This window comes from Pinus tabuliformis, chromosome 3_2, assembly GCF_031772625.1.
Source record: "Pinus tabuliformis cultivar Carrire ecotype Pingquan chromosome 3_2, CPIR1, whole genome shotgun sequence".
Lineage (NCBI taxonomy): Eukaryota > Viridiplantae > Streptophyta > Pinopsida > Pinales > Pinaceae > Pinus > Pinus tabuliformis.
The window spans coordinates 681,156,433-681,300,611 of record NC_142302.1 but is presented as its reverse complement, the minus strand read 5'-3'; the positions used below and the strand labels follow the sequence as shown (position 1 = coordinate 681,300,611).

At 39.8% G+C, this 144,179-nt stretch overlaps 1 protein-coding gene across 2 annotated transcripts; it reads right to left on the bottom strand.

Annotated features, from left to right (window-relative positions):
* Positions 1-54,292: 54,292 nt before the first annotated feature.
* Positions 54,293-122,841, bottom strand: LOC149182479 (protein RBL-like). Of its 2 annotated transcripts, XM_089416871.1 has the most exons (7): positions 122,549-122,841; positions 122,351-122,449; positions 116,666-117,753; positions 116,305-116,581; positions 91,154-91,261; positions 55,112-55,362; positions 54,293-54,873 (listed from the first exon to the last, which is right to left on the bottom strand). In XM_089416871.1, the coding sequence occupies exons 1-7, from the start codon at positions 122,583-122,585 to the stop codon at positions 54,736-54,738; spliced, it is 1,998 nt and encodes a 665-aa protein (XP_089272997.1). In that variant the 5' UTR covers positions 122,586-122,841; the 3' UTR covers positions 54,293-54,735. The 2 variants fall into 2 exon arrangements, with proteins under 2 accessions (XP_089272997.1, XP_089272998.1); XM_089416872.1 differs by lacking the exon at positions 91,154-91,261 and having other exon boundaries at positions 122,549-122,835.
* Between the last annotated feature and the right edge of the window lie 21,338 nt (positions 122,842-144,179).

Sequence of the window (144,179 nt, the reverse complement as noted above, 5' to 3'; positions counted from 1 at the left end):
CTCTTTCTTTATTTGCTTCTTCTCAGATAGATAGGTCAACCATCCAATACTTCTTGTGAGAGCATTCCTTCATTGCTTCTTAGTTAGCAATCTTATGCTCCTTGTGTGAGCATATTCTTTTGTTGACCTTCATTGCATTCTGGTACATGCCTTCGCTCATGTTCTTGGTGAAAGAGATTCTTTCATGCTTGATCATGTTATAGAAATATACCCATGACTCAATAATATACAAATGATAACATGACTTAAAATTTGATGCATACATACCTCATCTTGATTCTCCTTTGATTGTCCTTTGGTGTGGCCCTTCTTGCTTCATCTTAGCTTGCATGTATATCATTATTTTCTTGAAACCCATGAAATGGATTCCTAATGAGACATTTGCTTTGGCCCATGAACCTTATTTTGAAGATTCTATCATAGGATCTTAAATATCCTTTCCTTGCAAATGTTTCATTTCTTTTGATGATGTATGTCTTCTAAAATTCTTATCATGATCAATTTTTCTTTCATAATGTATGAGGTCCTATACAAGGTATGCTTCTTCTACACGAATATCTTGAGCTATATCTTCCATGCTCCAAGATATTTCTACTTATGCATTTTTTTCTTATCATAAATGCGACATCTACATGAGTATCTAGAACTCTTATGTACATCATGTTGGATGTTTCTAGCCATGCAATTTTAATTTATTTATACATGCTCCTATTCTACTTAAAACTTTGAAAGAAGTCTAGAAGTAAAGAGTTTGACCTAGTCATAATAGAGATCTGCAGGATTTTCCTTCTTTTGCTTCTTTCCTTCTTCTTTCATCTCTTGAGTTATGTGAGCTTCTTCCCTCTTCCTTTTGTTGTTGTCCTTTTTAATCTTAGGACAATTCCTTTTGTAGTGTCCATATTCTTGGCATCCAAAACATTGGATCCTGGACATGTCTTTGTTGCTTGTTCTTTGTGGACCAAACTTGCCAAATTTACCCTTTCTTTTGGCCATGGTAGAAAATGCTTTTTCCTTTGATCCCACATCTTCTTTTGCCTTAAGTATGGTTTCCTTTGTTCTGCATAGAAACCACATTTCATTGAGAGTGGTTGCTTCCTTCTTGGCATATATGCTAGATGTGAAGTTTCCCCACTCCCCAAGTAGAGCATTGAGTACTACAGTTTTCATCTCTCTGTCAGACATGACTTCCCCAAGCTCTTGAAGTTGATCTCTCATTTCAAAGATTTTCATGAAGTAGGGATCTATTCCTTCCTTTTTTATCTTCATCTTGTATATGTTGTTGTTCTGTCATTTTGAGGTTGAGGGAGTAAATACATTGGACAGCATCACAACCACTTTGGAAGCTGGGATCTAGCCCTGCCAGCTTTAGAGAGGGATCTCTTTATTTAATTTAGCTTTGTTTTTGGTAAATTTTAGGCTAGTTATGATTGTAATTGTTTGTTTTGATTTGAAAGATTTGGTTGATTTGAGTGTTATAATTCCATTGGGCTATGGAGTCTATAAACTAAACTGGAGTTTGTTCATCAATTTTTAAAAGAGTTCTAACATGGCAAACTAGGTTGCAGTAAATGGATCTTTTCAAAGTTTAAATGGATGGTGGAAAAGAAGAATTGTAAGGTTTAGTAGAGAACAAAGAGAAATTAATAATTATTTATCTTGACTTCAGTAGAAAAAATTAAAATTAACAACAACCAAAATAGGGTGCTTTTGATAACAAATCATATTTATCACAATTTATGTTGATTAATTCAGATTTAGAATAACAGAGGAAAGAAATAACATCGTTTAAACAAATAGAGAAAAGAAACACATCACCATTTAACACACCACATGAATCTTGTGAAAGGTACTTGTGTTATTGATGCTCCATTACTTTGAAGTTACAATATGCAGCAGGAATTACATTCGGAAATCAACCCTTAATACTTCAAACAGTGAAGTATTTATAATAAAAATTTCAATAATGCTCTACAAGATTGTTGTCAAACCGATAGTGTATTATTAGCCTAGTTACAAACTAATATCATCTAATTTGGCAGAAAAAAATAGGCCATGTAGGTTGTTGAGGGAAACAGTGGCCCTATTTGGGTGGTTTCTGTTGCTGAGTCATTCAAAATAGAATGTGATGTTGAACTGAAACTTGCGCTGGCTGTTGTGCTGGCAAAACCTTTCACTGTTGCTAAGTTACTACTTAGTCCAATAAATCAAGTAACTCTTCAGGGTGACAAAGTTAACAGTGCTGGCAAAGCCTTTCACTGTTGTTGAGTTACTACTTAGTCCAATAAATCAAGTAACTCTTCCCATCTCTTTTCATCTGGCACTGTTAACTTTGTCACCCTGCAGTAGATTTCATCTACCTCTATATACTTAGCAAAAGTTGGTTTCACGGTAAAAATATGTTTTACCTCATTCTGCACGTGGAAATCATTTGACATAGTCTCCAGAAATGCTTTTGTTGTCATACTTCCTCTTATTCCGCTGAACTTGGTGCTGCTTTTGGCTACCTCTTTCATTTTCTGGATGTAGTCCTCCTGAGTGATCAGCTTGTCATTGATAACATAAATATTGGGCAGCCCCTTTTGCATTAAGGTTTCAATCCTATTGGTAAATTTGTTCACCTGTAGCTCCAAGGTCTCACACTTTTCCTCCAACTGGTCAATAAGATTTCTTTTGGTCAATACTTTCTTTACTTCCAGAATGGTAGTAGTTTTGTCACTGATTCCCACTTCCTCCAACTGATATCTAGATTTTGAATTTAAGAACCTGATAATATTGGCAGCTTCAGTTGGCATTTCTCCCAACTTTTCCCTTCCTTGCACAATGGTCTGAGTGGCCTTCTCTATTAACTCTTTTTGTTCAAATATAATCTGAATAGAAGGCCAAATCTCATTCATTGAGTCAAGTATGTTCATCCAAATTGTTTCCTTTGCTTGGACCAAGGTCTGGCTAATAGATGTGTCGCTTCCTACCTGACATAGATTTTCCAAAAACCTATGATTTTTCTTCAATTCAGCAACTCGAACAGCTTCAGCTTTGGCCTTCTGGACTTCCAAAGTTTTGAGTGAGCTCTGCAAACTCTCAATTTCCTTTTATTACAAGGACATTTTTTGCAGTGTTTGTGCTACTTGTTCAGCACTGGGAGTCTGAGTTGAAATAGTAGGTGTACTAGTTTTTCTTCTTGATGGAAATTGAGAAAGAGGTACAACACCTAAGGGGATAGCTGCCATCTTCAAGTTGGATTCCTTCTCCTTTACCAGCTTTTCTAGCTCTGCTTCCGTCTGCCTGATCTACATGTTTTGATCAATAATCAGTTTCATCATATATTTTTTCTGAGCTTCACCCTCTGCAATGGCCTTGGTCGTTGGATATTTTGTAGCTGGAATCTTGAGTTGTTTCCTCAATGTTGCAATGTCCAAGTTTTTCTTCTTAATAATTTCTTCAGCAGCAATAACATCCTTAGGGTCATACCCTATCTTGATCACCAAGTCTTCTAAGGACTTGATCTTGTTGTCTTTGTCCAAGGACGAGACTTTCTCCATCTTCAATTGTGACTATACATTTGCAAAAGAAACCTACAATTTGGATAAAGACATAGCATTATTAGTGAGAGTGGAGGATATCATCTCACCAGTTCTTTTGTGCATCTCCATTTGATCAATGGGATGTATGTCCTTTGTGCTAAACTCAAAGGTGGTGCTCTTGTAGTCAGCGGCTGATTTGGGTTGTGAAGTCTAGGTCTCAAGGAAGGACATTTGCATTCTGCCATGTTTAGTATCATATACTAACAGAAGTCTACTTTGTGAACTAGAAGTCTGCTTCTCGAATTGGTTATAGGTGTTGTTCTTCAAAATCTCATTTCTGAGCTTTATTTCCCTATACCTGTCAAACAATATTTTTTCTTTTTCTGTTTGGATAGGGTGAGTTTCCAACTCGGTCTCCTTGTGACCTTGTGAAGATGAAGGTTCAGAAGGAGAATTAGTGAACTTCATAGTGGCTGGTGGAGAATCTGTGATGATGATAGCTGCTTGTTCTTCCATTTCTTTGTCTACTTATCGTTTGTGAGTCACGTTGGGCCTCTTTCTGTAACTGATTCTAAATTCTTTGGCTTCACTCCCATTTGTAGATGATTACCCTTCCTCCCTCTGCCTTTTCCTGTATTTTTCCTGAGAAATAGGAGTCTGCAAATTAGAAGTGGAAACCAGCTGCTCTTCATCTTCCTGTAGGGTATTTTCTGCCCACTCCAACTGATTAGCATATTGTTCTATCTCTGGCCTAGAAGTATGAATGTAGGGAGTGTTCTTATTGTCCACTCTGAGTTTTGAAATGATGCCACAGGGGTCATAAGACCATGTGAAGCTCAAACTAAACTTCATTTCCTTTAGTATCCTATCTACCTCCTCCCCAGCTATTCTTGTGTTGCATACAAATGGGCCCACCTGTGTTTTAATCCTGAATTGTGCCTTCTTCTTTGCTACTACAAAGTGGATCTCATCTGAGTTTAACATTTTCCTGATATATTCTAGTGCAAAGATCCTCATTGGGAGGTACTTGGGGAGCTTGTAGGGGGGCAATTCACATCCATAGACCCTAATCTTTGTGTAATTTTGGTACAGGTACCAATCTATGGTCTTTGCTTGGTCTGATATATGTAATATTCACTTGATCTCCTCATTGATCCTAGGTTGCATTGCACTATGGAGAATGTTCATAGCTGGATGAACAAAGTCTTCTACAAATTGCTTGTAGGTGAATTCTTGTTGTTCTTTCATGACCAGTGATGTCCAAAATATCATTGGTCATTGATCACTTGCATCATCCAACTTTTTCAATGCAAAACTAAACTTTTCTGATTGGTAATAGATTAACATGTAGACTAAAATAGAGGTGTAACTGAACACCTGCTTTGTAGGAAACTTGATATACTACTCATGGATATTGTCAGCCAAGAATTGACTGAAATTGAAAATTGTATAGGGCTTGTTGTCTATGGAAAATGTGCAAAGGAACCCTAAAATAGGGTCATCCACCTACTGATCAAAATGGTAGCCTAGCATATGAAAAAGGATAGAAATAATTTGTTTGGCCTGATCAGGGAAAATGGAAGAAGGATAAGGAGGATTCTTCTTGGGAAATTGGGCATTTTCTTGCAGGAAAATCTCAAAAATCCTAGCTCTTGTGGCAAAATCCAGCTTTTGATAAAGCTGGGTGAGGGCTTCTAGGGAGAAAAGGGCAGCATTTTCCACAAAAGGGGCTAGCATCATTTGGTCAATAGATTTGGCTGTGATGGTAAAAAGGATGTCCCTATAGGTGCAATTATGGCTCTTTGGGGAGGAACATAGCAAGCTTGGCATCTCCCAGTGAATTCTAGGGCTTGAAAAGTCACAGGAAAGATATAGTGGGGAAGGTTTGACTCCCAGAGTCTTATCTCATCAGTTTTATCAGTGTGCTTCTCTTCTAACCAGAAATATAGCTTGAGGAAACCACAGTCGTGAAGTGTCTCAGTTATTCGGAAATATCTGTCTCCCAATGGTGTATGATCCAAGTCTACAGAATGTGGAATCAATGGGTTAAGGTCCTAGTCCTAGGTCTTGGCTTTAGAAGGCATGGCTACAACAGTTTCTAAAACAAATGAATAGACAAAAGAGGGCTTACCAGGCTTGGACAAAATAGTATGTTAGGAGAAAACGAACAGAGAGGTTAGAAACTGTCAGGATGTTGGTTGCAAGGAGCTCTAATAGAGACTGCAACAAGAAATTATGAATCAACGTGAATAGAATGAGAGGTGAAAGATTGGCAATGGAGAGCTATGGATCTATTTAAATGCAAAATAAAATTCTCGTAGGAAATGGTGTGGGGTCGTTACTGAATGGTTAGCGATTGAGACAGGCGGCAGGCAGAGATTGGTGGAACATGAGTGGTGGGGGCACGGCAAGAGCGGATGTAGGATGGTGGTTTCTGGAGGGGGTGATGGGAGGTAAACGATATCATAAGGGGGGTTTGAAATCACGAGGACGCACCACATATGGAGTAGAGTACAGCGAAAGAAACTGCCTTCCAACTCACCCCGGTGATAAAGGGAGAATGCGAAGGAGGGGGGCCTAAAGAGCCGATGGACATGGATTAAACAGGGGACCGAATCCCGAAGTGTCAAAGGTGACAGAAATTTAACAACAAATGACAAAATGCTTTGTCCGCTCACGCTCACATAATTTTGTTTTCAAACTTAGGATAAGGGAAAAAAATAGGGAAATGAAATACTTTATCCCTGCGCTAAACTTAGGATAAGGGATTAACAATAAAGTTTTTGAATTAGATAATGCATAACATTCACTTTTTTCCTCTTTCCCTATCCTCAAATTTAGGATAAAATTTATGCATGCTGACATTTAAACAACCCACCAAATCTACCTTCCCTTAGCTAGACTATCATTTTTTATTTTAATCTCTAGGGTGCACTTAGACTAGCAAACCCATTTTCATTTTCTTTTATGCAGAAGGAAAAAACTATCTATCATGTCCCTTATTTATCCTATTGACCCTAATTAAACTGTTGGGTCAATGTCATTTTCTACCTAACTAATGATTTATACAGATTAAATTATAAACCTTCCTTCTCTATCTAATTCAGAGAAATTCAAAGAAGTCTAATCATGATTAAACAGTATGACTAAACTAAAGCAATTGATTGTGGCATTTTGAACAAGTTGCACACAACTTTATTTTACAGATATGAAACAAAAAAGTATGTATGATTAATGGCATTTAGACTTGCAACACTTTCAGTATTATTCTCTTTTTCATTTTATTTCTTTTTGGTGGGGTTCAATCTTTTTCCTTTTTCAATATTTTTATTTTTCTGTTTATTCTTCTTCTTTATACCCTGTTTTCATTTTTATTACATTTTTTTTAATTTGGAAACCATTGGAAAATTCACAAGTATTTACAAAATAGGATTCCTGAGATACATCACTCAAGTACCTTGAGTCCTATAAATTATAGGACCCTAATAGTATAATTCATTCCTTAGAGATATTACTTCTCTGGTTGTAGATACCAAGAATAGCTCTACTAGCTTATCATAAATTTATTTCGATGTCTCAAACTAGGAGACATAGGGAATGAGAGAGTCTTTGATTGATTCTATCATAATCCTTTGAGCTCTTGTCTCATCCTTATTGTACTTGACTAAGGCTTGATTATGTTCCTTAGCAGGGATAGTGATACTCCCTTTTGACATGCTCTAGGAGTTCATTCTCCTTGAGTAGTAGATCAGTCCTCTTCTTCCATGCAAGAAAGTTATTGGTACCTACCAATTTAATGTTTTCCTTGCAAAAAGACAGTGATGTATATTCAAAAGAGGACATGTACTTACTTGATATATTTTGAGATGTAATGGATTTGCTTCCTCCTTGAAGGCTTGGTGGCTTGTCTTCCCTCAATATTGATGTTCTTAAAGTTTCCTTCTCCAAGTGGACTTGCTTGGTGATGATGTTTGCTTGAAGACTTGTAGCTTGATGTAGGTCCTACTTCAATCTTCTCTTCTATGTAGATGCCTTTATGTAAGGCTCTTCTTCTAACTTTGTAGACCTCCTTCATGGATGATGGATTGTAGACCCTTATTGTCCTTGAAGTGATTGAGACTTCTATGCTTGATGCTTCAACTTTGTAGATGCTTCTTCTTGATGAGTGTTTTTGAGTTTCCCTTTCTTTTATGGGTCACCTTAGCTCTGATACCATGTTGAAGAATCTAGGGAAAAGTAGTGTAGTGTGATTCTTCATTACTTAATAACAATTTGTGCAGTCTTTTTACTTTTCTTGTTAGATTATTATTATTCTTCTTCTTATTAGTTCATATGTGTGTACTTCATCAAACTACTACGAAAACATAAAAACAAGAACATGAGATGTTCGCTCTTTGCCAAGGCCAAAACCTCTCTACTCTTGAGAGGAAATTCTTTAGTGAATTTCTCTTATTGAAGCTTTTATTGATAAATGCCAAACCCTAGACCCATGACAAAGAGATCCTCCAGGCACAAGTCAAGTCTTCACTCCTTTCGGCACCATATACTCTGGCACTTCTTCCAACACTTCGTCCTTCTTCCTCTGACACTTCCTTCCTCTTTCAACTTATTAGTAACCTTGTTGTACTTGCTCTAGAGAAGGTGCATTTCCCTTATTATGATCCCTTCACTCTCCAACCAAAGAACCTTTTCATGACTGTCAAGGGAGGGTTGTTATGACAGCAGAGGTAGCCTCCTATTTCCTCACACGTGTGATTGTAATGGGCTTTAGGATAGCCCTATTTCCTTCGTTCCTCTTCCTTACTTCTTCACTTGAGTGAGAGGCACTCTATATGTATGCACTTGGCCCAAATTATGAAGTTTATAGGATTGTGGTAGAGGGCTACGATAATAGTAGAAATAACCTCTCTTCCTTCACACGTGTGACTATTTTCTGCCCTACAAAATAGCCCTGCACCTTTGTTGTCCTTCCTTCTTTCTTCGCTACCCTAACAAGCCTTTTATCTCGGGTTCCTTTTATATTCTTGTCTTCTTTTTTCTTGTGGATTTCAAAGCCCAAGTTGTACGTTATGTTTGGAGTGGATAGCCTCTATAAATAGAGGATTGTCCCTCCACTTAAGCCGACTTGTAGGCCGACTTGACTGGCTTCTAGTAGGCCAACTTGGAGCGTTGTTTGTAGGCTGATTTGGAGGGCAGTTTCGTCGTTGATTTTCTGAGCATACTTCACACATTTTCCATGGTGGTGTAGCATGCTTGAAGGAGCTTTCTTAAAGGTATCATTACATAGGATTAAACTTGACTTTGCTTGGAGGTTTCCCTTTGACTTTAATATATATTTATACATAGTGTAACATGCCCTTAAGGCCTTCAATATTTTCTCTTCGCTAGTTGACTCACCTATAGCACTTTGACATGCACTAGGCCTACTTCAATGAGAAAGAAAGTCATTGACATATATTATAAAATAATATTTCTTTTCTTGAATAAGTACAAATATCAAAAGTGCATTTATGAAGACCGAACCTAGTTACACTTCCTTCAACACTCTCTCTTAACTAGGGAGGTATTCATACAACATTACAAGGTGTTTGTCTATTATCAATATTGAAGAATTCACATAAGAGAAACCAGATTATAAATTCATATGTTATAGCATCATATTCTTCAGCATTGTAATAGTGCAATTCCTTGACTAATAGCTCCATCTCTTTACGAGACCATGAGCTACAATGTTGGCGAGACCAATGATTTATAGACACCTTCATCATTGTCTCTCAAGGTACATACCCACCTAGATGTTCTCCGAGTATGACCTTCTAAGACTATTCTTATCTTGGGTACCCAGCCCTCCAGGAATATTGGTCCTCTTGCCTACTCTTGTCTTGGATACCCTACACATCCTCAAAGAGTACCAGATGCCAGATGATTACCTAATCCTCTGATTCTTTCTTCCCAAATGAAGACAATAATGTTGTGTCTATCTTGTGTCTATATTTCCATTCATGGCCTTCATCTAGACTTACGGTTGTTAGTCCTAGTCTAGTGCATGACCCATGAAATGGAAAACACAATTGTCACTCCTTTGTAATCAGGGGTGATTCAAAAACTCCTTCTTGATCAAGGACTTGTCAGAGCTCCCTCTTAATTGGGGACTCTTTCCTTTATTAGAAATATTCTTCTTCATGGGTCGTTAAGTTGCTTGATCTCCTTCCTTTCTTGATGTCATGAAGTCTTCGATCGAACTTCTTCTAAGTAGGTCACCATCCATCGCTCACTTTCCTTATTGGTTTGTCATGTCATTGCTTCGTGGAAAGTGACTATCAGGTTTTTCTTGTCATCTTGGCTACTCCTTTGTCATATTTTCCATGCTTCGGAATACTCTCCTCATGGATGCTTTGTAGTACTTGCTAGGTTACATGCTTTGACCTAGTAGCCCATCATGACTTCATCCTGATATTGTTTCAACGTTACTTTTTATTTTGTTGGATAGTTTTTTCATCACGACATCTTTATAGAGTAGAATCATTTAACTAAACCTTTTGTATCTCCAAGGCCTTCATAGGTGTCAAGGGTCCTTTCCAGAGTTGTCCTGCCTAATTTCGGGAGACATCTTCAAGGCATTTAGTTAGAGAGTGATTCTCAATGATCATGGTGTTCTTCACATGCTTGATCTCTTTATTTATTTGCTTCTTCACAGATAGATAGGTCAACCATCTAATGCTTCTTGTGAGAGCATTCCTTGATTGCTTCTGAGTCAACAATCTTATGCTCCTTATGTGAGCATATCCTTTTGTTGACCTTCTTTCCATTGTGGTACATGCCTTCGAGCATGTTCTTGGTGAAAGAGATTCTTTAATGCTTAATCATGTTATAGAACTATAACCATGAATCAATAATATACAAATTATAACATGACTTAAAATTTGATGCATACATACTTCATCTTGATTCTCCTTTGATCATCCTTTGTTGTGTCCCTTCTTGCTTTATCTTAGCTTGCATGTATATCATTATATTCTTGAAACCCATGAATTGGATTCCCAATGAGACATTTGCTTTGATCCATGAACCTTCTTTTGAAGATTCCATCATAGATCTTAAATATCCTTGCCTTGCAAATGTTTCCTTTCTTTTGATGATGTAGGTCTTCTAAGATTCTTATCATGATCAATTTTTCTTTCATCGTGTATGACATCATATACTAGGTATGCTTCTTCTACACAAATATATTGAGCTATATCTGCCATTCTCCTAGATATTTCTACTTATGAATTTTTGTTTTTATCATAAATGCTACATCTACACGAGAATCTAGAACTCTTATGTACATCATGTTGCTAGATTATAGAGTATGCTTCTAGCCATGCAATTTTAATTTATTTCTACATGCTCATATTCTACTCAAAACTTTGAAAGAAGTCTAGAAGTAAAGAGTTTGACCTAGTCATATTAGAGATCCGGAGGATATTCCTTCTTTTGCTTCTTTCCTTCACCTTTCATCTCTTGAGTTGTGTGAGATTCTTCCCTCTTCCTTTTGTTGTTTTCCTCTTTAAGCTTAGTACAATTCCTTTTGTAGTGTCCATATTCTTGGCATCCAAAACATTGGATCTTGGACATGTCTTTGTTGTTTGTTCTTTGTGGACCAAACTTGCGAGATTTACCCTTTCTTTTGGCCATGGTAGCAAATGCTTGCTCCTTTGATCCCACATCTTCTTTTGCCTTAAGTTTGGTTTCCTTTGTTCATCATAGAGACCACATTTCACTGAGAATGGTTTCTTCCTTCTTGGCATATATGCTAGATGTGAAGTTTCCCCACTCCTCGGGTAGAGCATTGAGTACTACAATTGTCATCTCTTTGTTAGATATGACTTCCCCAAGCTCTTGAAGTTGATATCTCATTTCAGATATTTTCATGAAGTAGGGATCTATTCGTTCCTTTGTTATCTTCATCTTGTATAATTCATTCCTTAGAGATACTACTTCTTTGGTTGTAGATACCGAGAATATATCTACTAGCTTATCATAAATTTATTTCAATGTATCAAACTTGGAGACATAGGGAATGAGAGAGTATTTGATTAATTCTATCATAATCCTTTGAGATCTTGTCTCATACTTATTGTACTTAACTAAGGCTTGAGTCTGTTCCTTAGAAGGGATGGCGATATTCCCTTTGACATGCTCTAGGAGTTCATTCTCCTTGTGTAGTAGATCAGTCCTCTTCTTCCATGCAAGAAAGTTATTAGTACCTACCAATTTATTTCTTTCCTTGCAAAAATACATTTATGTATATTCAGAAGCGGACATGTACTTACTTGATATATTTTGAGATGCAATGGATTTGCTTCCTCCTTGATGGCTCAATGGCTTGTCTTCCTCGATCTTGATGTTCTTCAAGTTTCCTTCTCCAAGTGGACTTGCTTGGTGATGATGTTTGCTTGAATACTTGTAGCTTGATGTAGGTCCTGCTTCAATCTGCTCTTCTTTGTAGGTGCCTTTATGTAAGGCTTTTCTTATAGCTTTATAGAACTCCTTGATGGATGATGGCTTGTAGACCCTTCTTGTCCTTGAAGTGATTGAGACTTCTAGGCTTGATGCTTCAACTTTGTAGATGCTTCTTCTTGATGAGTGTTCTTGAGTTTCCCTTTCTTTGATGTGTCACCTTAGCTTTGATACCATTTTGAATAATCTAGGGAAAAGTAGTGTAGTGTGATTCTTCGTTACTTGATAAAAATTTGTGGAGTCTTTTTACTTTTCTTGTTAGCTTATTCTTCTTCTTCTTATTAGTGCATATGTGTGTACTTCACCAAATTTCTACCAAAACATAAAAACAAGAACACAAGATGTTGGCTCTCTGCCAGGGCCAAAACCTCTCTACCCTTGAGAGGAAAACCCTTTAGTGAATTTCTCATATTGAAGTTTCTATTGATCAATGCCAAACCCTAGACCCCTGACAAAGAGATCCTCAAATCACAAGTCAAGTCTTCACTCCTTTCTGCACCATATACTTTGGCACTTCTTCTGGCACATTGTTTCCCGACACTTCGTCCTTCTTCCTCTGACACTTCCTTCTTCTTTCAACTTATTAGTAACCTTGTTGTACTTGCTCTAGAGAAGGTGTATTTCCCTTATGATGATCCCTTCACTCTCCAACCAAAGAACCTTTTCATGATTGTCAAGGGAGTGATGTTATGACAGTAGAGGCAGCCTCCTATTTCCTCGCACGTGTGACAGTAATGGGCTTTAGGATAGCCCTATTTCCTTCGTTCCTCTTCCTTACTTCTTCTCTTGAGTGAGAGGCACTCTAGATGTATGCACTTGGCCCAAATGTTGAAGTTTATAGGACTATGGTAGAGGGTTGCGATAACAGCGAAAATACCCTCTCTTCCTTCGCACGTGTGACTGTTTTTTGCCCTAGAAAATAGTCTTGCACTTTCATTGTCCTTCCTTCTTTCTTCGCTGCCCCAACAGACCTTTTATCTCAGCTTCCTTTTATCTTCTTGTCTTCTTTGTGCTTGTGGATTTCAGAGCCCAAGTTGTACGTTATGTTTAGAGTGGACAGCCACTATAAATAGAGGATTGTCCCTCCACTTAAGCCGACTTGTAGTCTGACTTGACTCACTACTAGCAGGCCGACTTGGAGGGTTTTTTGTAGGCTGATTTGGAGGGAAATTTCGTGGCTGATTTGCTTAGCAGACTTCACACATTTTCCATGGTGGTGTAGCATGCTTGAAGGAGCTTTCTTGAAGGTGTCATTACATAGGATTAGACTTGACTTTGCTTGGAGGTTTCCCTTTGACTTTAATATATATTTATACATAGTGTAACATGCCCTTAAGGCCTTCAATATTTTCTCTTGACTATTTGACTCACCTGTAGCACTTTGACATGTGCTAGACCTACTTAAATGAGCAAGAAACTCATTGATATATATTATAAAATAATATTTCTTTTCTTGAATAAGTACAAATATCGAAAGTCATTTATGAAGACCGAACCTAGTTACACTTCCTTCAATACTTTGGATATAATCAGGTTGTTGTGCATCTTGGGGATCAAAAGAAAACCATTTTTACCACACCATGGGGAACCTTCATGTACGCCAGGATTACTTTTGGTCTCCTGGAGCCACCTTTCAAAGAGAAATGGATATAGTGTTTGTTGGGGAATAAGACAAATTTGTGGTAATTTACCTGGATGACATAACTGTCTTTTCAAATTATGATGAGGAACATCTCCAACATTTCCATATTACTTTTGAAAAGTGCAGCAAGTATGGCTTGTCTCTAAATCCCAAGAAATCACAATTTTCTCTAAGTGAAGGTAAGTTGTTGGGGCACATAGTAGCAATAGAAGGAGTAAAGATTGACCCCAAGAGTGTAGAGGCCATTAAAAATATTCCCCACCCAGGAATAAAAAGGAGATACAAGTCCCCTTAGGGAGAATCAATTTTCTAAGAATTTTTGTACCTAATTATGCTGAGATTTTTAGGGAAATCACAAATATGCTAAAGAAAGACAAAGAAGTCAAGTGGATTGTTGAAGTTAGAGAATCATTCTCTAGGATCAAGAAGGCCTTTGCAGAAGCCCAAAATTCAGCTAGTCCTTATTATCAAATGCCATTCATCATTTTTTATTTTGCATCTCCTAACACGGTGGTAGTTGTTTTATTGCAGAAAAATGATGAAGAGAAGGAACAACCAATAGCATTTTTTAGTCAGGTGTTAAAGGATCAAGAACTGAAATATAATATCCTAGAAAAACAAGCCTACGCTTTGGTCAAGGCTCTGAAAGCTTTCTGAATTTATATCTTGTAAACCAAGATAATTGCTTATGTCCCTATAGTTGTTGTGAAAGTAATCAGACAATAAAGGCAAGAGAGGCAAATGGATTGCCAAGATCAAGGATTATGACATGGACATCAAGCCTACCAAATTGATCAAGGGGCAAGGATTGACCAAAATTCTGTCAAAATCAAATTGTCAGGATTTGGGTATAAAACTACTAGCTAACGAGGCAGATGCAAAGAGGTAAGGTGAACAGTGTTGACAAATATAGGGCATCAATAGATAGGTGATTTCTCTACTTCGATAATTTCTTGTGAGCGATTTTTTACTTTTTGATTATGATCTTCTCTTTCTTATGTTATTTTTGTGTTCTTTTCATCAATACAATTACCAATGTATGAACAATAAAGAGACAAGAGACACAGTATATAGGTTGTCAACCAAGGCCAAAACCTCTCACTCTTTGAGAGGAAAACCCAAAAAAATTATTCTTATGGAAACTTCAGTTGACGAATACCAATACCATGACAAAGAACCTTGACACTAGAGCCCTTCCAAGACCAAGTCACAAGCCTCTTCTTCACCCTTAGGCCAATGTTGCTCTTATTCTTCCTCTTCTCGACTTCCTTCGGAATTTCGGCCTCTTCTTGTCGGACTACAACTTTTTTCTTCACAACGTAAACCCTAGATCAGCTTTTGATCCCTGAAAAGTCTCATTTTAAGGGGAGACTCTTTTCACTTCTACTCGGCTTCCCTTCAACGAAGTATTCACCCAATCTAGATCACCCTTATATGATTGCAATATTCGGCCTCCCTTTGAAAACTTCATATATGCAATCCTCACACGTGTGATGGTATACTAGCCTAAAAACAGCGCCACAAAGATGTCACTATCCTCGTTATCCCTTCCTCTTCCTTCACTGATGTTAAGGCTCCTTCTAAGATGATTTCTGCACTTTGTTATTTCATACTTTCTTGACTGAATTGTTCTCTTCCAAATGAGGTCGATCACTACTATATATAGTGGTTTGTCCATGATTATAAAGTCGACATGATCATTGGAATAGGCTGACTTGAGTGAGGACTAGTGACAAGGTCTTGGAGGGTGAATTACAAAAACAAAATTGACATTTACAATGTGTAACATGCCTTCAATACATGACAATGACTCTTTATACTTTTATGACTAGATGATAAAATCCTTAAGGGCTCACAATGAGAGCCTTAACTAAAAATAAAATCTCTTGCTCATGAAACCCATGAGGCAATCATTACAATAATTTTATTTTTATTCTTTACATCTTTTACATAAAATCACAATTACATGTGATTATGAAAACCGAACCTAGTTACACTTTTTAACACTCCCTCTTAACTAGGGAGGTATTCATAATGGTACTTGGTCATTCTCAATCTAAAGAATTTCTCATAAAAAGAATCGGATTGGTAACCCATTTGTATAGAATCATATCAACCAGCATTGCCACATAGCAAGGCCTTGACTAATAGCTCTATCTCTCCACAACATCTGAGCTCAGTGCTGGCAAGACCAATGATTCATAGACACTCTCATCATTGTATCTCCTAAGACAAACCCCACCCGAGTTCTCAGGGTGTTTTCCACCAAGACTATTCTTATCTTGAATTCCTAGTCCTCAAAGAATATTGATCCTCTACAACTACTCTTTTCTTAGATGCCCCATCTCACCCTCAAAGAACATCAGATGCCATATGTTTACCCAATCCTCCATTCCTTCTTCCCAGTGAAGACAAGAATGATGTGTATATCTCTCCCTCTCAATTGGAGGGGATCTATTGCTTCCAATTTTATATCATGCAACAAAACTTATTGATGGGACAACCAATTGCTTGAAGAGCTCCTTCCTTCGATGTTATGAATTTATTCTTTGTCATGGAGCCTTCATCTTTTGGGACTTTTTTTATAGGGCACAGACTATCCATCACTTTCATCCACGATTTAGTCATGTCATCATTCCTTTCATCAAAAAGTGATCCATCATTTTACATATGGCATTGCTTCATGTCATTTTTTCCTTCTTTATGTTTTTTTCTTCGAAAGGATCTTACATCATTCTACATGGTTCTCTTGGAGAGCATTCACAATTCTTCCCTTGGCAGTCCTGCATAAGCTCATCTAGATATTTGTTCAAAAATAAGAAATAAACACTTAAATCAGAATTACATTTGTGATGGTCCTTCATCATGACATCTTCATGATGGCATCAACATCCTGCATATAAGTTGACATATTTCCCAAATATGTATATTGTCAAGGATCTCTATCTTTTTCAGACTACCATCAGAGTCTTCATATCTGTGAGGGAGATGTCATAGTTAAATAGTTCAGTTCCCAGATGTTGATTTCCTTCTTCCATTGTTGAATGGTCTACGATCTTTTCCTTCCTTTCTTCACATGTTTCATTCCCAGGAACTTCCAATGAGACTTCCTCCAATTACTGTCAATCACCTCATATTCCATATGAGGACATATTATGTTGATTTCATCTAGTATGACCCATGCTTGCTGCATCCTTATATAGAAGAAGATCCTTTCCCCTTGATCATGCTTCTCAAGATAGAGCAATGATCCATGTTACCTACAACCATTTGACATGACTTTATAATATTGAATACAAGCATACATACCTCATTTTTTCTTTTAGGTCATCTAAGCTTATTTCAACAACTTCCTTGATCGAAAAGGGCTTCAATCCTTGATCTGCTTCATCTCTTATGTCATCATATCATCATCCCATGAATTCTACAAGTTGGAGTTCCTGATGAAACACTTGCTTCCTTTCTAGATTGGTAAATCTTCCAAATAAGATTCCATCAGAGAATCTTGAGGATATTACATATCCCTATCCAACAAATGTTACCTTTTGACTAATGTATGATGAGCCTTGTCAGATCTCCACATCAAAATAACCACACACAAAAATTCCATGCATGTCAATGACTGAGGTGAAATTAGAAAGGTCATACAAGCTCTCATTCACTTGGTTTCCATTAAATATTCTATAAGCAAATTCTTATGCATAACTGATGAAGGTTTGTAATTATGAATCAAACTTGTTCACATGAACTTGGGTTACTCCTTTCATTACTTTTAATGTCCCTACGCACTTACCCCCTCACCCCCTTTCATTATACCTAACCCTTATATACATATGTTGGTCATCGTTGATATTAATTCAAGGGTTTCCTTAACATTGGTTTCCAAAATCATTTGTTGGTTAATGAATGGGGCGTGTTAGTTGGGTTACAGTTGGATGCGCACTTCACCCTTGTACATTTGGAATAGGGTTACTTATTCTTCTCCTTCGTGTGGTGCAGTGCGCCACTCTACTCCTCTGCCACATGGTCTCGTTCACGTGATGGGTGGAGTTCCCTTGTGGTGCGTACCCAATTGTACCACAGTGATGATCAATGGTCAAGATCAAAGGAGGATCGATGGTGGAGATTTTTTTCTAACCCTAAACGATTACCTAAAACCCTAAGCACCATTTGGTTTAATGCATTCTTGATTTCGTCGCGCTCTGATGGAAGGGTTTTGCAGTGTTTTGTCTAAACCATAGTATTCAAAACCGGCCTTGCTAACCAGTTACCGGTCTAACCGGTCGGTTAGCAGGCCCACCGGTCAAAACCGGCCAAAAAACCCGGTCAGAGGGGTCACTTCGCCATTTTTTGCAAAAAACCGGTCCTAACCAACTGGTTTAGGACGGAACCGTCTGGTGTGTATAAAACCGGTCGGTTAGGAGGCACGCCCACCGTGAGCCCAAAAAGAGACTTTTTGACTGCGTTTTAGGGGTTTTAGAGGGAAACTAAGGGTGCTTTCCCTCCAAAAACACTTTCTCCAAGCCTTTAAGAGGCCCCTCTCCCTCTCATTTGTCTCACACATCTCATTTTGAGTGTTTGTGAGTTTGCTTGGGAGCTTGGAGAGTGTTGAGTTTTTGCTGGAGTAGTGGAACAGCAGAGTTTAAGCTAAGTAGTAGTCATCATGCCTCCAAAAGCCAGAGATACTGCATGGGCTCATTGTGATATGATTGATGGCAAAATGATCTGCAAATATTGCCAAAAATCCATTCAAGGAGGGGGTATTAACAAGTTCAAGCAACACTTGGCTGGGATAGGAGGCCATGTAAAGCCATGTGGAGCACCAAATGAAATAATAGGGCATATTAGGGCAAAATACCTTCAGAAGTTTGAGACTCAAGTCACTGAACCAATAGAGAAGTTTGTGACTGCAAAGTTTGAGAGTCGAGACTCAACCAACTAAGTTTGATCATGATGACTCATGAGATGTTTCAAGTGATAATCTAAGTCACCTGACATGGGGATTCGGGATTCGTAGGATTCGGGATTTGTAGTATCAGATTCGGACACGTTGACCCCCCGGAACAGGACACGTAGGATTCGTTATATATATATATATATATATATATATATATTAAAAATTAGATATTTCTTACACAAATTTTAATTAATGATACAAATTTATTGTTTTCAAACATAGATCTTCATCTATAGCATGCATAGTACATACAAAATTCAAATACATGTCAGTGGTCACATAAATCATGATTCATAATTCATAAATGAAAGACAACTTACAAATACAAGATAGTAAGATAAACACACTGACAACTGTAGTTTTCTCATTAAGTCATCAAATCAAAATGTGTTACATAGGTAGTGTTGGTGCAATGCCAATGGCAAATAGAAATAGAAAACTCTGATGATATTGGGGGAGGAGGGGCATCTCCAATGGAGACATTTTGGCCCTTCCTTTGTCCCCTAACTGCTGCCTTTGATTGAGCCATGAATACTGTAAAAGAAATGAACCAAACATGCACAGATTTGTAAACAAAAAATCATATACAAATTGTTGTAATAGAATAAGAAATGCAAAAAAATGGAGCTGAAATGCACTTACCTGGTGCTTCAATCTCCTTGTCGAATGCTCTACTCCCTTAGCTCCTTGCTCCAAACCCTTCTCTCCTTGCAAACAGCTCAAATAATGCAAACCCAAATGATAAACAGTGTGAATGAAATGAAGAAATGCGGCCTTTTTAACCCGCGGCAATCACTTTTCTGGGATACGAATCCTGGAATCGTGATTCACTGGCCAAAATCGGGATTCGTTTAGGATTCGAAGAATCCTAATAGCATTCAAAGAATCCGAGTTTAGGATTCGATTTTTGGGTGAATCGTACCAGACACGCAGGATTCCGATTCGCCGGGCTATATGAACGAATCCAGTTACTTACGTGATAATGTTGATCACTATTATAGTTTTATCATATATGTAGACTTGAGTCTTGTAGTAGGCCATTGGCCCCATAGTTTGTAGGCTTTGTTTTTGCACTCTAGAGGCCATTTAGAGCCTCATTGCTTATGTATTTTGTCGATAATATGTATTGCACTCAGTGCCATTTTCATATATTCACCTTTACATGGTATATAAATAAACAATCTTTGCATATTATGTCTCTATTGGCTTGGAATCATGGTTTTAAATCTTAAAAATAGTTTTTTTCATTAAAAATTAATTATTTAATGTATTTTTCTAAAACCGGTTTGTTTAAACCAAATCAGTCCCGGTTAGACCGGTTCCGATCGGTAAACCAGTTCATTAGGTGGACCGGTCTGGTCACCAGTTCCGGTTTTAAAAACACTAGTCTGAACCTGGAGGGAGTCGAACCATCTTGTTCTACTCACCGAGATCAACTAATTCCTTCCCTGTTCCTTTTCATTTGGCTTGTGGACTCCTTCCAGCATCCTTTTCACCCCTTCATTGGTTCCCTCTCCTGTCAAAATACTAAGGAAATGAACTTAAATTCGACTCCTCTACACCATGGGCCTCATGTCCCTCAAGAATTGTAGAAATTTCTGTTTTCCCACCCCGGTTTTCAGTTTCTCCTTATTTCTCCCATGTAGTTAAATGCCCATTCCCATAACCATACATTTAACAGACTCAAAAAAATAAATATTGCTGAAAACACAAATTCTGGAAATTTTTCAGAATGCTGGAAATTGCAGAATTAAAAATCAGCAGTAATAAACAACCATTAAAACACATTTAAACACTGATATTTTTGGTCAATGTGACCCTGGAAAAACCCCCTACAACTCTTGGGGAAAACCAGTTTGAGAGCTCTTCTTTATTTCTGAAAATTGCCTTTTTACAGTGAGAATTATTCAGCAAAAAATCAGCAAGCAAATTTACAACTTATCTCCTTTCACGTGCCTCACAGCAATCTGGAAATTACAGCAAACAGGACAGCAATAAATGCTGTACGGCCTCCGTTTTGTGTGCAGAAAAATCAACAAACTGCTCCTCGATTTTGTGCAAAAATCTGCCTTTCACTATGTGCTGAATCAGCTATACAAATCTGCTCAACTGCTGCCTTGGAATGTGTGCCACGCTGTTGTCTCCTTCTCCTCCCTGCTCAGAAATCTCTCTTGCTCTCTTGCTCTCCTTCTCCCAATCTGTTCATGAAAGAATGAATGACCTTTTCCTCCTTTTCCTCCTTTAATATAACTCCAAGTGACTTTTGGGTGATCCAAGTGACTTTTGGGTGATCTCTAAATCCAATGGCTGAAATAGATTTAGATCAATGGTTGAGATTAAATGCTCATTTAAATCTCACTTTCTATTTTTTAATTCACCCCACTTTAATAAAGACCCACTTAGTCATTTATTTCCAAAGTCACTTTTTCTTTCTAATTTTTCATTTACTTTAAAATTAGACTTAGTAACTTTATCACTTAAAGTCACTTTTAAATTAGATTTAACTTTATAAAATTATAAAGTCACTTTAGGAGAAAAATTAAATTCTTTTGGACACTTTTCCCTAGGCCAAAGATCAAAGCCTAAGGGAACCACCTGTCCTCCGGTACCAAATTTCAACACTCCCTCTTACCGAGGAAGGTGTTCCTCACCACACCCATCTTATCCCTGAAGTAGACATGCTTGCCCCGTGGTAAGGCTATGGTAAGGATATCTGCAACCTGCTCATCAGTGGAAATATACTCAAGCTTCACAACTCCCTTCTAAACATAGTCTCTGATGAAATGATATCTGATCCCGATATGCTTTGACCTGTCATGAAATACTGGATTCTCCGTGAGTTTAATGCAACTCTGATTATCACAGTAAATCACTGAAGGTCTCAACGGCTGACCAAATAAGCCAAACAACATCTTGCGAAGCCAGATAGCCTCACAACTAGCTAGACTGGCTGCCATATACTCTGCTTCCGCTGAACTCAGTGCTACTGACTGCTGCTTCCGGCTGAACCATGACACTACTGCTGAACCCAACCCAAAACAACACCCTGAAGTGCTCTTCCTATCAGAAGCACAACCTGCCCAATCAGAATCAGTGTATCCTGCCAATCTCACTCCATCTCCCTGCCTGTAGTCCAGACCATAATCCACTGTCCCCTGCAAGTACCGCAAAATGTGTTTTGCAGCCACCCAGTGAACCTTCCTAGGCTCACACATAAACTGACTCATCGTGTTGACTGCAAAACAGATATCTAGTCTAGTGTTGACCAAATACATCAAGGAACCAATCAGCTGCCTGTACAATGTGGGATCCACCAACTCGGAATCCGAAGCATGAAGCTTCTTCCAGTTGGTGATCATCGGTGTCGACATGGGTCTACAATCCTCCATGTGGAATCTGCTAAGGATGTCCACAATATACTTCCCCTGCCCCAGGAAGAAATTCCCCTCCTCCTGCCACACCTCCAAACCCAAAAAGTAATGCATCAAGCCGATGTCCTTCATCTCAAACTCCGCCGCAAGATCTCTCTTGCAGTGCTCTATGAGTCTCTCTGCACCTGTAATGATCAAGTCATCCACATACAGCACCAGAATGAGAGGCTCCTCACCAATCACAATAAAGTAAAGGTTCGGATCTGCCTCACTCTTTGTGAAACCCATCCCTTGCAAGTATGCATCTATCCTAGAGTACCAAGCTCTGGGAGCTTGCTTCAGTCCATAAAGGGCCTTCTTCAATCTGCACACATGGGACTCCTTCCCATGCACCTCAAAGCCCTGTGGTTGCTCAATGTACACCTCCTCCTGTATGAAGCCATTGAGAAATGCGGTCTTCACATCCATATGGTGGATCTTCCAACCCATCTCTGCTGCTATCGATATAATGGAGCGGATCGAAGTATATCGAGCCACGGGAGCGAAGGTCTCCTCATAATCAACTCCCTCTACCTGGGAGAACCCTCTAGCCACAAACCTTGCTTTAAATTTCTCAATGCTGCCATCTGCAGCATGCTTTACCTTGTAAAGCCATCTGGAAGTAACCACGGATTTTCCCTCAGGCCTCGGCACCACCTCCCAAACATCATTCTTCATGATAGAAGAATACTCCTCCTGCATGGCCTCTCTCCAGACTTGCTGGCTAGCTGCCTCCTCATAGCTAGAAGGCTCAGAGTCAAGGATGCTGGTAACCATCGCCATATAGCTACAGAACCTCTCAGGTGGTCTACTCTCTCTGACTGGCCTCTTCGGCTCAGCAATAGATGTGGCATCTCTCAAGGTGTCCTGAAGCCACTTGGGCTTCCTCTTCCCTGAGCGCACTTCTCCCACCGGAGAATGAAACTCCTCCTCCTCATCATCATCAGTAGCCTGAACTCCTGACTGTTTGTCTGTTGTCCTCCTGCCTGCACCTGAACCTGTAGAAGCTGAGGTACCGTGTGAACTGTCCATCAGTGGACTCCCTAGTGAACTGCCCTGCATGCTGCCCGAAGCACCACCCCTCTGGCTTGATGAGCCACTGCTCACTGACGGACCTGACATCCTCATAGATGTACCTCCGGATCCTCTTGATCCCTGCCCACTGGATCCCTGCGACTAACTCAACTGCTGCTGAGGGTCTGGCTGATCCAGATACTCTAACTCTCGTGACCTCCTAAAGGCCCTGTCCTCCTCGAACTTCACATCCCGTCTGACAACAACTCTCCTCTGTGCAGGAATGTAAATCCGAAAGGCCTTTGAGGTCTCACTGTAGCCCACAAAGATACCCTTATCTGCGGTGGGCTCTAGTTTGGTCCTCTTCTCCTTGGGTATATAGGAGTATGTAATGCATCCAAAGATATGAAGATGACCAAGATCAGGCTTCTTCCCAGAGAAAGCCTCCTCCGGAGTCATGTGCCCCAAGGCACGATGCGGACTCCTGTTCTGCAAGTAAACAGCTGTGTTGCAGGCCTCTGCCCACAAGAACAATGGCAACCCCTGATCATATAACATAGCTTTGGCAGCCCCTATGATGGATCTGTTCTTCCTCTCCGCAACCCCGTTCTGCAGGGGGTTGTAAGGAACAGTGAACTCCCTCCTAATGCCTGCCTCCACACAATAGTCAACAAACTCTCCAAGGGTGTACTCTCCTCCATTGTCCGACCTCAAGGACTTGATATTTCGACCTGTCTGAGTCTCCACAAGAGCTCTGAACTCCTGAAACTGCTTGAAGACCTCACTCTTGGTCTTCAAAAAATAAATCCAGGTCCTCCTGGAGTGATCATCAATGAATAACACATAGTACTCATATCCACTCAAGGAAACATGAGACATCCGACCGCTCACATCGGAATGAATCAAATCAAGTATCCCCGTCGCTCTGCTGTCACTGCTGGGAAAAGGGGATTTGGCAAACTTGCCCATCGCACAACCTCTGCAAGTATCAAAGTGATCAGTACTGAAATCTGGCACACCTATAGTGATCTCCCGCAATGTCCTCAAGGCTCCATGATACATATGTCCCATCCTGCGGTGCCAAATCTCACACAACTCAGAACTGCTAGCTCTGCTGTCGGTACTACTGCTCAATGCCAAAAGGGGCTGAAATGCAAACTTGTACACCTTTGCGTGGCGTACACCTATCACTCTAGCTGAATCAGCTGGAGTGCCCCTGGGATACATCAACACCTGTCCTCCCCTGAACAGTACCTCATATCCTCTGTCCTCCAAAGCTGAGACAGATATGAGGTTCTTCCTCATCCCTGGCACATAAAGAGCCTCTGACACCTTCAAGGGAGGTTTGGACTCCCTCTGAAATGTCACTGTCCCCACCCCGACTGCTCTAACAACTCTGTCATCACCGAGTACTACCTCAATATCAGTGCCACTCTCTGAAAGCTCTGAGAAGTACTCACGGACTCCTGTCATATGACGTGAAGCCCCACTGTCCACATACCAGATACCTGAAGATGCTCCGCTAATCGAGGTAAAAGCATGCTCCCTCTGAACCTGTGTGGCAGGTGATCCTGCACTAGAGGACTCACATGTAGTGAACGCAAACTCTCGGTCAAAACGACCAGCAAAGTCCTCAATCTCTGCTGAAGCTGCCACGTCCTGGTTCTTCCCCTTCTTCTTCTTCTTCTCCGGACACACAACTGCATAGTGTCCCATCTTTTGACAATTCCAACACTTCACCTTGGAATAGTCCTTCTGTGTGTTCCCCTGTTTACCTTTACCTTTGCCTTTGCCCCCACCACTACTTGTGGAAGCCTGCTTCTTCCCTTTGCCTTTCTTGCCTCCTGCCACCAGTGCTACATCCTCATCCTGCTCAACTGGCTTGGCTGCCCCAAGCTGACCTTTCCTGATCTCTGTCTGAATGCAATCATCCCAAAACCTCTCCCATGTGGGAAGGGTCTCACGTGCACAAACCCCATCAGCAAAGTTCAACCATGAACGGGGGAGGCCATTCACTGCAATCTGCACCAACTCAGTGGGTGGAATGGCCTCTCCAATCGCTGCCAACTCATCTCTCACATTGGTAATCTTTGTGAGATATTCAGCTGCACTATCATTACCCATCTTAATGTTCTTCAGCTTCTCCTTCAGGACCATCTTCCGGTTCTCATTGGTACTCTGGTAGAGATTGGACAATGTTGTCCACATCTCATGGGCATTGCTCTTTCCTCTCACATGAGGAATGCAATGGTCTTTGATTCCGTCTAGAATCAACCTCTTACCCTTATTGTTCTTCTTTTTATACTCAGCCAACTGAGTAACATCAGTGGGCACAACAACAGGGTTCTGTGCGGTATGCACCATGATATCCCAGACTTCTGCCTCCTCAAAGATACTCTGCATTCTCTCCTTCCAAACACTGTAATTTGTATGCCCATCCAACCTATCCTCCACCCTCAATCCCAATGACATCCTGTTGTCCTAAAACTGAAAAATAGCACTGCTGTAGTAAAGATAAAACTGTTGTTTATGAAAAAATCAGCTTGCTGGAATTTTCTGAGTGAAAAATCAGCAACTGTAATTTTTCCTTTTTGCTGTCCCAAACTGCCCTTCAGCACTCAAGCTCTGATACCATGTAGAAATTTCTGTTTTCCCACCCCGGTTTTCAGTTTCTCCTTATTTCTCCCATGTAGTTAAATGCCCATTCCCATAACCATACATTTAACAGACTCAAAAAAATAAATATTGCTGAAAACACAAATTTTGGAAATTTTTCAGAATGCTGGAAATTGCAGAATTAAAAATCAGCAGTAATAAACAGCCATTAAAACACATTTAAACAATGAGATTTTTGGTCAATGTGACCCTGGAAAAACCCCCTACAACTCTTGGGGAAAACCAGTTTGAGAGCTCTTCTTTATTTCTGAAAATTGCCTTTTTACAGTGAGAATTATTCAGCAAAAAATCAGCAAGCAAATTTACAACTTATCTCCTTTCCCGTGCCTCACAGCAATCTGGAAATTACAGCAAACAGGACAGCAATAAATGCTGTACGGCCTCCGTTTTGTGTGCAGAAAAATCAGCAAACTGCTCCTCGATTTTTGTGCAAAAATCTGCCTTTCACTATGTGTTGAATCAGCTGTACAAATCTGCTCAACTGCTGCCTTGGAATGTGTGCCAAGCTGTTGTCTCCTTCTCCTCCCTGCTCAGAAATCTCTCTTGCTCTCTTGCTCTCCTTCTCCCAATCTGCTCATGAAAGAATGAATGACATTTTCCTCATTTTCCTCCTTTAATATAACTCCAAGTGACTTTTGGGTGATCCAAGTGACTTTTTGGTGATCTCTAAATCCAATGGCTGAAATAGATTTAGATCAATGGTTGAGATTAAATGCTCATTTAAATCTCACTTTCTATTTTTTAATTCACCCCACTTTAATAAAGACCCACTTAGTCATTTATTTCCAAAGTCACTTTTCCTTTCTAATTTTTCATTTACTTTAAAATTATACTTAGTAACTTTATCACTTAAAGTCACTTTTAAATTAGATTTAACTTTATAAAATTATAAAGTCACTTTAGGAGAAAAATTAAATTCTTTTGGACACTTTTCCCTAGGCCAAAGATCAAAGCCTAAGGGAACCACCTGTCCTCCGGTACCAAATTTCAACAAGAATCGGGTATTTTGTGTATTGCAATCGTTCTCTGGAAGGAATTATTTCGTGGTGTCATTCGCTGGTACAGGGCACTCAGTGGCATGTATTAGTTGTGTTCTTTTTCCATAGATTTTTTTTTCTTTTCTTGTTCAGTTAACTTAATCTACAGGCAGGGTGTGGCTTACAGTGCATTTTTTCTTGGTTGCAGAGACACATATCTCCTACTACCCTTAGCCTTTGGTTTTTTGTTCCATGACAGTTCTTGTAGAGGGCTCAACCTTGATTTATCACTAAAGACTGAATGGATGAAGACTAAATGGAAATACGATGCTTGCAGGTACCCTCACACCACTTCCTTTGTTTTGGGTCTTTTGTTTCCTTAAGTAAATTCAGTTTCAAGAAGTTGGGTCGTGAGGTTCGTATTGACTCTGGCTTTTTTTGACTCCATGCATGCCAACTACTGGTCTCAGGCACCCTCTTGGATTTTCTCCAACAAACTACAGGTATATTGTGTTTCCCTATTACATGGTTACAGTTGCATTTCATCCTTGGAATTATTCATTTCCACTTACAGGACTGACTCTCACAACTTTTCCCTTTCTAATATTGGTACCATTTGTTTGCATGTACTAAAGAGTTTCACTAATTTACTTTGAATTTTTCAATCTCAAGCTCCACCCCTCTTTAATGCATCAAATACTCTAGTCCCTTTCCAGGTCAGTTGGCTCTTTACACTGATGGTTTCTGGATGTTGTTGGTTACAATGAGTTTCACTCCTTTTGCTAGTTGCTTTTTGTTGCATTCTACCCAAGGCGTGGCAGCCCTTGTGGCTCGAGGCTGCCTGTAACATCTACATTTTAAGTGACTTTAGTGTTATGTGTGGACCTATGATTCTTGTTGGTTAGCCACACAGTGGTATCCATGGTTTATTTTGTTCCAAAGACTTTATATGTCTGAGATAGTTTCATGTAACTCCGTAATTAAAGGTTCTTGTCAGTTTATTATTTTTGTTCTTTTTGGATAGAGCATACCCAGTATTGGGTTTAAGCTCGGTCATGTACTGGAAAAATTGTTCTTCCTTTTCATTATGTGTAATATTTGCATGTCCATCCTCCTGTACGAGGTTTACAAAAATTTATATGGGTTTTGTTCCCTGTATGTTTTACTTTGACTCTCATGTATAATGGATGTTTATGCTACAGTAATGCATGTATCTTATTGGTTTCCTATGTTGGTTTGACTTTAAATACGCAGTGTATACTTGGGTGTTCTCTTCTTTTAGGTATTGTCTTGCTCTGTCTCTATTTACGTTATATAGACAATTCACTTATTTGTTTCCACCAGGTTGCCAACATTTCTGTTATGTCGCATGTCGATCGTTATTTTATTATTCTTGCTCTCTGAACTAATATGTAAAATTGGTAGTTTATCATTTTTTCAATATTGTTCAAGTTAGAAATGCCTCTATCTCAAAGTATTCACTTGGAATTCTAAGTCGGTTACGTTTCGCTGACTGCGGCTAAACAAGGTTGTGTTTTTTTTTCATAGGAATTTAACATACTCTTTTAACTAGCGCCTCAAGTTTCCTAACCAAGTAGCTACGAGAATGGAAGGATACCTCCCTCCTTTCATCAACAAGTTGAGATCCTGTATAGGTTATGCTTTTGGAGATGTGTTTTTTTCTTCTTTTTATATAGAAAATACATTATTAATGTGTCATCAGTTCGCAGCTATGACTAGGTGCTTAAGCTAGAATTTATTGTTTGGAATTCGTGTTTTGTATGAGGTTTCCTCTAATTTTTTTAAAGAAAAGGATTGTATCTAAGTTAGTTTCGTTATTATTGAAACTTTCTTTACTATTGTATAACTACCTGAGAAATACATATGTACTTGTTTCAACTATGTGATATAGCAATAGTTGTCTCAAATTTATATTTTTCTTCCTATGACTCTTGGCTTATGTAACTTAACGCATGCACTGTTCATCTCTAGTGTTTGGTTGGACAAAATCTCAGTAATATAAATGTACATGCCCATTATTTCTTACTTAATGAAATACCAAATTCCTACTTTCAGTACTAATTCAATAATCCATATTATAGAAAAGCATGTAGAAACTCAACGTTGCTCCACTCTAGGTTGGCATAACAAGTTTAACTCTTTAAAAGTACATTATCATTGAACCTTACAGAAGTAAATATTTTACTAGTTCTTATTATGTAGGAATACAACGTTACCAAAAATCCTTACTACCATTCCATAAATAATAAGACACTAGGTCCCCAAATATATATATATATATATATATAATTTCCTGACATGTTATTCTCAAAATAAATCACAAATTAAACAGTCAACACCAACCTTAAATGTTTAAAGCAATGGAAATCATAACCTAACTAGAACAATTGTATTCATAATACACTTGAGAATGGAGTATTGTTTTCCTCCCAACTATAGAGCTTCTCTCCTTCAGCTCTCCCTCGTGCATAGATTCGTTCTTTCCAAGAGATCAACGACCACATTGATCCTTGCAATTGACATTTTATGCCTTCTTTCCATGTGGGTTATTTCCCTAAAACGGCATCCCGCTTTATGGGGTTTTTTCCTTTTTAGTCAAAAGCTCGTTGTTTATCTTTAGCGACACTTTATTCTAATCCCAACTTAGCGTCTATCTCTAGCTAGGTCCTTAATGGTTATTTATCTCCCATCCATTAATTTTATCCAGAATCCATTCTAAAATTCTTAGCATGGAAAGTTATCTTATCTAGAATCTCCTCTCCAAGTGCTCAATTTTCAAATGTTTCCAAATTTTATTATTTATATATCCATAAACATTTATGTACATCATTATGTTATCAAAGTCTCATTTTTAACAATCAATAAAAATACTAATCACAACCAATGAAAGTACTGATCATTCCCATAGGAGGAGAGGTATTACAAACCTTGTCATGGATGACTTCTTCCTTTTTACCATAAGTTTCACTTGAGATTTCAATGAGGTTCCTAAGAGTTATATCCTTCATAGTTGACTGTAAAGGATTTTGTGTCAGACATCCTTCATGTTTCCTATGGTGATGTCACGAGCTCTTACTTCTAATGCTCCAACCATGATGTTATCTTCTAATATGATGCATCCTATCATATTTACAATGCTTCCTATCTAGATAGCTATTATTTACACAACTGAAGATATCTCTCACTTCCTCCTTAGCTATTATTAGTAGATATCTCACTTCCTCCTTCTTAAGCTTCTTCTTCTCAAGTTCATCCACTTCTTTGGTAATATGGGCTTCTTCCTTATTTCCCTTATTATTGTCCTTCTTAAGTTTAGGACAATCTCTTCTATAGTGCCCATATTCTTGACATCCATAACATTGAATCTTAGTTGTGTTCTTATTTTTATGAGCACCAAATTTACCAAACTTTCCTTTTCTCTTTGCCTTGATTTTTCTCATTTGATCCTACATCAATTTTTGCCTTCAACCTGGTTTCTTCAATCTTGCATAGTGACCATAGATCCTCGAAAGGAGTTGATTCTTTCTTCCCATAAATACTTGAAGTGAAGTTGCCCCATTCCTTTGGTAGTGCATTTAATAATACAGTGGTAATTTCTCTATCAGACATTATTTCACCCAGATCTTGAAGTCGATCTCTTATTTCATAAATCCTCATGAAGTATATCGCTATTCCTTCTTCCTTTTAAATCTTCAATTTGTAGAGTTCTTGCCTTAGAGAGATAACTTCTCCTGCAGTACTCACGGAAAGCAACTCTACCAATTTGTTATATATATCTTTTGAAGTGCTTAATTTTGATACATATGGGATGAGGGAGTCCTTGATGGATTCTATGAGAATCCTCTAAGCCCTCACTTCCCATTTCATGTACCTAGCAAGTGCTTGAGCATCTTCTTTAGGAGGTTTGGTGATTGAGCCCTTGATGTGTTCCATGACTTCATTCTCTATAAGGTTTAGATCTATTCTTTTCTTCCTTGCAAAAAGACATTTATTAGATTCAGATGAAGGCATAGATATACTTACTTGAGTAGATGTTGCTTTCTCCACTTGCTTCCTCCATTAATTTGAAAATGATATAGATAGTAGAAGACTACTTCTTGATAGATTTCTTCTTCAATAGTAATACTTGATCCCTTCGGGAAAGAGATCACTTTGATGGAGTTCTTCAAAGGTTAAATCTTTCCTTTAAGGAGAGAAAGCTTTCCTCACAAACCCTTTTGAATATGATGATAATTTTCTTTGATCTAGCCTTCTTTAGTCTTTTAAAAAGCTTCTACTCCTTAGATGATGGTTGAGTGATGATCTTGGAAATGCTTCTAGGGTTTTTGGTCTTTCTTTTTGCTTCCTCCTTGATGATGATCCAAGACTTTTTCTGAAGTAGATTTCTTCGATCTAGGGTTTTGGTATGATGTAGATCTTGAACTTTTTCTTTGGTATTCTTTGACTTGCTTTGATCCCTTTCTTGAAACTCGATCCTTGTGTGTCTCTTTGATTAGATGCCCCTTCTTGAGTTTGTCACCTTAGCTTTGATACGATTTTGAAAAATCTAGGGCATCAATAGATATGTGATTTCTCTACTTTGATAATTGCTTTTGAGTGCATTTTTACTTATTTATTATGATTTTCTCTTTCTTATGTTATTTTTGTGTTCTTTTCATCAAGACAATTACCAATGCATGAAAAATAAAGAGACAAGAGACATATTATATAGGTTGTCATCTAAGGCAAAAATCGCTCACTCTTTGAGAGGAAAACCCAAACAAATTATTCTTATAGAAACTTCAATTGACGAATACCACGACTATGAAAATTCCTCAACCGGAATCCTTACTGCAACAAACTGATGTTACTTATCCTACTTGTTAATCCATACAAGTTATTTACAGTGTTCTACGGCAAATATCGAAGTAAATACTATTGTAACCTTCATTTAATTAAATATTATGTGGAAACAAGAGACTGAGAAATAAAGAAAATACAACACAAATGACACCGTTTTTTTTGGACAAATGTCCCCGGAAAAACCCAATGCAGAAAAACCGGTGCAGCAAATCTGAGGGTTTTATTATTATGTCGGAGAAAATATTAGTACAATTCTTGGATGCTCAACTAGCATTCTGATACATAGAGAAAATGGACAAAATGAATGGCAAAATGATCTCACCCTGTCACTGGGAGAATCTGAGTCTGATCATGCTGAACTGCAGCCTCTACGTACCCTATGCGCAGAAATGCATCACCCCTGTTGGGTATCACATTGCTCCTTCTCTGGACCTCTACTGGCTAGAAAATCCGAATCTCTGCCTCCCAGTCTCACACCCCGGTTACCAGCTACTGAAACTCGATTTCCTCAACAGGAATTCGATCTCCCTCTAAGGCCTGCGCTGCCACTGCGTTAGCTCTGCGTGGGCCATTGTCTTCCTCTCTCTGGACGTCGTTTTGCCCTCTCTTACTGCCTCATACTCTCTGACCCAGGAAAAAATTCTTCTTCCAGATACTCACTGCCCCTCTTTGCAAGAAACCTCGATCAGAATTTCCTCCTGAGAACTTCTCACTTCATAAATTCGATCTCCTAATCTCTCGATGTGTTTTCCAAATGACCCTCAAGCTCCCTTAAATAATCTTCTTGTTAACATTCAACGACCTAGATTAAAAGCTAATTAATGGCTAAGATCATTTTAACTTGATCCTTGTCTTATTCTAGAAGTTACACCCACAATGAGATTAATATCCATTAATATTTTTAATTTCCTAAGTTTAGACTTAGGGTCCATTAAAAAATATTAATTATTTTAATAAAATTGTCTCTAGGTGGAATTTGCCAAAACACTTTCTGGGTTCTTTGGAATACATGTGCCCAAGCCTCCCTGTAAAATTTGAGGCCTAGAGCACATCCAATGCTACTCCAAATCAACACTCTCTCTTAGCGAGGAATGTGCTCTAACAATATACATTGTTGCATACTACTCTGACTCTAAAGAATCGTCCTCTGCGCTGCTGATGTCTGACATGTTGTCCACCAACCACTGTGTTGCTACTGCAACTATACTGTAGCTGACACTGCCACTGCCAACACTGCATTTGTACTACAACTCCCTCTCAAGTGTTGCATCTGTGTTGTTGCTAGCACTGCGACCACCAATTGCTACTGCACTACAAACTGTTGTTGCTACTCCATCAACGACGGAAAAACATCCAAAAGTATTGAACTAACTATGTTCACTATGATACCACGTGAATGTTGAAGCCTGACTACTGCTAGTCTTTGCATTGACCCTCTAAATCTATTGCGCTACTACTGACCTCCACTTTGTGCCATCTGCATTGTTGTCAACTCTACTCAAACTCTAGAGCTCCTAGCCACTGCAAGTGTCTTTCCTACCCTCCTCGGCACCATCCGACACTAGTCCATTCTTCTACCACAAAAATGGGCTCCCATAGTAAGGTATTGATCCAAGAGGTGGACTCCTCAAGGATCCTGCCCATCTGTAGCTCTTTCGAACTACAACTCCAAATCATCCCACCTCCCTCCTAGAGGTATCTCGGTTGTCATAGCGAACTCCTCCTCTTCGATCTTTGTGGGCGCAGCCTTTGGATCATGTTTCTCATCCTTGTCCTTCTTCTTGAGAGGACATTAAGTAGCATAGTGACCCATCTCACCACACCTGAAACACTTGATCTTCGAGACGTATTTCTTACGTCTTCATTGCTCCTATTGTCCCTTCAATGCAAGGGCTGCATTATCCTCCTCCTCCTTGGGATTCGACCCACTGTTGTTGTTGTTTCCGTCAAGTTTGACCTTGACTAAGTCTCTCCTCGGCTCCTCCTGTTTTAGAGTTTCCCACGTCTCATCCCAATTCGGCAATGTTGCTCTACCCAGGATACTATGGACAAAGACTTGCCACTCATCTAAGACAGAATTCAGGGTCAGTCTAACCAACTCTGAATCCAGAGGTGTATGCCCCACAGCAGACAACTCATCACGGGTTTCCTTCAGCTTTGTGAGGAATGGATCCACATGTTCCCCCTTCTACAAATGAGTAGATCTCAACTTCTGCTCCAAGTACATCTTTCGTTGCTTGGAAGATCCTTGATATAACGTAACCAAGGCATCCCATATCTCCTTAGCAATCCCTCTGCTAGCAACATGACACACCACGTGATCCTTTACTCTATCAAGGATCATCCTCTTGGCCTTCGTCATTTCTGATCTGTACTTCTTCAACGGATTTGCATCTGCAAGGGCAGCCGCCATACTACTGATGTATGCCTTGAGGGCATGCTCATCTAGAAGGAATGAAACTCTAGCCTTCCAAGTGACATAGTTGGATGCTTCGTCCAACCTGTCTTGATCCCTCAAGCCATTGGTTTCCATTTCTGCCAAAAATAGAAAATCGAATGACCTCCTCTCTCCTCTGCATTGTTGCTCGGCTAGCCTACGCACTCCATGTTGGAGCTAATAAAACTGTTGCCCCTTGTTGTTGCTCATCTCTAGAGAATTCGAATTCCTTGGCTAGGAATTATCTGAGGAAGAAATTCCCTCAGTCGTGCTTCTTCTCTTTGTTCTGACGATTTTCTGCCCAACAAACTGCCTATAGAAAAATCTATGTCCCACCAACTCTCCTCACACTGAGGCTTCAGCGCTGCTCCCTCTGCCCCAAAAAAAATTTGAACCGGGAGCCCTTCTCTTCGTCGACTCTCTCAAAGAGATACTACCTCGAAAGTTCAGCCCTCCGGCTAAGAACTGCACAAACCCTCTAGGGTTTCGAACTGCTACCTCGTGCATCTTTTCGATTTCCCTATTCTGCTCAGCGCTGGATCTACTAGCTCTTCTCTTCTTGCTTCACCTGCGCCTCTGATACCATGTGAAAATTCCTCAACTGGAATCATTACTATAGCAAACTAATGTTACTTCTCCCACTTGTTAATCCATACAAGTTATTTATTGTGTTCTACGATAAATATCGAAGTAAATACTATTGCAGCCTTCATTTAATTAAATATTATGCGAAACAAGAGACTGAGCAAAAAGGAAAAGCAGCACGAATGGCACTGTTAATTTTGGATGTCCCCAGAAAAACCCAATGTGGGAAAACCGATGCAGCAGATCTAAGGGTTTTATTATTATGTAGGAGAAAATCTTAATACAATTCTTGGATGCTCAACTAGCAATCTGATACAAAGAGAAACTAGACAAAATGAATGGTGAAATGATCTCACCCTGTCACTGGGAGAATTTGTGTTTGATCACGCTAAACTAGAGCCTCTACATACCCTCTACGTGGCCTTTGCGAAGAACTGTGTCAAGCCTGCATAGTTCTTGTGTCCCCCATGTTGGGTATCACACTGCTCCTTTTCTGGACCCTTTGTTGGCTGGAAAATCCGAATCTTTTCCTCCCAGTCTCACACCCCGGCTCCCGACTGCTGAAACTCAATTTCCTCAACAGGAATTCAATCTCCCTCTAAGGCATGCGTTGCCACTGCGTCAGCTCTGTGTGGGTCAGCGTCTACCTCTCTTTAGACGTCGTTCTGCCCTCTCTCTGCTTCGTAGTCTCCGACCCAAGAAAAATCCCTTCTTCCGGATACTCACTGCCCCTCTCTACAAGAAATCTCCTCAATTAGAATTTCCTCCTGAGAACTTATCACTTCAGAGACTCGATCTCTTGATCTCTCGGTTTGTTTTCCAAATGGCCCTCAAGCTCCCTTAAATAATCTTCTCATTGACATTCAACGGCCCAGATTAAAAGTTAATCAATGGCTAAGATCATTTTAGCTTGATCCTTGTCTTCTTCTAGAAGTTACACCCACAATTAGATTAATACCCATTAATATTTTTAATTTCCTAAGTTTAGACTTAGGCTCCCATTAAAAAAATATTAATTATTTTAATAAAATTCTCTGTGTGAAATTTCCCAAAATGCTTTCTGGGTTTTTTGGAATACATATGCCCAGGCCTCCCTACAAAATTTGAGGCCTAGAGCACATCCAATGCTACCCCAAAGCAACAACTAGAGCCATTTTAAGACCAAATCACAAGCCTCCTCTTCACCCTTAGGTCAACGTTGCTCTTCTTCTTCCTCTTCTCGGCTTCCTTCAGAATTTCGACCTCTTCTTGTAGGCCTGAATTTTTTTTGCTTCACAATAGAAACCCTAGATCAGCTTTTGATCATTGAATAGTCTCCTTTTAGGGGGAGACTCTTTTCACTTCTACTTGGCTTCCCTTCAACAAAGTCTTCACCTGATCTAGATCACCCTTATATGACTACAATCTTCGACCTCCCTATGCAAACATCAGATTTGCAATCTTCGCATGTTTGAGAGTAGACTAGCCCAAAAACAGTGCCACAGTGATGTCACTATCTTCAATATCCCTTCCTCTTCCTTCATTGATGTTAAGGCTCCTTCTAAGATGATTTCTGCACTTGGTTATTTCATACTTGCTTGACCGAATTATTCTCTTCCAAATGAGGCCGATCACTGCTATATATAGCAGTGTTGTGAAAATCGCGATATTATCGTGATTTTATTGTTTTATCGCGAGTTTTTCATTAGAACGAGAATATCGCGAGCAGTGCTCGGAATTTATTTATTTTGCCCGATTTTTTCGAAAAAATCGTGGAAAAAAATAAATAAATAAATAAAATTTGAGGAGGTGACCCAAGCTACCCCTGTCACACGTAGAGGACGTGGTCTACCTCCTATGTCTCCTAGTTCTTCAGCTTCTAGAGCACAGCAAACTCTATAGTCTACTGCGGCCTGCCAACTCCACCGACATCTACATCTAGAGGGGCAAAGGAAATCAGTGTATTAGACTTTAGTTATTTGGTTCATTTCATTGTATATGACATTATGGCTCATGATATGAGATACATTATTATATTTTTTGTTGATATTTTGAGGTTGAGTTGGGACTCAGGAGTCAGGACTTACTATTCAGGACATGATTCACTGTCATGTGTGATTTTAGCACTAGAAATGATATTAAACATCTTATATATTAGTTCTTTTATCGTATTTATGTGTCAATGTATTTATTTTATGTTGTAGATGGTTTAGATATTAAAAAAAATGAAAATAATAATAATAATAATAAAATAATAAATAAATTGTACCAAACGATTTTTTCCCGATTATTTCCGATTTTTCCCGATAATTTCGATTTTTTCCTCGCGCCGATATTATCCCGATAACGATTAATGCAACATTGATATATAGTGGTCTTTCCATGATTATTAGGCCAATGTGATCACTGGAATAGGCCGACATCATCTTTCTAGTATTATCCCTTTCATTTTGGGCCGACAAGAGTGAGGATGATGCAGGAGCATCCAACCCAGTGATTTCATTGTAGTCCAGTTAACGTAGGGGTCTTGTGTTTTCAAAGAAGTTGGATTCTTATGTATCAAATTAATGTAATTATTTATGTTCTGAGTAGTTTGGGATAAGAATTAATTAAATATTGTGAGAAATATTGCAAATGTTCTCGAATGTTGGAGAACATGAGAGATTTAGGACAGTTAAGAGTTCATAGGGATTGATAGGTTTGGAAATTAATTGTAAAAGCTTAGATTAGGAATTAGTTGATGATTTTTTGGATTAGAGAGGATCCTTAGAGATAAAGAAGAGATTTTCAGATTTTTTGAGAAGGTTATGGATCTAAACCAAGAATTGGTTATAGAATCATTTTGTATAAATGTAAGCCTAAAAGGCATAGAAAAAAGTTAGCTAGCTAGGAGTTAGTTCGAGAGTTAGATAGGGTTTGACTGTAAGCCTACGGGCAGGAAAGGAAAAGGCCACTCATTAGAATATCAGGCCAAAGGAAGACTCATTATGTAATTATTTGTTTATATATACAGAGAATTGAATTCTGAATTGTGTAAGTGTGGAATGAGTAATTGAATGATAATTTGTGTGGATTATAGTAAATCTGCGGAACATAGGTTTGCAGGGGTGCAGAACCGGAGATGAAGTGTAAAGAGGTGTTACGAGGTTACACACAGACAGTATTGGAGAAAACCTGCAGAGAGGTGTTACGGGGTTACACACAAACACTATTGGAGAAAACCTTAATGTTACAGTGAAAGTATACTGTAAGGTTCTTAAAACCTAAGGAGTTACACAGTGGAAGCGTAAAGGTGCGAAGGAGCTGAAGGTTGGGATCAGAACAATTGAAGACCGTAAGGCGAGAATAAATACATAGACAAAGAAGCGAGAAGTCTATTACACGGTGAGATGAATAAGAATGTAGCAATGGGTGACAGTGGTTGGATCAACCAAATCAACAAACGAGAATGATCGAGATAGACGGCCAGGATTAAGTCGCATAAAATAAAGTTAAGAAGATGAATGGCGGAGATTAAAACCACGTGCAGAATAGTAGAGAGGTCTTCGAAGGCAGTGAGCAGTTTTTCACACGCCCAAAATGTTATAAATGATATTCTATGATTTCACGCGATGGAACATGGGGATGACGCGTGGTGGGAGAAAACCACTTTTCTCACATGAGTTTGGAAAATTAAGCGTCGTGCTAGTTATAGTGCGAGATTGCGCGATCACCGTTGGATTTAGGTCGGAGAAATAAACGGTGAAGATTGGTCGGGTTAGTTGGTGTGAGTTATGACATGATAACTGTCGGATTGAGGAATGAGATCGATGGTGGAGATTTAACACGCTAGAGAGAGCATCGATATATGTGCAAAGGTTTGAAGAATGGCGGAAAGGTAAGGTTTCAGTGTGGGCCATGAAATATTTCTGTTATATGGGAATTATAACATAAATAAGCAGAATTAAAATATTATGGTTTAAGTTTGGGTTTTAACGAAATTCCAAAGACTATGGTATGGTTGATAAGCGCGGTTGAATAAATTAACCAAGATTATGGAAGGGTTTATAATGTTTCCGCATAGAGTTTACGGAAAGGCCTTAACCTTGACTTGTGAAGGTTTCACTAAGTATGGAATTTAAATTCTTGGGACATAGTGTGACATGCAATTTTATTTGCACACTGTGGGTATTTGCGGCTTAGCACGCGTCAGAGGACTAGTGACAAGGTCTTGGAGGGTGAAACACAAAAACAAAATTGACTTTTACAATGTGTAGCATGCCTTCAATACATGACAATGACTCTTTAGACTTTTATGACAAGATGATAAAATACCTAAGGGCTCACAATGGGAGCCTTAATGAAAAATAAAATCTATTGCTCATGAAACCCATGAGGCAATCATTACAATAATTTTATTTTTCTTCTTTACATCCTTTGCATAAAATCACAATTACATGTCATTATGAAAACCGAACCTTGTTACACTTTTCGACAAACAGGGAGACACAGAAAATTCAAATGAAATACTTAGTCTCTAAGTGGTATAAATTTGTTGTTCATTATTTGTTGTTTATGGAATATGCCCACCTAAATTTGACAAAGTACATAACTCTAAGGCTACAGTCACAAACGATTGTCATCTTCAATTGGCAATTGTACCGGAAAGATCCTGTGGGAATCTTACTATTATGCTTAGTGGAAGAAGAGATTCCCAAGGTAATAGATGAGTTCCAAAGTTTTGTGTTTATGAAGGACATTAAAGATGGAAGGTCGCAGCCCATAAAATTCTCAACATTAGCATCTATTGGCCTAAGTTGTTTGGTGAGGTCCATGCACAAGTCAAAGCCTGCAAAAAGTGTTAAGTTTTTGCTGAAAAACAGAAGCTATCACCCCTCTCTCTAATCCATGTTTTTGTAGATGAACCATTTAGGCATTGGGGACTAGATTTAATTAGAGAAATCCATCCATCATCCAATGGACAACACAAATGGATATTCACAACAACAGATTACTTCACCAACTGGGTAGAGGTCATCCCTACTAGGAATGCAACTGACGCAATGGTTATTAAGTTTATGGAGGAGAACATTCTAGCCAGATTTGGTTGTCCAAGAAAAATAGTCACTGATAACACACAGGTGTTTAAATCAGTTAAATTTATCAATTTCTCTCAAGATTATAATATTATTCTAGGACATTCCACTACTTATTACCCACAGGGGAATGGATTAGCATAATCTTCCAACAAGACCTTTGTCAGAATCCTCAAGAAGACCATAGCACAAAATCAGAAAAATTGGGACTCTCAACTCAAGTTTGCATTGTGGGCTAATAGGATCACTACTAAGAGGTCAAATGGGAAAACCCCATTTGAGTTGGTATATGGGATTGTTGCAGTTTTCCCTGCCCAATTGGCTATGTCAGTGGCCAAACTTCTACATGACACATGGGAGGAGCCAAACCCCCTAACCAGGAGAATAAATCAATTGGTGGAATTGCAGGAAAGCAGGTGACAAGTAACACAAAGTCTAATCAAATACCACAATAAGTTGAGGCTCTATTTGACAGGAAAGCTAAAGACAGGGTGTTTCAGCCAGGTGATCTCGTGCTCAGATGGGAACAATACCTTTCTACTGGAGAATTTGGATGGTGAATTGTTTGAGCTGCATGTAAATGGGCAATCCCTCAAGCACTACTTCCAACATTAAAGAATTTCACGTTCATCCATTATAATTATCGGTGAGCTATTGTAAATATTGGATTGTTCATTTTGTTTTCATTTTGCTAGCTTTATATCTGAATTAGCTTGACTTTGTGCCCAAGATCAAGGCACTAATCTATGGGTTCTCAATGCCTTGCCTGTGAGGCATTGTCCCCAGTTGGAGTCAATGTTGTACCCTCCTCATCCCCCCTTTTATTTTTTCATATAGAAAAGAAGAATTGTTCTTGTATGCAAGGGAGATTCAAAACTCTAGAAAATGAATCAAAATTAAAAAGGAGTGCAGAGTTAAAAGGCATTCAAGTGAACCTCTGGCGCATAGCCAAAGTTGGTTTAAGTGCCAAATTCGGCAGCAGAGATGGCGGAGCCTCTACGTGAAACTCTGGGAAAACGTGGTCAACATGTTAGCAGCGGAAAGCCACTCTATTGGCCACAGGTGGAACCCACCCAACAGGTTTGCCCCGGCAAAATATTAAGATTGAAATAAAGTTGAGTGTAGGGATGTAAAGGAGCGGGCGAGGACCACTCGGCAAATTTACCCTAACGACATGTTAGGAGCACACATCGCTAAGCATCGGGAGCGGAAGACCGAGATGATGTCATCCCAGCGACAGTGCACTGGCAGGAGCATCCCGGAGGACCCGTTAATGACCCGAATAGAAGTGTCGGGATGTAACTGAGCAGGCGAGGTCCACCCAGCAGTAACACCCCAGAGGAAACATAGAGCTCCACTTTTGATCCAACCTTGTGGCCCCATGCATCTTCCCCATACCTCTCCACAATGTCTCCTCATCCACGTGTCACTCCACCATGCTCCCCGCCTATAAAACTACCACACTTTAGTCATTGGAATTTCAAATTTGTTTCTTGCCAACAGTGTCCCCCTGTCGCTCCTCTTGTACTCGACCCCATTCAGCCATCAGCTAAGTGTAGAGCACCTCTAGTGCCTCCACACCCAATTTATTATGGTCACCAAGTAATTGGAAAGCACCACCACTCAATATTTTCCCTTATGATTAAAACGAAGAAATAGACGCCTAAAAACCCCCAAATCCCAGGAAACGAAACCCTCCGGTCACACTGAGCTTAGCAACCTGAAGATAGCATATCATAGCTACTTTCGCTCTCTCTTGCCAAACCCAACGTTGTGGCAGAAGTGTGATCAATTTGTTAATCCACCTCAACTTCAAATTATTGATCTAGGGTCCCTTCCAAAGGAAACAGTAGGCCCACAACAAAGATATTTTGTTGTGTCCATCATGGCACCTCATGTTTTTCATGTTTTTGTAAATATTTCAAGAATAGAATAGAATAAAAGATGTTACGTGATAATTAGGACAATTGTGCTAGCGATATGCTCCAGTTGTTTTGGGGTTAGGCAATTAAGAAAATCTCAATGAGGAATATTTTGTAAAGGGTCCTCATCTATGAGATCCTATAAAAGTGCTTGTGAAACTATTTAAAGAGGTTCTGAATTTTCTAGTCCAGAGGTGGCTTTTGTAGAAAAGTGTAACTAAGATTGGTCTTCATAATGACATGTGTAATCATGATTTTATGTAATTGATGTAATGAAGAAAAGAAAGAAAATTGTTTTGTAATGTTTGAGTCATGGGTTTCATGCTCAAGGAATTTTATTTTAGTTGAAGCTCCCATTGTGAGCTATTACGATCGGTCATCAAATCATAAAGTCTATTGAGTCATTATGTATTGAAGACCCATTTGGGCATGTCACACATTGTAAAAAGAAAATTCATTTGTGTCAAAAACTCTCCAAGACCTTGTCATAAGCACTCCCTCATGTCGGCCTTCAAAAGAGATGAAGATGTTTCCAGAATGACAAGTCGACCTACCCCATGGCACAAGTCAGCGTATTTCAAGGAACAATATCACTATATATAGGGTGAACTCGGCCTCACTTGTAGGAATTTACAGGGTAAGTTCCTCAGACAGAACACCAAAAGGACACCGCTCACAACCAGATCGCAGATCAATACACCAGTATTTTGACGTGGTTAAAACCCTCAAAGAGGGAACCAGTCCACGCCCTGAGCCAACGCGGCCACTTCAGGGAATTTATTAATAAAAGAATGAAAATTTACATATATTTCTCTCATGCACGGATAACCCTACAAATGACCCTCCATGCGCTTTAAATAGAATTCATGGACCAATCAGGTGTCAAGCCACGGATCAAGTGTCGGTAATACCGAGGAGAGAATGAACCGTCGGATCACTACATATCGTGACCGTCGGATTGTAAGTTACAAAATGTACAACGGTAAAGAAACACACTTTACCTAACTCTATACTAGACCAAGTTGTACTTAACTATTTCCTATGTGTCGGAATATCCTAACATCCCCCCTTAAGAACAACTTGGGATAGGATTGAAGGATTTACAAATATGACACAATAGGAGAAGGAAGGAGGCACTAGAGCCTATCCCCCCTTAGTGACAACTTCCTGAACTCCAACCATAAATCGAAGTTTAGTGAACTTCGCCTCTGTGAGAGCCTTTGTGAAGATGTCTGCAACTTGATCATCTGTTGAACAATATTGCACTTCAAGAACATGGTCGTGAATGAGCTTTCTGATGAAGTGCATGTGCAGTTCAATGTGTTTGCTGCGCTGATGTTGGACTGGATCTTTGCATAGCTGAATGGCACTTTGATTATCACACCAAAGTGTAGTCGGATGCTGCTGCTCAAAGCCAAACTCTGATAGGATCTGACGAAGCCACAAGGCTTCCTTACTAGCTTCTACGGCACCACGATACTCTGCTTCTGCTGATGAAAGAGAAATGGCACCTTGTTTCTTGCAAGCCCATGTAATAGGTCCTGAACCAAGAGTGAACACATAACCGGCAGTAGACTTCCGATCATCAGGGTCACCAGCCCAATCGGAATCAGTGAAACCAACCAATAGAGGAGATGCTTCGGCACTGTAATGAATCCCAAACTGAACTGTACCTCGAACATAACGAAGTATTCTTTTAGCTGCTTTCCAATGACTTTCACGGGGGTTTTGCATGAACCGAGCAACAAGGCCAACAGCAAAGGAAAGGTCAGGACGAGTATGGGTTAGATACAAAAGTTTTCCTACAAGTTGACGGTATAAGGTAGCATCAACTTCAGGAGAAGTACAAGTGACTGAAAGTTTGACTCCAGACTGAAAGGGAGAAGGGGCTGGCTTACAGTCTTCCATGTGAAAATGACGTAGAATATCACAAGCATACTTGGACTGGGAAAGGGAAATACCCTCCTTGGATTGCAAGACTTGAAGACCGAGAAAATAGTGTAAGTGTCCTAAGTCTGTCATTTCAAATTTCCTTTTAAGGCTAGACTTCACATGGTTTATAAGGTTGGGATCACTACCAGTAAGGATAAGATCATCAACATAAAGAACAAGGATGATAAGAGAGTTGCCCACTTTCTTGGTGTAGACAGTATTGTCAGAATGACACCTAGAAAAGCCAGATTCTAAAAGAAAGCTATCCATTTTGGCATACCAAGCCCGAGGAGCTTGCTTGAGACCATAAAGGGATTTCTTAAGTCGACATACAAGGCTGGAGTCTGTTTGTATGAAGCCAATGGGTTGTTCCATATAGATTTCTTCATGCAAGTCCCCATGCAAGAAGGCAGATTTAACATCCATCTGATGGACTTCCCATTTGAAAGAGGCAGCAAGGGAAAGAACAAGGCGGATAGAGTTCATTTTGGCAACAGGGGAGAAGGTTTCAGTGTAGTCAATGCCTTCAACCTGTGAAAAACCCTTAGCAACAAGACGAGCTTTATGTTTATCAACTTTCCCATCTGGTCCATACTTGGTTCTGTAAACCCATTTGCATCTAACAAGTTTTCGTCCCTTTGGTAGAGGAACAAGATCCCATGTATCATTTGCCAACAATGAATGATATTCTTCATTCATAGCTGCTTCCCAATCTGGATGGCCTGAAGCTTCTGCAAAGGTGTCAGGATCATAATTTACTGGAGCTTGAGCCAGTAAAGAAGAGGCTCTCTCGAACTGAGAACGTGTACGTCGCTGATCTGTAGGATCACCGGCAAGATCACCTGCTGCATCTCGAGTAGCACGAACCCATTTTGGAAGCTGAGGAGCTGAAGGAGGATCCTGAGATGGTGGGGGAGGATTGTCATCCTCACTTTCATCATCTGAAGAAGAAATGTTTTCAAAAGTAGAAGAGATAGGGAGAGGTGGCACATCCGCCGGACTAGGCTCGCAGGCCGATATATTTTCATCAAATTTTACATCTCTTCTAATGATAACATTTTTGGACTTAAATGGAATAAGTCTATAGCCTTTGACATCTTCAGAATATCCAACAAAAGTACATTTTTCACTCTTAGGTTCTAAAGCTTTATGCTTTTCATCTGGAATATGGGCCCACGCTTCACTTCCAAAAACACGAAAGTGACTTACATCTGGTTTGATTGAGCTCCATGCTTCTTCTGGAGTGATATTCTTTAAAGCCTTAGTAGGAGTGCGATTTATTATGTAATTTGCACAGTTAATTGCTTCTGCCCAAAAACTAAGACCAAGTCCTTTAGATTGTAGCATACAATTAGCCATTTCCTTTAAGGTGCGATTCTTCCTTTCAGCTACACCATTTTGTTGTGGAGTATATGGAACAGTATGTTGCATTTGAATTCCATTCTCAGTGCAAAAGTTGATGAATGTGTTTTTAACATATTCTCCGCCATTATCAGATCTTAACTTAAGAATTTGATGTCCAGATTGTTTTTCAACAAAGGCCTTGAAGGCCAAAAAAGTGTTAAATACTTCACTCTTGAGTTTTAAGAAGTATACCCAAGTGCGTCTGGAGAAATCATCAATGAAAGTTAAGAAATACTTGCAGCCAGAGAATGACACAACTGGAAGTGGACCACATAAATCACTATGCACAAGCTGTAAAGGGGCTGAGGCGTGCCAAGAGGCACGTTTTTCAAAACTGTCCCGATGATGTTTTCCGAGTACACATCCGGAACAAACACCATCTCTGCAAGATACCATAGGAAGACCTGTCACCATATTTTCTTTACATAGATGCTGAAGGGAGCGATAGTTTAAGTGACCAAATCGCTCATGCCAAAGTTTGCTCACTTCATCGTTATGAGCAACAAATACTGAGGGAAGATTTGATGACCCAAAGTTGTGAAACTTATACAACCTTGTAGAATCATCAGCAATGCCAGTAGCCAAAATCTGTTTAGGATCTCTTAAGTCCTTGATTACAACATCATGAGGTGAAAATTCAACGATTTTACCTTCACCTGAATGAGTTATCTGATATACAGATAGAAGGTTGCAGGATAAGGTTGGAACACATAATACATCATTAAACTGACCATTGTCTAGATGAACAGTTCCAGTCCCTACAACACTAAGAGATCTATCATCACCAACATATATATTTTTGGTGTTACAATCATTTAAAGAAGAAAACATGGCTTTGTTTTTGGCCATATAAGAAGCTCCAGAATCAATGAGCCACTCATGAGAATGAGAAGAAGAAGATACATTTAATGCATAGCCAGACCGAGATGCTTGACAACCACATGCAGAAAGTGCCATTCCTGAAGATGAAGTTGAAGTTGAAGATTGCCCCAAATGGATGTTATGCTTCTTCATTGCTGCTTCCAAGGCTTCCATCTTCTTAAAGCATTTTGATTCTAAGTGGCCATCTCGATTACAAAAATTGCAATGTCTATCAGTCTTCTTCCCTTTGTTTTTATTTGTCTTATCATTTTGTTGAAATGATTTTTCATTTTGGGGCTGAAATTGCTTAGGACCCTTGTTTGGTTTAGGACCATTCTTTTTAGGATATGACTTCTTAGGATTCTTTGAATTTGGTTGCTGCTGGGCGGCTAACGCTTTCTTGGAAGAGTTTCCAAGATTAAGAAGACCAAGGTGTAAGAGTTTTTCTTGTTCTCTTATTAAAGAATCACAAAAAGAGTCAAAGGAAGGGGGCTTGTAGTCTGTTCCTTGAGAAATGAAGGCTTCTCTTGTAGAATGGAAGGTGGAAACAAACACAGAGTAGGCTGGTCCCAACTTAGTAAGAATGGAATAGATAAGGTTACTATCTTCTTTCTTAACTTTAACACCTTCCAAAAGATATCTAAGGGTCTTGAACTTGGACAAGAAATCTTCAATGCAAGAAAAATTATTAGGGTCCAATGTAAGCAACTCATTTTCAAGTTGATGGGCTCTAATTTCATTTTTAATCCCAAAAACTTTATTGATTTGTTTCATTGCTTCATCAGGAGTATCAAGTTCTGCAATATGGAATCTAAGATCTGGAGAAATAGACATCCCTATCAATCCACGTGCTTGATCTTGCCTATTTTCCCATTTAGCAGCCTTATCTTCATCCTTCGGTTTCTTTTCTTGGCCTGAGGCTATTCTGTAGAGACCTTTACTTCTAAGTAAATCCTCAATGTAGGCCAACCATTGGAAGTAGTTGGTGCTGTCAAGGGTAACTTGGTATTGACTTTCCATTTCAATGGAAACTGAAGCTAAAGATGCTGAAAATAAGTGTTCCAATGGATAGATCTCGAAAAATTAGGCTGGTTTAAAAAAACGGCTCTGAAAACGGCTTCCGGATGAAGAAGTTATGGCTTTTTGAAAAAAAAGTTGTTGAAGTTGCCGACGAAGTGCGGGAATGTGCGGAAATGAAAAAGTCCGCCCCCACAAAATGGAGACTTGAACCCAAGACCTCTACTCTCTTAAAATAGCTTTGAACCAATTGATCTATACAAAAAATTTGAGAGAGAGAGAGAGAGAGGGGGTGCTTTGGGTTGCGTGCTTGCTTTGAGAAAGCTCTTTTTCCCTACAAAACAAAAAACACAAAACCCAACACGGACATGCAAAGAAAACGAACCTTATGGCTCGAAGTTAGCTTTAGCCGAAAAACTAAATATTTTCAAAAATGAACCTTGCGGCTCAAAGTTAGCTTTAGCCAGAAACTAAATATTTTCCTCAATGTTTCTGATTTTCCGAGATCACCCTAAGGCGCAGGGAAAAGAGCATACGCATGAGAAAAATCCTTCCTTTCTGTTTCTGATTTGCCCAGATCGCACAGAGTCGCAGGGCAAAGAGCATACACAGAAATGAAAGGTATAGATCCGGTATTAAAAAAAGCTAAATAAACCGAAACCGAAATAAACAGAGAGAAAATAACAGTAAACTGCAAATAAACACTGTATACCTCCAGATCTTAAAAATGACGCAGCTAGGGCTACCGGAAACCTTTTCGCGTGAAACGAAAGGGGTTCCTCACTGGAACAGATGCTCCCAACACAACAGAGCAGTCCTCTCGGCCCGAAAGCAGTCAGAAACAGCAGATCTAGGAAACGGCAGTCGGATGCAGTTCTACCGGCTTCAGATTTGGATCACCAACGGACGCGGCCCTCAAATAGCTCTGATACCATGTAGGAATTTACAGGGTAAGTTCCTCAGACAGAACACCAAAAGGACACCGCTCACAACCAGATCGCAGATCAATACACCAGTATTTTGACGTGGTTAAAACCCTCAAAGAGGGAAACAGTCCACGGCCTGAGCCAACGCGGCCACTTCAGGCAATTTATTAATAAAAGAATGAAAATTTACATATATTTCTCTCATGCACGGATTACCCTACAAATGACCCTCCATGCGCTTTAAATAGAATTCATGGACCAATCGGGTGTCAAGCCACGGATCAAGTGTCGGTAATACCGAGGAGAGAATGAACCGTCGGATCACTACATATCGTGACCGTCGGATTGTAAGTTACAAAATGTACAACGGTAAAGAAACACACTTTACCTAACTCTATACTAAACCAAGTTGTACTTAACTATTTCCTATGTGTCGGAATATCCTAACATCACTTAGGACAGATTTTGGTCAAGCAATATGAAGCAAGAAAAAGGTGCGAAGATCACAAGAAAAGCCATCTCATCCAACAAAGAAAGGAGGAAATAAAGCCGAGTTATTTTTGGGTCTATTTAGGGAAAAATATCCCCACACGTGCGAAGGAAATGAGTACCCTCTGCCGCAGAAAAGGGTCGAAGGTGTTAGTGTCGGTCTTAAGCCCTCCATCGGTGATCAATAGCTCTTTGCATATGCATTTGTAGGTGTCTCATCAGCATCAGTCTTGCATCCCGTTAGGCATGCCATAACACTGATGGAGGAGCTGGTCTTGTTCCCTTCTTGGCTTTGCTGGATCAGGTCATACAACAATGTAATTGAGTCATACTTGTTTTTGTTTTTGTCTTGAGGTCCCATGGTCTTAGGTCTAGGGTTTTGAGTCAAAATCTTTTCAAGGTCATGAGTCATGGTCAGCAAGTGCCCAGCAAGCCGGAAGGAGTTTTGTACATATGTTTCATTATCATTTTCTTCAGCTACAGTTCATTTTATGCCTTGGATTTAAAAACCCTGTTTTTAAGTCCAAGGCCATGTGGAATTTGAAAAAATAAAGAAATTCTCAAAAATTTGTAAAAGTGCCGGCAATAACCCTGGTTCCTTCACTACAGTCCCTCAGGCGGTCAACCTGCAAAAAGAACGGAGTCAAACGCATCAAAAGAGCTCATTTCAGGACAAAAAGACTCTAAACAGTGTTTAAAAGCAAAGCAAGTTGAAAACATTCGAAAGTGGGTTCTAAAGTTAAATTTTTTTTAAAAGTGACCCTATAAAAGCTAATTTCCCTCTCAATTCACTCTTATTGTGCATTTGAAAGTCCAAAAATATGTGTTAGAGGCGGAAGGAGCAAATTCGGGCAAGTTTCTGCAAAGCACAAGTGTTAAAGGTGCGCGCGACCATTCTGAACAGGTGCGCGACCATCTGGGTGCGCGCGACCAGTTACAGGCCAACGCGCAGTGTTAAATAACACAGGCGCGACCATTTACAGGGGCGCGACCAGTCTGAGCCCGTGCGCGACCAGAACTTCTGTTTGCCCTAAAAACTCACTCAAACGCTGAAATTACCCTCAAATTCTCTCAAGTTATTAAGGTATGCCTCCTCCACGGGTTGTATGATGATGTTATGGTTTCAAAGGAAGGTAATAGTCACAATTTCATGAAAGAAATCAATAGAAGATAGGTTGAATGATGGCTGTTTTGCAAGCAATATGCATGGACAGTTTGTTTGTTTTTCAAGGCAATTTTTCCCTTATGTCCCTCCTTTCATTTTCCCATGTAAATTACATATGTTAACATGTCATATTTATTGATCTCATTTGCAAATTAATCATACCAACCCTACCCCTAAATCCTATCAAACCCTAGTCCCCTCTAATCATTTCAAACCCTACCTTTTCCCCATGTTATATGCTCAAAACCTAAACACTAGTATACACAGCAAATTATATATCAAATGCACAGCAAAAGAATGAACAGAAAACATTGTAAAAAACAAATAGAAAAGTGATGACAAGGCATACATTCAAGAATTGTAAAAAACAGTGAAAATTGCTACTTGCATAGCCTTAGAAAAAATAAAGAAAAATGTCATCTTGCTGTATAATGTCAAAGGCTACAAGCTGTATAAAATTCATGACAAAATTCATTAAAGGTATCAGCTGCATAGCTATCAAAAAAGACCAGTTTTGCTGTGATTAGGGTTTTGCATTAACATGGTATTCTTCCCCATCCTTAAGACTCTGTTTTTCCCCACCTATTCCCTATATTAAAACCCTAATTCAATTGCATTTCCCTTCATTAAAACTCCTTATGCAATTGAATGTCCCTCCCCATGATCAAAGCACACAGTGAAACCCTAATTCCCCATGGTAAAAGCATGATGAAGCTGCCTCTGTTCTAAATGAATTGTTGTTATGTAAATTAGATTGGCAGTGATTTGTAAAGAGGGTTTCATGGTCCCCCTAAACCTAATTCCTAATATCCTCTTTTTTCCCTAATTCCCAAGTTACCAATTCCTTCTTCCTTCCGCTGCAGAATAATCACAGCAACCCCTTCCCATCATCTTGCAATCAAATACCCTAAACCCCTGTTTTTTATTAGCATCAAATGGATATTTTCACATGAGTAAAAACAGAGTATGCTCCTCAATGACATTCTAAACAAAATGAAATGAGCTGCCTGTTACTTGTACACAGTTGATGCTACCCTATTCCCATTTGCCCATGACATCCTTCCCTCCATCATGATGATTTTCATTGTCCTTTCCCTTGGTGCTTGAAAAACACAGTTTCCCTAAATAAAGTATTGATTTGCAAATGTGGAAAGATGGAATGACATGTTTAGCATTATGTGATGTTTTCCTTCAGAATTCCCTGCTTATATATATATTTTTCCCTTTCCTATATGTAAATTCCCTCCCCTAACATATCCCTCATGATGTTTCCCCTTGAAAACAGCATACTTCACAGCATTTTGCAGGCAGGGCAGCGGTCATTTTGACTTGTTTATTCCACCTTGCTCAATAACACCATGTCAACTACTGAGACTAATGAGCAAGGTGATGACCGATCATCATCTACTGAGATTGAGACACAGCGGAGGCCTCGTAGGGGAGGCAAAGGTGGTCATCATAGAGGTTACAAGTTTGCAAGGCAAAAATGAAAATTCTCCAAAGGAAGCTGTCAGAGGCCCAGAAGAAGAAGAAAAGGACAAACCCACTCCGCATCTTGGCTGAGGCATCCCTCACTCATCATGGTACTGATCAGCCTTGATCTAGCATCAAAATCTGAAAATTTTGAGAATTTTGGAGCATTTTGCAAATTTTTGGTAAAATTACAGGTTTTTCCTAGGAACCGGTCTCACCCCGGGTGAGACCAGTTTGAAGGGCTGCTCGGAATTTTGAAAACTTGGCATTTTTGGAAAGGGCATTCAAAAAGAAAAATTACCAATACTTGGGAGAAGCCTGATTTTGAGTTTTGAGCCTCCAAAAGCTCAAAATACACCTAAAAAATGACTTTCTGCCCACTTTTTGAGTTGCAGAAAGTGACCTTGGGAGAAATGGTTTTTGAGGGGTCAAATCAACACCAAATTCAGAAATTCCACTTGGGATGGAAAGTAGACAGGCCAAGCTTTCCAATGAGCCATCTTGCACCTGATTTGGACCAGTGGAACCCACTCAAAAACAGCTGTGAAGGGGCGCGACCAGAACTTCCAGGGGCGCGACCAGAACTTCCAGATTTGCCAGAATTCACATTTTTGGTCAAAAAAACACTGTTTTGACTATGGTTGACTATTTTTACTTGTAGATGATGGATAAATGTAATATGTTCATGGCACTTTGGTAGATTTTATCTTTCTTTACTCTTCTAGAAGCTTCCATGATGTAAAAAGTGAAAAATTAATGCATGGATGAGTTAGCTAAGTAATAGAGGCAAGTTGTTAGGCTGCCTATTTTCTAGTTCTTAGTTTAGAATTAGTTCAAACTGCTCTTAGGAAGCTGAGCTCGACCCCTAGAGGTGGGGAAAGGAGTTAGATGGTCTAGATGGTCTATATTATGCTCTCTCCTTCTCATTTTCATGGTTGGACTCTTGTGTAAGGAAGCTTCATTGTATATTGTGCATCTATTTCTGCAATTGAAGGCAAGGAAAGCCAGGGTTTTACAGACATCTTTGAGGATTCTTGTGGATCTGATTGTTGATGGTGTGTTCTCTACATGTTCTTGTAAGTTTGTTTATGTGTTTCACATCTCTCTTATGCTTCTAAATTGGACAGATGAAGTGGTAAAGTTTGAACTCATGTTTTGACATGCTCAGCTTTTTAGTTTGTTCAATTTTAATGTTTTCTACTGTCTAGAGAGGATTCGAATTGTGTGTTTGCCCTCTTTAGCTTCTCCTCTATCATCTCTGATCATCCATCTCAGATTAAGGCATCAGCACTCATTCCTACCTTGCCCCGTAGATCCCCCTGTGAAAACTGTGCTCAATCCCCGCACCTTGAATTGCACTTCCACCAATTGCCACCAAAACCCCCACAAATCATTAAATCAACCCCCTTATCAATTTACTAGCCTAAAATCTTTATTATTAATTGGTCAGCCTAATCATATTGAAAGATCTATCGAATCTGACCCGAGAGAGCCTTCTCATACCTCGTAGGGCTAGCTAGGAGGTGAAATGGTTTGATGTAGCCTTGAGAGTTTGTCTATCTCAGCCTAGGTGAATTCCAAGCGCTAACAGAAGGTATCACTGTTGTCCAAGAGGCCGAATCAAGGAGAAAAATAAGCAAGTTCACAAGCCAAGTTGCAGAAGGAAGTCTCTCCATCCAAGCGAAAGGAAATAAGGGAAAAAAATTGATCAAGATCCATCTCATATGCTGCAACTAGGGTTTTTGAAGAGGATGAGGGTTACAGGTCTGATCCAAGAAGACGAAATCTAAAGGATAGTCAAGAAGGAGGGAGAAATAATCAGGTTGACTATCATTGACTCAAGGAAGAAGAGGATAAACAAAGAAGCCTTGTGACTTAGTCTTGGAGAGATTGATAGGTCAAGGGTCTTGATCTTGGTATTGATATTCGTCAATTGAAGTTTCTATAAGAAGAAAAATTTGTTTGGGTTTTCCTCTCAAGTTGGAGAGGTTTTGGCCCTAGCTGATTGCCTACATTTTGTGTCTCTTGTCTCTATCTTGTTCATGCTTTGGTAATTGTTTGATAAAGAACTCTATAATAATCTAAGTAAATAGAAGATCCTAATATAAAGTAGTAAAAAGCATTCACAAGCAGTTATCATCAAAGAGAAATCTCCTAATCCTAATGTCCTAGATTTCTCAACAGCGTAACCCTGTGAATTTTGCAAGTGTTTGAAGAACTGCGAGATGTACGCTTTTTGAAGATTAGTAATGAAGTTTTGGGGATTCACAATGTTGAGATTTGTAGTATGTGATTCTTTCTTTGTTATTTTTCATATGTGTTTCTTTCCTCTCAGAAGGTGAGTAATTGTAGTTGTTGGACATAATCTCAAAGTTATGGATTCATCTATGTCATGTTTTGATAAATGGTGCTAGTGATGTATGAGGTCGAATGTCCTTAAAATGCGCTCCGCGCTCTCTGAAATTCCCACTTACATTATTTGTTTCATCTTTTCTACTGGAGCTTTATGGATAGGATTCTGATTATCAGCCCTCTGTATTAATTTCCTTTCCGTAGTGTTCTTCTTCCCATCCTTGTTACAATGACCAATATTGCTACGTGTTCTGCAAACAGACCACCAGATCTGAATGTAAAATCAAATAAAAGAGTACTCGATGTGTGTTCATTGAATCTGCCTTTGGATAAGATATGGACCAGATTTAATTCATGAAATGCTCAAAAGCTTGAAAACCATTGACATATCCTTCAGACACTGCAAAATGTCCTAGGCACTGACCTCTTTATCAACCCGGAGGTTGTCTGTAGGAACCACAACGTGTCCAAGGAAGGCTGACTTGGTCAACTTCTGGAATAATGACACAATATAAAAATTCTTCTTTTTCCTTTCAATCCCCAAATGGGACATGACTCAAATACACTTTCTTTTGACTCGTAATCAATTTTTTTTTACTTTTTTTATTCTCTAAGCATGAAAAACATGCTTTGACAAAATATAATAATAAATATAAATATATAATAAATACATCAATGATAAATTTACATTATGAACGACGACTCTAGTTACAACTTCAGCAGGTCCTACCACATTGGAATCCAAGATTTATAAACAGGTTGCACGTACATTGTACTCGTTCTGAACAGCTAATTTTCCACTAGACAAGAATATCTCAAGTATACACATATAGCAGGTGCATGCAAAATTCATGCATACCTTTAAAGCAATTTTCAAAAGCAGAGGTAAATAGGGAATACAGATATTAAGGAGTAGATAAAATGGTTCAGATGAGTGTCACCGCACTAACAAATGCCCCAGCGTTAAATTTATGAAAGTTTTTTAGGGACAGATTTATGGGAAAGAATGCATCACTTAGACACTTTGACAAAAATTATTCCCATAAGCTATATCAGCATTTGAAAAAAGCCCAAACAATAGCTCATTGTGGAGTAAAAAGCAAAAAAAAAAAATTGAAACCTAACAAATGAACACTTTTTCACTGTTTTTACACTTTAGTTACATAAATGAGAGGAAGGATAGCTTACCTTTCCTATTAATATGTTGGCATACATGAAATATATATGAAATGGCCAGATGCTTGCTTGACTGAAGACACTGACACTGTGAAGGTTCCCATTGCCTTCCGGAGGTGACAAATATAAAGTTACGTTTACACATCATGAACTTGACAATGCTTGAACTGACAATATAAAAATCGGTCTAAGCTTCAAATATAAGTTGTCAAAACACTTGACAAAGTTGCAAGCAAATAATGTTATTTCACAGCACCTTCTACGAACTCATCCATGGAATCAAAGAGCAGAAAGGATTTCATAAAACTGGGACTTTCCATTTTATGTTCTAAAGAATTTTAAGGCAAAAAAATATCACGGTTGAATACATGTACAACGTTTTACAGATATCGTCCATTTTCAAAACCATTTGCCTCACTTGCTGGCAAGCTTGATGAGTCACGAGCGTAATTACATGGATGCAAAATCTTCAACCTCTGAATTTTCTTGCCACCCCTTTGAGAGAAGCTGGGAACCTCCTGAAAAGAATCATAAAGGGACACGAGCAATCCTCAGTATCATAAGAACAGTTGGGAGGAAAAAGGAAAAGAAAAACATTTTAAAAAGAATATGAGCACGATGAAAACTTTTGAAGGTATTTCCCATTTTCCACTATATTATTACCTACACAAACACAGATCCTAAAAAACCATTTATAATGACCCACTGTCGATTTCTCTAGTCATTTGGAAATCTTCTTTGCACACTAGCAAATACCTCATCCCCATTTCGTAGAGGTTCGCCTGCATCTTCTTTGGAATCTGACTTTAGCTTTGAACTAGACTCCAACAATCCACCTTCAACCACATTAAGCCTGTTTGGTATCATGAAATTAACTCCATTCTTCCGCTTGGCTGTAGTCCCAGGCTTCTGAAAAGTTCTACGTCCCTTTTCAGCCTCCAACTCAGCTCCTTTCTCCGATAACTTGCGCTTTCGCCTAACCCGTCCATTTAGGCTCGGCTCTTCTTCTGCAATGGTTTGAAAGTGCAAGTGTTAGCAGTTAAACAGACGAGTAACTATCACAATACTAACCCATTAACATTGATACTAACCCACCCCACTGAATAAACTTTTCACCATGAAAATAGCAAATTAGTTCTGAGATATGGAGATCATAAATTTCACTAATATGTGACCTCACAAACAAATCACAATTGTCAGGCCTTGTTGACTGTTTATCTTCAGCAAAACCATTAAACTAATATGTATCTCTCAATCCAGCTAAACATATGGATACTTTAAAGAAAGAAAGAGGAAGAGAAACTGAATGACAAACGATTTGTGATACCTGAAGAGCTCAACATAGGATTGACATCTAACTTTAATTGACATTCTAGAGTCATGGATAATCTGAAAGTTACATATCTTCTTCTTCTTTGCCAAAGTAGCAGTTACACAATACACCAGAATTACAAAAGGTAACAAAGTATAATTATTTAGAATTCTTAACAAATATGAGCAATAAAATATAATACCTATGTTGCAGGAAACGCCTGTCCAGACCGTGTACCAGTCCAGGAAAAGCCTGAAAACATGGAAACCAGTATAAAACAATCTGGAAACGCTGCCAGCCATACCATACAGCATTTCCTGATTTGGAAACACCATACAGACAGCTGACAGTGTTTCCAGGCAGTTTCACCAAGAAAAGCATGGTTTCCCATGGTTTTTTGGCTTCCAAGTGCCCATGAAGGGCATTGCTCCCTTAGCCTAGAAAACATTTAATTAATGAATGCATCTACAAACTCAATTAACTGATTTTGACATTCATTTGAAAAAACAAAATTTAGAATTCTCTAGAAATCCTAAAATAGCACTTCATCTGCTCATTCCTGACACTTTCTTCAGCAAGAAGAACTTCCTGCAGCAGTAGCAAACGTTTTCTTTTTGTTTTGGGGCATTGATAGCAAGCTTTGGCCCATTTCCAACAAGAAGATGATTTTGGACAGCAAGAAGAAGGGTGTTAGCAGCAAATTTAGCCACACTCAATTTTTTTTTAATTGCATTTGGAATGTCCTTGGTCACATTGTACAGAACTAGCCAGTTCAGTGAAAAAAGGTCAATTTAGTACAGTTCCAGACCCCAAACTGGACCAGTTTGGGGTCAAACCAGTCAGACCAACTGGTTCCACCAGTTCCGGTCTAGCTCAGATTACATTGCCTCAAAAGAGCAAAAAAAATGGAATACAAATATGTTAGCTTATGGCTTTGAAATTAACTATAGAAAAGAAAACAAATGGTGGTATATTCACTTTGAAGGAAAGAAGAAGCCACATAAGGCATGCTTTGTGGTATTTCCATTCCGCAATGTGATTATGTGGAAGAAGCAAGGATAGAATGGAAACAACATCAAAAGATATACAAGAACATTCAACTACTACAAGAGAACCTAAGTGCATTAGATAAATTATGTGGAAGAATCATCCATTGTGGTATCAACATCACCTATCTTTTTGTAAAAGTTCCCCACTCAAATAGAAAGTCTTTTTGGAATTGCACAATTCTCCTATAGGAGGACATTCAGGGTTCTTGAAACTTACCACAATATCAATAAGGATTTCCGTAGGAAGGTCTTAAACTAATGTTCAAAAGTTTGTGGCTGAATGCTTGGTTTGCCAAGAAAATAATGGAGAGAATCAAGAACACCTAAGTCTCCCACAACTATTAGCCATTAAAGTCAATATTAGGAAGAGATCTCAATAGGCTTTACTACAGATCTACCCAAGTCCAAGGGAAAGAATGTCATCATGGTAGTGGAGGATCAACTCACAAAATATGCCTATTTTTGCTCTCTTTCTCATTCTGTTAAAGCAATTTGTGGCTACAACACTCATGGAAATCCAAGTTTCACTGGTAATTTTTGAACTGAATTATTTTATTGTTTAGGTACTCAATTGGCTCACAACTCCTCTTGCGATCCTCAATCTGATGGGAAAACTGAGATTGTGAATAAATGTCTATAAGGGTATCTTCATTGTTTTGCATTTGATAAATAGACACAATGGATCAAATAATTTCCCTCAAACATAGTGGACAAGGGCTTGGCCCCTTGTTTCCAAGTAAATCCTTGTGCTGCCCCCCAAGTGACTGTGAGGGGCACAATGACATCCTCATGGGTCTCCAAGTGGATCGAAAATGCCTGTAAACCATCTGTAAGGGCTAGGATAATGTCATAAGCCCTCTGTGGTGCTCATCTGGACCCCAAATCATCTGCCAATGTATGATGGTAGTGTGGAGCCAGCCGGGCATGGTGAACCAGGTGCATCATCCTCATCCAAAAGGTGGAACGCAAGCAATCAATGAGTAGTGTTGGGGATCCATAAGTACTCTCTGCTATGGTGGAGGCCCATGGCTCTCAACGCTCACCCTACAAGGGTCAATGTGGCCCTCCGTAGGGCTAAGACCCTATATAGGGAGACCAAGCCCCAAATGGAGACACACCTACGATTCTGCATAAAAGCCAATGCGTCCCCTTGCCCTCCAATACAACAAATCATTAGAATAATCAAGTAAAAGAGCTTACAAGTCATAGAATCAATGGGGCACTTCATGGTGGCATAACCTTCCATAGTGGGCTTTGGCATGTACAAGTATCTCCAAGCTTAATGGGGGGTTAATCAAGGACCCTACTAGGTGGTTTCAACCTTTAAAGGGGGTGACATGTCCATGGTACATTCCTCAAGTGGTAAGTGGCAAATGATATAGTAATGGAACGGAGTGGGGATTAGGGGAATCATCTAGACCACATGTCATGGTACAAGGGCAGCTATAACAAGGGAAGCCCACGCCTGGGTATATGAGTGTAGGAGGGAGCAAATCGTGGTACATGAGTTACCCCGGCCTTTGTTTTTCCACCCTTCTTCATATGCCTTTTGCCTTTGATTGATTTTTCTTCATAGTTGTTCAGCGTTCCAGGGGATGAAAGAATGATGTGTAATATATAGCAATGAATACCCCCTTAAGGTGGGGCAATTCATCACCCGCTAGGGGTTGGGACAATCATAGGTTCCTTCATGATGGAGGGGGTTCATCTAGGGCCCATAGGAACCAGGTGATGGAAATGGATAAGATGTAGAGCTCATGTTTGGCTTTTGCCCACATGCTAAATTTTTATGTCCCGGCCATCTTTTGCATTTTGTGGTACACTTCTTGTTGAGAGTAGCCAAATTATGCTTTTTCTTTTCGTTTTAGTTGCATCAACCTCCGAGCATAATTCCATGCTTGACCCAAGGTGTGGACAAGGGGAGTGGGAGGCTAACCCTATGTGGACCCAATGAACACGTGGACCCGAATGGGAAAAGAGATGAATGGGGTTAAAATAAGTGGAAGGGACTGATGTATATGGTGTCGCGGAGCAGGACCATGCAACCAAAATCAGGATTTCCCATGTAGTGCCAACCCTAAAGCTAATGGCCAGTAAAGGAGATCCCACGGGACTAGGATACAAGACTAACCACAAAATCAGTGAATGGAGACAAGCGTACAGACCTAGCCCACTCTTTTCGCCGAATCCCCCCACCAATCCATGCCCAAAGTGCCCATGACAAGTAAGGAAAATTACCTAACTATACCAGTGAAAGGTTATACCTTCGGGGTCGGGAGGCCACTTTTAAACATACGATCATGACAAGTGGGTGAGGGACCACATGGCTAACTTAGGTGGTGGAGATAATGGCACATCGAGCTATCTAGTGGCTGCAGGGGTGTGTTGGCTATCGGTTGAGGACCATCTAGGAGAAAAGAAAATCTACTATATATACTACGCACAGGTGGTGGGTAACAAGCCCCATGTTAAATCCTCGATAAACCACAAGATATTGAGTTATTACATTTATATTCTTATATTAGTGTTGTTGGCTAGACGCTTTAATAGTAATTGTACCCTTTGTCTCCTCTATATAAGACCTAGTTTTAGAAATTATCTCATCTTTTACATTTGTTCTATTGTATAAACTTTAAAGAGGTTGTCACCTCAAAGAGGTTTCACATTCATTCTTCTCTCTTCTTCTCAAGGCATGGAGTTACTTCTCTTTCTCTTCTTATGTTATTTGGGTGTTTGGTGCATAACATTTTTCGTTAGGGTTTTGCAATATTAGCACCATCTTGTAAAGGTCTAAGTAGTCAAGGGACGCAAGGAAGATTGCACCACTAGCAAACATGCCAAGAATATTTAGCAATGTACTTCCTTTAAAATTATCCAACCATCAAAAATAATGGATACTCAACATTCAATCCACTCAATTATAAAACATCCCATAGCATTATGGAATTTGGCTTTTTCCTTCTCTAGTAATTAGGTTCTAGTTTTGTCATACCTAAGGCTCACGTACCCTTTAGGGTGAATTATTTATGGAAGTAACCATATCATGCCAATAAGGGGAGTAAATAAGATAAGATAATTATATTAATGTCCAACAAATGACCACAAAAATTGGTCAATAGGATTGTTGAGTACAATGACATCAACAAAGCAAGAGTACTTAAATGTCTCCTATGTAAAGAACAAGAGCATAAACACATGATAAAACTTGGAAAAATACGCCAAATCCAAGTGTGAGTGACTGCAATGGGAGGGAGATGTAAAGAGGGAAAGGATCTAGGGACTGGGTCATGGTCCATTAGATCTATCTCTCCTAACATCCGAGGTCGAATGAAATAAACTCAAGATAGAATGGTTCCCCTAGGAGGAGCTACAAGAAGATCTGGACAGTCTACTGCATGATTGCCTAGAAGATGTAATGTGTTTATGATGTCTAGGTGATCTCATTTACCTATTGGCAAGGGATCTCGTTTGGTGATATATGATATGCCACTAGCATAGATAAACATGCACACATTTGCATCCATGCCAACCCTACCACTCTAGTCAAGGAAATATTTTATTGTTCTATCTCTTGTATGCTTAGTTTTGGACCCACTAGCATGGGATGATGGGGCTTGGCCAAAATTCTAGATGTGACCTCAAATTGAACCTTTACTTTTCTTGTTTTACTTTATTCTTCCAAATCTTCCCCAATGTATGTTAATTTTTTGTTGGTTACAATAGTGTGGGCCTTGATTCCTATGTCTTGGTTGGATCAGCAAACAATACCCACAAAGATGCTTCATCCCATGAGGACATGAACGTGTGTCATCTTTTCTTAGCTTACAATGCAAACAAAACAACAATTGTGCTTTCATGTCATGCCCCCCCTCATGTATTGCCACATACTTCCACAAGGGTGTTCAACATTTTTTACTTTTCACCATTATTACTCTCACCTCCATACCCTTCTACTTCTTCCCCCTCTCCATAGAATGGGTCATTATCAACACTCATTCTTTCGGTCCACTATCATTTCTATTACACATCAACAACATTAGAATAAAAACAAAAGCATACACCACATACCGACATGATTCTTGAGAAAAATTGGCAATAAATTGTGGGAGAATGAATATGAAATATTAGGATAAGTGAACATTCACAACTCAAAAACAAATTGTTGCAACTATTGATATAATTCGTACATGTGACCATAGCCCATTCATATTGATCATCATGTACTTGTAATTATGGTTAATGCCATATATTATTTCTTATTGTGTATCAATAGGTATGATTAAGGCCAACCAAGTCAAACTTGATGTGGACTCAATAACTCTCTTAGGGGGTGTGCCCTCATTTTATGGGTTGCCCATAACACCCCCTTGAATGGACACCTCACTTGAGGCGTGTATAAATATACACCACAAGCTCTCATTTGTACAATCTCATCTCATGATCTTCTTGATCTGAAATACAATGTGTCATAAGCCCAAGAGCACTTAATTTTGGCATTCTCACTTGTCATGCCATTCTTTCTCTCAGGCACACTTCTATATTTCTATTTCCAGCACTTGTGCTTGGCTTTTCAACTCTTTCTCGAGGACACTAGGCCTCTCTCTAGTGCACTTGTGAGGAGGTTATTTCAGAATTTACATGAGATTTGATTCCATAGATCTTTTGTTGACCCTTATAAATCTCAACATGATAGAAAAGCAAGCTTAAACCTTACTCCCAATACAATTCCACAAGCCCACCAAGATGGCCTTTGGCAAAGGAATAGAAGACACCTCTGTAGGCTAGAATTCAAAAGAGTAATCAATAAGGTCTTCATCATCAATATTTGTTCGCCCAGTTATTGTCTAAATGTTTGAGGAAACACTCCTAGGATTAAGTGGAGGATCAACATCATAATGTAAAGAAGAGAGGTCCATTGAAACAAGCTTAGAATCAGCTATAGGGGAATCATTTGTAGGAGCAATGTAAATGAACCTAACAAGCTGAGTAGGAACATCATCTATTATCACCAATAATCACTTTTGTGTTTATAATACAAGAGAAATGGTCCATATGCAAAGTACACAACCAAATATGCATTGTAAGATGTGTCCATCAAATTCAATAATAGAGAAAAGAAGAAGCGCTCAAAAGTTTTCAAAAGTTCACTTGGATATGCCCAAGAGAAAGAAAGGTGCCACCTTCATCAGGTAAAAAAAACACTATAATTTACCACCTTTTGCTACAAAACGAAGGAAGGGAGTGAGTGTTGGCCTTGAAGGAGGGCTTAAACCCTAAAAAAGGTTTGTTAGCCTTAAAGGAGGGTTTAAACTTGTTCTCCTCTAGAAATGCCTTTGGAAAGGTGAACTATCCAAAGTGTTAGGGTAAATTAAGGGGGTGTGTGTTGTCACCTTGTTCACACTCCCTCTCACATCCATGTTGATTCTTGTCAACCAAGGACGGTGCCCCTAAGGGGTCTGAAGTTTAAATATTTTCTCTCGTGATGAAAGTGCCTCAAACATTTCCCTAACCTTGCTACTACCTTCAAATCTACAAAATATTTGTTATCTTTCAAGTCCCTCTAAACATGTTTACACCAGGTTTACGAGTGCTTCATGAGATTCAAGGTACATGTTGCATGTTCATCCCCAAGATGGTCAAATATGAATTGACACATGGGAGGTGGTCCTTGATGGATTTGCACACTGCATATAGCTTGCTTATTGGTTGTTGACCTCAATTGGGTGCTTGCTTAGCATTCTTCTATTGGTCATTAGAGTTCCCTCGATAGCTTGGTGGATGTCCTTCATTGTGACCACATTGAGAGGTTCACTTGCTTGGAGAACGCCCTACTTAGGCAAATCATTGTGCATCTTAAAGGAGGGCATCAAGCCCTACATGACATGAGGTAGCTTAATTTCTTGGATAGAGGCTTGAAGTTGGCTTAGGGATGTCTGGGCCACAAGAGTGTTCTTGTAGGGAAATGAACCCAATGGAGTACATGGCTTAGGAGTGGCAATGGAGTCTAAGTGAGCTTGCGAGAAGAGGTGTAAATACACATTGTGTAGCTACATCATCTTGGAGCTTTTATTGTGTACAACATCACCTTGGAGCATGACATGTATACCCAAGGGCATGAAGTGTGTGTCTTACCCCATAGGACAATATAGATCCTTATTTGGCGACTCCATGGGAAGAACAAAGCCCTTGTTCTTCATTGAACTCTAAAAGTCAATGCTTGTAAGGTGGAGCAAGCATCTTTCAAGGCATTTTGAATTCACCCTGGTGACTCCTTATTTGATTGTTATGTAAGACTCAAGGCAATGGCTCATTGATATATGCATGTGATTAACAATAATGAGCCCCTCCATGTAGAAGAGGGGAAGTCGACATTAGCCATCACTTTGACCATGATGTGATATATGATACTGATGATAACCTTGTCCCTTCTCCATCTTCTTCATATCACTCCCACCATGTCCCTAAGGACAATGATGAGAATGATATGCCTAACGTTGCTCTTCTTCGAAAGTTCATGAGCTTAATCGTTGAATTTTCCATCCTTTGGTTACAAGAGGATCCAATTGCACAAACTGGATTTCTCTTCCTCGTCCATGACTCTTTTTCATGATACATAGCTCTCTTATTTTCCCACCTCTCGCCCTTGTCGTTCATCAAGCCAATCTTGAAAGGAGGATGTGATATTTTGATGTCCTATCTCACAAGAACTCATATGAACGAGGAGAGATGTTATATTGATCTAATAGTATACTACTTACATTGGTTGTATGATTGTACTTCGTTCATACATTGTATACTAGCAATGCATGGTAGTGCAAGTGCATTGCATATTTCTTCTGCATAGTTCATCATCTCATGATCACGTGACAAAGGAGATTGCATATAGATTAGATTTGCATTTAATCTAGATTTATTTTCATGTATGGATTATTACTTTTATGAAAAACATGGGCGATACCCTACGCCCAATGCACATGCTCCCAAATAGTTGTATCGTAATGTGCAGGTTACAGGTCTGTAGTCCCAGGAGATTATTGGAGTTCTCATGAACTCCCCATTTGAGTACATGGATCATACTCTCTACAGTGAGCTCATGCCCCAGTTGGAGCTAGATGTTACCCACCAAAAGCGGGTGACCCCTGGGAGAAACTTTTCTCCTATTCATCTCTTCTAGTCGTTAGTCGGCAACCCCTAAGAGCCCCTAGTAGTTGATGTGGCATGCCATTCATATCTTTGCCACCTGCATCAAACATATGTTTCCTCACCCATTTGCCAAGAACACATGTTGGAAGGTGGACTTCTCATCAAAAGGTACTTTATTCATTTTGCAATCGAGTGCTTATGCCTGTTTGTATTTGGGCATTTTGACACGGATTATGGGGTGACTTGGAAGAAAGAAGGGTTTTGGTCATCATCTTGTGTGTTGGGTGTGTGTTATATTCTTTACGTGATAGTACCCCCTGTTCGTTGCGCCAGGCACAGCAAGGGGGTCACAGGTGGGGTGGAAGCCCCCCTGTCGTGGGGTTTGAGGGGGTGTTAGCCCCCCTTTATGGGGTCCAAGGCAACGCCCCAGGGAAAAAAAAAAATAGACCCTATATTAGGTGGGCGAACCAACCTATGATTTTGTGCATGGTTTTCGCACATGATTTTGGCATGATGGTTTTCTATCCATGGTATTTTGTAGATTCGGTTAAGGGAACTACGATTATATTCTAATCTAGAGTTAATGGATTGGGGTTTATGGATGCTTCGGCGTGTATATATATGTATTGTAACATTGAAAGGAATATAATGAAAAATCAATCTGGTAGTCCCAGTTTTGGGATCCAGGGGAAATTTTCTGTGTATATCTAGTTTATGTTTTATGCTCTCGCCATTGTTTATTTTCTATTTTTAGAATTCATATGCAAGTAATTTCTGTATGAGATTAAAACCTACATTTGGTATCAAAGTTGTTTTGGCTTCAAGGGGACGCCTTTGTTGCTGAGGGGTTTTGCTCGGGCCTGTGGTAGAACCTATTTCGTGGGAGATCTGCAAGATCGATTCTTGTAGTGAAAGAAGATGGCAAGCAGTGGAAAGATAGAGATCTTGAAATTTAATGGTCAGAGGAGGAGAGGCAGGCTCCCAAGTAGGAGGCTCAGCCAGTTTCTCAGGCTTCATCAGCGAGTTGTTGGACAGGTCGGCCAACATGCAGTTGATGAGAAAGTGCACGAACAGGAGGAAAGAATGGAGCCCACTCAGCCAATGACTCCCAGTGTAGGGAGAGGAGGAGCCAGGTGGGCAGATTAGTTGATTAGGGAGGCTTAGGAGAGAGTTGGAGCCCCCGGTTCCACATTCAGACAGATTAAACAACAATAGAGATATATTGGGTACATGGCACTTATGATCAAGGTGATAGACTAAAAACCTTCTTGTTACAAGGAGGCAGCTTCTCAGCAAGCATGGCGTAATGTTATGGTGGAAGAGTACTCTTCCATCATGCTGAATGATGTTTGGGAGATTGGGCCAAGATCGGTTGGCAAATTAATTGTGGGATCACAATGGGCATACAAGATTAAGCATGTAGTTGTTGGGAGTGTGGAGAAGTGTAATGCTAGATTCATGGCAAAAGGATTCTCTCAGGTCAAAGGGATAGACTATGATGAGACGTTCGCACTAGTGCCCCGTTATTTGTCCATCAGGACTATTATGACGATTGCAGCACAGATGGGGTAGAAGATCCACCAAATGGGCATGAAGATTGCCTTCCTTAATGGAGTTGTTGAGGAAGAGATTTATGTTGAGCAGCCTAAGGGATTTGAGACTTTCAACAGAGACACGCATGTTTGCAAGCTGAGGAGAGCTCTTTATGGGTTCAAGCAGGCACCGAGGGCATGGTATGCCTGGATAGACAACTACCTTCTCGGATTGGGCTTCACTAAGAGTGAAACTAACCCCAACCTATGCTACAATGTGATTGAGGGGAAGCCTCTCATTCTTGAGTTGTACGTTGATGATTTGATATTGATAGGGACAAGAAGCTCATCTGTGACTGCCAAAGAGATCTCACAAAGGAGTTTGAGATGAAAGATATAGGGTTTATGCATTATTTCCTTGCGCTGGTGGTATGGAAAGGTGTTGGATAGATATTCTTGCTACAGGGAAGATAAATGCAGGAGATTTTCAAGAGGTTCCACATGCAAGATTGCAAGCCTATGACCATGCCTCTACTCACAAACTAGAGGAAGGTAGATGCTACTAGAGGTGAGCGAGTGGATGCCACTCTATACAAGCAGCTCAAAGGATCGTTGATGTATCTTGTGAACACATGACCAAACATTTGCTTTGTAGTTAATCGGTTGAGCCAATTTATGGTTGAGTCGTTTAGAGTGCATTGGGTTGCTGCCAAGCACGTGTTGAGGTATCTTAAGGCATAGCAGATTATGGGTTGTTGTATAGGCGGGTTGATGGAGTAAGTCTTCAAGGGTTCACAGATGCAAATGGGGCAGGGAGTTCAACAAACAAGAAGAGCACTTCAAGTTGTGCTTTCAGTGTTGGGTTAGCAGTTGTTTCCTGGTTCAGCAGGAACCAGAGATCAGTGGCAGTTGAGTGCTTGGTTGCCAGCTTGGCAGCTTGCAAGGCTATTTGGTTGAGGAAGATACTTGTAGGGTTGTTCAGTCAGAGGTTGGAGCCCACAGTTATAAACTGTGATAATTAGAGTTGCATCAAGCTCTCTAAAAATCTAGTGTTTCATGATTGCTCCAAACATATCGATATGAGGTACCATCATATCAGAGATTGTGTTCAGAGGGGTAAAGTCAGACTTCTATACATACCTACAAAGGAGCGGACAGTGGATATCTTAACCAAGTCATTGGCAAGAGGCAAATTCGTCCACTTCAGAGACAAACTAGGTGCAGTACAGAACACCTTGCTCTTGAGAGGGATTGTTAATTGACGTTAGAGACGGAAGGGTTCTGCTAAATTTAAAATTGCACTAAATTTCGCGAAGGAACCCACAAGTGAAGCTAAGGTGCAGTGTACTTTCTTTTAGTTTTGACTTAGGAAAATTCTCTAATTTTCTTATAGTCAAAAGTAGTCAATCGAACTCAGTCATGCAGGGAGATTTATTCTCAGTTCGACTTAAGTTTAGGAAGGTAGTTCACCTTGAGTTCAAAGAGCTAGTTTGACTCGACATCAAGGACCAGTTCGACATGAGTTCAGGAGTTAGTTTGATTCTATAAGGAAGAAGGGTGCAGACTCAGTAAATCATGTGATTATGCACTAGAGAGATTTTGGTGCGCAAGCCTAGCAAGGAGTTTCCAAATCAGCGCATGAAGGCAGACAGAGAGGTTGAATAGCCTCAAGATGTTTCTAGAAATAGACCACATCACTTCAAGCCCAAGCTGGATTGCGCAAGAGGCAGCCTTAGCCTACACAATCTGTACAGCTGCGCATGAGAGAGGATGAGTAGATGAAGGGTCTGCAAATTGGTCTATTGAGGAACAAACAATTGGAAGGAAATTTCTCCTGGTATTTTGTAATCAATTCCTGAGATTTTGCTGAGCAAATTAATAACACACACAACTTGACAGGTTTTCCCCAGTCGGGGTTTCCCTGGGTATTTCTAGTGTACTGTTTATTGTGTGCTTGTTTCTTCGTAATTTTTTCTTTCGTTGCTAGCCCTGAGGGTTAGCTCAATTGATCAAGTTCCCGTTGCTAAATTACCTCGCCAATGGGAGGTCACAAGGTCAATTCTCCTTGACGCCCTCAGGGTTAGGCTCTGCTAGTTTGGTCAGCAGAATGTGATCCCTTCGGGTTGATCTGCCATGATTTTTCACGAAAAATATTTTGTTTTCAATTGCTATTATTTGTTAGAATACTTAGCATAATTAATAAGTAAATTTTGCAGTTCAGTTTTCAGTTCTTGCATCTCATAATACTTGTTAAATTATTAGTTGGATATTAGATAACTAACAAATTTGACATCGTATTTGAAGAACTAAGGGTTGTTTTATTGTTGTTATAACTTCTATAAAAATGAGTTTCAGATATGCTTTACACATGATAAGATTGCATTTGAGGGATGAAACATAAGTCACTTTGGTATCTTTTCTCCTTAGATTTCCTAAAAGATTGGATTTTTAAGGATTGAAATATTTTTTTTGTTGGTTTGACCCACGGGGATTTGAACTTTGCATCTCACGGTTTACACAATACTTCATAGCAAGGCGATTGCCAATTGAACTGCCCCCCATGGGCCTGTTAAAGATGGAAATATTGTTATCTTTCCACTGTTGTTTTATTCTATATTTCATAAGAGCCCTAAGGCTGAAAATTCCTGGGTCAAGATCCAATAAAACTCTAGTCAAATAAGTGAAATTTATGTTTTGCATTAACCTATTAAAATACTAAGAATCCCTACAAATTTTACCCTAACAACAAAGCTGGTGTGTATATGTGTGTCTAATAGAAGCCAAACCAGAATTTACACAAACCAATGACAGTATCTCCCTGTTTTCTGCAATTAAAATCACATAACTTCAAGGTACAATTCCCCCAGGATGGTATATACTAGAGCCAAGGTCAACGACTGGAATTATAATTCATATAAAGGGCAGCAAGATCCTCTTTGATGCCGAAGGAACTCAAAAGAGCAGCAAACAATGGTACAAAGGTATTATGGGTTTATGAAGTTAAACTAGCTTTACAAAATCAACTTAGCAAACTAAATGTACTGGGAGATGCTGCAATTGTCCGCCACACTCTTGCTGAGGACCCTCCATCATCATCTCCTCATCTAACCTGAATCTTTGCCAGTATTAAAAGCATGTTGAGCACCATCCAACTAGTTCAGTTCAGTGTTGTCAAAACAGGACCAGTCATCGAACTGGTCGACTCCATAACCGGGGACCGAGGAAAAAAACATTGACTAAAAATACATAAATATACAAATTTTGAAAAAAAACATATAATTCCATGTCCATCCATATGAATTCAAACCATTATACACAAATATGCAAAGTTTCTCATATATAACAAGGATGCATATAACTAAAAATGCATCAATTACACTGTCTCTAAACCATAAATGCATCAATAAAGAGGCTCTAGATGACCTCCAAAGTCTAAAAAATATCATGCTACCACAAATACCTACATATCGTCAAAATCATTGCCTATATTGGGATGCTCATCATCAATATTACCCTCTAAGCATTGAAATAAGATAGAAAAAGCTTAACATGTCAAATCAAGATTTTTTTTAAGCGATAGGTACATTTTTAATAGGGTCGTGACAGAGGAGTTCAACAATCAATGCCACCTATGGGTAGTGTACATAGGAGAAATTTTTTCTCCTATATGATCATCAACCACCAGCGACCAGATAGCTCAATATGCCATTATCTCCGCCACCTAAGCCAGCCATGTGGTCCCTTGACAACTTCTCATGATTGTATGTTTGAAGGTGGGCCTCCCGACCCCAAAGGTATGACTTTTCATTGGTTTGGTTGAGTAATTTTGTTTACTTTTTATGGACACTTTTGGGCGTGGATTGGTGGGGGGATTCGGCAGAAAGAGTGGATTAGGTTTGTATTCTTGTCTCCACTACCTGATTCTGTGGTTACCCTTGTATCCTTGTCCCGTGGGATCCCCTTTACTGGCCATTAGCTTCAGGGTTGGCACTACATAGGAAATCCAGATTTTGGTTGCGTGGTCCCGCTTCCCGATACCACGTACATCACTTCCCTTCCACTCATTTTAGCCTCGTTCATCTATTTTCCCATCTGGGTCCACATAGGGTTAGCCTCCCCTTCCCCTTGTCCACAACTTGGGTCAGGCCCGAAACGATACCCTAGAGGTTGATGCAGCTAAAAAGAAAAGAAAAAGCACAATTTGGCCACTCTCGATAGGAAATGTACCACAAAATGCAAAAGATGGCCCAGACATACAAATTTAGCACGTGGGCAAAAGCCAGACATGAGCTCTAGCCCTTACCCATGGCCATCACCCTTGTTCCTATGGGCCCTAAACGAGCCCCCTCCATCATTAAGGAACCCATGAACCTTTTGTGGGCAACGAACTGCCCCACCTTATGGGGGTATCCACTGCTACATATTACACATCATGCTCTCATCCCAGGAACCATGAGGAGTTATGAAGAAAACCAGTCAAAGGAAAAAGGCATATGAAGAAGGGTGGAAAAACAAAGGTCGAGGTAACTCATGTACCATGATTTGCTCCTACCTTTCACTCATATACCTAGTTGTGGGCTTCCCCTATACAGCTACCCTAGTACCATGACATGAAGTCCGGATGTTTCCCCCTGATCTCCACTCCGCTCCATTATTATATCATCTATCACCCACCATTTGAGGGATGTACCATGGACATATCACCCCCTTTAGAGGTTGAAACCACCTAATAAGGTCTTTGGTTAACCCCTTATTGAGCTTGGAGGCACTTGTACATGCCAAAGCCCACTATGGAAGGGCATACCACCATGAAGTGCCCCATTGATCCCATGACTTGTAAGCTCTTTTATTTGATTACTCTAATGATTTGTTGCATTGGAGGGCAAGGGGACGCACTGGATCTTATGAAGGATTGCAGGTGGGTTTCCATTTGGGTCTTGGTCTTCCTATATGGCCACATAGGCACTTGTAGGATGAGCGTTGGGAGCCATGGGCCTCCACCATAGCAGAGCGTACTTCATGGATCCCCAATACGACTCATTGGTTGCTCGTGTTCCACCTTATGGGATGAGGATGATGCACCTAGTTCACCATGCCCAGTCGGCTCCACACTTGCACCATACACTTGGCAGACGTTCCAGGGTCCAGAGGATGTCTCCCGTTGTAGAGGGAGGGCTTATATCTTCATCCCAGCCCTTAGAGATGATCTACAGGCATTTTCGATCCACTTGGAGACCAATAAGGATGTCCTTGTGCCCCCACACCCACTTGGGAGCACACAAGTTTTTTCTTGGAAAACAAGGGGCCAACCCCTTGTCCACTGTGTTTAGAGTCCATTCCTATATCATGGCACCCCTTGGACTTCACTAGGCCTCCTCAAAGGCCCAACGACTCAGTTTATTGATCATTCGACCCTCTTGAGACGTTTATTCTTATGTTATTGAGCTATTTGGTGGGCTTGTCACCAAAAGTGTTGTTATTATGCACATTATTTTATTTTAGGGGCTCAATTAGGCCAATTTAGCTAAATCGAATTCATTAGAGAGTGTATAAATAGAAGTGAGATGATTCATTTTCATCATCATCACTTGGATTGGGTTCTTATCTCTTGTGAGATTTTCGCTATCCCTTTTGGAGGAGGATTTTGGATGTAATGGATGAATTTTGATGTTTGGATATCTCTCTCTTGTCTTGGAGCTTCATTATTGGCATTATTTTGGTGATTGGATATACTCTTTTCACATGTAAGTAATATTTTCATGTCTATTCTTGCTATTTGCTTTAATACATTGATGTTGTTGGGATTTTCGCTATACTAGATCTAAAATTTACTACTTTTCTTATGCGAAATTGTGGAAATTTAGTCTTTTGTAGCGTTGCATCATCTCATGTATCATGTGTGAAAGGGTGAATGTTCCTAGAGATTATTTATATTGAACATATCTTGATAAGTCATCAATTATTGCAAATTGAAGTATAAATTCTTCTAGCAGTTGCTCTCATGCCCTAATTGCCATGCGAAGTTGTCTAGGAGGCTCCTTGATTGAGTGTAGTTCTTCTAAATCACAAATTTCTTATCTCTTGTGAGATTTTCACTATCCCTTTTGGAGGAGGATTTTGGATGTAATGGATGAATTTTGATGTTTGGATATCTCTCTCTTGGCTTGGAGCTTCATTATTGGCATTATTTTGGTGATTGGATATACTCTTTGCACATGTAAGTAATATTTTCATGTCTATTCTTGCTATTTTCTTTAATACATTGATGTTGTTGGGATTTTCGCTATACTAGATCTGAAATGTATTGCTTTTCTTATGCGAAATTGTGGAAAGTTAGTCTTTTGTAGCTAGCATCATCTCATGTATCATGTGTGAAAGGGTGAATGTTCCTAGAGAATGCTTACATTGAACATATCTTGATATAAGTCATCAATTATTGCAAATTGAAGTATAAATTCTTCTAGCAGTTGCTCTCATGCCCTAATTGCCATGCGAAGTTGTCTAGGAGGTTCCTTGATTGAGTGTAGTTCTTCTAAAACACAAATTTCATCTTGACTCCATCTTCACCAAAGGATTAGGCATTGATCCTTCCATAGGTGATCATTTTCAAAGAGAATTCCTCTCACCTTCCCCTCTTATTCTAGGTCTAGCCTCCATAGGTCACCGAGAGCATCACTTTTCTCACGATTGAGCTATCAAAAGAATTTGATCCCACGCCCACAACTGCGTTGGTGCGTCCTCAAGAAGCCCTCCAGACTTCACAAGATTCCGATGGTGGGATCTTGAGATATTTCAAGCCCTAGCTCGAAGATCAATTATTCCTCTTGATTTCCCATTGGCCAGTAACCTCATTGGGATCATAGCACTAAATCATCAAAGCAACATTCTTTCTTTGATCCTCTTCCTTTTCCCAATTAGGTGATCCGAATTGGATCCATGAAAAATTATCAAAGTGCCAAGACTATATCAAATCAGGACAGACTTCGAATTTATGAACAAAGAGCTATCAGGAAGACCTCTGGACAGTGGCAGTTTGCAGCCAGCAAGGAACGATGAGGACCTCGATCAAAGCACTGACCGAGGCTCATGGGGACAGCGCAGGAGGCAAAACTGGCAGTTAGGAAGCCCGGATCGGGAAACGGAGGCCATTTCTGGCGCGCTTAGCGCTAATCGCGCATCGCTAGGCAAAACCCCTCGAGAAGGAAAAAGCCCCGAGCGCTCGGTCGCATGGGAAGCCAGGAAACCGTAGGGAAAGTGCTAAGGCGAAAGGCGGGTCCCGCGCTCCAAAACTGGCGGTATATCGGAGGCACATTGGGGCGGTAAGCGGATTTGGCAGAAAACGAGCGATTCCATTCATCGCACGACGCGCGTCCGCCGGATGAGAGAGAAAACTGCCTCTCATCATGAGCTAACGGTCAAGCAAGTCAACCGTGCGAAACGAGCAAACATCGTAGGATCTGGGGGCTCCAAATCTGACGGCGGGGATTGCGCCTAATGGAAAACCGGAATTGACGGGGGATTAAGCCGCAACATATAAAAGTCTGAAGTCCGATTTGACCGCTGAGTTGGCGGATGAGTCATTCCATAGTGCAACTAGAATACCGAATCGTCAAGGAATAGCTGGCGCAATTCGTGAGAGGACAAGTGGCCACCTCCCTGTGAGACGTTGGTGATGATGCAGAGGCAAGGAACTCCAAGCAAACAGCAGCAGGCGATCCGAAGGGGCGGACGAGGAAGTGAACAATCAAGGACAGATTGGCTTTAAGCCATGAACAGAATAGAGAAGAGAAGAGAAGAAAAAGAAGAACCAGAGAGGAAAAACAGTGAAAGAAAAGGCGAAAGAGACAGTGAAGCAAGAAGCAGAAAACAAATAGCCGAGCTGACCTAAGGCATCATCGAGCACACAGAAGGCTTCAGAGGTTCAAGCAATCCCTATGAGGATCTGTCAGGAATTGAGTACCACATTGGGCTCTTCCCCTTAAAGACTGGAGAGGTCAAGATTTGGTAAAGAAAGAGTTTGTGCACTCTAGTGGCTTGGGGAATCCAAGAACCACCCTACCAAGCATTATCTGTTTCAGGAGACTCAAATTGAGCTCCTCAATGTAAATCTCCGCTTTAAAGACACAATAAAAGAAGGTCGCCACTGAAAGTTGGACCGAAGCTGTAGCCCTGGAGAATAGGGTGAACTCCTTATTAATGTGTTGTGTTCTTGTATTGCTTACTGTGTTTCCCTTGCTGTTTTCCATTTTTCAGTGTCTGTGTCTTTTGCAATATGATTGATCCGTTGCCTAAGATAACATGGACACACACCAGCACATGAGTCTGTAATACCTTCATTCATTAATTAATTGACTGAGGTCACTCACGAGTGATATTCAGATCAAGTGGTATTAGAGCTTTAGGCTATTAAGGTTAGACAAGCTTATGTTGGTTTAGCTGTTGAATGCTAACTAGATCAAAGCTCAAATTAGGAGAAGGAGAGTTGGTCGAAACTAATCTTGAAATTGGAAGAGTCTATCCTCGGAAGACAATGTCAGAGGAAGGTTCTATGGGGCCAGACCCTCAATTCATAGATAGTTTCCTAGCCATAAAGTCCATGGTAGAGGAAATGTATAGGGACTTTAGAAAACATAAGGATGAAGATTCATCAGGCTCTAAACAAGACAAAGGAGAATATGAGTCATATTTCCATGACCACTCAAAAGGCAAAGGGAAAGAAGAAAGCTTTCTCACACCTCCTAATAGCCCTAAACACAAAAAGAAAGCATCTTTGATCAAACTAGATGTCAAATTTGATTTACCTATATATGATGGAGTTGAATGCAGAAAAGCTGGACAATTGGATTAGACAAACTGATGTTTATTGCAAGGCGCAGAATATCGATTCAGACAAGAGCAAGATTCAGCTGACAAGCCTACGCCTTGGAGGCACTGTCTTGGTTTGGTGGGAAGGCAGGACCCAAGCTGACATGAAAATACATGGTAAGACTATCTCTACCTGGAGTGAATTTGCTTCTACAATCAAAAAACAGTTCTATCCATTGGCCTACATGCAACAAGCTATGATGAGTTGGCAAACTCTTCGACAGTTGAAAGGGCAAAGTGTGCAAGGGTACACTCAAGAATTTAAAAAGAGAGCATTGATTCTAGGAATCTCATTAGACTCACCTGAGACTTTGTTGAAGTACATTGGTGGTCTACACAACTACATGAGGCACACTATCCTCATGTTTAATCCCACTAATATAGATGAGGTATCTGTACAAGCTACTCATCTAGAAGCTAGAGGAAAGAATGGAAGTCCAGAAGTTGGGGGATCATCCCAACCCATATCCATACAGTCATAAGTGCTAAAATCACTATTCCAACAACCTACGTAAATTAATTTCTTTTGATTTCTTTACTAAAAAATTAATTTAGATTGAATTATTCAGTTCATAGAATAAAATAGACTTGCAGGAAATTTAACTGGAAATAAAAAGTCAATGAAAACTATAGGAAACCAATCTCCAAAATACACACGAAAATTCATATCCTTCAAATATCAGTTTTTAACTTTTTCATTAAATTTATTCCAAGCTTACAAGGGCTCCCAAACTACAAAAATAGCCCACTGAGAAAACAAGAAAAAATATAGCAAAAGTTGGTTGCTCCAGTGCACCATACTGCCTACACACACTTGCCAAAACCTACTATAAAAACCCTCCTGATGTTGTTGAAATTTGCCCCAGAAATTTGTATTGTCACCCTTCTCTTTTGTTGGGTTGTACGGCCTCCTAAAGTTTCCTTTACATTTGTTGTGTACGGCACCTTCATGTTTTGGGTTAATCACCTTTTGTTGCTCAAGTTGTTTCCTCTTTTCTCTTCTGAACTTGCAAACTCAGTGAAAATCCTTTATCACTCTCTCACTTGTGTTTTTCTAACACTTTCTGCGCCTTTTTCTTTCAGTTTGTCTTTCTTTTATAACATTGAGTTGATGACCAAGTCTCCATAACCCTAATCTCTTAATGAGATTGACAGTTGAAATTAAATTCCAAACAACAGTGGAGATTATATTTAGACCACTAATGTAAATACTTTACAGTTTATTAGACATTAATCAACTCACTAATAAAAGACTTTTCACTTTAAATTTTATTAAAGTGAATTACAAAGAGAAAAGACCTTTTTGGATGACTTCCACATGTCCGACATTGGGCCTATGCGGAAGTTCCTATCCAATTCTACAAACATCAAGAATAAGGAGTCATACAACAGATTCGTACAGTAATATGAAATCGTACAGTAGGCCATAAAATCTTACTTGTAGGCTATTTCTTCTCAATTTTTGTGCAAATATGTCTCTTAGGTCATTTTGATGACCGTGCAATTGTTGTTTTAGTAGGCTTTTTGAGCTTTCCTTGTAAGCATTGAATAAGGAATGAAAAAATGATTTTGAAGGAGAAATTGCACTTCTATGTATTGTTACCCCTCATATTGACATTAGAGGTAAACTCGGCCTTGAGCAAAAATGTTTGGATATTGGTGAGGTTGCTTCAGTGGTGCATCTTTTTCTCCATCATAGTTATCATTTAGTCACATATATTGTTTTTCTAGAGCACAGCTAGAACAATATTTTTTTCAACATGTAATTACTTCTAATGAATGATTGATGCATTTCCTTTATCTTCTTTAAGGATAAGAATGTCAAGATTTTCGAATATACAGAATAATCATGACTAACAATAGGCGCGATTTCTCTCTGGCGATGGTGAAACCCCCGAGCCCTTGACTGCGCTCGGCAGCTCCGCTGCTGGGTCGCAGCTCCCGCTGCGAGCCTCCTGCTCCGCTTGCTTCCTCCCTCCCTGGGCCTTCCGCCCCGTCTCCCGCTGCTGCTCGTGCTGAGGCCGAGGGCAGCCTGCTGCTCCCTCTGCTGGGCCTCTTGCCTCTTCCCTTCTCCTGCGAATCGCCTCCGGCATGATGGGATCTCCTGATACTGGTCAGGCCGACATGGAGAAATCTTTTGCAACACTTATCCCAGAGAACAATCCAGAACGGATCCGACCCACGGCTTCAAAATTTATCAAGAAGCTTGATGAAATACCGGAGATCCCTCTCCCCCCAACCCTCCCAAGGAGATCCGCTGTTGCCTTGGCAGAACGAGGACTAGTTGGGCAGTTCACGGGGTTATGGCCGTCCTCCCGAACTGTCCAACGATGGGTGGAAAGAAATTGGAACGCTATGGTTCAGGGGAAAATTGCGATAAGATTCTGTGGAAGAGGCTTCTTCACCTTCCTCTTCGAAACTGTGGAGGACCGCAACCTAATCTTTAGGAATGGACCATACTTCATGGACACCAGAGGCCTTTACCTCAACCGCTGGACCCCGGACTTCGACCCAGAAATGGATGTCCCCAATGCAGTCCCGGTTTGGGTTCGCCTTCCGCATCTGCCGCTTCACTGCTGGGCTGATGAATCAGTTAGAGCAATCGGCAACGGAATAGGGAAATATGTGGACAGAGCGGAGCCAAAAGAGAATATGCACGCCTGTGCGAGGATTTGCGTGGAAGTGGATTTGGGCAAAGGATTACCAGAAGCTGTCAAGCTCAGAGTTGATCAGTGGACACACATACAGCAAGTGGATTACGAGCAACTTCCCTTCAAATGCAAGGTATGTCACGAATATGGTCATTTTGCTAATAGGTGCTCTAAAGCTAGAACAGAAGTCAATGCTAGCTCTGAACCCCCAGAGGAAACATGGGAAGTAGTAAAAAAAAAAAAGAAATCAAACCCTCCCCCTGAACCAGAGGTGCCCCACACTGATATCCCTCCCATCTCCGCCGTCCCATCAAGCATGGATCATTCCATTCCCTCATCCTCCAACCCTTTCGAAACCCTAGCCTAAGAAGAACCCTCATCCCCCCCTCCATCCCCCAAGGGCAACAGAACCCCCCCCTCCTCCCCCCTCTAGGCTTCCCCCCCTCGCACAGTGGAAAGGATCCTAACAAGGAACAAAACAAAGGAAAATATTACAGCCACGGATCCACCAAGGAAAGTGGGAAGGAAATCGAATAAGGAAATAAGAGATGAGAATGCAGCAAAAGAGATGACCACAGGAACACAGCAACCAATAGACACATATCTTGACAAGAACAAGGGAAGCGGCGAAAAAACGAAGGAGAAAATCGGGCCTCACAACAAAATAGGTAAATGATGATTTTGGTCTCTTGGAACTGTAGGGGGATGGGCTCCTCCCTCAAATTAAACGCAGTCCGTGATCTCATGAACTCAGAACAACCAGACTTCCTCCTACTCCAGGAGACCAAAATTAGTGAACAAGAATTCCAAATCAGCACCTCAAAGTTTAGAAGGTATTCAGGAACAGCCGTGAGTGCAATAGGAGCATCAGGAGGCATAGGTGTATTATGGAAGAAAAACAAATGGAATCTCATAAACAGCAATCCAAACAGGTGGTGGATTAGAATCGACATGCAAAGTCTAGATCTGAGGGAGGAATACACAATCTACAATGTATATGCACCACCCCACTTTAGGGACAAAGCCACTTGTTGGGAATCATTGAAAGCAGATATAGAGGCCTTACAAGGAAGGAAGATCTTTCTTGGAGGAGATTTGAATCTAATCAGGAACGCAGAAGAAAAACTTGGAGGGAAGTACTTCACAGATCCATTCAGAGACAAATTGGAGGACATCATACAAGCTCACAAATTTATAGACATCCCCCCTCAAAATGGCCGCTTCACATGGTCTAACAAAAGGATAGGCAGAAACAATATCAAAGAAAGACTTGACCGAATTCTTGTTCAGGAGAGTGCAGCAATCAGCTTTCAAAGGGTCCACAGTTCAATCCTACTGGGCTTCACTTCTGATCATAGACCTGTAGCGCTGCACTTGGAAAAAGAGGAGAATTTGGGCCCCCTCCCATTCAAATATAACAAGACCTGGGATGCCATCGAGGACTTCAAATCTCTGATCAAGGAGACATGGAGGATAGAGATAACAGGCTCACCGCATTATGTCTGGGAATCAAAGATCAAACACCTAAGGATCGCCATAAAAAATTGGGCAAAAAACCACGCAAACGAGGAGAGGAGGACAAAAACCGAGTTGCAAAGAAGCTTGGAGGAATGGAATCAGGAAAGGGAGACAGTTCAAGAAACAGAAGAAGATCAAAAGGTAGAAGCGGAGATGCACAAAGCTTTATACAACCAGCATCGAAAAGAGGAGGAAGAGCTCAGGCAAAAGTCTAGATGTCTCTGGATCAAGTCGGGGGACAAAAATACCTCTTTCTTTCACAACTGCCTCAAGTTAAGGAGAGCTGGAAATAATATAGGTAAGATAAGGTTTAATGAGAAAGATTTAACAGAGAGTGAGGAAATCAAGGAGGCCGCGACAAATCACTTTCAATCCCTGCTCTCAGCTGACCCTCAGTACAAAGAAAACCCGGACTTCATCAACATTATTGAAAGAAAGGTTACTGAAGTTCAAAACAGCAATCTGGATAAAGAAATCACTATAGAAGAGGTGGAGTGGTCCATCAACAGCATGCCCCTGGACAAAGCTCCAGGCCCGGACGGCTTCACGGTAAGCTTCTACAAAACCCATTGGGATATTATCAAAAAAGATTTCCTCAGAATGGTGAGAAACTTCCACCTCAAAAGCAAATTGGGAAGTAGTGTTAAATCTTCGTTCCTAGCCCTCATCCCAAAGGATCCAAGCCCCCAATCTTTTGATAGGTTCAGACCCATCTCCCTTTGCAATGTGTCTTATAAAATTATCTCAAAAATCCTAGCTAATAGGCTGAAACAAATTCTCCCTTCTATCATTTCTGACAATCAAGGTGGGTTCCTTCCCAAGAGGCACATAACCGATAATGTAATTATGATTCAAGAAGCAATTCACAGCAGTATAGCTAGAAACGAGAAAGGAATGATAATCAAGTTGGACATGGCTAGTGCCTTTGACAGGGTAAATCACGCCTTCCTGGAGACTGTGCTTGCAAAGTTTGGGGTTTCAAGGAATTTCATCAATAAGGTCATGGAATGTGTCTCTCAGAATTGGACAGCTCCGCTCATCAATGGGAGGCCTTGCAGAGCCTTCATAAGCACCCGTGGATTGAGGCAAGGTTGCCCCCTATCCCCCTTTCTCTATATTATAATGGCGGAAACACTAAGCTTGCATTTAGAAAACAAGAGAAGGCTGAAGGAAATCACTGGAGTGGACATAATCAGAGGAGCTAAAGGGATCAATCACTCCCTATTTGCAGACGACACTCTGCTAATAGGTGGAGCTTCAAGCCTTATGGCAAGGAGATTCAAGGCCATCCTTGATCTCTTCCTTCAAGCATCGGGGGGAAAACTAAACAACAACAAATGCAAAATATATACCTGGAATGTTCCAAGACATATAACTCAAAGGATTGCTATGATTCTGGAAATTCCAGCCCAATCTAGTTGGTCTCACTTCATGTATCTAGGACTCCCGCTGGCCAAAGAATCAATCAAACACGAAGTATGGGTTAATTTGATCGAGAAGCTTAGAGGCAAACTTCAAAGTTGGGGGATGCACTGGCTCAATCTAGCAGGAAGAACAATCCTTATCAAGTCCATCTTATCTGCCCTCCCTATTTATCAATTCGCCATAACGCTCGCCCCCTCAAGTATCCATAAACACATGGAGCTCATCCTTAGAAGCTTTCTCTGGAAGGGTGGAAAGCAAGAAACGAAGAAATTCAGTCTTGTAAAATGGGAAAAGGTCATCCTCCCCATAGAAAAAGGCGGGCTAGGAATTAAAGTGCCCAGATTGGCAAACTTGGCAATGGGATTCAAGCTAATATGGAGAATTCTAACTGAGAAAGACTCCTGGTGGGCAGAGGTCTTGAAAAAAAAATACCTAAGTGGAAGCAACAGCAATATCCTCTCCGACACAATCACAGAAAGACAATGCACCCCGGTCTGGAAGCTGATCAAAAAATCTTTAACTCTCCTCAAATCTCATATCTCCAAAGCCCCAGGCAATGGGAAGCAAACCAGCATATGGAAAGACAAAATAATGGGTCAGGAAGCCAAGGAAAAGCTTCCCCATCTGAGGCCGCTGCAGCAGTGGATGTCTGATAAAAATCTCACAACTCTCTTTGACATTTCAAATTGGGACCATGACAGCTGGAAAGGCTGGAAAATCAGGCATCTTCCTGATGGACTAAAGGAGCAATGGAACAACCTTAAACTCTCATTAGCAGGAGCAGCTCCCACAAGCAAGGGGAAAGAGGACAGTTTCATATGGGATCCAAATGGAGGCACCTACTCGGTTAGGGAAGGTTACAAAGCGCTCCAAAAACAAGCTGCATTGAATAATTGGCAATATCACAAGAACGCTTGGAAAATCGAAAGTATCCCGAAGATAAAACTCTTCAATTGGACCTTGCTTCATGGCAAGCTCCTAACAGCTGAGAATTTGAGAAAAAAGGGGATCCAGGGGCCTTCCATCTGTGTTATGTGCAGGAAAGAGGAAGAAAGTCTCAATCACCTCTTCATAGAATGCCCAATAGCATCGACATGCTGGAAGCTCATAACCAGCCCTCTAGAGACAGGGGAGGTTCCCAACCAGGTCTCTCTCCTTCAGAAAGGCTGGGGGAAACTCTCTCCCTTTCCAACCAAAGACACAACCCTCGCCAAGAGACTCTGGTCCAGCATTCCCTCCAACCTCTGCTGGCAGATATGGCTCGCCAGAAACGCAAGCATCTTCAAAGACAAAAAACCTAGGATCTCAAATATCCTGGCCAAAACTGTTGCGCTTATAGCTGAGACTATTGAAGCCAACGGGATTCAACAAGCTGACCCGGAATACTCAACTGAGCAAGTGAAAGCATGGGTTCAAAGATTCAACTGCAAGCCAAATCCAAAATTCAAGACAATCAAGGGATCTGGACAGAGTGAATGGAAGATCAGAGGGTCAAAAGAGGAAGTTAACAACTGGATCCAAAGGCAAAAAAGGCACACACTACACTTCGACGGGGCCTCAAAGAACAATCCAGGCATAGCTGGAGCAGGGGGAGTTTTAAAGGACCCCCAAGGAAAAACGATGGTTACATATGAATGGAGCTTGGGGACTTTGTCAAACAACAAAGCAGAAGCATATAGCCTCCTTTTGGGGATCTCCATAGCGCGGAGGAGGGGAATTCATGACCTTCTAGTGATGGGAGACTCAGCAATCCTAATAGCAGCCTTAAACAAGGGGAACAACTTCAACCAATGTGCCCTGAACAGAACAAAAGACAGAATCTTTGAACAGGCCAGGGGCATGAACAACGTGACTTATAAACACGTCCTCAGAATACATAATAAGACAGCTGACGAGCTGGCCAACAAGGCCATCAAAAGACCCACGGGCCAGGTGAGGGAGAATGAGGAAATATATGATCATGATATCCCATAGATATATCTTAATCCCAATGCATCTGACTGTTAGTCACCTCAGGCATCTAACTCGAGACAACAAGCCAGCGAAAAAGAGATCTTCTGCTCTACAAATCGATCTCGACTGCCAAAACGGAGGGTACAGGACAGGGAATCGGCCTCAGGACCTGAACATGCAAGAAAACAACAGCATTTCTCTTCGACACTCTCCCGGAATCAAAGGAAGGCGTGATCATGCCCATACCTGTTACAGAATACAAGGACGGTCACAGAGCACCTCAGATCACTCGAGGACAGATATGATCAGTCACTCCGCCTCCATTCATGAGTGGGAGATCGCCCGTTGCATCCTTTTTAAACTCATCAAGAACCCAAAGGCCCTCACTACTCATCAAAACCATAGCGCGCGCAGGAGAGCCCTTCTGGATCGGAGGCAGTGCCAAGGTGGTCTTTTCTGCAGTAACAAGGCTAGCACCGGAGACCAAATACACTCTGAGATTCTCTTAGTGAACGGCAATAGCTGGCTTTCCTTTGCGCACAGTGGCACCAGGCATCGAGCGCAAGCAAACTTCACGAGGGCGGACTTACCAGATCTCCATCTGAGCTGGGTAAACAATCTTCCCTTTATCTGTGTTCTTTTCAATACTAACAGTTGGTTCTGTGCTCCCAGCACTGCTCTCAATCATCAACAGGGCACTCACCTCAACTCTGCCTCACCAAAGCAATCCGGCTACACAAGCGGCAAGCCTCATAACTCCTCAGCATCTGACAAAGCCTTCACCGCTCCCAGCAAGATGGCTGACCAGAACAATCAGCAAGCTAACCAGCAGCAGCCAAGGAACCCGATGGATAACATATTCAACAACAGAGATTGCCATATGTGCAAGGCACATGTCATTATGATCAATGCTCTGAAGAAGCAGGTGAAAGAACTCACTGAGGACTTTCACGCGGACAGAAACTCGAAGAGAAAGAAGCTGGAGAAGAGGAAAAAAGAAATCGAAGACCTTAAGGATCGCTGCATCCACATGGAGGCAGTCATTGACCACCTCCGCACCTTAACTGAAAGCCAGCAAGGAGAAGCTTCAACAAGAGTGAGCAAGAGGGAACCTCTCCAGGATGACTCGGTTACCCAACATCCCCCCTAACTCATGCAGTGTAGTTATAAATGGGTAGGAGGATCCTTTGTAAGGCAATATAGCCGTTTAAATTCAGTATTAAGTGTAGTTAAGAAGAGCTTCGAGAACTATGGGTCTGCGAGCCCAATTTTGAATCTCAGCTCTTGGAATCTTCCTCTTATTGTAATAGTTTTCGAATCGCAAGTTTTATAATACACAAGTAGACGACTTTGTTAAAAAAAAATTACTTCTAATGATTAATTTGTCAGTATTTATCCATTATTCATAACATCATCAAGCAATTGCACAAAAGAAAATAACAACTATCAAATATGAAATGAGCAGTAAAACACACAGTGAGACAATGTACAAGAGACACAAAGAATTAAGCCTAAGGCCAAAGAAAAACCCACAAGGGGAAAGCCCAAAACTACTTTCCTTATGAGAGAAAATCCAATGCCCATCAAAATTGTCCAAAAACAAAATGATAAGCATTATAACTAACCAAAACAATACCAAGAAACGAGCCTCCACATTCTCCACAAATTTTGTCCTTCTTTTCCCTTCTCCAGCTCGCAGAAAAAAGAGATTGATAATACAAAAACGAATTGCCCAAATGAGGAGCAATTGTCACACACACATATATATATATAATCTCCAGCTCGCAGAAAAAGAGATTGATAATACAAAAACGAATTGCCCAAATGAGGAGCAATTGTCACACACACACATCAACTCGCAGAAAAAAGAGATTGATAATACAAAAACGAATTGCCCAAATGAGGAGAAATTGTCACACACACACACATCAGCTCGCAGAAAACAGCTCGTAAAAAAAAGAGATTGATAATACAAAAACGAATTGCCCAAATGAGGAGCAACTGTCACACGCACACACATATGCTCGCAGAAAAAAGAGATTGATAATACAAAAACAAATTGCCCAAATGAGGAGCAATTGTCACACACACATCAGCTCGCAGAAAAAAGAGATTGATAATACAAAAACAAATTGCGAGCTGTTTTCTGCGAGCTGATGTGTGTGTGTGTGTGACAATTGCTCCTCATTTGGGCAATTCGTTTTTGTATTATCAATCTCTTTTTTCTGCGAGCTGGAGAAGGGTCATAAGGGGTCGAATGGGTGCCTCTAAGGGGCCCAGCCGACCTATCATTTAGTGGAGCCAACCTATCATCTTTTAGGAGGCAAAAGTATAATTTAAATATTCAATTTCTTCATGATGAAAATACTGACCATGGCTAACATATTTTTCAACACTCCCTCTTAGCCAGGGAGGTATTTTTCATTCTCTCTCTCTCTCAATCTCCCTGACCATATCAGAGGTCTCACGGAACACCGAAGGAAGAGACCAATCTAAACATATGGAAAGCTAATAGCATCAAACCAAACACCATTGTTCATGAGGCCATACCACAATCCAATCTCTCACAGAGATGATTCATCCTTCTCGACCAAATCATTGGTTTCACGGAACATCCTATGAGGGATCACACCATAAATCTCCTCGACCATACCACAGGTCTCGCAAGGGGAGAGATGAAAATACCATCAATCTCCCCACAGGAGAGATAAAAACAATGTACCATCAATCTCCTCTTGGGAGAGATGAAAACAATGTACCATCAATCTCCTCTTGCGAGAGATGAAAACAATATACCGTCATACTTCTCTTAGGAGAGATGAAAAGCAACACACCATCAACCTCCTCTCAGGAGAGATGAAAACAATATACCATTAATTTCCTCTTGGGAGAGATGAACATAGTACACCATCAATCTCCTCTTATAGAAAGATGAAAATAGTACACCATCAATCTCCTCTCAGGGAGAGATGAAAATAGTACATCATCAATCTCCTCCCAGGGAGAGATGAAATTTGTACCTCATGACTGCAAGCCTCAACACCACATTCCCCAACCACATAGGTCTTACAATAACCCGATGATGCTATCAAACCAATGCTCCCTCTCAAAGGGATCCTCAGCCATTCCAAGCTTCTTACATAATCTTCAACCTACTCAAAAGCAGAAAGGTAACTAATGGTGGATTCCAACACTTGTTTCAGGAACAAAATCCAGCTATCCATTCAGCTTTAATTAGAGCATTGTACAGAAGAAAACATCATTATTAGTGTTCTTTATTTGCTTAATAGGACAAATGAACACATCAGCAGCAGAGTCTTGCAACTTCTTCTTCATCAAGCAAGTGTCCATGGACTCACAGTGCATCGTGTCACATTCTCAGCAAGTATTTCATCACGCTCATGCAACACTTTCAATCAGCTCCCTCTTACACTGAAGAGGTTCTCAGCATTTGTCAGAAACATATCATCAACACCTAGCAAAGGAGTTCATGAACTCGTCTTCAGTAGATCAGCATCTTCCTTCAGGACTTCAAGCCATCTTCATATTGAACTTCATAGGTCAAAACATGCTTCAACCAAGTTGATCATGTTTGTTACCTATGAATCCAGAGCTTATCCAATCACAAGTCATCTTGTTACTTCGTTCTTCCATCCATTTTCAACGGTTGCCACACCTTGGAAATCTTCAATATGTACCTACAATCCTCACTATGAAGCCATGGAAGAACAAATATGACCAAACAATATATACAAAGACAAGAGACACATAAGAAACAATAATAGAAACAAATAACAAAGTACTTATCTCTTGAGACTGTGTTAGCTCCCTCTTAATCTTAACCTTCTTGCAACCAATCAACCTTGTCAACATCAACAAGACAATGGAGGTCATTCATCAGAGAGACAACTTCATCCACATTATCAGGGAACCAAACTTTTTTATATCATCAAGGAGTTGAACTTGTCCAAGTCATCAAAAGATTCATCAAATGACTCCACTTTTTCAAGGAGTCCATGTCATCATCATCTTCATCAAAGAGTAAGAATCAAGGAGTCCAACCATATTATCCACATCATCATACATCATTATCAACAAGGAGGAATACATATTGTCAACATTATGGAGTACGCATCATTCATCATTAAGGAGTCCACATCATCGTGGAGACCACGCCATCAAGGAATCCAACCAATTTTGTTCATGTCATCATCAAAGAATCCTTATCATCCATCATCATCATGTCATCATATAGTTCAAATTATCAGTAGCACGGAGTCCTCATCATCAAGAAGGCATTTTATTATCAACAAAAAACATATATCATCAAGAAGTGTACATCAACATTAAGGTGTAAGGGTTTCTTCTATCAATTAGGCATAATGGTCTATAAGCCTTTCTCCAAAACCCTACCTAGAGTTTACAAATCATAAACAATCCAATGTCAGTAATAAATAAAAAAAGAAACACAAAATACTCATCTTTTTTTTATCAAGACAACTCCCTCTTGATCTTTAGCCCTCTTGATTTCAACCTGCAAATCAATCTCAACATCAAGATGCTAGATCTTTCTAGGGTTCTTTTATTTAATCAATCCAAAAGCACAAGGAATTCATTTATAGCCCTTATTGACTTGGAATGGTTCCAAACCCCAATGACTTATCAAGACATACAAGGGTTACAATCTAATTGGCTATGGTGTTAACTATAAACCCTAATTATCCTTTTCAATGGTAGCATTACCAATGTTCAAACCTACGGATTTGACCTTAAACCCTAAGGTTTCCTTTCTCAAACCCCAATGCTACCTAGGGTTTACAAATCCAAGATCAATTTTTTCTGCACTTCCAAACCCTAGAGGATCAAGAAACCCTAGATGTACATCCTTGGTATCTAGCCAAGATATTTAAATTTCAGGATTAATGCAACAAGACAAATTTCATTTAATTCCTTGTAGCAGACATCCATGAAGATGTACCCTTCCTAGGCAAAAAAAGGGGTATGACCTCCTTGAGGGACTAGAAGAGTGATATTAACTAAGTTTTTTCAATGTAGCAAGGAAGCCTTTTTTTTTCATTTGATAGATTTCCTTTACCAACCATCGATACATTAATACTCATTGAACTTGTAGACATGCTTCATACGTAAGGGATGACCATAGAACCATTAGCGTAGATGTCCATACTAGCCTATTCTTCCAATACACTCTCAAATATCTTTGCCTTCCAAATAATATCAGAGCCACTGTCATACTGCCCAAGCATTTATGTCATACTTGTGCGCTAAATATCAAGATCATTGCCACAGGATTCACTTTTGTAACATCATGAGATCTATGTGCATTAACGTTACTGCAGTATATCACTGTCACTGCTCATATAATGTGGAATAAGTACCAAGACCTAGATCATTGTAGTCAAGTATTTACTGAGTATCATTGTCATTATTATGTAGTATAAATCAAGTGTCCTTCTACCATGTGACATATAGGTTGCATTGCCATAGATCATCTTCAAACATACCTCAAGCTAAATTACAAGATCTTTGTTCAACTTATGAAGGTCGGCCTTGGTTAGGTCACTATGAAAAACACATATAAATAACATACCTTAGACTTTGTTCAACAACTCGAACTATATGGTAACCACAGATTTCTACAGTGGCTCAGATCATCTTATATCTGAAGCTCGGATATAAAATATGTCTGCCATCAAAATGAAGATATGTTTGACATCAAAACGAAGATGTGTTTGTCATGCAAACCGAGGATATATCTGCCATCCAAATCTGAGTTATGTCTGCTATGCCATGTGAAGGTCATATCATATAAAGATCATAGGATAAAGATTGTTTGCCATCATAGGAGTATCATGTCTGCCATGCTAAGAAAATAGTAAGTCTTCCATCATAAGAGATGAGAATTGCCATATGAGGATTTTGTCTGCCATACAAACAAATATAGTGTGCCATATCCATATGAGGATCTTGTCTACCATTTATTATGTGCCATGTAAAGGTTATGTCTACCATCCATATGAGGATGATGTCATATGAAGAACAGAGATTGTGATGCCATACCATGCAATGCCATAGGACTGAGGTTGTCTACCATACCAATGTTTGCCATCAACAGAGATCATCAAAGGTTATATCTTCCATTACACAAGGATCATGTCTGCCATCTAAGCTTGTGCCATACACATTATATGTCTACCATGCAAGATGAAGATGATTGTCTCCCTTGCGAATCAAGAATATAGAGATCAAGTGTGAGATCTGTCCAAAAGTGCTATGCGAGATTTACTACAAAAATATAAGTGTCATGCAAAGGTTTGTCTGCCATATAGAGACTGCATAAGTCATCCAAAACAGAAGTGCCATGTCTGTCATATAAAGATCATATTATGTGCCATACGAAGGACTTATTTGTAATCCGCGACAGAGATAAAAATATGTCATAAAAAGACCATACTTGCCATCCAAGGCAGAGATAAAGTAGTGTCATACGAGTTTTGCCATGTGAAACAAATCACAGAGATACAAATCACAGAGATTATCCATAATCCATGCAAATTTCAGAGACCTTTACCCATGCGAATTGCAGATCATACTCCATGAGAATTGCAGACCAATAGAGTGATTTGAGTTCCAGAGCTTAATCATCTGAAAATCTCAGAGAATTCCATACGAAATCATACAAAAATCACAAATAGAGTTGTCATACGAAATGCAAAGAAAGATCCTTCTAGTCACAAAAAAACCATACGAACTTCCTCAGATGTGCTCACAGAAGTGCATCTGAATCATAGAATAAGGATCAAGATTACTTGCTCTTGAAAGCCTCCCCCACCTCTGATACCATGTTGATTTTCTAGGGCAGAGCTAGAACAATATTTTCTTCAACAAGTAATTACTTCTAATGATTAATTTTTCAGTGTTTATCCATTATTTGTAACATCATCAAGCAATTACACAGAAGAAAATAACAGCTATCAAACATGAAATGAGCAATAAAGTACACAGTGAGACAATGAACAAGAGACACAAAGAGTTAGGTGTAAGGCCAGGGCAAAACCAACAAGGGGAAAACCCAAAATTGCTTTCCTTATGAGAGAGAATCCAATGTCCATCAAAATTGTCTAGAAACATAATGATAATCATTATAACTAACTAGAAGAATACCAAGAAACAAGCCTCCACATTCTCCATAGACTTCATCCTTCTTTTCCCTTCTCTAGCCCGCAGAAAACAGAGATTGATAATACAAAACCGAATTGTCCAAATGAGGAGCAATTGTCACATATATGTAGTCATCATAGGGGGTCGAATGGGTGCCTCTAAGGGGCCCAGCCGAACTGTCATCTTTTAGGAGGAAAAAATATAATTTAAATATTCAATTTCATCATGATGAAAATACCAACCATGGCTACCATATTTCTCAACAACATCCTAGTCACTTTCACTCTATGTTGCATGGTTAGATCATGAGTATCCTCTAACATGGTGATGTACTTACCTAGTTTCATTCATGAGTATCCTAGTTTCATTCATGTCCATGTCATTTCCATAAGTTTATCTAGGCAATTTGTTTGTTGTAAATCTAAGTCACAAAACAGGATGACATGGGACACAGAGAACAATGAAAAAAACGAGTGTTTAACACAAGACACAATGACCCATGGAACAAGACATGAAGAATATATATATATATATAACAAATTGAATCATACAACTAGTTATTGCTTAGTACTTACTAGTACTATATCAAGGATGATCAAAATGACAAACACACAAGAATTAGAACAATAAGCTACAATTTTCTTATTAAGTCATCAAAATCAAAATGTATTTAATTACATAGATACTAAGTCACAACTACTATAGGTGGCAATGCCAATGGAAAATATAAAATGGGGTAGATACTAGAACCGTAGATGGAAAAATTGCATAGCTTGTGACCGTTCATAGTCCTCCATGTCAAAATCATCAAACTCAACATCATTGCCATTGCTCTCTCCTCCACCTCCCCCCTCCCTCTTCTAATATCCAATCCAATCAATGCATCTGTTGGTGTGGAGGATGGCCCCTAAAGAGGATCACCAGCATTAAAAGTGACTCTCCAATACTCGTTCAATAAGATCCAAGTTGGCTATTGCCAAATCAACACTAATGTTCAAATCCATATCATCAAATAACACATCCCACATCTTTGTCTTTCCCTTCGACCACTTCTCCCTCTATTGTAAATAACATGGAAGTTTGTGTGAACATGCATTGTTGTCTCTACCTTGGACTGCTCAAACCTACTCTTCTTCAAACTCTACAAATTCCCATATGTTCTCCAATTCCTTTTGCAACAAGAGAATGAAGTATCCTAAGAGAGGAGCCTAATGGATAATTGTTGTAGAAGAGAGCATGCTACCCCATGAGTTGCCCACCAAGCATACGGCTTCTTAGTCCCATGTCTCTAACCACATCACAACCCCCAAATATTCCAGTAGCAAAAGAAAACTCTACGAATCCCCCCTCCACCTCATCAAGGGATGCTCTATCTTGACATATCCATCTAAATGCATCCTTCCTCCCTTGTGAAATCTCACCATCCATGTGAGGAACAAACATGTGTGAAGGTAAACCATTGATCCAATAATTGTTTTGGTATTTAAGATTCAATGAGTGAACCAAGCAATGCAAAGGTGTGTAATTCTTATCCCACCTGCTGACAAGAATATATTGTATGATGGTCAATAAAGTCTCTACAGATGTCCCATACTCAAGGCACAGATTCTATAAAATATTATTTTCATAGACTCGATCAAGGAATCACAACCTTCATAAACCTCTACTAGGACAGGTTGGTCCATGTCTATAAACTGCAACAAAGAGAGGATAGGGTCTATGATATTAATGGTGAGATCTATCCTCTCCCACCAGCCATCATCTAACATTGTATCCTTGACCTTTTTTGAAGAAGCTCGATCTATCTTTTTCTAAAAATACCTAAACTCTGAAATAGCCATGCACCCAAGAGTTATCTTGACCTCCCTCAACCTCTCAAGCATGATGAAAGAGGAGGCAAACCACATATATGCAATCTTCAACAATGATAGATATTTGTACTCTGTATAGATTATAAGGGAATTGGTATGGTTTTTTACAAAATTACAAATATGGCATGCAATAGATTTAAGTGTTAAATTCAAAAAATGAACAATGAAAGGTGTCCAAAATATAGGTGGATATTTAGTTTCCACAATCATGCTAGCAACTTTGTAAACAAGTGCATTTGTAATAATTTGCACACAAGAATCAGCACCTACATCTTCAATAACTTTTAATGAACAACTCACCTATATATTGTGCATCCTTGTATCTCCCATGAGCATCCATACCTTTCAAAACGACTAGTCGATTCAAAGAAGACACCATGAAATTGATGAGTGGATGGCGTGTTGCATCTGTCCATCAATCAAAAACAATACTAATACCAAATAAGGGCCAAGATGATTTAATATGCTCTAACATTTTATCCACCTCCTTCTCTGCCATAGCCAACAATTTGGTTCGAAGCCTCCCTAAACTAGGAGACACATACCCAATGGGAGCCCTTTCAACTAGAGCTTGACACGTCTCAATAAACAAAGGAGACCATGCAAAATTGAATGAAATGAATTTGAGATAGAAAAAGGAACCCAAATGGTAATATCAACCCCATCCCACCTCTTTTGTTGAAATATCTTGTCCATTGGACCAGTTTCCTCTTTCCTGCAGGTTGAACTACACTCCCACTCCAAAATTTGCTAGATGGCTTCCTCAAGAATGGAAAAGAATCCTCATTTTTGGTTTCCCTAGTTGTTGTTGCTTTGATGTTTTGAAATTTGAAGTACGAAATTTTATACTAAGAATTTAAGATAGAATTTTCAATGTTGCATATCTGAATTTGCAAAGGTTTTAACCATGGCCCCAAAAGTCAAAAACCCTGCATGGATCCATGTTGATCTTGTTGATGAGAAAAAATTATTGCAAATATTGCAAGAAATGCATCAGGTAGGGAGGAATTCATATATTGAAAGAACATTTGGCTGGTATAGGATACCAAGTTGCCCCGTGCATGGTCCCATCAAAGGAGATTGGACAGATTAGATTGGAATTGCAAAATTAGCTTGCAAAATTTGAAGAAGACAAACGTAGGCAAAAGGAGATGGTTGTAGCATGTTTTTTGGACTCTAAAACCTAGATGCCATTTAGAGCCTCGTTGAGTATGTGTTTTGTTGCTGGAATGTATTGCACTCAGTGCTATTTTGAAATTTTTTGATATATTCACCTTCACGTGGAATATGCATGAGCAGACTTTACACATTTTCTCTCTAATAGTTTGGAATCTTTGAAATATTTTCATTAAATCTAAGCATGTTATGTATTTTTTTAGTAAACTGAGTCATTGAAATCAGATCAGTCTGAGTTGGGGTCCAAGTTTGAGTTGACCCCCACTCGATTCCAAGTTTGAGTTCATGTTCAATGACCACCATGGTAGATTTTATATGTTGGGTTGAGAGTGTCAAAGCCAAATCTAGGAGTAACTTGTCTTGAAGAGGAGTTAAAGCCATATGTGTCCATTATAGGCAAAAGCTTGCACCTTGTCATTGAGAGGCAGGTTTAAATCCGTATAAGTCATTTGTGGGTAAAAGTTTAGCTGCATCCTAGACTATGTTTGATTGTAGAGCTCTTATTCTGAGTCCACTCCCTTATTTATTTGTAATAATTTATTTTCTAAAATCCTTTTATGAGAATAAACCCTCTTAGGTTGCATTTATGAATCAATAGCCCAAGCAATAAGGCACTGGATCCTTTTCATTCATTATCCCCAACCTTTTAAAATTTTCCCATTTCCTTTTGTTGCAATAGATGGTAAGCTCCCTTACTCCCATTCCATACTACAAGAGAGGGGCCTGGCCACCATAGGGAAGCTCCCCTTGACATACATCCACCCTTTCTTTCAAGTGTGGAGGAGTGATGGTTAGGTGACAGTAGCCAACCTCCTAGTTTCACATGTCTTCACCTAAGTGTGGAACTTTGCGTCATTGGGTGTGAGATTGTGTGGTCACATGTATGAAAATGTTTAAAACTTCTGCCATTTACTTTTCCAACTATTGTGTGATTGATGCTATGATCTGAAATTAATTTCTGAGTTAATTAAATTCAGAACTCTATTTGTTTAATTGAGAACATAAGGGCAATATTCACCTAGCGCAGGGCTGGAAATTTCTACAAACTTTATGATCTATCACCCTTCAAGGCTCCGATTTATATGATGAATGCACAATTAGAATTTAATTTTCCATTTATACAAGTATTTGTCTATTTTAATCTCCAAATGATGGTTTAGTCATGAGATGGAGAGTTGTCTCTTTTACTGGTTAATTTTGGGATTTTTTTGAATTTGGAAGCTTTTGTCAAGTCCCAATTCAACTCTTACTCTCCAGCTCACAAAGTCATTCCCAAGTCCAAGTCATGTGATATAATGAAGGTAGCAAACCTCTAAATAATAAAGAAGATTAATCTGTAGTTCCATATTGTTGTTAATACATCGTGATTGCATCTTGTTCACAACATTTCCGTTATTGTCTCCTTTATTTTTGTAAGAATAAAATAGAAACACTCATATCTTCTGTTTCTTTATGGAATCCATCATTTAAGTTACATGCATAATTCACTGCACCATTAATCCTGCAAAACCGGATTCCAAATCAATTAAAATAATCATACTATTGAAACTCCACACCCAAACCTTACTTTCACAATATGCAAAATTTGGGTTCAATCATCTAACTTGGAAAACATGAACCTTATAGTTCAGGAGTAATGATGGGGCTCTTTTGATCAGTTTCCTGCTTTTCCTCTTCGAGAGGGAAGATAAATGGTAGCAAAAAAATTCTGAAGGCTGCAGCTGAGATACAAAAACTTGAACTACGGTGATATTACAGCTAAGCTGCAGCATTTTTGTAATATTCCTAATTGGAATTTAACAGCTAATACCAAGCAATGGACTAAGAACAATAAATAAACTGGGACTCATACAAAATAATTAAAACACCAAAATGCCCAGCAACACAATCTGAACCATTTGATTAATTTTATGATAAAAGAGTACATAAAATGCGCTGAAGTTTTGGAACCTGGGCTTGCTATGCAAGTTATGCAAACCCCATGTAGTACAACTATGATTTGGAGGAAACACTGGCCCAAACTGGTATTGTGCACTACCCAGAAAATTACTGCTACTGCTGCTGGAATGGAACTGAAGATTCTGCCCTGAAGAATGCTCGGATCACCTTGAAATTGCAGCCATGGACTCCCCTCCAAAACCCTAGAAATACCCAGAAATGGTTTGGCCCAACTCCAAGCCAAAACTGAGCCCACCAAGTGATGCAGACTCCCCAGCTAACTAGCAATTTGCCCTGCTATAAGAATGAGGATTTCAGGCCCGAATATTGCCCGAAAAATTCTATAAAATTAGCCGCAAACTCCTCTCAATAAACCCACAAAAACCCAGAAAGGGTTTGGGCTGAATCCAACATGCCCCGGGACCCCAAGAAATGTGTATGGTTCTAACTAGCTGGAAAAACGCCCTGTAGAAATAATTATGCTATACAAGGCCAATCAATTACTATAAAAATCTCCTCCAAGCCCTGCAAATCACTCCAAGCCTCTTTATTTCTCCTTAGCCCAAACTTCCCAAATCTCCCTATCAAAATGTATGCGCAATAGTTGTTCAGAAACCCCTGAAATAGATAAATTCGGCCCTCCAAAATGCAACACTCTCGGCCTTGCAAATCACCAAAGAAAAACTCGCCCTCCCAATGGATAAATCTCTGCAAATTCTTCAGCCAAAACTCCACTATTTGCTAGCTTCTCTCAGCCCCTTCGAATTTCCTTCTACACCCTAAGAGAAGCACGCTCCAGCTAGAAATGGTCTGCAATATAGCTCCTAGAGAAGCCCTGAGATGGACTCCTTCTTACTCCCCTAGGGTGACACTCGAAGTTCACCAAAGGTAGAGGTGGAATTCCCGCTTGGAAATTCCTTGTGCTGAACAGCACGGTTGTCTTAGCTAAGCAGCTCAAGAGAACTAATGTTGAAATTCTAAAATGACTAAAGATCCCCCAATGAAGAAATTTCAACCCCCACTCTAATTATCAGTTTTCCTTATAACTCCATGCATGATAAAAATTCTAAAATCTGGAAAAGACAATATTTTCTTAAAACACAAATTTAGCGATTTCACAACTGCTGAAATTGCAGAAATAAAACACAGCAAAATTATGACAGCCACACATAGAGAACAACACAGTGATTTTTGGTCAATGTGACCTTGGAAAAACCCCCTACAACTCTTGGGGAAAACCAGTTTGAGAGCTCTTCTTTATTTCTGAAAATGCTTTTACAGAGAAACTGAAATACACAGTAAAAATTCCAGCAACCACAAATTACAACTTATCTTGATTTCCGTGCTTGAACTCCACCTCGAAAATCGTGCCAATCAGCAAACAGTGAAAACAGAAATTTTCCAGCAATAAAACAGCATTAAATGTTGTACGGCCTGCCTTGAAAAACATGCCTAGAACTTGTACAAACTGTATAGATCGTACGGATTTCAGCAGTACGACTGCCTCGAAAATCGTGCCCAAATCCGCCTCGAAATTCATGCCCTTGTTGTTGTCGCTCTTCCTCGATTTATGTGCCTTTCTCCTGCTGTACGGTTTTGCCTTGGGATGCGTGCCAATAAATATTGATGCCCAGATTTGCTGAAATGTCTTCTTGCTGCTCTCCTTCACTTCCTCGCTGCTCAGAAATTTTCTCCTTGCTCTCTCTTCACTTTTTCTCAAATGCTCATGAAAGAATGAATTGATCTTTCTCTCTTCTTTTCTCCTTTTACTCTCTAAATGACCTTTTGGGTTTCCCTAAGATCTAATGGCTGAGATTCATTTAGATCTAGGGATGAGAATAAATGTGCATTTAATTCTCACTTTCTATTTTTTAACTTACCCACTTAAAAAAAGACCTACTTATCCTTTTATTTCCATAGTCACTTTTTCACTTTCTAATTCTTCATTGACTTTAATAAAGTCACCTTTAAATTAGAATGTAACTTTACCACTTATAAAGTCACTTTTAAATTAAATTGACTTTACCACTTATAAAGTCACTTTAGGAGAAAAGTACAAATAAATTTGGAAACTTTTCTCTAAGCCAAAAATCAAATCCTTAGGGAACCACTTGTCCTCTGGTACCCAAATTTTAACACCCAAATAAGAGCCTCCTTGCTTTATATATAATTGTTGGCCTCTCTCTCCCTTGGTGGCCCCCACTTTCCACTAGTTCATCCCCTTTCTTTTTTCTCTCTTGCTCCACAAGTGTGCATTCCCTTTTTGTCTCTCTTGTGGCCCCGCCCTGCCAATGAGCTGCAATCTTGCCTTTTCACCCAAGCTCCTCAAGCCGAAATCATATTTGAAACTGGAACTAAAAAATTGTGCTATGCCTAGCACCTCCCCAATAAACTTCGTTAATCTCCTCAAGTGAAAAATCAAAATTGGGGATATTACAGTCCTCCCGCCAAAAATTGCTTGTCCTCAAGCAATGCCTGAACAAGCACCCTCTCTAGCTATTTAGTATTGATCCCCATTGTTACTACAAACTATGTTAGGGTCCCAGATACGCCACTGAATCGTCCCTGACATTTGCAGTGTCCTGTCATGAAGGAATCCCTCAATACCAGGATCCCAAGCCATCATGTCCAACGTGAAACTCCCCTTGCTCCACTCACTATCCTGCATTGTATAAGTACCAGAAGCGCTCTACATACCATGAATGAGTAGGGAATCACGACCACGATAATGTAGCACTCTATCCAGCTCCTCATAAAGCTTCCCTACTAAGTGGTCCATCTCATACACTCCAAGAGTAAACTCCTGAAGATACCACCCAATCCCTGCAGAGATAAAGTCTCGCTCGCATGAGCTTCCCTTGATATCTTCCTGTTGATGCCCCTACCATGCTGATGAAGTCCCCCACGCCATCAACGAATCACTAAATCCCAATGGAAGATCTGAATGATCTCTCCCTATAGAAATCAGTTCATCCCCAAGGGTAGTTGTACTACCAAATCCTATGATGCCCAGATCCCATGCTAGTCTAAAATGGGTTCCACCATGTTGTCGTTGCGCAACTCTGACCATGAAAGTCTGCCCATCATGTGAAAGTTGTATCCTCCTCTCCTGGGACCTAATGGCAAAATATCTATAGAGCCCCAACGCATCTGGCCTAGGAATCTCCACGATGTCACGACCTACCCATCCAACACTCACCTTGATCCGTAGCAGCAACAAGGAAAACCAACCTTGCCATGCAACAAAGGCCTCAACGCTCCCCCACATGTCAAACCAAGTGTGAGTTGGGTTATCCTCTGTCCTAATCCCACTCATCACAAAACAGAGTGTCCCATCAACCAACCAACTCCCCGGATTCCATAGCCAGAACGGTTGCAACATAGTCCCAACAATTGTTGGCACCAACCTGTACCACGTCTCAAGTCCCTGCGTGCAATCAATATATGGACTCCCTACATCATGAACCAATCTAGTGCGTGTGAAATTTCCCTTCGTCGGCCATACCACGTAGTGGGATCTGTCATCCTGCCTCCTAAAAGCGCTCCCAAACTGTTAAAATTGGAAACTAGGGCCAAACTCCATGTGGGTCATCTTATTTATGGCAGCTGATATTTTTCTTGGATCCCTCTCATTGAGATGTGTAGGATTGATCTAAAGATCATTTGATTCTGATAAGTATTCATCGAGTTATGAATTTAATTGTGTTATAAGACAATTCGTCAGGGTCGACCAGCAATCAAATAAACCCCACATGTGCTCAACGCTTTAGTATAAAAGGAGATGACTTGAGAGTCATTTCTCACACACACTTCTATCTTGATTTCTGTCCACTTGTCTTGGGTTTTAGTGGAAGAGAAATCTAGGAGTGGAAGCCCTAGACGCTGGAAGAAAAGACGTTGCGCTCGCTGCAGTCAAGAAGAAGGAATAGGCTGCCCTAATCTAAGAGGACGCAGTCATAAAAGAGAAGCCCTAATGCTATCTAGAAGGAAGCCTACAACCCTATACGCTAGTCCCTACCAAAACGCAATCAAGGAGGACATTACCATGCCCAAGCCACAGCATTAGGAGGTTGCCCTAGACAGCGTGGAAGGGTTGTGTGGACAGCATATTGAGCAGGAGTCTTAGCCGTTGTTTGGAGGGGTCTGAAGTGTTGGAGAAGGGGTTGAGTTCCCTTGTTATCATGCCGCAGTCATAAAGGATTGTTGGAAGGGCAACCACAGTCATAGGACTGATTTGTGGGCAATTTTAGTGACACATTTATAGGGCCGCAGTGAGGGACTGCTAACAGCAATTGGGAGATGAAGTTTGGATGGCCAAGAGACCTAGAACGGACCTCCTAACTAGGCCGCAGTCACCTCTAAGGACAGCAAGGCAAACAAGGGTATTTTCCCTATACGTTAGGCTAGTTGGTGTGCCCTAACCAAACTAGTACATGCACAGAACCCTAGGCAGAAATCAGCAGTAGCATGCAGCAAAATTAAGGGTTGTTTGTCGACTGATGGATAGATGCATGGGACAGCAAGGTAACTAGTACAACAATGCTAATATATATGGGACAGTTGGGCTACATGATGGTGCCCAAAATGTTGGGAAAGCACAATGATGGGACAGCAATGTCATTATGGACAGCAACTATGTTGGGCAGCAACTATGATGGGACATCCCTATGACATAGGATAGCAGTGATGTAAAGTTTTGTAGATGTTCTATGCTAAGAGCAATTTCACTTTTCTCACAGCAATCATACAAGTAGATAAGCAAAATGCAGATAGAACATATAAGCAGATCTTACAGAAGACAAATCAGAAACAAGAAAAATGTATGTGTTCGTTTCGGCGGTCAACAGGATGCTTCAACCAGCAAAGTCTCCTTTGGTCAGCCAGCCCAGCATGTGTCACAACAACCCTCCAACCAGTAGATGAGTCAACCCAAGTCAGTTCTACAAAAGTCAACGCTGTCCTGAAAAGTCAACGCAGGGGCAGCAAGCTAAAAGTCAACGCAGTAGCAAAACAGTCAACCCTTTGACCTCGATTTTTGTGCCAGGTAGTACGGCCTTCAAAAATCGAACCTCCCACAAGTTTTCAGCTTGTTTGGACCAAGCGTTGACCAAAGTCAACGCTGGTCAAACTTTTGCGAAACCCTAGCAGCAGAAACCCTAGCAGCAGAAAAATCCTCTTCGTCCTTCCCACGTGTGGCTGAAATTCGTCCTCCAGGTAGCTCGTACTTTTTAGGATGAGAGAGGAAGATGTGAGTTGTGTTGTGATCAAATTCTCTCCAACTTTTCCTGTATATATATCCATCAATGAGGGTGTGTGACACATCTGTTGGGCATGTGAGCCTACGTTACAAAACTGGCTGACCTTGCACATATAATTTATTAAGAATAATAAATTCAAAATATAAGTTCTGCTCATCGGATTAAGACTATTTTTATATGGATTTTACACCTCTCAGAAAGAGGAATCCAACAAAAATATTAGCCTCTTAATCTGAGCATCAGAACATGGAGTTTGGACCTAGTTGTCCAAATTTAACACTCCCTCTCAACTAGGGAGAACTCCATCTATTAGTGCAATTAACATCGTGAGTCATCCCGCCGAAACTTGCTTTGCTGGCTTCTTTATTTCAGAACAGAAGTGGGTCAGTCACAAAGACATCATTCCCTGACTGACATAATCAGTCCAGAGGTCCCAGACCTCATAAATCTTGATCCCAGATCAAGTGGTTGGACCATGCCATCCTAGATGGAGAGTACGGCAATCTCTGATGCATCCATCAGTCTTTGCTAATAGTCTCTAGCTTTTCCACACCTCATTGGCCAAATGAGAGGTACTTCCCATGAGCCCTGAACTCAATGGGTAGGATGCATACGGGGCACAGATTAAATGAGTGGCGAACCAGCTCAATAATCACAAGGGTGGGGCAAAAGCATTATGAGTGCTTATAGCTCCGAGAAGCTATCCCCAAAGCCCCCCAGAGCTCCCAGAGCTCATCGTCCAACAGGACCCACATCATAGGGTCTTTCCACGACACCAAGATTCTCACGGAAGGTTAGGAACTTGACCTTCCCCAGGGGCTTAGTGAGAATATCCGCGACCTGCTCATCAGTTCCTATATGATCGAGCCTTACGGCGCCTCGCTGTACCATATCCCGGATAAAGTGGTACCTGATATCAATATGCTTGGATCGGTCGTGGAACACAGGATTCTCAGTCATACGAATCCCACTCTGATTATCACAGAGTATTACAGTGGTATCTAGCACATGTTGGAACAGCTCACTAAAGAGCTTCCTCAACCAAACTGCTTCACAACAGGCCATACTAGCAGCAATGTATTCGGCCTCCGCGGTGCTCAAAGCCACCGACTTCTGCTTCCTGCTCATCCATGAGATCGAAGCAGAACCAAGATTGAAACAGCATCCAGATGTGCTCTTACGATCCACCACACTGCCAGCCCAATCGGCATCAGTATATCCCCGGAGTATCACACTCCCGGCAGTGTATCTCAGCCCATGGTTTATCGTGCCCCGAAGATATCTCAAAAGATTCTTGGCACCAACCCAGTGAAAATGATGAGGCTCAATCATCTGTTGACTCAAAGTATTCACTGCAAAACATATGTCCGGACGGGTGTTCACTAAGAACATCAAAGCTCCTATGAGTTGACGATACTCAGTAGGATTGGCCAAGATAGGCCCTGCAGCGCTGCCACTCAACTTCTTAAAGTTGAGTTCCATTGGTGTCGACACGGACTTACAGTCCACCATCCCAAATCTTTCTAGAAGCTTCACAATATACTTTCCTTGAGAAAGGAAAATCTCTCCAGGTCTCTGCCAGACCTCCAGGCCTAGGAAATAGTGCATCAATCCTAGGTCTTTCATCTCGAACTCAGCAGCAAGCTCCCTCTTACATTGATGAATGAGAGGGTCATCACCTGTCAGGAAGAGGTCGTCCACATACAGCACTAGAATGAGAGGCTTTCCTTCCTCAACCTTAAAGTAAAGGTTTGGATCAGCATTGCTTCGAGTGAAGCCCAGCTTCATCAAGTAACTATCCATCCTCTCATACCAAGCTCTGGGTGCTTGCTTTAACCCATAGAGGGCTTTCTTCAACCTGCAGACATAAGTGTCTCGATCTTGAACTTCAAATCCCAGAGGTTGTTCTACATACACCTCTTCCTTTATTGCACCATGCAGAAAAGCGGTCTTGACATCCATCTGATGAAGACTCCATCCTTGCGTAGCAGCAAGGGCTATGATGGATCGGATGGTGGTATATCGAGCCACAGGTGCAAATATATCGTCATAGTCAATTCCTTCCTTTTGAGAGAAGCCACGGGCAACAAATCTTGCCTTAAACTTTTCAGCACTCCCATCAGATCCATGTTTAATCTTGTAGAGCCATTTAGCGGTGACAACAGATTTGTCCTTTGGTCTCGGGACCACATCCTAGACATCATTCTTCATAATAGCCTCATATTCTTCATGCATAGCATCCTTCCAGACTTGATGCTTGATGGCTTCCTCAAAAGATCCAGGTTCAGATTGTATAATAGTACTCATGGCAGCTAGATACCCTTGGTATCTACACGGCTTCTTGCTTTCTCGGAATGTTCCCCTTGGGGCAGCATGACCCTCAGCATCTTCGAGGGTGTCCCTGAGCCATGATGGCCTCTTTCCTAGAGAAGGGGAAGGATCAATAGGGTCCATTGGCCCTTCAACATCAGGCATAGTCTCATCCTGGGGTTCTTCCAGATTTCCAGGTCTTTCTTCATGGTTTTCTTCAGATCTAGGAAGATCTACTACTTTCTTCAGGGAAGCATCTTCGTCAAAAGTGACATCATGGCTTATCTCTACTTCCCTTTGACCAGGTACATAGACTCTATATGCCTTAGAAGTCTCACTGTAGCCCACAAACATTCCTTTCTTCCCAGTAGCATCCAGCTTACTTCTCTTTTCTTTCGGCACATGAAAATAGACAGGACATCCAAAAATTCTAAAATGTGAGACATCAGGTTTCTTACCAGAGAAAACCTCTTCGGGAGTTTTGGAGTCCAAAGCGGAATGAGGGCATCGGTTTTGAATGTACACAGCAGTATTTGCAGCTTCTCCCCACAGAAACTTTGGAAGACCCTGGTCACATAGCATGGCACGGGCGGCTTCCACAATAGTCCTATTCTTGCGTTCAGCAACACCATTCTGCTCAGGAGTATATGCAGTGGTAGTCTCCCTCTTAATGCCAACTTCTCTGCAAAAGTCTTTGAACTCATTTGAATCATATTCAGTGCCATTGTCAGTCCTCAAAATCTTGATCTTCTTTCCGGTCATATTTTCCACCAAGGCTTTGAAGGTACGGAACCACATGAAAGCCTCATCCTTCTTCTTCAAGAAGTATATCCAGGTTTTGCGAGAGAAGTCATCAGTAAATGTCATATAGTAAGAACATCCCCCCAGGGATGTTACAGGCAACATACCGGAAAGATCAGAATGGACCAGTTGCAATATCTCAGATGTCTTTGTGACACTTGAGGGGAAAGGTCCCCTTGTATGTTTTCCTTCAGCACAGCCCTTACATACACCTTTATGATTATTTCCAAAATCAGGCATCCCTGTCACCACCTTCCTTGCTTCGGGAAGAGCCTTGTAATGAAGGTGTCCAAATCTTCGGTGCCATAGTTCGGTTTGACGAATAGTATCACAAGTCATAGCTCCCAACGGACTCCCTCCAACCTGGTAGAGTGTACCAACTCTAAAACCAATTGAGATAGCTTCCTTGAAGCTCTTCTTCCACATGAGTACCTTTCCATCAGAGAAAGTTACATTGAAACCTTTGTCTTCCATGGCAGATACAGACACAAGGTTTTTCTTCAATTTGGGTACATAGAGTACATCTTGTAGATGGAGGACTTGTCCTTGAGACAAGTGGAGGGTCACAGTCCCGATCCCTTTCACAGGATAAGTGGCATTATCCCCAAGGATAATTTCTAGATTAGTATCCCTTTCAACCATGTCAGAAAGTGCTTCCTTGAATCCGGTGATGTGTCTTGAGGCACCACTATCGATTAGCCAGACATCCATAGTGTCGGGCGGAGATGCAGCTGAGAGAGCAGATATTAGAATATACTCATTTCTTTTATTAACAACATTAGACTCCTCATACCTGGTATTTCTGGTCCTTTTAGAAGGTGGATTGTTTCCTTCAAAGTGAGCCTTCCTCTTTCCTTTGGATTTGTCATTTCTTCGATTCCCATTCCTTCGGTTGTTGTTGTTGTCGTCACTATCGGGAGAATTCTTCTGGAAGGGGCATTCTCTAGCATAGTGTCCAGTGTTATGGCAGGTGAAACATTTACCCTTCTTCTTTTGAGTCTTAGTCCTTCCTTTGTCCTTGGAACCACCAGAGTTCTTCTTTCGGGAATGAGCAACATAGGCAGCATTTCTTTCATTATCAAATTCCTTCATCCTTGTTTCTTCTTGCATACATCTAGACAGAAGCTCATCAAAGTTAGGGATGGTATTATTGTTGAGAATGGTAGTTGTGAATACTTGCCATTCATATGGAAGTCCTCCAAGTGCGGTGAGAACCATCTCACGATCAGCTATTGTCTCCCCAATAGCTAGCAGATTGTTCCTGGTTTCGGTCAACTTCATAAAGAAAGTTCGAATAGACTCGTCTCGGCCCTTCTTCATATTCTTCAACTTGTTCTTGAGGAATAGCACTTGGTTCACATTGTTTACTCGGAACATAAGTATCAGTTTGTCATACATCTCCTTGGATGTGCCTAGTTCAGATATGTAGGCAACCAGACTCTTATTTATGGATTCCCTGATCAGCAGCTTTGCTCTGATTTCTCCCTTCTTATACTTGTGTTTAACAGCAGCAGAGGCATTTGATGGAGGTTCTTGAATCTTCCCTGTCTAGGAGATCATGATCTTCTAATTTGAGATCTAATAACATCTTCCAGGCATGGAAGTCATCACTTCCAGTCAGCTTGTCATTCTCCCTGAATTCAAGCTTAGAGGAATCCATTTCCTTCGATGATGATTGTTATAGATAGAGTTTGTCTTCACCTCAGCTCTGATACCATGTAAAGTTTTGTAGATGTTCTATGCTAAGAGCAATTTCACTTTTCTCACAGCAATCATACAAGTAGATAAGCAAAATGCAGATAGAACATATAAGCAAATCTTACAGAAGACAAATCAGAAACAAGAAAAATGTATGTGTTCGTTTCGGCGGTCAACAGGATGCTTCAACCAGCAAAGTCTCCTTTGGTCAGCCAGCCCAGCATGTGTCACAACAACCCTCCAACCAGTAGATGAGTCAACCCAAGTCAGTTCTACAAAAGTCAACGCTGTCCTGAAAAGTCAACGCAGGGGCAGCAAGCTAAAAGTCAACGCAGTAGCAAAACAGTCAACCCTTTGACCTCGATTTTTGTGCCAGGTAGTACGGCCTTCAAAAATCGAACCTCCCACAAGTTTTCAGCTTGTTTGGACCAAGCGTTGACCAAAGTCAACGCTGGTCAAACTTCTGCGAAACCCTAGCAGCAGAAACCCTAGCAGCAGAAAAATCCTCTTCGTCCTTCCCACGTGTGGCTGAAATTCGTCCTCCAGGTAGCTCGTACTTTTTAGGATGAGAGAGGAAGATGTGAGTTGTGTTGTGATCAAATTCTCTCCAACTTTTCCTGTATATATATCCATCAATGAGGGTGTGTGACACATCTGTTGGGCATGTGAGCCTACATTACAAAACTGGCTGACCTTGCACATATAATTTATTAAGAATAATAAATTCAAAATATAAGTTCTGCTCATCGGATTAAGACTATTTTTATATGGATTTTACACCTCTCAGAAAGAGGAATCCAACAAAAATATTAGCCTCTTAATCTGAGCATCAGAACATGGAGTTTGGACCTAGTTGTCCAAATTTAACAAGTGACATTGTGCAGCAGCTGCAAAGTGGGACAGCAGCTATGACATGGCAGCAAAGTGGGACAGCAGCTGTGACATGATAGCAGCAAGCATGGTGCAACATGGACAACAAGGACAGCATGGCAAGCATGGACAACATGGATAGTTGTGGCAAGTATGGTGCTGCAAGCACATGAGACATGTTGTATGACAACATGGTTCAACAATGGCACATGGGACAACAGTGCAGCATAAGGTGCCGCAGTCATGAGGTCCAGCCACGATGATAGGTGAAGGAGTCACCTTGGAGAATCAGTTGAAGCAGCATGTCTTCAACTGATCTCGTGTATCATCTTCTTAGAGATGATCTCTCTTATCTAGATAAGTCAAAGTGTTGACTTCTGTTGTAAATCTACTCTCTCTCTCTCTCTCTCTCTGCTGAACTATTGAAGAACATATAAGAAGAATTGATCAAGGATTTCCCCACATTGGGGTTTGTCCCTAACTAGTGCCACATCTTGTGTCCTCTTGTCTTGGCTTGTCTTCTGCGATTTATGTTTATGTTCTATCTGCAGTTTACTTTAATGCTGATGTGATTGCTAATCTAGAAAAGATATTGAGCTAACTATGAAAATTGAAATAAATTGCTCTAAGCATAGAACATACCTAAAATTAACATGATATCAGAGGTGAGGTGAAGACAAAGCCCAAGCAAGAGTGAAAGAGCAATCACCGAAGACAGTTGGGAAAGAACAAAAGGATCATTGGATTCCTCATCCCTCTTCAAATTCACCGAGGGTGAATTCGAAGCAGAGAATATTATCAGAATGACGCAGCAGAATTTTTTGATGGCCTACTAAAGATCACTTCAATGGGAAGTCTGGATCTAAGGGTGGAAGGAAAGGCAGATGCCTTGGTTGCAATAAGTTCGGCCATTATGCGAAGGAGTGTCTGAATGGCAGGGACACATCTCTTGATGAAGATAACAATCATTCCAGGGACATCTTCAATGATCAAGGGAATGACAGGTAATGCAGGTCATCAAGGAAACGGCTGACTCTTCAAGAAAGCAAGGAACCCCAGATATGAAGAATCAAATATTGTTTCTAATAAGACAAAGAAGTGTTATCTTGTATTGGCCCTCTCCTTCAAATTCTTTGGGAATCTAGCTTATTGATTGTAGTGCTTCAAGGCACTTCATCGGATAGAAGGGTGCTCTCTCTAATTTGATAGAGATGGAAAAAATCGTGGAATTATAGTTGGAGTTGATGCCACCTATCCCGAAAAGGGTGTAGGGAATGTTACCCCTCATGAATAAGGGTAACTCGATTCATTTACAGAATCTCTTTTATGTACCTAATCTCAAGAAGAACCCTGTGTCCATTTCTGCAAATGGAAGTCACAAGTTACAAGGTGGCATTCATCGATGGAAAGGTACGTGTTTGAAAATGGAATTTTTAAAGATGCTTTTGAGTTCAAGGTCGACAATTTGTATCAAGTTGTAGGATGGTCCATTGGGAACCATGTCAGTTGTCACATCTCATCTATAGCACCGGAGGTCTACTTATTATGGGGCCCTACCCGATGTGAGTCAGATGGTGACAGGGATGCCTGAATTCAAGAAGAGCATGAAGATACATGTTTGAGATGTACCAAAGGAAAATCTTATAAGGGGACCATTCCCCTCATATAGCAGGTCCACAAGTTTGGAACAACCCAAGGGGTTTGAGCTTCATGATCGGGAATCTCATGTGTGCAGGTGGAAGAAAGCCCTCTATGACTTGAATCAAAACACCCCGGGCATAGTATGAGAGGATTGATAGCTGTCTGATGAAGCTGAGATTTACTAGGAGTGAATCCGACCCCAACCTTTGCTTGAAGGTTGTGGATGATAGACCTCTCATACTGGCACCTTCTGAGGATGACCTCTTTCTGACAGGCACAGACCCTCTCATTTGCAAAAGTAAGAGAAAGTTGGATTCCGGATTTGGAATGGTGAACTGCAACCCCGTGACTACCTTAATGGAGCTTAACTTTCAAAATTTATGTGGTAGGGATGCCGGACCTGATTTGGGAAATGCCTCTGAGTTTCATAAACTCATACTAGCATTGATGTTCTTGGTGAACTTTCTTTCGGATATATGTTTTTGTAGTTAGCATGGTGAGCTCATATATGGTTGAGCCTCACAAGATTGGTGCCAATAATCTTCTGAGATATCTTCGGGGCACAATCTCTCATAAATTGAGATACACTGCTAGAAATATGAAGTTGCCTGATTATTTGAATACTCACTGGGTAGGCAGTGTGGAGGATCGGAAGAGCACTTCCAAGTGTTGGTTCTCTTTGGGTTCTGTTCGATATCCTGGATGAGCAGGAAGCAGAAGTCAGTTGCTATAAGCACCGTTGAGACCAAATACATAGCTATGAGTATGATCTCGTGTGAAACTGCCTGGTTGTGGAAGCTCTTCAGCGAGCTATTTGTACACATGATGAATACCACCGTGATCCTTTGTGACAACCAGGGGGGATTCGATTGTTGAGGAATCTCATATTCTATGATTGCTCCAACAGATAGACATCAGATACTACCTTATCTGGGATATGGTACGTCGATGAGCAAGGAGGCTCCATCGCATTGAGACTGATGTACAGGTCACAAACATTTTGTCAAAGCCCCAGGGAAAGGTCAAATTTGTGACTTTCCCGAACGACTTGGAGTCGTTGAGAGACCCTCTTATGAGGGTCCTGCATGTTGCATGCATTGAGCTCTGGGAGCTCCGAGGGGGCTTGGGGTACTTATTGGAGCAACCAGCGACCATAGGGCGACTCACCCTCCCCTAATGGTGCGTTGTGTACAGGGTGAATGGCTTAGCCTTCCCCTATGATACCCCGTGGTGACTCAGGGACGGGATGAATGGTTCTCCTATTGAGGCATCCTACCCATGCAGTCTGGGACTAATGGCAAGTACCTCTCATCCGGCCAATGAGCAGGGAAATGGGGTTATGGACCATAATAGTACTATCAATGGAGGCATCGTTGTATCTATTGTACTCCCTATGCTAGGATAACCTCCATTGATCTGGGATCAATGAGACTGATCTAGGATCAGTATGAGAGGTTTGAGACACTCTCTTGTGATATTGATCTGGGATCAATAAAACTGACTTCGCGTTAGTAGAGAATGGTATGAGACATTCTCGATTAATTCTTCTTCTTCATGGTTTAGCAGAGCAGAGCAGTGCAGGGCACTGACGGCAAAGATAGTACAATGGAACATATGGATCAGCGGATGGAGTTCTCCCTAGTTGAGAGGAAATGTTAAAATTAGCAACAAGGGCCAAACTCCATGTGGGTCATCTTATTTATGGCAGCTGATATTTTTCTTGGATCCCTCTCATCGAGAGGTGTAGGATTGATCTAAAGATCATCCGATTCCGATAAGTATTCATGGAGTTATGAATATAATTGTGTTATAAGACAATTCGTCAAGGTCGGCCAGCAATCAAATAAACCCCACATGTGCTCAACATTTTAGTATAAAAGGAGATGACTTGAGAGTCATTTCTCACACACACTTCTATCTTGACTTCTCTCCACTTGTCTCGGGTTTTAGTGGAAGAGAAATCTAGGAGTGGAAGCCCTAGACACTAGAAGAAAAGAGGCTACCCTAGCCGCAATCAAGAAGAAGGAATATGCTGCCCTAATCTAAGAGGACGCAGTCATGAAAGAGAAGCCCTACCGCTATCTAGAAGGAAGCTTACAACCCTATACGTTGGTCCCCACCAAAACGCAATCAAGGATGAAATTACCATGCCCTAGCCGCAGCATTAGGAGGCTACCCTAGACAGCGTGGAAGAGTTGTGTGGACAGCATATTGAGCAGGAGTCTTAAACGTTGTTTGGAGGGGTCCGAAGTGTTGGAGAAGGGGTCAAGTTCCCTTGTTATCATGCTGCAACCATAAAAGATTGTTGGAAGGGCAATCGCAGTCATGGGACTGATTTGTGGGCAGTTTTAGTGACATATTTATAGGGTCGCAGTGAGAGACTGCTAACAGCAATTGGGAGATGAAGTTTGGATGGCCAAGAGACCTAGAACAGACCTCCTAACCAGGCCACAGTCACCTCTAAAGACAGCAAGGAAAACAGGGGTATTTTCCCTATACGTTAAGCTAGTTGGTGTGCCCTAACCAAACTAGTACATGCACAGAACCCTAGGCAGAAATCAGCAGTAGCATGCAGCAGAATTGAGGGTTGTTTGTGGACTGATGGATAGATGCATGGGACAGCAAGGCAACTAGTACAACAGTGCTAATATATATGGGACAATTGGGCTACATGGTGCTGCCCAGAATGTTGGGATAGCACAATGATGGGACAACAATGTCATTATGGACAGCAACTATGTTGGGACAGCAACTATGATGGGACAGCCCTATGACATAGGACAGCAGTGACATTGTGCAGCAGCTGCAAAGTGGGACAGCAACTATGACATGGCAGCAAAGTGGGACAGCATCTGTGACATGACAGCAGTAAGCATGGTGCAGCATGGCAAGGATGGACAGCATGGCAGCATGGCAAGCATGGTGCAGCATGGCAGCATGGCAAGCATGGTGCAGCATGGCAAGCATGGACAACATGGCAGCATGGCAAGCATGGTGCAGCGTGGCAAGCGTGGACAAGATGGATAGCTGTGGCAAGTATGGTGTTGCAAGCACATGAGACATGTTGTATGACAACATGGTTCAACAATGGGACATGGGACAACAGTGCAACATAAGGTGCAGCAGTCATAAGGTCCAACAGTGCGATGATGGGTGCAGCATGGTGCAGCATGATGACAAGATGCAGCACAATGATAAGTGAAGGAGTCACCTTGGAGAATCAGTTGAAGCAGCATGTCTTCAACTGATCTCATGTATCATCTTCTTAGAGATGATCTCTCTTATCTAGATAAGTCAAAGTGTTGACTTCTGTTGTAATTGTACTATCTCTCTCTCTCTCTCTACTGAACTATTGAAGAACATATAAGAAGAATTGATCAAAGGTTTCCCCACATTGGGGTTTGTCCCTAGCTAGCGCCACATCTTGTGTCCTCTTGTTTTGGCTTGTCTTCTGCGATTTATGTTTATGTTCTATTTGCAATTTACTTTAAAGTTGATGTGATTGCTACTCTGGAAAAGATATTGAGCTAACTGTGAAAATTGAAATAAATTGCTCTAAGCATAGAACATACCTAAAATTAACACAAACACTGCCTGGAGTCTAAACATCCATCTGCAAGTAAGGTCCACCAACTGTTGTAGATGCTCATGAGACACCTCAGAATGTCTCGTCAATGGGGGTCATGCATCTCCTTGAGTGTGGGCTCAAGGGTGGTGTAAGTGTGACCTCTACATTAGATCGGACTACCCCTGAGCATGCATCCACCAACTCGCGCCCTGACCATATGCCACAACTGGAAAGCCTCTCTCCTAATGCACCATGTCCCATCCAACTATCTCAAACCATCCTCTAGGGTCTTGTTGCTCATGATGCGAGCATCAAGAGACAATATCCAAGTCCACTGTGTCAGTGTGAAATGCTGGAGAGTGAAAAATGGAAGCTCATAGTCGGCCCTGTCATCAACTCGCTCTCCAAATCTAAGTGTGCCAAACCCAATGGTGTGTCTGATGCCATCATTAGGAGATCTCTCTGGCGGAAACACTTCAACAACCTGTCGTGCATCATCATCCTCTGTTGCACTCAAATACGTACCCCTACACTCCTCTACATAGCATTGAACTCCATGGCACAACTCTATGCACAACTGGATACAAAAACTCAATGGCATGCCACCATGTACCATAGGGCATCCCATATGTGCCCATGCATCCACCACTCTGCTAGTACGCCCACCACAATGTGATCTACACCTACTCATCTACGTAGGTACACCTATGTGGCCCAATGCCTCACATGCAATCGAGAATAACGCTACCATGTCGAACCTCGGTAGCTATAGTGCCCAATACATCAATGGGAGAGCACTGTCTCCATATGATACCCTGTTTGGTGGCATGACAATGCCACCTCCTCCTACCAGCTCTTGCCAGAGTAGTCTAATCATCCTACAATCACATGTGAACCCAACATGCCATGGCCCATGACAACTCATGAAATCTTCCTGCTCCTCTATCAATCCATCCTGTCACTAGTGTTGTCAAGAACTCTGAAGGGGATATGAAAAGGTGTGTGCGCCCAACCACCGAGTCCATCATGCAGCTACTACCATCACCTACCAACTCCACAATGTGATGGAGAATCCCACCTAGATCCCAACAACAGTTTGGCTCTCAAGCCCCTCTAGTAATCCACAGCCTCTGCTAAACTATGGCCATGGATGCATCTAGCCTCCTAGCCAACTCCACCTGATACCAACTCAATATCTCTCGCCATCGAACCCTGAGAGGGATCGAATGCATGAACAACCATACACAGAACATATCCTCCATCATGTGAATGTTGCACCCTACACAGCTCGTGTCGCCCCATCTCACTAGTCTGGCAAATCTAGGTAATCTTCCTAACTAATGTGACCTCGCTCTCACCAACATGCAGAGGTGGCCCAATAATGCCGCAAGCCTCATCGATGTATGCCTGAAGGGGACTTTCGTCTGAAAGTATGACATCTTTGTTGGCTTCTTGATGCATCTGACTGCTCCTCATCGATGGCCGACTCTAAGGATGGATGCTCATCCTCCTCCACCATGGGCTCAACATGAGCCACTAACTGTCCCTCCAAAGATAGCTCATCATGCATAACATCCTCAACAATCAGCAATAGGTAGCTATCGTCTGGAAACTCTGTCACAAATGCCTCTATACCTATCGACTCCTCATCAACAGTGGATATGTCTCCCAACACCTCATCAACCTCTTGTGTGTTGCTATCACCTGAAAACTCGAACATGGCCCTGGACACCTCATCAATGGATCCCTCAACAATGGACGACATCTCATCCATGGGTGGCTCCTCATCAACAAATGGCCCTCTGAGTGTATGCTCTACTCTCTCCACTAGGGTGTCAACCGGAGCTACCGAAGGGATCTCCAACAAGGGTGACTCATGCGTCACATTGGACACATCGACACGCTCCTCACACTCTTATGTGCCCACAATCTCATGCTCAACCTCCTCCTCAGGCTCCTGATATCTAAAGCCAGGTCTCCACCAACAAAAGCACCTCTCGGTCTCATCCTCTAATTGTCCTCCTCTATGCTCCTCAAATGAGAAAGCCCTCCTGATCCTAGGATCCAACACCTCACACTCATCAATCCTATCCATGGAGGGCCTCATCAAATCTGCAAAGGTGTCTGGTTCCCTCTCCTTCTTCGGTTCACCCAGAAAATGAGGCATGGTAGGTTGGTTGGGTTGGCCATGGGTATTGTTCTGCTGAACTGAGTGTGCATGTGTGTGGCTTCTCTGTTGGTTATGTCTCAACGTCCCCATCATTTGTTGCATCCTCTCTAGGACTTGTTGGTTTTGCCTCCTCAACAATCGGTTCTCCCTCATCAACTCCTCCATGATCCCTTTTGTACTCTTCTCTTTCAATGTCATCAGAGTGCCCATAAATTCACCAGTCACTATGAATGCATGGCCAAATCCTCCATGATCTTGCTAGCTCCCCCACAGCTGGCCAAGATCATGCTTTGATACCATTGTAATATTCCTAATTGGAATTTAACAGCTAATACCAAGCAATGGACTAAGAACAATAAATAAACTAGAACTCATACATAATAATTAAAACACCAAAATGTCCAGCAACACAATCTGAGCCATTTTATTAATTTTATGATAAAAGAGTACATAAAATGAGTTGAAGTTTTGGAACCTGGGCTTGCTATGCAAGTTATGAAAACCCCATGTAGTACAACTATGATCTAGAGGAAATACTGGCCCAAACTGGTATTGTGCACTACCTAGAAAATTACTACTACTGTTGTTGGAATGGAACTAAAGATTTTGCCTTGAAGAATGCTCAGATCACCTTGAAATTGCAGCCATGGACTCCCCTCCAAAACCCCAGAAATACTCAGAAATGGTTTAACCCAACTCCAAGCCAAAACTGAGCCCACCAAGTGATACAGACTCCCCTGGCTAACTAGTAATTCACCCTGCTATAAGAATGAGGATTTCAGGCCCAAATATTGCCCGAAAAAATCTATAAAATTAGTCGTAGACTCCTCTCAATAAACCCACAAAACCCAGAAAGGGTTTGGGCTGAATCCAACATGCCCTAGTGACCCCAAGAAATGTGTATGGTTCTAACTAGCTGGAAAAATGCCCTGTAGAAATAATTATGCTATACAAGGCCAATCAATTACTATAAAAATCTCCTCCAAGCCCTGCAAATCACTCTAAGCCTCTTTATTTCTCCTTAGCCTGAACTTCCCAAATCTCCCTGTCAAAATGTATGTGCAATAGTTTTTCAGAAACCCCTGAAATAGATAAATTCGGCCCTCCAAAATGCAGCACTCTCGGCCCTGCAAATCACCAAAGAAAAACTCGCCCTCCCAATGGATAGATCTCTGCAAATTCTTCAGCCAAAACTCTGTTGGCATTACGATACAGGTATGATACAGGTGTTGTCCTTGATGGCAACTCACTCAGATGACAGATCATAGTGCAACACGTCAAGAGAAAAGAATTAATGATCAGAGAGAGGTATACGCAGGTTCACAGTGACAAAGGCGCATATACACAGGGGTTAGTAGACCAAAAGGAGCGTATCACATACACACGCACTTTCACAGAAGAAAAGGCGCGTACATGTTGGAAAACTAAGTTTTGGTCTGTAGTATTTTGGTCCATGGTATTTTGATCCATGGTATTGGTCCATGGTATTTGGTTCGAAGTGTTGACCCCAGGTATTTGGTCCAAGGTATTGGTTCTAAGTGGTTTTGGTCCATGGTATTGAGTAAGGCCTAAGACTATAAAAGGAGGAGAAGATTATTAGGCCAGAGTGCAAGTGTGCAAGTGATGAATATCTAATGAAGTGTGAGATCTAGTATGTTGGCTATGGGTTTGTGATGCTTTGTTTGATCTGAACCAAGGATGCACCTATGCAGTTGATGATAGATGATGGATCGGGATCATAAGGCTTAGAATGTATTATCATTATGTGGTTTGATCATGGATAGACTAGATCTGAATTATTGACGCATGCTTTATTGTATAAATGTTATGATCTAGGTATAACTGATGTCTAGTATAGCTGCAAAGTTCTGAGTTAATCTTTGCAGATCCGTACGCGGGTTAGCTTTGGTAAAAGCGCATATACACGTTGATTCGGCCATCAGAGTAGAATATACAGTATGAAGTATGATATTTTAAGTTGCAATTGGATCTGGTTGTTATTGCAGAATTCTGTGGTCTGCTCTGTGTTCTGGTGACTGTAGTTTGTTGACAAGGTTTCAGTGTTTCAGTATTGGGTGATTCAGAGATTGATGATGCAGGTGTAGTTGATGGGTGTATTGCAGTGGTGATTAATTTTGTGCTTCAATGTTGTTGATGGGTCCAGTATGGAAATTGGATGAAACGTGGCCTTCAGATTATGGTGTTGTGCTTCAAGAGTATCCAATATGAAAATTTATGAAACGTGGTCCCTGGAGGAAGTGAGAAGGTCGTAGCCTTCTGTAGGTCGGTGCCTACGTACTGGTAAACATATCAGCTAGTACAAGAGCCAGGGGTTGGAGCTCCCTTCCAATAGCAGCTAGAAAACGAGTGAAGGTTAGAGCCTTCAATAGGCCGGCACCTATGTACTAGTAAACGGATCGGCTAGTACAAGAGCTAGGGGGTTGTAGCTCCCTTCCAGTTGTAGTTGGAGAACAAGAGAAGGTTGTAGCCTTCTACAAGTGGGTGCCTGCGTACTGGTATGAGTCTGCGCCAATACAAAATTGTAAACAAGTTATTCTTATATTAAAGGAAGACGGCAGCAGGTGGTTTTTGTCCCGCGTTGGGTTTCCACCTTATATCATGGTGTTCATGTGTGTTTCTTATGTGTGATGAGCTGTTCTGTTTTACTGCACCTGCTTACTGTTTATATGGTTAATGAAGTTATAATGCACTGATTAAAGATCAACATATAATGGATTAACTGAATCATAAGTTTACTAGATATACGCTAGTTGCATTAAACACAGTTGTGTGTACACGCGGGTTCCCTTAACTAAAGTAGCGTATATGAATCTGATTATGGAAATGAAAAAGTTAGTGATTTGCTAATACTGATTCACCCCCCCCCCTCTCAGTATTATTCCCAACAAACTCCGCTATTTGCTAACTTCTCTCAGCCCCTTCGAATTTCCTTCTACACCCTAAGAGAAGCACGCTCCAGCTAGAAATGGTCTGCAATATAACTCCTAGAGAAGCCCTAAGATGGACTCCTCCTTACTCCCCTAGGGTGACACTTGAAGTTCACCGAAGGTAGAGGTGGAATTCCCGCTCAGAAATTCCTTGTGTTGAACAGCACGGTTGTCTTGGCTAAGCAACTCAAGAGAACTAATGTTGAAATTGTAAAATGACTAAAGATCCCCCAAATGAGAGCCTCCTTGCTCTATTTATAATTGTTGGCCTCTCTCTCCCTTGGTGGCCCCCACTTTCCACTAGTTCATCCCCTTTCTTTTTCTCTCTCTTGCTCCACAAGTGTGCATTCCCTTTTTGTCTCTCTTGTGGCCCCCACCTGCCAATGAGCTGCAATCTTGCCTTTTCACCCAAGCTCCTCAAGCTGAAATCATATCTGAAACTCGAACTACAAAATTGTGCTATGCCTAGCACCTCCCCAATAAACTTCATTAATCTCCTCAAATGAAAAATCAAAATTGGGGATATTACAATTTTATAAGGTTGATATGCCTAGTATTTTAAGGTGCAGTTCAGGACAATGTAGTATTCCAGTGTAGTGATGAGAAATGAACTGATTGTACTGTTCTGAATAAGCAGTAGCACCATTACAAGTTTCGATGTTTCTGGTTATCTGTGGTTTAGGTTTTAATATATTTTATGGATAGTCATAGGAGTTATATCCGGGAGTGAACTCAAACCTACACAAATAAATCCAGGTTTTTGCTTATAGAAGTAGATACAATGGCAAGAAAATAAAGAGTGTACAATCACAAAATAATGTTTTCTCAAATTTTCAGTATAAAACAACCAAAACCTTTTGAACTGCCATGCAATACTTGCATATTATTTGAATAGCAATCTAGTTTTCAGATCAATGTCATGAGGATTGCAGATCTTAGATCGATAACTATTTTGCAGTTTGAACAATAACTTAGATGCACTCCGTCAAACACGCTACCAAAACAAAATATGTTAAATATATTATATAACAGACTCCTGTCATAAAAAAATTGATGCTGAGTAATATTCTCACCTAAAGGAGAATCTGGAGTTTGTTCGACACTACGCTCTGGTGTTTTATTAGCTTCCCCTTCATCTAGAGCAGGTGACCTGTCTGACTGAGGAGGAGTGCTGTTTTCAGGTTTACCGGGGCTTCCTGAAAACTGTTCCTGCTGCTTAGGACTATCGGGCAATGGAATTGTGGGTAAATAATATAGCCCTTCACCAGAATCATCTGAATCACTATCTAGAGACTTCTCTGTGGTCATGATGTCAACCTCTTCATCTTCATCAACATGTACAATTTTTACCTGTTCAAACAATGTTACAATATTCAGTGAATATTCACATAGACCCAAATGACAAGGTTGAAAAGGGGCATCAATTATATATACCTTCTCAGTGTCAGGCATCATATCAAATTCATCTTCTCTCTCAACATATTCCTCATTTTCCTCTAGCTCTTTGAAATCTGGAGCAAATGCACTCCAATTTTCTGTATAGTCTTTGGCCCATATGTAAATTGCCCCAGACAAGGCCACCGAAACCACCAGTGGCCGAATGGGATGCCAAGATAAATCTGTCAAACCTTCCTTTGGCCCTTCCAATATTTTGACAAGCTTTCCAGATCTCTCCCATATACATATCTTGTGTTCCCCTTTGCTAGCAGGTGCACCCACAACCCACTCACTGTCACCACTGAAGCATGCAGCCTTCCAGGGAAGACGGTTAACAGCATCCTGGAATTCTTTTGAAAGTTTCAAGCATTGAGATCCCACCAGCTTAATGTTTTCAGTCACTGCACTGTCACCGGAAGCATTGACTAATTCTTCTAAAGCACGAGCTGCTTTATTATGAGGTAGACAATTCTCAAAAACTCGAATTGTGCGATCCCCAGAATTAGCAAGCAAATACTTGCCACACTTGCTAAAAACAAGTTGCCTAATCAGTCCATTCCCAGGAACCTGAAATACTGCTTGTACCTTTCTAGTTTCCGTGTCAATAATCAATATCTCCCCTTTCATATTCCCAACATAAATTAAGTCACCTCTCTTATTAAAACTTGCAGCAGCAGATTGAACAGCTGCTCTTCCATCAGAGAATTTATTCCGAGGATGAGGAACTTGTTCTGTACCAACAGAATGTGCTGAAACAGGAAGTATATATTGTTTGCTTGAATTGAAGTCCACGAGGATTGGTGGATTGGACATGGGACAAGCTAAACCCAAAGATGGATTGAATGATCCAGGATGAAGACGAGCATATAAGGCAGTCTGTTGGAGTGCAACACGGGCAATCTTTCGACCTCCAGCAACATCCCAGAGAGTCAAAGACTTATCCGTAGCCGATGTCAGTATTTGACGACCACACTTGGACCAACACACGCTTGTAATAGCTGCACTATGGTCTTTGTCACAAAGTTCCTTGGCAACCCCTCTGGTTTGAAAGTCCCATATAACACAAGTTCCATCTGTACAGCCAGCTGTTTCATCCAGACAAACAACAACTCAAATCTCTTTTTCGCAGTTAGAAATGAAAGCAAACACTTAAATATGCAAAGTAGACAAGGTAATGACAATTGTGCAGAGAAAAGTTGTAATTTTAAGACTGTAGCAAGTGACCAAATAAGATAACAAAGTTGCTATTAATGACCAATAACTTGTTAGCAAATATAAGTGTTTTAAGATTTTGCAATCCTATCCAAAATGGAAAAGAGAACATGAAATACTTTTAAGAGAGCTTTGACTAAATTTACTTTCACGTTTGTTGATTCACAAATGGAGAAAACCTTCGTTTATTTGTTACCAGTAAAAATCAGAATATTTCGCAGCTGTTGTTGTTAGCTCTCCCAATGTAAAAGCTAATAGAAGCTTTAGGCATTTCAAACATCTGAATTTTCCAAGCTTCAGTCTCAATGACAGAGGAACATATAAAAGATGATAATATTTTCATCAGCTCACAATGTGCTGCACATCCTGTTTCAACGAACAAACTATTTCTTTTGTTTTTTCTTTCAATTAAGCATTTTTATATCTGACAAGAATCGATAAATAATAAGCATGTGTTGAGTGTTCTTTGGAAATATGACATGATACCTATTTTCCTTCATGGTTAAGCAAAATAACAAAAGATTCCATAATTAAAGCTTTGGAAACCTCTATATAACCTTGACAGTTCGGAAGGAGATACTTAATACACAAGTTGAATATTCCATCAGAGCATCAATTTCAACTGGTTCCTCGAAAATACTATAATGCCAGATGCAATCTGCTCCTTTTGGAAAACAACCATCCCTACTTTATATATGACCTAGACAGAGAAATAAATGAGAAAAAAATAGCAGTCATCTGAACCTAAAGACTTAATATAACTCTTCAACAATATTACACTTAGCTACCAAAATCATACTTTGTAGAACCAGAGACTATTTTAAGACTTACCTGGGTTATGTTTTCTCTTAATTCTGTTTCTATTTAAAAATGGGAAACCTCAACAGGGGAAAGAAACACCTCGTCAATTCAGATGCTATTTAAAGACCAAATTATGGAGTTGCATCTTCTCTTTATGCTATCTCTAGATACCAAAAGCATATAAGTAATTACTTAAAAGAATACTTTGTATCTTAAGAGCCTACTTAAAGACATTATGGAGGATACATCTGCACACAGCAAAGCTGGACAAGGATTCATTATTTTATCTCACAATCCTCAAATCTACCCTACACATATTTCAATAGAATATGCTCTCTACTGCTCATCCCTTAAATTTTTTCTTCCAAACATGATATGCTAATTGAAGATTGCGTTACTGAAGTTTTACAGGTCGAAACCTGGAAAAACCAGGCCTACGGGACCACATACTCTTAAAATATCGTGTGTACTTGACTGCCAAAGGGTTGGGAATGACTGCATATAGTGTTCACCCTGGTCAGATAAATGGCCCATTTTGGCATGAACAATGATAGTAGCAGAACATTTCCATCTCTAACTTGTCAAGCAAATATCATATATTAACAGCAACTGCTACAACCCAAGATGAACAACGTAGTCTCTGATTTATTCTTAAACTGCTCAAAGTTCTTCCTCTGTCATATATTTCTGACAAAGTAAACCATGTGGGGAGCTCCTGTTGTTCCGCTGAAAGTCTAAAGCAGCAACAAGGTGAATATAGACTAGCGTAGATCTATCTTAACCCGGATTTATTAAGCACCTAGAGGAATTTAAAAAACATATACACCTCTAACTGCATAAAAAACCAGCGTTAAGATAAATTTATGCTAGATTATTCTTTTGGTTGTTTTTTTTATGTCAGCCGTTTGTCTTGGTTTCACCTCAGACACCAAATTCATTTTTAATTTTAGTTTATTACACATGGATATGAAAACATCGGTTCCACCCATGCTGTAGCACGCACCTTGCTTCTCTCGGTGCAGTGAAAAGGCCAAAAGCCATATTTTGGGGATAGAGGGCTGAATTAGAGATATGGTTTCAGGCCTTTTATAGTTGGCATTAGTTCACCCACAGTTTATCAAAGTTTATTTTGACTCGTTCCTTTTGAATCCACCTTATACCCTATGGAGTTTAGTCCGCTAGCGACTTCAGTAGGCAGTCCACTAGCGACTTCAGTAGGCAACAGTGGTCGAACTTGAACTTCAAAAATTAACTAGAACTACTATTGGCGATCTTGGCCTCTATAGTTCAACCACAAACACGTGAGAAGATTTCTCCTAAACACTAATAATCCAATTAAAAGAGTTGCAATGTAGCAATTTTACAATCTTACCAATTAAACATAATATATAATATATATTCTTTTATTTTCTGCAGTACTCCCAAATGCGACCTACTATTTTCTTTCTCAAGAACCTATAAGAAGGTAAAGAACACATTCTTGGAAGGACCTTATATTTAATTTGCATCAACCATTCTGTAACTTTAACATAGTCCAGTTCTGAGCCATATATTTCAGAAAAATTGATCCCTACATTCTTCTCCCATGTGCAAGTACGTCTAGATTTCAAATATTGAAACCTTGGTATACCACCGGCTCCAAATACCTCCTTTCCAGCAATTGTGCTTACCATCGGTACTTTTCTCATTCGGTAAATTAACTGTACAAAGGCACCTCGAAGAAACTTAACAATGTGAATCGAGACAAAAATTAAATTATTCCGCTGAAAAATTTACTTCTACGTGCAGCATAAACAATCTTCTGTTTCTAGAAGGCACTCCAAACTAATATATAATATATCTGCTTCTCTCTTTTATATCTACTTCTCTCGAGTGTACAATATTGTCGACAAAAGGATGAGAAAAATGAGTTGGTGGTGACTTTCTTTCATCAAATGGTGGTCTAAGTAGTTAAACTCCTCTGGAGCTGGATCATTTCCACATATTACATAGAATGCTCTCATGCAACCTATTAAAAAAACACCCATCCTGACAAACTAAAGATAACAGAGGAGGGCTGGTTGACATGGTTCCCTTTAATTACGAAAGAAAATGTACAAACAAAACTGCTTTAGTAGTTTTTCGAGGTTCGTGCATTTCAATATGCACGCTCCAAATTCTGTGCAGACAGATTTATCTAATGCAAATACGGGACACCATAGTTTCTTTAAAATTCGTTTGCCTCATTGAAAATGGGATATTTAATCTAAAAAAAATTCAGCTTATATAAGACTTCTAGGAGACTCGTACAAACTGTGGAAATGTGTACATCTGCTGAGTGTTTTATTGGTCTACACTCGTCAACCGTATCATTATCCTATTAGGGAAGCGAAAAGGTGATAATGCAACGCTGATATCATAGTTTTAAAGCTTGGTCTTTTTGTCAAATTATAATCAATGCCAGCACAATCCCAGAATCACATTACTCCTATCTATCTATCTATATATGCTGCATGCTTTGGGCAGACCCACCGAGCTTGAGAACCATGGTTTCAAACATCCCAGAAGCATAGTTAGTTAAGAAAGGCTGTCAGAAGACTAGGCATCATGTCAACATGGAAGTGTTGCGAAAGAGTGGCCCTACAAAGAAAATGCAAGGTTAAGTTCTGCCCTTCAAAGGAAAAGTAATACAAACAGATTTCTCAGTTCTACGAGCAATTGTGTATTGGGGACGGTGTGTTTTATTTTAGAAATCACGGGTTGCATCATGACGGTCCTCAATAAGTTTCGGAAGTACGGAGAAGAATTTCATGAATCTCAGATGAGTAATTCAAACAGACATATTTATTAACATGACTAGTCCTTGCATTAAAAACTTAGTTTTGTCTTTAATAATTCCACATTGGCAACAATGGTGAGGCAAGGATCAGTAATAAAGTAATACTTGCTCCCAATGCTTAGCCAATCCTGATGCTCGCTTTGGAGTGAGTCACCAGGTTGATTTGAGATAAAGATCACTAATGAAGATCTTACATCAAAAGTTTAGCCAATCCTTAATGAAACACTGCTTACACGGGAAGCTTAGCCAATCCTCAAGTTGGCTCTGGAATGAATCTCCATGTTGATGTGATGCCATACTCGTTTACCTCGCTTTGGAGTGAGTCTCCAGATTGATATGATGCCATCCTTCTTCAGTTTGACGCTAATGGTGCCTCACTTTGATGCTGATAGTGCTTAGAGGTGCCTGTGCCGATTAGTCTGTAAGGTCGTGCCTGTGTCTTCTCTTGATTGTAATTATTATGTTCGCGATGCTTTGTTAATTGCAGGCATAGAGTCATTGAACAGAGTAAAGGGGAGTAGGTATACCCGGGTTCAATTCCATTACAATCAATCGCACCGCTTCCCAATACAACAACATTTCAATTGGGTAACCAGAGCCTAATTCACAGAGGGAAGCCTTACCACTGTTAAATTTATCACTAGCTTATATTATTTTCTGTTTAAATTTTACAGTGTAAGCTTATCTTCAACAATTTCCCCTTTTCGGTGAGCTTAGATAAACACCCGCTTTACCCACATTTTTGACGCGCACCTTCAAATAGGAAGAAAGAAAAACAGAACATCCAATCCCAACAAGCACAATTACAGAGAGACAGAACCAAAAAAAACGCAGGGGGTCTGAACACTCACCCGCAAGAAGTGTGCCCCAGCGATTGAATGCGATGCACCTGGCAACGCCCTGTTCCAGGTACTCTTCTATTATTTCGGGGAAGTCTCCCTGATATGGGTCTGCGCAGCCCAATATCACAAAACACAACCATTAAAGCAAGCCGATTTTTAGGAACGTCGTCCAATTCATGAAAATACTTGAATATACATCGTACTTACCAATGATTGAATGATTCATGGCGGCTGAATGGGTCATATCATCAACAATTTTTCTGCAGGCAAGGGGGCAAGCCTCTTCGTATTTGAACCTCAATCCCGTTGTTCCTCTTTGGGGTCCAACGGAGGGAGGTCGACCTTTTTTTGATTTTGCGCTAAATCACCGCGCAGTAAATCTAAATAGTCACAGTGCTGGGAACGCCAAGGGAAGGATGGAATTAATGTGAAGAAAGCGATTCGAAAAAGAGAGAGTGAATGAATAGTTGCATGAGGCAGTGAAGTATGTGTTAGAAAGTTTTTTAATTAATGTGAAGAAAGCGATTCGAAAAAGAGAGAGTGAATGAATAGTTGCATGGGGCAGTGAAGTATGTGTTAGAAAGTTAAGGCTACTTATGGTAAATTCGTTTGGTTGGCAATTTGTTTTAAAGAGTTTTTTTCCGGTGTATTGTTTTAATTTCTTTTATATGGGATTTATGTATATAATATTATTATAGTTTTTTTTTTTCAATAAATGTTTAATATTTTGACTAGGTATATATAATATTATTATAGTTTTTTTTTCCAAGAAATATTAGAATGTAATGTTTAATATTTTGACTAAATTAAATTACGTATAAATTAATAAATTAATTATTGAAATTAAAATATTAATGTAATATAAACATTTTAATTTGGTCAAAATAAATTAAAAAATAAGAAAAAAAAAAAAAAAAAACCCATGGTATTCACGTGGAATATAGCGTATTTAAAGGGGGAATTAAACCAGCATAGATCTATCTTAACTCTGGATCTACCAAGCTTCGAGAGGAATCAAATGTCTTGAGATGCAAACTTCTTTTAGAGAGAAAAGGAATTTGCTTTCTCTCGACCATTTGTAGATCCAAAGTTAAGATGGATATAGGTTGGTTAGGTATAGAGGGCCAATATGGTAGGGATGTAATATAATGTTTAACATTTTGACTAAGTCAAATTACATTAAAAAATAAAAAAATAAAATTAAAATAAAATAAATAAATGTAATGTAAACATTTTAACTCAATCAAAATAAAATAAAAATAACCCTATAAAAATAAAATAAAAATGACCCATGGTATTCATGTATAGTATACCCTATTTAAAGGGGAAAATTAAACTAGCCTCTCAGAGCTTGGTAGATCCGGAGTTAAGATGGATCTGGATCTAGGCTGGTGTAATATTATTTTTGGAGATCTTTACTATATATGTAGTACAAGGATTGAACGCCCCATATGTCTTCAAGAACCAAACAAAGCAAAATGACTAAAAAAGGGTGCAATTAAGATTATATAGATGTGAGGAGAGGAAAGGAATACAAGGATCGAACACTCCATATGTCCTCAAGAACTAAACAAAGCATAATTATTAAAAAAGAGTGAAAATAGGATTATATAGATGTGAGGAGATGTCCTCAAGAACTAAACAAAGCAGAATTATTAAAAAAGAGTGAAAATAGGATTATATAGATGTGAGGAGAGGAGAGGAATGTTAGATTTTTAAAAAGAGTGCAAATAGGATTATATAGATGTGAGGAGAGGAGAGGAATGTTAGATTTATGGGTGAAGAGGAACATTAGATTTCAAAGGTCAAAAGTCAATCAAGCCAATAAAAATGACTACTAGAGAAAAATTAAAAATAAATAATTAATGGGTTAGGTTAATAAAGAAGTTAGGTGTAATCAGCAAGAAAGGTAAGTTCAAAAAATGTAGGGGCAGAGAGGTGGCAATTTTATTTCAATGAAATTGATTGCCCAAACAATGAGGGGAAATTTTTATTTCAATGAAATTGATAGTCTAAACAATGAGGGAGAAACTTTATTTCAATTAAATTTATTATTAATTTGATATAGAGAGAGGGAGAGCTACATGAAAGAATAATAAAAGATAATATATTTGATGAAAGTGTTAATGAAGACAAATTTTCTAAAAAAAATATTAAAATGTTTAAACCCAAAAAGGGGGAACACTAGTAAATTAAATGAAAAGGAAGTAAGGATACAAATATAACACAGCAAAAATAGGGGGATCAAATAAGAAATTAATCCAAGAACTAAGCGAGGGGGTGGGACACGGAAGGGAGATCATAGATTAAGGTTTTGAATGAGAGGCTTCCACAAATGGCTTAACTTGTAGCCACCTTCACGATTCAAGTTATTCGGATGTTTTTTTATTCCAAGGGCTTTGTGAATGATCCAAATGGAATAGAAGGGAGCGGGGGCTAGGAATTTTGTTTGGTCAACCCTTGGCGCCTCAAGCCCAAAGGTTGGTAGCAACTTGTTGATGATACTTTTGTTGTTTGGTCCCATGGGATTCATGCCCTTCATGGCTTCCTAAACCACCTCAGTAGTTTGTCCCCTCACATCCAATTTACCGTGGAATTAGAAGAAAACTACTTTTTACCATTTGGTCTCTCGACATCCTGATGGTTTACTTTCTCATCAAGCGTCCCGCAGAAAGACCCACACTGATTGATACCTCCATGCCCATTCCCATCGTCATCTGGCCAAAAAAATTATCATCTCAAAGACCCTCTTTACTAGCACTATTTGCATTTATGACCCCCTGTTCCTCTATTAAGAAAAATCACATCTCATGAAAACCCTTAAAAACAATGGATATTCTTCTATCCATATCAACAAGGCTTATCGAGCAACTCGACTCCCTCCTTCTTAGCAACCTATGACCCTCCTCCTTATTGATTTGGGATAACATCGAATGTGCTCTAAGCCTCAAATTTTGCAGGGAGGCTTGGGCACACGTACTCCAAAGAACCCAAAAAGCATTTTGGGAAATTCCATCGAGAAACAATTTTATTAAAATAATTAATATTTTTAATGGAGTTCCTAAGTCTAAACTTAGGAAAATTAAAATATTAAATGGGTATTAATCTAATTGTGGGTGTAACTTATAGAAGAAGGCAGAGATCAAGCCAAAATTATATGAGCCTTTGATTAGGATTTAATATAGGTTGTCCGTTTTCCAACAAAAAGATATAAGAAGGGGCTTGAGGGTCATTTGGAAAACACACTGAGAGATCAAGAGATCAAATATCTAAAGTGAAAAGTTCTAAGGAGGAAGTTCTGATCGAGGATATTTCTTGCAATTGAGGGGCAGTGAGTATCCAGAAGAAGGAAATTTTCCTAGGTCGGAGAGTACAAGGCAGAGAGAAGGCAAAACGATGTCTAGAGAGAGGCAGACACTGGCCCACGCAGAGCTGACGCAGGGGCAGCACAGGCCTTAGAGGGAAATCGAATTCCTGGTGAGGAAATCGAGTTTCAGTAGTCGGGAGTCGAGGTGTGAGACCGGGAGGCAAGGATTCATATTTTCTAGCTAGCAGAGGGTCTAGAGAAGGAGAGATGTGATACCCAACATGGATGATGCAGGAACTGCATAGGAGTGATGCAGTTCTGCACAGAGGCTACGCAGAGGGTACACAGAGGCTCCAGTTCAGCGTGATCAGACTCAGATTCTCCCAGTGACAGGGTGAGATCATTTCACCATTCATTTTGTCTAGTTTCTCTCTGTATCAGATTGCTAGTTGAGCATCTAAGGATTGTACTCAGGTTTTCTCCTACATAATAATAAAACCCTCAGAACTGCTACACCGGTTTTCCCGCATTGGGTTTTTCCAGGGACATTTATCCAAAAATAACAGTGTCAATTGTGTTGTATTTTCTTTCTTGCTCAATCTCTTGTTTCCGCATATAATTTAATTAAGTGAAGGTTGTAGTGTATGTATTATGATATTTGTCGTAGGAAACTACAAGTAATTGTTTAAAAGAATTTAACAAATAGGAGTAATATCATTAGTTGTTGCAGTAGGGATTCCTGTCGGGGAATTTTCACACTCCCTACAACTATGATTTTGCGTTTATATATAAAAGGGACCATTGATCACATCTCTAAAATATTAGCCAAGAAAAACATTAAAACTATTTTCAAACCCTACAAGACATTTAAACAATTATTCAAATCTCCCAATGATCAATTGGATCCATTAGCAGGCCCTGGGGTTTATAAAATTCCATGCCCATGCAAAAATTTGTATATAGGCCAAACGGGTAGATCCGTTAAAACCAACTGAAATAACACATCGCTAATACAAATCAATGTTGTTTTTCAAAAATCTACCCTTGTTGAACACTCATAAAAATTAATCTAAGAACAAAGGGGAGTGGCAAGGAAGGGAGATCATAGATTAAGATTTTGAATGAAAGGCTGCCATGAATGGCTTAACTTGTAGCTATGTTCACAATTAAAGATATTTGTGTGTTTTTTTATTTTGAGGGCTTTGCAAATGATCTGCGTGGAATAGAAGGGGCAAGGATTTTTGCTTGGTTAAATCTTAACACCTCATGCCTAAACGTTGGGAGAGATTTGTGGATGGTACCTTTTTTGTTTGGCCCCATGGGATTCCTTCCCTTCATGGCTTCCTGAACCATCACAACAGTTTGTCCCCTCACATCATTTACTAAGGAATTAGAAGAAAACTCTTCTTTATCGTTTCTGGATGTGTTGTTTTCTTAATATTTTGATGGTTCACTTTCTCATCAAGAGTTCCTCAAAAAGACCCATACTAACTAGTACCTCCATGCCAATACCCATCACCATCCAGCCCAGAAATCTATCATCTTAAAGATCCTCTTTATTAGAGTTATTAGCATCTTTTATCTCGAGTTCCTCTCTAAAGAAAACCACATACCATGAAAGCCCTTAAAAACAATGGATATCCCTCTATCCATATCAACAAGGCTTACTGAGTAGCTCGATTCCCTCCTACCCCTTTGACCCTCCCCCCTATAGCGATGGTTTCAACTCCCTATATAAATGGGACCACCGATCACATTTCTAACATATTAGCCAAGAAAAACATTAAAACTCTTTTCAAACCCTATAAGACATTAAAACAATTATTCAAATCTCCCAAAGATCAATTGGATCCATTAGCGGGTCCTAGGGTCTATAAAATTCCATGCTCATGCAGAAATGCTTATATAGGCCAAATGGGTAGATCCATTAAATTCTGACTAAAAGAACACATACTTGATATGAATGCTTAGTCAACTCTTAAGGTTTTGAATTAGAGGCTTCCATGAATGGCTTAGCTTGTAGCCATCTTCGTGATTAAAGTTATTCGGATGATTTTTTATTTTGAGGGCTTTGTGAATGATCCAGATGGAATAGAAGGGAGCAGGGGCAAGGATTTTTTCTTAGTCAACTCTTGGCACCTCAAGCCTAAATGTTGGCAGTGATTTGTGGTTGTTACTTTTGTTGTTTGGTCCCATGGGATTCCAGACCTTCAGGGCTTCCTAAACAACCTCAACAACGTGCCCTTACTTGGGATTAAAAGAAAATTATTTTTAACTGTTTGGTCTCTTGAAATATTAATGGTTCACTTTCTCATCAATTTTTTTGCAAAAAGACCCAAACTGACTGGTACCTCCATGCCCATTCTCATCACCACCCAACCTAGAAATTTAGCATCTTACTGACCCTCTTTACTAGGGTTATTTGCATTTCTGATCCCATAGTTCCTTTCTAAAGAAAAATCACATCTCATGAAAGCTCTTGAAAACTATGGATATTCCTCAATCCATATCAATAAGGCTTACCGAGCAACTCAACTCCCTCCCTCTAAGCAACCTTTGACCCCACTACAGTTATGGTTTCGCTTCTCGATATAAAAGGGACCACATATCGCATTTCTATTAGCCAAGAAAAAACATTAAAACACTTTTCAAACCCTACAAGACATTAAAACAATTATTCAAATCTCCCAAAGATCAATTGGATCCATTAGTGAGCCTTGGGGTTTATAAAATTCCATCCTGATGCAGAAATTCTTATAGACCAAATGGGTAGATCCATTAAAAACCAACTAAAAGAACACATAGCTAATACAAGTCATAATTGTTTTTCAAAAACCAACCCTTGTTGAACACTCATAAGGAATTAATTTGAGAATAGAGGAGGGAGATCAAAGATCAAGGTTTTAAATGAAAGGCTTAACTTGTAGCCATATTCACGATTAAATTTATGTAGATATTTTTCAATTTTGAGGGCTTCGTGAATGATCTGGGTGGAATAGAAGGGAGTTAGGGCAAGGACTTTTGCTTGGTCGACTCTTGGCACCTCAAGCCTAAATATTGGCAGTGATTTGTGGATGATACCTTTGTTGCTTGGTCCCATGGGATTCCTACCCTTCGTGGCTTCATAAACCACCTCAACAACTTGTCCCCTCACATATAATTTACAAAGGAATTAGAAGAAAACTCTTTTCAAACTCTATAATATGTTAAAATAATTATTCAAATCTCCCAAAGATCAATTGGATCCATTGGTGGGCCCTGGGGTTTATATAATTCCATGCTCATGCGAAAATTCTTATATAGGCCAAATGGGTAGATCCATTAAAATCAAACTAAAAGAACAAATACCCAATATGAATCATAATCATTTTTAAAAAGTCTACCCTTGTTGAACACTCCTATAAATCTAAGTACCTTATATACTTTGACCAAGCAAAAATATTTTCCCCAACTCCCTTCTATTCCACCCAGATCATTCACGAAGCCCTCGAAATTGAAAAGCGTCTGAATAACATTAATCTTGGAGATGGGTGCAAGTTAAGCCATTCGTGGAAGCCTCTCATTCAAAACCTTAATCTCTGATCTCCCTTTCCCCCCTTTGTTCTTGAATTAATTTCTTATTTGATTCTCCCCCCTCCCCCACTTCCCCCACTTATTTTTGTTGTGTTATATTTATATACTTGCTCTCCTTTCATTTGCTTTAGTGTCCCCACTTTTTTCTGGGATTGAACATTTTAATATCTTTATTTAGACAAATTGGCTTCATTAACACTTTCATCGGATATAACTAAGATATAATTAATCTTCCCCTTTTGCCCTGCACCCCCAACCCTCTCCCTATTAAATTAATTATAAATTTAATTGAAATACAATTTGCCCTCATTTTTTGGATCGCCCCTTAATTATTGACTTAACCCTCTAACCATCTAATTCATCATAATTTATTAATTAATTATTTTTAATTTCTCTCCAACAATCATTTTTAGTGGCTTAGTTGACCTTTGACCTTTGAAATCTAATGTTCCTCTTTACCTATGAAATATAATGTTCCTCTCTCCTCTCCTTACATCTATATAATCCTAGTTACACTCTTTTCTAATCGTTCTGTAGAATTTCCTGTAGGTTCAACAGCTCATGCAATGTAATAAAACACAAGACAAAAATCTACTCTACTCTTAACAGTGGAAACCAATAATGATTGATGAAAACAATAATAAAAAATAGGAAGAATATCAATGGCACATAACACAATATTTCTCTAGGGAAAGCCATTGCTCAAAACCCCGATTATCTATATTGCATTAATTAGAAGATCTAAAAAGAAAATACAAAGCTTGTTCTCACTCGAACAATTCTTGCACAAGTATGATCAACTCTCTGCTCACAAGCTAGCTCAAGCCAAATCTTAGTCTATTATGCTGCTCTCCAAGCCTCTACTTCCTTGTGCAATTCCTAGGTTGAATAGCCCATATTAATGGGAATCCAGTGCTTCCAAAACTGTGCAATTCAATCTAGGTCCTCTTCCTTATTGCATTCATGATCTATACAACTCAGTAAATCATACAATTGATATTACATTGTCTCTACACTCTAGTCTCGACTAGGTTTTTCTCAGAACTGACATGCATGAGTTTCTAATGAGTGAATCTTCAGTTATTTGGAGTAGCACCTGTGGATGCACCAATGCACTAACCGATTGTTAATCCTCTACTAGTTCAACAAACAGTTAGAACTAGTTTAATTTTCTATAACTCAGTAAGCTGAGTTATATAATTGCAACTCAATCTAAACTCATACTGGACCCCTAAAATTTAGGGAGAACACTTACATGACTTCCAAAAGACTTCCAACTCGAAATTCCTAAGCTAATTAAGCCAATTAAACTTAATTAACTATTTACAAGTTGCTATGAGAATAGAATTCTATTTTAATTCTCAGTTTAAATTCAAGGACAAATTTAAACTGGAATTTCTTGTTGCCATTTCTCAACACTCCCTCTCAACAAGAAAGGGATTATATGCTACCCTGATCTTGTCTCTGTGAAACTCGAATTTACATCTTGACAATGCCTTTGTCAAAATGTCAGCATCTTGCTCCTACGTGGGAATGTACTCTAACAACATGATCCGCCTCAATACACAATCCCGTAGATGATGATATTGGATATCAATGTGCTTGGACCTATCATGAAAAACTGGATTTTCAGAGAGTTTGATACAACTCTCCTTATCACAGTAAATCACAGTTGAATCCATCTGTTGACCAAACAAACCAACTAAAATCTTCCTCATCTAGATGGCCTCACATGTTACCTGACTTACAACCATGTACTCTGCCTCTGTCGAACTGAGTGCAACCGATCTCTATTTCCTGTTGTACCAGAAAACTGTCGCTGACCCAATACTGAAAATCCTCCTGATGTGCTTTTCCTATCAGATGGACTCCCCTCCCAATCTTCATCCATGAAGCCTTGAAGCGCCACTCCCTCTGTCCATTTGTACCATAATATGTGCTAATTAATGCCCTTGAGGTATCTCAATGCATGCTTTTCTGCCTTCCAATACAGCTTGGTAGGCCTAACCATCGCTTGACTCAAATGGTTAACTACATATCATAAATTGGTCATGTGTTCACCAAATATATGAGTGAGCCCACAAGTTGCCTGTAAACAGTAGCTTCCACTACCTCTCCCGAAGTAGCATCCTCCTTCCTCAAGTTACCAGATAGAGGAGTCTTCATAGGCTTGTAGCTCTCCATGTGGAACCTCCTGAGTATCTCGTTGGCATACTTGCCTTGAGACACAAAACACCCCCCATTACCCTGCCATACTTCCATTCCCATAAAGTAATGCATGAGCCCCAAGTCTTTCATCTCAAACTCTCTTGCAAGGTCCTCCTTGTAAGATTTGATCAGCTGATCATCATCTGTCAGTATGAGATCATCAACATAAAGTACAATGATCAACAATTTACATTCCACCATTATGTGGTATAGGTTCGCATCTGCTTCACTCTTCGTGAAGCCCAACCCAGTGAAGTATCTATTTATCCTGGTGTATCAAGCAAGAGGTGCTTGCTTCAGCCCATACAACGCTCTATTGGGTCGGCACACATGCGACTCACAGTTGAAGGTTTCAAAACCTTCAAGTTGCTCTATGTACACCTCTTCCTCAATTGTGTCATTAAGGAAGGTTGTCTTTACATCCATCTGATGTATTCTCCAACCCATTTGCATTGATAGTGCCAATATAGATCTAATCGACGACTACCTTGTAACAGGAGCAAAGGTCTCATTATAGTCAATCCCCTCTACTTGTGGAAAGCCACGGGCCACAAATATAGCCTTATGCTTCTCCACACTACCATCTGCAACTTGATTTGCCTTGTAAATCCAACAGGAGCTCACCACGGACTTATCCTTCAGTCTGAGGACCACATCCCAAACACTGTTATGAACTATGGATTCATGCTCCTCCACCATGGCATCAACCCAAATTGGTTGTTTGCATTGCTTCCTTAAAGAAGATAGCTCTGTCACAAAACATCCACTCATAAGAGCCATGTATCCAATGTACCTATCAGGTGACCTCCTCTGTTTTCCTTGTTATGTGGGTGCTCCCACATTCTCTCTAGCACTCGACAATAATTTATCTGCCCCTCTGGTGCGCTTTCTCCCATCTCTGAAAGACTCTGCCTAAGTGGATGTCTCCACTCCCGGATCCTCTGCACGTGGCTGCTCCACATCAATCTGAGGCTCCTTAACCTTAGGAGCTAAAATCTCCTCAACCGCATGTAGCTCAAGCTCCCTCTCAAGGGAAACTCGCATGGACTTCTCCTCATCGAATCTGACATCCCTGCAAACCACTATCATCCTATTGGTCTACAAGTGCACCCAATAATTGTGAGGTGTATCAGTGTACCCCACAAATATCCCCAACTCTATTGTCGGCTCAAGATTCTTCCGTACATCTTTGGTCACATGGCAATATACCAATGACCCAAAAATCCTGAAATGACCAACATTGGGCCTCTTACTGGAATAAGCGTCCTCTGGTGTCTTCATCCCAAGTATCTGATGTGGGCTACAGTTCTGAACATAAATCGTTGTGTTGCATGCCTCAGCCCACAAGTGTAGTGGGAGACTTTGATCATGCAACATCGCCCTCGCTACCCCTACTACGCTTATGTTCTTCCTCTCAACCACCCCATTCTGATGAGGGTTATGGGGTGTCATCAACTCCCGTTTAATCTCTTCCGCTGCACATAAGTTTTTAAACTCATTTGGGACATACTCACCACTGTTATCACTCGATAGAGATTTAACCTTCTTGCCCAACTCTTTCTCCACCAATGCTTTAAACACACAAAACTTTGTGAAGGTTTGATCCTTTTTCTGCATGAAAAATATCTAACATTTTTTAGAAAAGTCATCAACAAATATAACATAATACTTGTGTTTGCCTGTGGATATTTCCGAGAATGGTCCACACACATCTGAATGGACTAGCTCTAAAATAGCCTCTGCTCGATTGTCTCTGTCATGAAAGGAATACTTCATGTATTTACCCAAAGTACACCCCTTGCATGTATCAACTTGCTCTAGTGTACCTTTGGGCAAACCGGTGGAGATTTGTTGCATGATCTTCAAAGCCGCATGATGCAAGTGACCCAATTGCCTGTGTCACAACTCACCAACATCTCGGCTCTGCACCATCTCTGCTTTTGTGCTTAAAGCAGCACAATCCTCTACCTCTAGCTTATAGAGATTCTTAACCAGAATCCATATCTTCTTTACTTGACCCGTGGCTATGTGTCAAAGGAACACCTTTCCTTTCGAGAAAATCACATCATAGCCTCTATCCTCAAGTATGGCAATGGATACCAACTTATTCTTCAGCTCGGGCACATACATAACATTCTTCAAGGTGAGTGGAGCCCCATGCTCCCTCTCAAAAGCAATCGTGCTCAATCCAGTAGCACTATACCTCTCGTTGTCACCCATCTCGATATGCATCTAGAGATATTTCTCCTCCAGGTCACTAAATAACTCCTTGTCGCCAATCATGTGGAATGAAGCTCCATTGTCTAAGTACCATACACTTTGCATCATTGATGACACCATGCATGCAATGAGGGAAAAGTCCAATTCGAATTGAGAGGTGACGCAGGAAAACCTTGCTTTTACCCACAGTATGCATATTGAAATGCATAAACCATTTTTCCCCAGGAATTAATATGACCTACTGGGTCAAATCTTCATTAGATAATGGTTAAGGCCCCTTTTATTAAAACTCGGTGGAATGATTTATCAAACTAACCATAGATCAACCCTTAATCAATCCTTTCATCATCGGGACTTAATGACTCTTATAATCCTTTTTTAATCTTTAATATCAGCGCTCTTTATACATCCACTATCATTAAGCTTTCATTAAACCTTCGTTAATCTTAATGCCCGCACATATAACTAAACCCCATAAACCTTTATTAACTTTGGGTCATACACAAGCTTAACCCACAAATTAGCTATCGGTGCTTTAATACTATTATAAACCTTTTATAATAGAATCCACATAAACCATGCGTAAACATACCTTTTCGTGTTCCTTCATTACTTAACACATTTCTCGAGGCTTCCTTTTATCGCAATCGCAATCGCAATTCTCTGCGGTTCACACTAACACATGACTTCCTCCATCGCATCCGATATGCGATAACACATCAAATTCCAAACTACAATAAACCTGAATCCATTACCTTCTCGGGTTCACTCTATATCGCATATCATAAATCCTCTCGCCTAATCAATACCGCTCATCGCAATGTCGCATATCGCAAGGGTTAAGGGTCATGGCACATCTACTATGGAATACTTGCGATGTGATCAAATCTTCGATCGCATCGGAAACCGCAATCGCCCATCGCATTTCGCATGTTGCAAGACTTGTGGCCCAAGGTTAAGTCCTCCCTTTGGAATATTGCCATGCAAGATTTAACAGCAGTGCTTCACTGTTGATCTGAGCACCCGATCCAACAGTTAACAATAAGATCGCATTTCACAATCGTAACCCGCTTGCGGCCGGGGTTTACCCACTGGTATAATATGTTGCGATGTGACACAACTTCCTCCCTTCGTTGCGACTTAATCCTGGCCATTAATCTTCCAGATCCGACGACTCCTGTACACTAACAGTTCATTTATTCGTTCATCTCTTTATTTGGGTTATACGCCATTCTTCAATGGTTCACTGCGGTTTCGATTATTTCAATGGTTCCCATCCTTCCATTGTTCCATTGCGCGACTCCTCCTGAGCTTAACTCTATGTGTTTCTTTGATCAAGATTGCTCCAAACCATTACTTGGGTTCTTCGAATGGATTCAACGATCCATTACGTTCCTCTGTATTATTCTTCTCCTCTGTGTATTCGCCTGGACTCTGCCTGCACACATATGTTATATAGAATACTCTAATTCATACATAACTTTAACATTTGATATTCAAATCGCACATTTACACACTTTGGAATTAAATCTCTGTATATGTACATACAACCAATAATTACATAACAATACTCTCTGTCCCTCTTTGGCCTGATCTTCTAATTACAATGGCCTCTGATTTACAAGCTACCCGTAGGCTTACAGTCACACTCCAATTATCTAACCTGCTATCTATCTAACCTATCCAACCTTTGTCTATGCCTTTTTGGCTTGCATTTATACAAAAGGATTCTAAAACCAATTCCTGGTTTAGATCCATAAGCTTCTCAACAAAATCCTAAAATCTCTTCCTCATCCCTAAGGATTCTCTCAAATCCACAAAATCATGAACTAACTCCTAATCTGAGTTTTACAATCAATTCTCAAATCCCTCAGTTCTCTCAACTATCCTAAATCTCTCATATTCTCCTATATTCGAGAATATTTACAAATATGCCTCACTATATTCAATTAAATCCTATTCTAGCTTCTCTCATTAAAATCACTCAAAACTCTTAATAATTACATTAATTCAATACTTAGGAAACCAACTTCCCTGAAACACAAGACCCCTTATGTCTACTAAAATACAATGATAATGTTGAGCTGAATTCTCCTGCATCAGACTCACCATGTAAGAAAATTTATGATCACCTGGTCATAAGTCTGGATAATTGATTCCTCCTAATCCCAAACTTTATTTTGTAATCTGTCTTTGTTTGTCAATTATTCTATTGTTGTTGTTGTCTGCTACTGTTCTCCAGTTCTCCATACCTTATGTTGTAATGCTCCACTTGCCATGCTTTCATAGTCTACTGATGTCTTCCTCTTGTTGTCACTCCTTTCATTTCTTGTTGTTGTCTTCTTCTGAGACACTTTCATCCTTAACCTTCTTATCAACTCAATTTCTCTGTCCATTATATCCTCTGTTTGATGATTGTCTTCAACTCTTAATCGCTGAATTTCCATTACTATTGCCACTCTTTATCCTTACTCTCTTGTTCACTATTGTCTTGCACCTTTTTCGCTGTTGTTATATTGTCTTTTAGCACAATTTTCTGCTTCTATTTTCTGTACCTATCAACTTCTTCTTGTCTTTCATTTATGACAACTTCTTTGTCATCCTTCATCAGCAATTTATCCTGAACATTTATCCTCTGCTCTTCCAACTTCCTCCTTTGAAAGTCTAACTCTCTATATAATTCAATGATTTTACTTGGAGTAAACTTTGGAAATTTTACACAATCTCCCATTTCTTCATTTGCTATTGACCCATCATCACATGGTCCTTCTTCCTCTGCTAAATCTTTCTTAACATCCTTCAGTAGATGTTCTTCCTCTTCTTCTTTCATTGGGTTATCCACCTATGCCAAATATGTTCTAGTTTCTACAACAAAATCTGCACTCATAAGACAATCATCAAAATCAAAAATATAAAGCCTTTGTACCTCTTCTTCTTCTTCTGGCAACCTTTCAGTATGTTGCTTTGATCTCTCCTTTAACTCCTCCATCAGCACATTAGTATGCTAATTCAAACTCAAAGAACTCTTGAGATTGTCAGCAAGTCTCGCTCCAACACCATTTGTTTTAATGATTCCTCTCTGCACTTGTTCACTGTAGCGAACTGTTTCTTTTCCAGTCTCCTTGTCATATTTTGCTTCAAAACTTTCATTTTCTGGAAGGTATTCTTTCATGTTTTTGATAGCTTTAAAACACTGCCTATTTTCTTCCAAACCTGCAACCATACACAAATTATCAGTTTTAAAATCACAAGTCCTTACGGTCTCATTTGATGCTTCAGTCATCAAGTCTTCTGGCTGCTCTGAATCATTCATATGATCCAACTCCACTAGCTCTTCATCACTTTCAAAAAGTAATGGTCCACGTTCTGGTTCACATATCAAAACTTCAACATCTTCTTCAACATCTCCCTTTTGTTGTAGCTCAACTCTTTCGAACTTCTCTGTCTCCAATTTGGCATCTAAAATATGTTCAAGTTCCCTCAGCTCCTTTATTAACTGCATATTCACCTGCTGATTCCTCTTCTCTTGTAGCCTCTGCCACTTCACTTTCTTTCTCATGACATAACCATATTTTTGTTCTGTTTCATTTCCCTACAACATCTCCATTAATACTTCAAGCTGAACTGCTATCTCAGCCATTTCTTTATCATATTCTTCATCACTCATTCTCATGCCATTTTCCTTGGCATCCTTCTCCTTTTTTCCTTTGCTATGATCTCTTTCAGAACCTCTGTTATGATTGTCACTAGTCATCATCCTCTCCATCTCTATGAGTTCCTCACTTACTTCACTATGAGTTGCACTAAAGCCTCTACAACAGCAAGTCCTCCCTGCTGCCACTTACCTCACCAAGCTCTCCTATGTACTTGGTCTTTTGGCAAGAACTTGGTTCTCTATCTCTGGAACCTCCTTTGAGCACTTCTCTTTGCTCCTTCTAGGCTTCAACTCGTCTGCATCTTATAAGAACAAAATTGTCCTCTTTCTCCAATCCCTGTTGGAATTCCTCAAGGTTTTTCCACATTCTGCTTTCACTTAGAAACTCTTACCAGCTTCTTTTATCTCTTAGCAATTCTACCCACATCCTTTGTGGAATTGCCTTTGGGAGTTGCAACAATACTTTTGCATCAATACAAATACCACAACTTTCCAATCTTCAAATCAAATTAAAATAAAAACATTTCATCTCACCTTCAAGATCTTTGTCTGATCTTGTCTCCCCATTCACCTACACTTTGAATGGATTGTTCTTTTCACTAGCCTTCAGCTGTATCTTCAAACTCTATTACTTCAAGAACTTGCAAACATCCCTCTTACAGTTTAACTACTGTAATCCTGCTCTAAAATTTCACTCATTCAATATCTGCTAATCATTAGACAAATTTGCATACCTTCACCTATCTTCAGGATCTCACCATTTCTGCAAATCTATTTCAGCAGATCTTCATGCTTCCACTGCGTAAACTTTCAACATTCAGCTACTGTCAATCAGATTTAGAATCTAGTTCTTTCTTTCAATCTTCCGGCTTTATCTTGGCAAAGCTTAACTGTCGGCAACAATTTCTCCTTCGCTGAGTTTTCTTCCACTTAGAAATCCTTACCAGTTTCCTTCATTACTGCTTCTTAAGGCTTGATCTTCTTTTGCTGAGATACTTCATTAGCTGAAACTATCAATCTTCAATCTATTTCTTTATCCAGCAAAACTCAAATCAGAGTTAAATAAAACAATATCTGCATGATTTCACAAGTAGTCTCCATCCACTCTTCACATTCGAGTGAATCTCCATTCTTCAAAACATCGATGTGGATTCTTTATGTTTATGCAATCTCTTCTTAATTCTTACTCACCTGCCTCTAAGAACTTAATTGTTCTTCTCCAATTTCAATTTCAAACATTCCACGCTTCCAATTATACAGATTCATTGGCCATAAATCACTTGCTCTACTTTTATCAAAATCCGAACATTCTATCAAAATGCAAAAATTACAAGATTAGTATTCCTCTTACCAATCTCCCAGCTTTACCTTGGTTGAAATCACCAATTGTCAGCAATACTCTGTTCCTTCTTTTGCACGCAGAATCTTCTTCTGCTCTGACACCACTTTGACGTGGGAAAACCCTGCTTTTACCCATAGTATGCATATTGAAATGCATAAACCATTTTGCCCCAAGAATTAATATGACCTACCGAGTCAAATCTTCATTAGATAATGGTTAAGGCCCCTTTTATTAAAACTCGGTGGAATGATTTATCAAACTAACCACAGATCAACCCTTAATCAATCCTTTCATCATCAGGACTTAATGACTCTTATAATCATTTTTTAATCTTTAATATCGACGCTCTTTATACATCCACTATCATTAAGCTTTCATTAAACCATCGTTAATCTTAATGCCCACACATTTAACTAAAACCCATAAACCTTTATTAACTTTGGGTCATACACATGCTTAACCCACAAATCAGCGATCGACACTTTAATACTATTACAAACCTTTTATAATAGAATCCACATAAACCATGCGTAAACATACCTTTTCGTGTTCCTTCATTAATTAGCACATTTCTCGAGGCTTCCTTTATCGCAATCGCAATTCTCCGCGGTTCACACTAACACATGACTTCCTCCATCGCATCTGATATGTGATAACACATCAGATTCCAAACTACGATAAACCCGAATCCATTACCTTCTCAGGTCCGTTTTATATCGCATATCGCAAATCCTCTCGCCCAATAAATACTACTCATCACAATGTCGCATATCGCAAGGGTTAAGGGTCATGGCACATCTACCATGGAATACTTGCGATGCGATCAAATCTCTAATCGCATTGGAAATCATAATCGCCCATCGTATTTTGCATGTTGCAAGACTTGTGGCCCAAGGTTAAGTCCTCCCTTTGGAATATTGCCATGCGAGATTTAACAGCCGCCCTCCACTGTTGATCTAAGCGCCCGATCCAACGGTTAACAATAAGATTGCATTTCGCAATCGCAACTCGCTTACGGCCGGGGTTTACCCACTACTATAATATGTTGCGATGCGACACAACTTCCTCCCTTCGTTGCGACTTAATCTTGGCCATTGATCTTCTAGATCTGATGGCTCCTGTACACTAACACTTCATTTCTTCGTTCATCTCTTTATTTGGGTTATACGCCATTCTTCAATGGTTCACTGTGGTTTCAGTTATTTCAATGGTTCTCGTCCTTCCACTGTTCTGTTGCACGACTCCTCCTGAGCTTAACTCTATGTGTTTCTTTGATCAAGATCGCTCCAAACCATTACTTGGGTTCTTTGAATGGATTCAACGATCCATTACGTTCCTCTATATTAATCTTCTCCTCTATGTATTCGCTTGGACTCTGCCTGCACACATATGTTATACATAATACTCTGATTCATACATAACTTTAACATTTGATATTCAAATCGCACATTTACACACTTTGGAATTAAATCTCTGTATATGTACATACAACTAATAATTACATAACAGTACTCTTTGGCCTGATCTTCTAATTATAGTGGCCTCTGATTTACAAGCTGCCCGTAGGCTTACAGTCACACTCCAATTATCTAACCTGCTATCTATCTAACCTATCCAACCTTTGTCTATGCCTTTTTGGCTTGCATTTATACAAAAAGATTCTAAAACCAATTCCTGGTTTAGATCCATAAGCTTCTCAACAAAATCTTAAAATCTCTTCCTTAGCCCTAAAGATTCTCTCAAATCCACAAAATCATGAACTAACTCCTAATCTAAGTTTCACAATCAATTCTCAAATCCCTTAGTTCTCTCAACTATCATAAATCTCTCATATTCTCCTATATTCAAGAATATTTACAAATATGCCTCACTATATTCAATTAAATCCTATTCTAGCTTCTCTCATTAAAATCACTCAAAACTCTTAATAATTACATTAATTCAATACTTAGGAAACCAACTTCCCTGAAACACAAGACCCCCTATGTCTACTAAAATACAATGATAATGTTGAGCTAAATGCTCTTGCATCAAGAGGCCAAAGCCTCACCCGCTGCTCCTGCTGAGGACTTCATCTTGGACTCCTTGAGCGGATAATTTGTAGCAAAGTGTCCCAGCTCATGGCAATGAAAGCATTTCACTTTCATCATGTCTTTCTTCTTGCCTCCATGACAAGAATCTGATTTGGAATGGGAAGCTTTCCCTTTCCCCTTCTTTGCCTTAATCACTAAGACATAGTTCTCTTCATCATCATTCTTTGATGAAGAGCCATCCCTGATGTTCCTCCTGATCTCCTCCTGCATCAAATCCGACCACAATCATTCCCAATCTGGAAGCTTCTCCCGACCATTGACAATGTCCTAATAACTATGCCAACTCTTTAGGAGTCCCAGAAGAGCAAGAATCACCATATCATCCTTCATAATTGTGATTCCAACACTTCCAAGTTCATCACGACATTGAGTGAACTTGGTCAATTATTTTGGAATAGTCTTGCCTTTCTCCATTTTGATTTTTCACAGTTTGTCCTTCAGTGCAAATTTCATTTTGGTCACTGAAGTTCTAATACAAGTCTGTCAATGCTTTCCACATAGCATACGGAGTTTCCTTTCCATGGAGACTCGAGACAATGTGGTCTCGAACTCCCTCAAGAATTATCCTTCTCGCCTTCGCCACACACTTCCTCTATTCGGCTAGATTATGTTCATCCGATGTTGTTGGCTTAGGAATGTCTTGATCAATGAATTCCTTCAAGCCATTACCCTCCAACACAACCTCTATTTTTCCCTTCCAGGTTATATAATTTGAGTTACATTCCAAGGCATACTCGAGCCGCAAACAGTAGAACGTCATCTACCAATCTTGAAGTATGTATTGCAAATTCGAATTTCACCTGTAACCCAAAACTCAAAACTTTGAAATCTCCTCTAGTATAATGTCTTCAGCTCTGATACCATGTAGATTTTCTTGTAGATTCAACAGCTCATGTAATGTACTAAAACACAAGACAAGAATCTACTCTACTCTTAACAGCGAAAACCAATAATGATCGATGAAAACAATAATTATAAAGAGCAAGAATATCAATGGCACATAACGCAATATTTCTCTAGGGAAAGCCACTGCTCAAAACCTCGACTATCTATATTGCATTAATCAGAAGATTTGAGAAGAAAATACAAATCTTGTTCTCACTAGAACAATTCCTACACAAGTACGATCAACTCTTTGCTCACAAGCTAGCTCAAGCCAAACCTTAGCCTATTTTTGTCACTCTCCAAGTACTTCCTTGCGCAATTCCTAGGTTGAATAGCCCATATTAATGGGAATCCAGTGCTTTCAAAACTACGCAATCCAATCTAGGTCCTCTTCCTGATTCCATGTAAGATCTATACAACTCAGTAAATCATACAACTGATAGTACACTATCCCTTCACTCTAGTCTCAACTGAGTCTTTCTCAGAATTGACATGCATGAGTTTCCGATGAGTAAATCTTCAGTTATCTGGAGTAGCACCTGTGGATGCGCCAGTGCACTAACTGACTGTTAATCCTCTACTAGTTCAACAAACAGTTAGAACTAGTTTAACTTTTTATAACTCAGTAAACTGAATTATCTAATTACAATTTAGTAAACTGAGTTATCTAATTACAACTTAGTAAACTGGGTTATCTAATTACAACTCAATCTAAACTCATATTGGACCCCTAAAATTTAGGGAGAACACTTTCATGACTTCCAAAAGACTTCCAACTCGAAATTCCTAAGCTAATTTAGCCACTTAATTAACTATTTACAAGTTGCTGAGAATAGAATTCTATTTTAATTATGAGTATAAATTCAAGGACAAATTTCAACTTGAATTTTTTGTTACCATTTTTCAATAGGTTCTGCTTAATTTAGTCCCTAAGAATGGGTGGAATGTCCACCAGAAACATTGGACATAATCCTCCTACCACATACACAATAAAGATCTTCAAAACTAGCATCATTATGATTAAAATGTAGAAACCTATATATTTTTATGTTTAGAGATTGTCATTACTTGTAATTCAAAGAAAATATTAAATATTAGTAAAGCATTAATTTATTATTTTTTTCATCTTATTTATTAAATATTTATATATTTTTATTTAATAAACCGAAAAATCCACTAAATCATTAACTTATTATATAATATTTATAGTAATTTAGTCATTTTAATCATTGCACAACTTTATATAATATTTATAATAATTCAGTCATTTAATCAAATAGATTTTCTTTAAACGCCCACACAAAAATTATTAATATTTTTTTTTGTAGATAGGCTATTGGAGATCAACTATGTAGATAAGCTTAAATGTCCAGCATTTTGGGAAGACATTGTGCATCTTTAAAGACAAACAAAGCTTGTTAAATCACTTAATAATTTTTTTTTTGAATTGCCTAAACAAATTATGGTAACGTTTAATATTTTTAGTTTCTGGTAATAAAATTATTTTATGGTTTATTATTTTTACAGCTAAGGTATATGGATAATATGTAAGTTTAATAAATTATGGTAATGTTTAATATTTTAGTTTTCATAATAAAATTATTTTATGGTTTACTATTTTTATTTATTTTATAGCTAAGTTATGTGGATAATATATGAGTTTAATCGTTTTAAATTATTAGTGGTTATAATTTGGTAAATGGATATAAGTTTGATATATATTGTGAATGGATAATTGATGTGATGTATATGGGAAATCAATATATTTTATTGCGTTAAATGTTAATATGTAGATAATAGATAATTTTAATTATGTTATATTATTAATTATGATAATTATTTTAAATATGTAAAACAATATAGATGTATTTTAATCTCGGATCTAGTAAGCATATAGAATGATCAAATATTTTGAGGTACAAATTGTATAAAACATTTAAAAGAGTCTCACTATTTTACATTTTGGCCATTTTCCATGTGTGTATATAACACCAATATAGATCCATTTTAATCACATATCTTACAAGTGTCGAGAGGAATAAAATCTCTCAAGATGCTAATCTTTTTCCAAGTTTTTCACTTGAAAAGAGGTTTGTACCTCAAGATATTTGATCATTCTCTGTGCTTGCTAGATCCGTGATTAAGATACATCTATATTGATTTACATATTTAAAATAAATATCACACACACACACACACATATCTATCACTTGGAATGAAAGCACTAGAAACTCTAGAGTACTTTCCCATATTTCATGAATAGGTAAACTATATGCCTTAGGCCTTGCTCTAAGAGAATCAAAAAGAGTAGGACCCATGATCAACAAGAACTAATAACAATATCAAAGAACTTCACATCTAGCTCTAACCCACTTGAACTAACCCTTGGGGTTTATATATATATCCTTTACTTTTTAACCATATATATACATATAGTTGACAATGACATATTTCATTGTTTACATTAAAATGTTTTTTTTGTTATTAATATATTTCTAAACACATGTCAATATCAAATAGCTCTATTGAAATATTTTATTTTTGACCCATATTGA

What these genes read in the sequence shown, in the direction of transcription:
- LOC149182479 (XM_089416871.1), bottom strand. Translation starts at nt 122,585, where the DNA reads ATGACCCATTCAGCCGCCATGAATCATTCAATCATTG. An exon ending in CATGAATCATTCAATCATTG is followed by an intron (nt 122,450 to 122,548) that starts GTAAGTACGATG and finishes TGGGCTGCGCAG; the next exon opens with ACCCATATCAGGGAGACTTC. An exon ending in CTGGGGCACACTTCTTGCGG is followed by an intron (nt 117,754 to 122,350) that starts GTGAGTGTTCAG and finishes TGGATGAAACAG; the next exon opens with CTGGCTGTACAGATGGAACT.